This window comes from Nomascus leucogenys, chromosome 19 (genome assembly GCF_006542625.1).
Source record: "Nomascus leucogenys isolate Asia chromosome 19, Asia_NLE_v1, whole genome shotgun sequence".
NCBI lineage: Eukaryota > Metazoa > Chordata > Mammalia > Primates > Hylobatidae > Nomascus > Nomascus leucogenys.
Genome location: NC_044399.1, coordinates 60,244,936 through 60,389,114, shown reverse-complemented (window position 1 = coordinate 60,389,114; position 144,179 = coordinate 60,244,936). Strand labels below are relative to the sequence as shown.

At 46.5% G+C, this 144,179-nt stretch overlaps 1 protein-coding gene and 1 long non-coding RNA gene across 2 annotated transcripts in view; both read right to left on the bottom strand.

Moving 5' to 3' along the window:
- Positions 1 to 40,712: 40,712 nt before the first annotated feature.
- RGS9 (regulator of G protein signaling 9) lies at positions 40,713 to 130,118 on the bottom strand. The gene is made up of 19 exons (XM_030800297.1): positions 129,887 to 130,118; positions 113,856 to 113,952; positions 109,018 to 109,068; positions 107,030 to 107,136; positions 106,783 to 106,834; positions 106,458 to 106,516; positions 104,326 to 104,402; positions 99,114 to 99,195; positions 89,505 to 89,567; positions 77,874 to 77,903; positions 76,950 to 77,011; positions 74,213 to 74,326; positions 70,637 to 70,752; positions 65,843 to 65,930; positions 63,643 to 63,781; positions 59,858 to 59,943; positions 57,277 to 57,394; positions 42,959 to 43,443; positions 40,713 to 41,137 (listed from the first exon to the last, which is right to left on the bottom strand). Exons 1-19 carry the CDS (start codon positions 129,941 to 129,943, stop codon positions 41,005 to 41,007), a joined length of 2,016 nt encoding a protein of 671 aa, XP_030656157.1. The 5' UTR covers positions 129,944 to 130,118; the 3' UTR covers positions 40,713 to 41,004.
- Positions 130,119 to 142,834: 12,716 nt separating this feature from the next.
- The window catches only part of LOC115831532, a 14,034-nt gene continuing 12,689 nt past the window's right edge, over positions 142,835 to 144,179 (bottom strand). The window contains exon 5 of the long non-coding RNA XR_004027033.1: positions 142,835 to 143,269. This is a non-coding gene — a long non-coding RNA (uncharacterized LOC115831532). The remainder of the gene's footprint in view (positions 143,270 to 144,179) is intronic.

Below are 144,179 nucleotides of genomic sequence, written 5' to 3'. Positions count from 1 at the left end.
AAGATCTGTTCACTGAAAACTATAAACATCAATGAAATAAATTGAAGAAGACACAAATAAATGGAAAATATTCTGTGCCAGTGAACTGGGAGACTTAAAATTGGTAAAATGTCCATACTACCCAAAGTGATCTACAGATTCAGTGCAATCTCTATCAAAATTTTAATGATATTTTTCTCAGAAATAGAAAAAACTCCTAAATTCCATATGGAATCACAAAAGAGCTCAAGTAGCCAAAGCAATCTTGGGCAAAAAACTCCAAAACAAAACAAAATTAAAAAAAACTGGAGGCACCATACTATGTGATTTTGAAATCTACTATAAAGCTGCAGTAATCAAAACAGCATGATACTGGCATGAAAAGAGACACATAGACCAACAGAACAGAATAGAGAGCCCAGAAATAAATCCATACATATGTAGTCATTTGATTTTTGACAAAGGTGTCAAGAACACACAACAGGGAAAGGACAATGTCTTCAATAAATGTCACTGGGAAACTAGATATCTACATGCAGAAGAATAAAGTTAGACTTTTATTTCATACCCTATACAAAAATCAACCCAAGATGAATTAAAGACTTAAACAAAAGACTTGAAACTATAAAATGACTAAAAGAAAACACAAGGGAAGGGTTCATAACATGGGTCTAGGTGATGATTTTTTTGATATGACCCCAAAGCACAGGCGACAAATGCAAAAATAGACAAATGGGGTTACATCAAACTAAAAAATTTCTGCACAGCCAAGGAAACAATCAATAGAGTGAAGAGACAACCTGCAGAATGGGAGAAAATTGCAAACTATACATCTGATAAGGGGTTAATATTCAAAATATATAAGAAATGCAAACAACTCAATAACAAGAAAATAAATAACCCAACTAAAAAAAAATAGAGGACCCGAATAGATATTTATCAAAAGAAGACATCCAAATGGCCAACAGGTATTTGAAAAATGCTCAACATCACTAATAATCAGAGAAATACAATGAGATACTACCTCACATTTGTTAAAATGGCTATTATCAAAAAGACAAAAGATAACAAGTGTTGGTGAAAATGTGGAGAAAAGGGAAACAATGTAAGTTAGCTCAGTCATTATGGAAAACAGTATAGAAGTCCTGAAAGAAATTAAAAATAGAACTACTATATGATCCAGCAATCCCCCTACTGGGTATACCTACAAAGGAAATCAGATCAGTGTGTCAAAGATATGTCTGCTCTCCCATATTCACTGCAGCATTAATCACAATAGCCAAGATATGGAATCAACCTAAGTGTTCATCAGTGGAAGAATGGACAAAGAAAATGTCCATTTTCACAACGGGATACTATTCAGCCTTTAAAAAGAAGGGAATTCTGCCATTTGTAACAACATGAATGAACCTGGAGGACATTATGCTTAGTGAAATAAGTCAGGCACAGAAAGACAAATAGTGCACGATCTCACTTGTATATGGAATCTGAAAAATCAAATTTATAGAAACAAAGAAAAGAATTGTAATTTACAGGGGCTGGGGATTAAGGGGAATTTGGGAGATATTGGTCAAAGCGTACAAAATTTCAGTTGGATAGGAGAAATAATTTCAGGAGATCTATTGTATAGCATGGTGATGATAATTAATAAAAATATATTGTTAGGTTTTAGGTGTTCTCACCATAAAAAAAAATGCGTGAAGTAATATGTTAATTAACTCAATTCAGCCATTCCACAATGTATAGGTGTTTCAGAATATAATTTTGTACACCAAAAATATGTATGGTTTTATTTGTCAACTAAAAATAAATAAAATAATTTATGGCATGAATGAATAAACGAATAAAATAGGGATGAGTTCAAATACCAGCTCTACCATTTATAGAATGTAAATTACAGAAGCCACTGAAATGTTCTGGCATTCAATATTCTCCTCTCTAAAATGAAATGAACAAAATATTAGTCCATTTTGTGTGCTATAAAGGAGTACCTGAGACGAGGTAATTTATTAAAAAAAGCAGTTTATTTGGCTTGTGATTCTGATGGCTGTAAAGTTCAAAAGTGGGCATCTGCCTCTAGTGAAAGTCTCAGGCTGCTTCTACTAATGACAAAAGGCAAAAGGGAGCTGGTGTATGAACAGATCATATGGTGAGAGAGGAAGCAAGAGAGATGGGAGAGGTGCCAGCTTTTTAACAACCAGCTCTCATTGGAACTAATAGAGCAAGAACTCACTCCCCCTCCCCCAGGGAGGGCATTAATCTATGTATGAGGGATCGGCACCCATGACCCAAATACCTCCTACGCAGCCCTACCTTTAACACTGGGGATCAAATTTCAACATGAGGTTTAGAGGGGACAGACATCCAATCCATAGTACATGTGAAGCTGACACAGCTGGCTGACATGAAGCAACCATCTTGGATGGCCAGTGGCCCGCTAAGTGGTTTAGTGCAAGACATCTGTTCATAGAGTGCCCTACAATGGCTGTCCAATCAGATTCTTCACTCAAAAATGAGGCCTGCAGAGAAAGAGAGCTATTAGTGGAGTAGGAGAAACCATGGAAAGACACATGGAGAGAAGATATTATGCAGATGCTATAGAAACTCTGAGACTGGCCGGGCGTGGTGGCTCACGCCTGTAATCCCAGCACTTTGGGAGGCTGAGGCGGGCAGATCACTTGAGGTCAGGAGTTGGAGACCAGCCTGACCAACATGGTGAAACCCCATCTCTACTGAAAATACAAAAATTAGCCAGGCGTGGTGATACGCACCTGTAATCCCAGCTACTTGGGTGGCTGAGGCAGGGAGAATCGCTTGAACACAGGAGGTGGAGGTTGCAGTGAGCTGAGATCGTGCCACTGCACTCCAGCCTGGGTGACAGAGCGAGACTCCGTCTCAAAATAAAAAATAAAATAAATAAATAAAATAAAATAAAATTTAAAAAAAAGTAACTGGCCCAGGGCATGAGAGAACTTCTGGGTTTCTTGGAATGCCAGTTTCTTGATTGGGAGCTGGTCACATGAGTGTGTTCACTTTGTGAAAACTCATTAAGCTGTATCCTGGTTTTCTGTGTGCTCTTCTCTATCAAACTTCAATGGAAATATACCTTAAAAAAACACTACTGCCAGACATGATGGCTCAGGCCTATAATCCCAGCACTTTGGGAGGCCGAGGCAGGAGGATCACTTGTGCTCATGAGTTCAAAACCAGCCTGAGCAACATAGTGAGATCCTTTCCCTGCAAAAAATTAAAAAATGATCCCAGTGTGGTGGCACACACCTGTAGTCGCAACTACTCGGGAGGTTGAGGTGGGATGATTGCTTGAGCACCAGAGGTTGAGGCTGCAGTGAGCTGTGATCGCATCATTGCATTCTAGCCTGGGTGACAGAGCGAGACCATGTCTCAAAAAAAAAGAAATACTGCCTAGTTCAGAAGTAATACTAAGTAGGTCAATGTTGATGTGATTCATGTGCCTTTGTCTCTTAATAACAGTTCAATTCTTTCAAAAATGATCCTTTCATTGTTGCATCAACATAATTCATCATGGCAAATGTTTCTTTTTCACTATACAGAGAGTTGTGTCCCAGGCCGCATGCTGGCCAGCCCTTTTTATGGGCTCTTCTGTTTATCGGCAAGGCTAGCGCTGCTCAGCACCTGGGCTCTCTTGCAGTCTCTAGCCCCATCCCCAGATGCCTTGGCTAATTTTGTGTTTAGCAGAAAAAGTTCCCCAGATGGACAATAGAGTGTGCTGGAAAGGGCATAGGATTTGAATTCAGATAGACCTGGACTATTACCACATTTCTGCCACTTTGGGTAAGTTGCTTGACTTCTCTGAGCCTCAAATTTCCTATCTGTAAGATGCAAGAATGATAGCAATTACCCCATAGGGGAGTTGTGAGGAATGAATGGGATAATATGAAGTGGCCAGCCCCATGCTTGACATATTAAGCTTCCTTAGTAAATATAAGCTGGTGTTGTTGTTGTTGTTCTTGTTGTTGGAGGAGAAGGAGGAGAAAGATTTTTTTTTTAATAATTTCAACCTTTGTTTTAGATTCAGAGCATGTGCAAATTTGTTACATGGTTATATTGTGTGATGCAGAGGTTAGGGAGCATAGTCCACAATAGGTAGTTTTTCAGCTCTTTTTTCCCTCCCTCTCACCCCTGTCTAGTGGTTCCCAGTGTCTATTGTTCCTATTTTATGTCCATATGTACCCAATGCTTAACTCCCACTTACAAGTGAGAACATGTGGCATTTGGTTTTCCGTTCCTGCGTTAATTCACTTAGGATAATGGCCTCCAGCTGCATCCATGTTGCTGCAAAGGACATGATTTCATTCTTTTTTATGGCTACATATTATTCTGTGGTGCGTATGTACCACATTTTCTTTATCCAATCCACTGCTGATGGGCATCTGGGTTGATTCCATGTCTTTGCCATGATGAATAGTGCTGTGATGAACATATGAGTGTGTGTGTCTTTCTGGTAAAACGATTTATTTTCCTTTGGGTATATATCCAGTAATGGGATTGCTGAGTTGAATGGTAGTTCTGTTTTAAGTTCTCTGAGAAATCTCCAAACTGTTTTCCACAGTAGCTGAATGCATTTACATTCCCAAATGTGTGTCAGTGTTCCCTTTAAGAGAAAGATTTTAAACATAACTTTTTCCTAAGCTGTTGCTTAGGAATTAATGCATAACATACTGCTATTATTGGTCTACATATAATTTGAATTTTTGGAAACTTTAGCTGTGCTATCCACTTTGGAAGAGTATTCCACTTTACCATGTTGAGGTGGCATTGTACAGAAATTAACAGCCATATTGCTCTAGAAAAGTTAAACTTAAATTTTTTCCATTTGTACAAGGGTAACACACTGTATTAAATATGTAAAGTCTTATCTACATGAGTTTGATCACAGAAACTAATAAAGTACCCTCTAAATTTTTTGAAAAAACTTTTTTCTGACTTCAAAATTAATGTTTTATTGAAAAAAAAAACCCACAAAACACACAGGAAAGCACCAAGAAGGAAATACAAATCACTCAGTGATAACCAATGAATCATCGTTTTGTGGTATTTCCTTTTACTCTTTTCCTGTGCACAAGCAGTGGGTGTAAATCCCCATCCAAAGCTTTATGTAGGCAAGAAATAGATCTTTATTTCCTCTAGCTCAGCTTGATTTCTGTTGTGATTCTTGATCCCTGCAGGCAGGAATTCAAAATCTCCAGTTCAATCTTCCTTCTTGGAATAGGATTGGGAGAAAATGGGGGGCAAGGGGATGTGGTCCGTGGATGGATGCTAGATCCCAGGAGCAGGTCGCCTCGCCTTGCCTCCACCTCCTCCCCCTCTTCTTACTCCTCCAACTTTTCCACTGCCTACTATTTTATTTCCCTTCCCTGAGGCAAACAGCACCAAAGAGCTGAACTTTAATACAGAGGATGGGGATAGGGAGGAGGTTCCACAAAGGGTAAAAGGAAATGTGGACACAAAAATATCCCTTAATATTTAAAAAATATTGTCTACACACACACACACACACGCACGCACGCACCGGTATAACGCAGCTTTGTGGCCTAATTTTTCCACTTATCAGTGTATTGTGGACTCACCCCTCTGTGATTATAGCATTTTTATGGTCTACGCATTATGCCATTCTACAGAGGTAAGTAATTTACCTCTCTGCACCCAGTGTTGGAGAAATGGATTCTTTCCAAATCTTTATTACTGTAAATTATATTGCAATGAATATCCCCTGAACATGCCACTCTCAAGCCCTGCATTCAAAGGCAAGAGTAATTACCTCTCTAAACCTCACAGAATGGTTGAAAGGATTAAATGAGACAGTATCTGTAAAGTGCTCTGCAAATACACGCTCAACAGAGGATGATGACGGTGGTTATGTTGATGATGACAACAACAAAACTTCTCACAAATTCGTGATATAATCCTCAGGGTAAAGACCTAAACACAAAGTGGCTAGATTAAATGACAAGAACATTTTCTACAGTCTTCTGGTAAATCACTGGATTGACCCTCCATAGTGACCTGCCCAGAGCCCCTATGCCAGGACGATGCCTCCATCTCCCAGCTGCTGTGAGTGTTGATGCAAAAGGCTCCTGGCTGCTACCCGGAGAACTGCCCTTGGCCTGTTGCGGGAGCCACTGAGGCAGGAAGTGTCTGGAATGTCAGCCTACTACCCTGAGGCAGCTGCAGCTAATGGGTGACTGATACAGGGTACAAAGGCCAGAAGTGGGGACCACCTTGTGTTGCCTTTCATACTTTCATCTCCCCCTGGGATCAGGCTAAGACGAGACTTCAGCTGAGCCACATCTTCGCTTCTTCCTCTTCCCTACCCTGTTTCCATCACTTCCTTAAAGGATTTTCTTCCAAGAGCTTCCCTCCATAAATCACTTGTATGAGAATCCCCGCTTCTAGCAAATCCACTCTAAGAACGCTTCCAAGAGCAGTGTGTGAGGATGGTCAGGGAGAGGCCTTATGTGCTTTATGCAGTGTCACTCTTTAAAACTGGTGGAATGGAGTTTCGATCTCAGAAAATCCCTGTTCAAATGTTTGCATCTCCACCTCTTCCAGCAAGCCAGTGGAGTCTCAGAGGCAAAATACAGACAAGCCAGTGCTGAGGGTTGGGAGCTGTGGAGCTCTACTGCTCTTCACAAAGAGAGGTTGTGTAAGGCACCAAAACAGAACCCCTGGAGGCTAAGGGAGGCCAGGGGTAGGGTGACAAGAGGGGTGGTCAAGCTGAAAGTGAACATAAAGGTAGTTAAGGACAAAGTTCAGAATGGGGCCAAGGTGGAAAGGGAACAGTCTGTGACCTGGTTCATGTACATCCATTTTACAAGGACATTCACTGATGAGCTAGCCACCTGATGCTTATTACATTGTTGAAAAAAATAATAATAAAACACCTGGTACTGCCTTTGGGTTGATAAGCCAATATCTTTAATCTTTCTCTTTCTTTCTCTCTCTTTTTTTTTTTTCTTGATGACTGAAGTACCCTCTCTGTGCGGCCTTCTGCTCAATCCACACTGGTAATAGTGACAAGACTTTGATGTCCTCCTCCTTCAACAGAATGTTGTTTAGTTCAAAGTGAAGAACAGAGGCAATTCTTTGCTTTTAAATTATTAGCTCCCTAAGTCTTCTGTAATGATATAGTTTGACTGAAGTGTGCAGTTTATTAACTACATAAAGACGACATTATCAGAGCAGAGAAAGGCCGCTGTGAGTTTTGCCTTTCAGCCTAGCAGCAGGGGTCCCTGATACTTTGATCTCAATCAATGCTAAATGTCTTTGTGAGATAGAGAGAGCACTGAAATTATCTTTGGCATGGCGGCAGCATCAATTATTCAAGCCCCTTTCCTTATGAATTAAAGTGTTCTTCAACTTTTACCCCACTTGTGGGTTTGGATTTTTTTTTCTTTCTTTCTTTTATTGTTGTTTTTCCAGTCAGGAAAGGCACTTGGAATAAGTCTAAGAGTTCACTAATTGTACTCTGCCTGACCTTTGAAAATCCACATCCACTTCTCCTCCTCCTTCCTAATTGCTCTCTCCACCCTCAGTTCCAAGCCCTGGTCTTCTCTGAGGTGACCCGAAGAACTATTCAGAGAAAAGGGGGACATTGTTTCTACTGGGCTTCGTGCCAAAATGGTCAGCAAAGCCAATAAAGTAGCCCCTTGACAAGAAGCATCAGTTTGAAATTCAATGAAATGGAGGCATCCACGAGCCACTAGAAACCCTCCCAGCTGACCTCAGGGCTCACAGTGCCTCCCAAGGAGCAGTTTGACTATTAAATTACGCTTATGATCAAGACCCAGTTCTCCTTAATACACCCACCCTCTGGAATGGTGATCTCCAAACTACAGGCTGAGACTCATGAGGGGGTCATCAAATTAGTTCAGTAGGTCTTGTATAGCAGAAAAGGGAAGGGAAGGGAAGGAAAGGGAAGGGAAGGGAAGGAAAGGGGAGGGAGGGGAGGGAGGGGAGGGGAGGGGAGGGGAGGGAAGGGAGGGAAGGGAAGGGAAGGGAAGGGAAGGGAAGGGAAGGGAAAAGATCAGCTGCATTTGATATATTAGGATAAGCATTCTCGAAACTTTTGTTTCACATATTGAGTATGCAGCCAGGCACAGTGGCTCATGTTTATAATCCCAGCTACTCTGGAGGGGGATGGGGGAGGATTGCTTGAGGTCAGGAGTTGAGACCAGCCTGGGCAGCACAGAGAGACCTCACCTCCAAAAAGAAAAACAAACAAACAAACAAAAACAGATATGAGTACATTGGATCACCAAATATCTTCACTGCCCCTTTACCTACAAAAAGACCCTGAGATAAAGAGTTTATTTTTTAAAATTTGTGTGGGTACATAGTAGGCGTATATATTTATGGGGTACATGAGATGTTTTGATACAGGCATGCAATGTGAAATAAGCACATCATGGAGAATGGGGTATCCATCCCCTCAAGCATTTATCTGTTGAGTTACAAACAATCCAATTACATTCTTTTTTTTTTTTTTTTTTTGAGACAGAGTCTCACTCTGTAGCCCAGGTTGGAGTCCGGTGGTGCAATCTCAGCTAACTGCAACCTCCACCTCCCGGGTCCCGATTCAAGCGATTCTGCTTCCTTAGCCTCCTGAGTAGCTGGAATTACAGGTGTGCATCATCATGCCCAGCTAATTTTTGTATTTTTAGTAGAGACAGCTTTTCACCATGTTGGCCAGATGGTCTTGAACTCCTGACCTCGTGATCCGCCAGCCTCGGCCTCCCAAAGTGCTGGGATTACAGGTGTGAGCCACCATGCCCGACCTCCAATTACATTCTTTAAGTTATTTTTAAATATACGATTAAGTTATCATTGACTGTAGTCATCATATTGTTTGAGATAAAGGTTTGAGGGCAAATGGGTTATTGTGGGGGAGGTCATTCTAGAATGTACTGCGAGGGAATGGAAGAAAGGAGGCAATGAAAGAGAAAAGTCAGTGAAGCACTTGTTTATGACTGGGCTCCTGCTTTGGGACCCTGGAGCTCAATCTCATGGAGACCCTTGGAGGGACCCTGTGGACCATGCCTCAGAGCTGTCCCTACCTAAGGTGAGGAAGTGGAGCGTCAGCCATAACAGCCGTCCTCTGTTGGTTGGAGTCTCACCTGGGCATTAGTTCCTAGGATGTGCCTCATAGGGACCAAGTGTGCCCCCATGGCTAGATAATGTCCTTGAGAGGGCTGAGTCATCCATAGGAGTGCAAAGGAGCTGTCTACGGTGATCTCGGGGTAGACCCAGGGGATACAGATGGAGCACCAACAGCGTGGGCTCTGCCCTGTAAAATGTATTCCTTACCATGCACGGCAGTCAGAAAAGTTCAAATATCCATGCCCTGGCAGATAAAAGTAGGAGAGGCACCATCCACACCACTAAAATATTCTATAGCCTTCTAGGCTTTTTAACAACTCCATATTAACTCCATGTTAATACTTACTAGGTATACCTTACAAATCAATGACATTGGCACAACATACAATTCTGTAGGTCAATGAGGAGCCTAGCATGGTGTCTGGTGCTACTTCTTGTCTTTTCTTTTCTTTTTTTTAAATTGAGACAAGGTCTCACTCTGTCACCCAGGCTGGAGTGCAGTGGCAAAATCATGGCTCATGGCAGCCTCAACCTCCCAGGTTCAAGCAATTATCCTACCTCGGCCCCCATCCCCACTCTCACCCCCCAAGTAGCTGGGACTACAGGTGTGTGCCACCACACCCGGCTAATTTTTGTAATTTTTGTAGAGACGGGGTTTCACTATGTTTCCCAGGCTGGTCTCGAACTCCTGAGCTTAAGCGGTTGGCCCACCCCAGCCTCTCAAAGTGCCAGGATTATAGGCACGAGCCACCACACTGCCCTGGAGTTACATCTGAGTTGAATTTAAAGCCACGGTGTATGAGCCACAGGTGATCACTGAGGACCTATTGAATATTTAATGCTGTGCTTAGTGCTTTGGGGAATTAAGACCTTGGGGTGTTGATGATCTGATGGGAAGACAAAAAACAATGGTGCTAGGAAACCATTGTGCACGTCAATCACCAACAGGAACCAGGACTCTCCCTACAGCCTTCCTTTCACTCACTCTCACTCCTCTCACCTTGGTCACCCAAGCCCTGTGATTTCATCTCCTTCATATGTCCAGAATCAATCCCTCTTCTCTCATCCCATCCACAACAGCTTGTTGCCTGGATCATTGCAGTAGACACATAACTGGACACCTGTCCTTCCCTTAGTTACCACCTTAGGGACCTATGGCACATTTTAAAAATGTCAGTTAACTGGAGAATGAGACTTGACCTTGACTAAGTTGGCCTCCAGAGTTAGGCACAAAAGGGAAAGCCATTAGGCCAGGTAGGAGGCTGGGGAAGGAGGGAAAAGGAGTCCATAAAGGCTTCCTAGAGAAGGTAATGCTTGAAGTGAGTCTTAAAAAACTGGGTAAGACACTTAATAATGTCACACAGGGCCAGGCACAGCGGTTCACGCCTATAATCCCAGCACTTTGAGAGGCCAAGGCGGGTGGATCATCTGAGGTCAGGAGTTCAAGACCAGCCTGGTCAACATGCAAAACCCCATGTCTACTAAAAATACAAAAGTTATCCCAGTGTGGTGGCATGCACCTGTAATCCCAGCTACTTGGGAGACTGAGGCAAGATAATCACTTGAACCTGGGAGGCAGAGGTTGCAGTGAGCTGAGATCACACCACTGTACTCAAGCCTGAGTGACAGAGTGAGATTCTGTCTCAAAAAAAAAAAAAGAAAAAAAATATATATGTCAGGCAGGCAGGATGGAAGAAGAGCATGAGAAACTTCTGGAAAAAGAAAGCACCATGATGAGTTTAGGGAATGCAAGCAGCTGTGTGTCCCTTAAATAGCAGGAAAGCTGTAGGAGGGATACAGGAAGAGCAAAGCCTGGAGGGATGGGCAGGAACCCACTTGGGGACAACCTTAGATGTCATTCCAGGAAGTTTGGTCCCCATTCTGAAGTCAGTGTGGGACCACAGAAGGATCTTAAGCAGGGTGCTTGCATGCTCATGTCTGTGTTATTAAACACTCACGCTGGAGGCAGTGTGCAGAATGGGTAGCAAGGATTAGAGATAGGGAGCCCAGAGAGGAGGAGGTGGGCTCTGCCAGAGATGGCCGTGATTTAGACAAAGATCATAGCAGTGGGATGAAAGGGATGGTACTTCTTAAATTATAATACCCAGAGTGCTGGTGTATTAGTCTGTTCTCACGCTGCTGATAAAGACATACCCAAGACTGGGTAATTTATAAGAAAAAAGAGGTTTCATAAACTCACAGTTACACATGGCTGGGGGCCTCACTATCATGGCGGAAGGTGAAAGACACATCTTACATGGTGGCAGGCAAGAAAGAATGAGAGCCAAGCAAAAGGGGAAACCCCTTAAAAAACCACCAGATCTTGTGAGACTCATTCAATACCATGAGAACAGTATGGGGGAAACCACCCCCATGATTCAATTATCTCTCACCAGGTTCCTCCCATAACTTGTGGGAATTATTGGAGCTACAATTCAGGATGAGATTCGGGTGGGGACACAGCCAAACTATATCAGCTGGTATACCAGCTGGTGCTTAGAGAAAGTCCTGATTGGCCACATGATTCATGTTATCCATGGGATTAAAATAATAGGAAAATTTAAGTGGGTGAAATGAAAACTCTCATATTCTGCTGAGCATGTTCTCCTGGAAGGCAATGATCAACTGGTATTAGGGGCCTTAAGGATTTTTTTTTGCATTTGACCAAGCAATTCTACCCCTAGAAACTTTTGGTAAGAAACACCTATAAAAGAAAAAAATTTTCTCAGGAGAATTGATTCACACAAAAAAATATTAAAAATTACAAATTAAAAATTTTTAATAGTACAAAATTAGAAATATTCCAAATCTCCAACAAAATGAGATTATGCTATATCTCTACAATTGAATACCTATTATTAAAAATGGTGTGGAGATGAATATTTATTGGCATGGGAAAGTATGCATGACAACTTAAATGAAATGAAATGAATGAATTGAATAAATGAATAATGAATGAATAAATGAAAGAAATAATAAAAAGCAAGTATTAAACTGGGTGAGAGGCATACAGGAACTCTCTGTACTATCTTTCCAACTTTTCTGTAAATCTAAAACTATTCTAAAATTTAAAAGTTAATTTAATTTTTTTTTTTTGAGATGGAGTCTCGCTCTGTCACCCAGGCTGTAGTGCAGTGGCATGATCTTGGCTCACTGCAAACTTCACCTCCTGGGTTCAAGTGATTCTCATGTCTCAGCCTCCCGAGTAGTTGGGATGACAGCCACGTGCCACCACACCCGGCTAATTTTTGTATTTTTAGTAGAGATGGGGTTTCACCATGTTGGTTAGACTGGTCTCAAACTTCTGACCTCAGGTAATTTGCCTGCCTCAGCCTTCCAAAGTGCTGAGATTACAGGCATAAGTGACTGCGTACAGGCTTATTTAAATATTTTTAAGAGCAAGTATTTATAGTACTATCTCATTTTTATTTGACGCACACACCTAGAACTGTATACTTGAAGGTGATTACAGTGGTTATATCTGTGTGGTGGGATTCAAGGGTTTTATTTTTTACTTTTTACTCATCTATATTTTCTCTTTTCTACAATAAATATGTATTGCTTTTAGAATGAGAAAGTAAATTAAATTTAGCTTCAATGTTCTTTTAAGGGAAGCTTAGCAAATAAGAACAGAAGAAAGAGTTGTGCCTAATGGAAGATACAAGGTCAATGGATGGTTTATCTTTTTAGTCTTTATTCTAGTTATAAAATCATATTTCAAGTGTATAGAGAAAATATGAACATTACAAAAATGTATCAAAAAGTATAATAATCACATGTAATCTTGCTGCTCAGAAATAATCACTGGGTAGTGGACATTGGTGCTCTATTCAGAGTCCTGGATCTATTTTTCCATTTCCGGAGCTCCTCTATAGACTTCAGTGTGGTTTTGCTTCTAACCACAAGCACCTGGGATTCTGAAAGACTGCCCACAAGTTATCAGAGCTGCTTTGTGCAAATGTGCAGAGAGGTGGAAGTAACTGGGCAGATTACACTGAAAGGAGTACAAAACCCCGGCAGGTGCACCTCCCACTCCAGGGTTGTCCTGTGAGAGGAGACTGAAGCTACTCTCCATGGTACTGACATCCCACCCTTTCTTGGCTTCTCCCCTTGCCTGTCCTGCTTCCCCAATCCCTGACTAATTTTTCCAGGAACCACTTATCTAGTTAATCCCTTGCACGTGAATTTTCATCTGAGGGTCTACTTTTGGGAAACCCACCTAAGATGTTGCTGATAAAACATTAACACATTTATTTCCATTCTCTGTCCTGTACATTAAATACGTGTTTCATTCTTTTTTCTATACATTTAACACATGTACAGCTCTGACACACAGTTCTCATGGAAGATTTGGCTCTGATCTTCCCGGAGGTGGTGCTTAGAGAGAGTCATGATTGGTCACATGATTCATAGCACCCATGGAAATTGTACGATCTAAGGGAGTCACTATTCAGCTTCAATCAGGAATTGCCATATGGGAACATTATCGCCAGATCTTTCAGTTTTCAAGAGGACCTGGGAACCTGAATTTATATAAAAAATAGCTCAGTTTTAATATATCGAAAATAAATTCTTCTTATTTTCAAAACACTGAGCCAAAGAAATGTGACCATGAGCCAAATCCAAAGCATGACTGACAATTTGCAACCACAGTCCTAAAGGGGGAAAAGAATGCACGATCTTCAGACAAGCCAACAAAGTAAACTGTTTAAGAAAATATTGTGCGTGCAATAAATATGACCTGAAGAGGCCGGGCACGGTGGCTCATGCCTGTAATCCCAGCACTTTGGGAGGCCCAGGTGGGCGGATCACGAGGTCAGGAGATCGAGACCATCCTGGCTAACATGGTGAAACCCTGTCTCTACTAAAAATACAAAAAAATTAGCCTGGCGTGCGCCCGTAGTCCCAGCTACTCGGGAGGCTGAGGTAGGAGAAGGGCGTGAACCGGGGAGGTGGAGCTTGCAGTGACCTGAGATGGCGCCACTGCACTCCAGCCTGGGCAACAGAGCGACACTCCGTCTCAAATAATAATAATAATAATAATAATAATAACCTGAAGAAAATACACTAAAATGAACTTTGTGTATACTTTTATTATAATAGACTGTATTGATGTTTGTTTCTTTACATCTGGTTCCCTAAGGAGTCAGTTTCTCAAAGGAAGGGATGGTTTCTCTTACAGCTAGCATCTGATCAATGTCAGTGGCATTGATATTTGAATAAATGAATTTATGCTGTGGCTTATACATTTCCCTGCAGGTGTATATGCGCTGCGTCCTATGGTGCTAGCCTCTTCTCTGTGATAGACTGCTTCTTTGGAATCCATTATGACCTTACTTTGCTATGTTCCAGCCCTAAATCTGATGCCACCAAACACTATTGTCTTGTCCTCAACCCTCATTCTCTCACTCAAATGATTCCCCAAGTCCTATTCAATCTATGATCTACATATCTTTCAAATCTGTTTCTTTCCATCTTCATTGCCACTTTCTTGGTTCAGCCAGTGTATTTTTTACATTGCTCCTAGAGAGAGCTTCAATCATAGAAATCTTATTGTGTCTTTCCTGATTTAAAATCTTTTGGTGACTTTCCACTGTCTTACGGAATAATTCCCTATTTAGAAAGTGCTTATAACCTGGCTCACTCCTCTAGCTTTGTCCCTGGTCCCTCCATTCCTCACACTTGTTTCTGGCCATATGAATGACAACATATGACAACATCCCGAAACTATCAGAAAAGCTACAGATCAGAAGAGCTGATTGAGAACTATGTAATGTTTAATTAATATAATGGGAAAACATATAAATGCTAAATAAACTCCATTTCTTAATTCCTTTTAAACTTGGTATATGTGAGTGGAATAGAATAATAATTTTTTAAAAAGCTGCAGGCCAGACACAGTAATCCCAGCACTTTGGGAGGCTGAGGCGGGTCGATTACCTGAGGTCAGAAGTTCAGGACCAGCCTGGCCAACATGGTGAAACCCTGTCTCTACTAAAAATACAAAAATTACCTGGGCATGGTGGCAGACGCCTGCAATCCCAGCTACTCGGGAGGCTGAGGCAGGAGAATCGCTTGAACCCAGGAGGCGGAGATTACAATAAGCCAAGATTGCACCATTGCACTCCACCCTGGGCAACAAGAGAAAAACTCTGTCTTAAAGAAAAATGCTGCAAAGTTTTAGGAATCACTGAGATAGGATACAAGTGACCATTAACATGTATGAGGAAAGGAAAAATAATACTATTACTTTTATGCTCATTGTGTTAGTCCATTTTTGCACTGCTATAAAGAAATACCCAAGACTGGATAATTTCTAAACAAAGGAGGTTTAATTGACTCACAGTTCTGCATGGCTGGGAAAGCCTCAGGAAACTTTCAATCATGATGGAAGGCGAAGGGGAAGCAGGCACCTTCTTCACAAGGTGGCAGGAGAGAGAAGAGTGAGGAGCAAAGAAGAAAGAGGCTCTTATAAAACCATCAGCTCTCATAAGAACTCACTCACTATCACAAGAACAACATGGGGGAAACTGCCCCCATGATCCAATCACCTCCCACTGGGTTCCTCCCTCGACATGCGGAGACTGTGGGGATTACAGTTCGAGATGAGATTTGGGTGGGGACACAGAGCCAAACCATATCCTCACCCATGGTGGGTCAAAGAGGTATGGAGAAATGTGAAAGAAAAAGTTGTCTAAGGATAAAGCATTTTTTTCCTACCTACTACGTAAAGGTGAGTAGGGAATGTTAGAAGGAAATTTTAACTATGCCTTGGGAAAAGGAGAAGTTGAAAGTTACCAGGAGCATTACTTATGAGGTCAAATATTTAGAATCAGCCTGCACAAAGAGTGGACTAAAGGACGTATATTTGGACCTATAAGTTAGCAGTGGGGCTGAGGCATTTGCCTATGAAAACTTGTAGCATAAAGCAAAATGCAAGCTCATGCAATTCTGTATTCTACAATACAGAATGCCAGCTTGTGCTCTCTCACCACAAATGGGTCCTTAATGCTGCCAGGCAACCCTCTGCACTCACCTCACTCATTCTCACTCCCATTCTCCTCCATGACTATCTGGAATCCCCACTTTCCACACACTACCAGTAACTCCTCTTCCATGTCCCTTTGCTCTCTCTCTGAGAAATCGAAGCCACTGGAAGAGAGCTCTCCCCTGCTCCCACTGCCACATCCATCCACCTCCCTGCATCTGTGCCTCTGGACCCGGCCTGTCCTCTGATCTTCTGTGCTCCCAGCAGAAGCTCATCCCTCCCCTTGCACGTTCTCCTCATCCACTTTCACCCCGGCAGAAACATTACTCCAGCACCCCTCCCACTGCATCCTGGATCTTCATTTTCCCCCTCACTGTTGAATCTTTCTCATCAACTGTGAAGCATGCTGTTATTTCTCCCATCTTAAAATTAAAAACTCTTTGGCCCTACTCCTCATGCTAGCTACTGTCCCATTTTCATCCTCCTTTTGTAAGAAAACTTTTTGAAAGAAAGTTTTCATTCCATACTGTCTCCTATTTCTCTCTGTACTTACTCTCTTGAACCCAAAAGTCCACTGGACCACTGTCTGCCCCCACCCTACTGAAACTACTATTATAATATCAAGGCCATCAGTGCTCTCCATGTCATTAAAGCCATGGTGAATAAGCCCACACTTTATTAGACCTGTTAGCAGCATCTGACACCACTGATCACTCTCTCCTTCTTGAAACATGTTCTTCCCTTTCTCCAGGACGTGATACTTGTCTAGTTCTCTTCCTTCATCTGTTGCTACTTTGCCATACTCTTTGCTGGCTTTTCCTCATCGACATGACCTCCAGTTGTAGACCACCTCAAGACCATCCTTGGGCCTTTACTTTTTTCCATTAACACTCACTCCTTGGGTGATCTCATCTATAAGTTGGAGAAATCCCATATTCATAACTTCAGTCCCAGATAACCCTCTGAGCTCTGGACTTACATATTAACTTCCTACTTGAGTATCCAGTAAACAGCCACACTTAACCTGTCCATAAGGCAACTCTTCCCAATAACTGCTCTCCCCCAAGGCAATAAAGGCCATGTTATCTTCTCCATTTCTGTGGCCAGAGAAAATCTGGAGTCACCCTTAACCCTTCCTCTGCTCATATTCCATGTCCAAGCCATAGGAAACCCCTCAGCTTTCATGTCAAAATATAAGCAGAACCCAACTCCCTCTCACACTTCCACTGTCGCCACTGCATTCTAACACACCATCCTTTCTCGCCCTGGTATCTGAGAGCCTCTTACATGCACGGTCCTCCTGCTTCCACCCTTGCCTCCACCATCTGTCCTCAGCCCAGAGACACTGGGCACACACACGCACAGAGAGATGAGCGTGTGAAAACACAGTGAGAAAGTGGCTGTCTGCAAGCTATGGAGAGAGGCCTCAGGAGAAAGCAAACCTGCCAACACCTTGATCTCAGACTTTCAGACTCCAGAACTTTGATAAAATAAATTTCTGTGGTTTGAACCACCCAGCCTGTGGTATTTTGTCACAGCAGCCTATCAAAAGAATACGGGGATGTATTTGCTTCATACGATTGTGAAGAGTCAATGAGAATGCATGTGTAAGTGCATGTGTGCATATGTGTGTGTGTGTGTGTGTGTGTGTGTGTGTGTGTGTGTTTAGGGGTGGGTGAGAGAGAGAGAGAGAAACGTAATGCTTGGCTTACACAGTCAGCCTTTAAAACAGAACCCAGCAACTGGAAGTTAGTAGTAATAGTAAAAATTCATAAGGCATCTCCTATGGGGAAAAAAAAGCAAATAAGAAACTTACATTACAAGGCTGGGCATGGTGGCTCACACCTATAATCCCAGCACTTTGGGAGGCCAAGGCAGGCAGACTACTTGAGGTCAGGAGTTCGAGACCAGCCTGGCCAATGTGGTAAAATCTTGTCTCTACTAAAAAAAAAAAAAAAAAAAAAAAAATTGACCAGGCATGGTGGTACATGTAGTCCCAGCTACTCAGAAGGCTGAGGCAGGAGAATCGCTTGAACCCAGGAGGCAGAAGTTGCAGTGAGCCAAGATCGTGCCACTGCACTCCAGCCTTGGTGACACAGTGAGACTTCATCTCAAAAAAAAAAAAAAGAAAGAAACTTATGTTGCAGTCAAAAGATGCAGAGCTTTGAAAAGTACAAGCCATGATGTTTTTCTTCAAGAATTTGCAAAGTCTGGATGTGCTGGGTAAGCCAATGACTATGGAGGATACCAAGGATGCCGCATCCTAAGCTCAGAGTTGAGGAGGGGATGGGTCCCTGCCACAGTCGACAGGTTGGGTCCCCAGCCATGGGGGTCAGCAAAGACCGAAATCCAGCCTTTGCTCCTCTTCACAAGCTGAATGGTAGAAGAAAGGGTGCCTTTTGGAATTTGCACAAAGGGGTAGTGTGCTTGCCAAGCCATATGCCTGAAGGGCAAGGATTATCTGGAGAAGATACCTTTATTCTAATTTGCACAAAGGCATTGAAAGGACAAGCAGGGGCACAGGGAGAGGGAATAGGAAATTAAGTGACAAGGAGAGTGAGCTGACATTATCCATATAACCCTAGTAGTCTTGGGATCTAGGGACCAGCTCATAAGAAAACACAGCAAACCTGAAGTTTTCCGAAAGAGTGCAAATTGCCTATATGTCATCAACATTGTGCTTGCAGTTTGGGTGCTGGAGGAAAAAGGCTACAATTGTCTATAATAAGGAATAGTATGTGAATACAGTTGACCCTTGAACAGCACAGGGGTTAGGGGCACCAACCCCCACTCAGTCGAAAATTCACATATAACTTTTAACTCCTCCCAAAACTTAACTACCAATAGCCAACAGTGACCAGACGCCTTACCAATAACATAAACTGTCAATTGACATATAAATAGACCAGCATCTACGTCTATTTTATGAACTCATGATGTACCTTTTTCTTAATTATTTTCCATATTTCTAGGCTATGAGGTTTGCCTGTCAGTTTTTTCAAATCGTCACAAATCCCCTCTCCCTAATTTTTCAGTATATTTATTGAAAAATATCTGTGTATCAGTGGACCTACGCAGTTCAAACCTGTGTTGTTCAAAGGTCAACGGGGCTGTGAATAGCAAACAATGTTTGAGGATTGCCTGAGAGAAAGTCCGTGAACGTGCTCAGAAAAGCCAAAACCTCATTGAAATCAGGTGTTTCCCCTTCCAGCTCCCAATGCTGGCCTTCCTTGTGCCTTTCTTAAAAGACAGTGTGTCCCCTCCATATCTCACTCTTCCTTCTCGGACTGCATCCAGGACCTCACTATGACTTTTATGGGCCTTGGGCACTTATATGAATTTTTTTTTTCTTTAAGAGACGAGTTCTCACTCTGTCACCCAAGCTGGAGTGCAATGACATGATCTCAGCTCATTGCAACCCTCACCTCCTGGGGTCAGGTGTTCCTCCCACCTCAGCCTCCCAAGTACCTGGGACTACAGGTGCACTCTACCACACCCAGCTAATTTTTTATATTTTTTGTAGAGACAGGGCCTCACCATACTGCTCAGGCTGGTCTTGAACTCCTGGACTCAAGCGATCCACCTACCTCAGCTCCCAAAGTGCTAGAATTGGAGAGGTGAGTCACCATACCCGGCCCTTGATGGAAACTTTTTAATTCACAGAATTCAAAAAAATAAAAAATTATGTACATTACAACTGTGTTGGTATAAAGATGAATATAATCCAAGTTGAATTGCATTCATCTTTTTTTTCTTAAGTTTAGAAGAAAATAAAACATTTCTGTGGACCCCTAAGTGTAGCATGGGCCCTGGCCACAGTGCCTGCTGTGCTGGTGGAGCAGTTGGCTGCTGCGTCTCTTTCTTTGCTCTGATCTCTGGGAAGGAAGGAACATCCCCGTCCTAGATTCCATTGTTTTACCTTTGGTCATGATCACTTCCCCCATCTTCCTTGCTCTGCCACTTATCCTCTCCCATATTCAACCCATGAGCTTTTCATCTAAAGAGAGTATTTGATCTACCCCTTCTTTTTTTTATTGCAAACCATTAAATTGTTTTTTAGTATACTCAGAGAGTGGTGCAACCACCACCACTGTGTAATTCCAGCACATTCTCATCACCCCAAAAGGAAATCCCATCAGTAGCCACTCCTCCTTTTCCCCTCTCCCAGCCCCTGGCAACCACCCATCTAATTTCTGTCTCTACGGGTTGCCTCTTCTGGGCATTTTGTATAAATGGACTCATAATGTGTGGTCTTCTGTGTCTGGGTTATTTCACTCAGTATAGTGTTTCCAAGGTTCATCAGTGTTGGAGCATGTATTGGAGCTTCATTTCTTTTAATGGCAGAATAATATTCCATTATATGGATAGACCACATTTTGCTTATCCATTCATCTGCTGGTGGACATTTGGGTTGTTTCTGCTTTTCAGCTATTATGAATGAATCGTGCTGCTGTGAGCATGTGTGTATGTTTTTTGTAGATGTACGTTTTCAATTCTTTTGGGTGTACACCTAGGAGTGGAGTGGCTGGGTCATGTAACAACTCTAGATGGTCTACTCATTCTAAAAAGAAATTTCAGTATGCAAGAGAATAAAACCACAAAAAAATCTTCCCTTGACCCTGTTAGCATCGTCTCTCATTCTCTTCACTGCCAAATTTCTCAGGCCTATAGCATTCATTCCTTGACTCTTTTTTTCCCTTTTCTTTTCTTTTCTTTTTTTTTTGACAGGGTCTCATTCAAGTACACTGGCACAATCACATCTCAATGCAGGCTGGACCTCCCAGACACAAGTGATCCTCCTGCCTCAGCCTCCATAGTAGCTGGAGGCTATAGGCACACGCCACCACACCCAGCTTTTTGTGTGTGTGTGTGTGTGTAGAGATGAGGTTTCACCATGTTGCCCAGGTTGGTCTCAAATTCCTGGGCTCAAGTGATCTGCCAGCCTTAGCCTCCCAAAGAGTTGGGATTATAGACATGAGTCACCACTCTTGCCCATTCCTTAACTCTTGAATTTGGTTTCCAGAAGTGGCTTTTTCTCAGTCTCAGTTCCCTGGAATGCTCCACTGGAAATGACGGTGTATTCAGAAAGTACTTAGCATGTGCCAGATGCTTCCTGAAACTTCTCCATGCACTTCCACCACCAAGCCCTCCTTCGCCTTCTCTGGCCTCCCTCCCTGGCTTCCCTCCTTAAGGCCAGCTTTCCTCCAGGTTCTGTCCTAATACTTCCTCTCCCACACCCCCAACTCTGTCCCTCAATGCCTCCTCCCTTCCAGGACCCCAATATTTTCATTATGTCGAAGAGAATGATGTCACCAAAGGCTACATCTCCAGTCCTGTTTCCTCTCCCAGGTACAAGCTAGTCATTTTCAAACTCACCGTCATGAGCTTGTCTCCCCCACACTGCTTCCTCCTCCTGATTTCCTGGCCCCGTGGACTGGCAGTGCCTTCCTCTAGTGCACTGGTGATATAGTTTGGATATCTGTCCCACTGCCACCTCAGCCCAAATCTAGTGTTGAGACGTAATCCCCAATCTTGGAGGTGCGGTCTGGTGGGAGGTGTTTGGATCATGGAGGGGTGGATCCCTCATGAATGGCTTTAGCCAAACCCTTGGTGATATGTGAGCTCTTGCTCTGAGTTCATATAAGATCTGGTTAAAAGTGTGTGGCATGGCCAGATGCAGTGGCTTACACCTGTAATCCCAGCACTTTGGGAGGTGGAGGCGGGTGGACACTTTAAGTCAGGAGTTTGAGACCGGGTCAACGTGGCGAAACCCCATCTCTACTAAAAATACAAAGACTATCTGGGCATGGTGGTGGGCACCTGTAATTCCAGCTACTTGGGAGGCTGAGGCAGGAGAATCACTTGAACCCTGGAGGCGGAGGTTGCAGTGAGCCAAGATCATGCCATTACACTCCAGCCTGGGCAACAGAGCAAGACTCCATCTCAAAAAAAAAAAAAAGAAGAAAAGAAAAAAGAAAAAAAAGTGTGTGGTTTCTCTCTCTCTGTCTCTTTCTCTTTCTTGTGTGATCTCATTCTCACTATCTCGCTATGTGATGTGCCTGCTCCCCCTTTGCCTTCTGCCATGACTGGGAGCTTCCTGAGGCCTCCCCGGAAGCTAATGTTGCTATGCTTCCTGTACAGCCTACAGAACCATGAGCCAATTAAACCTCTTTTCTTATAATTTGCCCAGTCTCCAGTATTTCTTTATAGCAGTGCCAGAATACAACTAGGTTTTGCATCTCAGCCTTCATTGACTCCACCTCTCCTTCCCACCTCCACCAGGTCGCATTCCAGGTCCTGTTCATCCCTATCAGGCTGTTCTTTCCTTTTCCATCCCAGAGCCGTCAAGTCACCCTAACACAGTCTCCTTACCTCTTCAGCCCTGTGGAGATTTCAAAAACTTACAGCCGCTTTACTTCTCAGTCCATCCCACAGCTGCACCCAGATTCATTTTTTCAAAGTGCAGCTCCAATCAGCCACTGCCAGGCCCAAAAGCCTCCTGTGGCTCCCCAAGTCCTGTCAAATTAAGTCTAAACTCAGTTCAGCTCTGGAATCAACCTACTTTTACAATATTATCTCCTTCCATCCCTTCAATGAACCAACCTCCTTGTGGTTCTCACATTCGCCCCCATCCCCTCGCCACACTGTTGTTCTTGCCCTACCCTCCAACTAGATGCTTCCTGTTTCTCTCCCTGTCATTTGAGGTCCAACCCAAATTCATCTAGGGACACCCTGATTGCACCGGTGGGGTGATTCTTTCCCTCTGAAATGTCATCATCTCTAGATAATTGATCACATTCTGCTTTGCATTATTTTATTTTTTATTTTTATCTTTTTTTATTTTTTTGAGACAGAGTCTCGCTCTGTCACCCAGGCTGGAGTGCAGTAGTGCAATCTCGGCTCACTGCAACCTCCACCTCTCAGGTTTGAGTGATTCTCCTGACTCAGCCTCCCGAGTGGCTGGGACTACAGGCACATGCCACCACACCCAGCTAATTTTTGTAGTTTTAGTAGAGACAGGGTTTCACAATGTTGGCCAGGCTGGTCTCAAACCCCTGACCTCAAGTGATCCTCCCACCTTGGCCTCCCAAAGTGCTGGGATTACAGGTGTGAGCCACCACGTCCAGCCTGCTTTGTATTATTTTAGTGCATTTTCGTGCCCTGACAGCTGGGAAAGTCCTCAAGGACTGAAGCCATATGAGCCATTCACATCCTGTAGCACCACCGACGTAGTATATCCTCAATCAATGGGTATTGAATGAATGCGTAAGTTACTAACGGTGCTGAGACATGCTGAGCCAGCCCATTTATAAGCCACCCTCTTCTTAGCTCTGCTACTAAAAACACACACAGACCATCTCATCTGCACTTTTCTCTCAAGTCAAGCAGTGCATACACATCCCCTCATTACAGATCTATCTGACTGCTCTCTCTTCAGACCCAGATCTCTTGCCCTTAGGGTTTGCAGCCAACTCCCTCTGACTAGAATCTCAGTCTCGGGGCTTTGTTGACTTCTGAGGGCCTTGTTCTCTGTCTTGCTGTCCCCAGCTCTCTGCTTCTAGGACAATCCCCAGGCCGAGGAGCAAAGCCAAAGCTTGGTCCCAAGGCAGTCCCCTTAGAACCAGCTAGAGAGCAAAAGAAACTCTGCCTTCTCCCAGATCAAAGCTTTGTGCAGCAGGATCACCGGTGGCCTAATGCCATGCTACCATGGCAACATGAATTTTAAGCAGTCATCGGCAGAACCTGCCTGCTCTATTTCAACAACCCTGGAGTCAGCCTCTCGGGGGTGAGACTTCCCACAACAGGGGACAAGGGTGTGCCTGGGGCATCTGAGTCACTTTCTGGGGTCAGGCCGACCTGCCCCGGTAACTGACATCCTGAGGCCTGACTCCATAGGGGAGTGAGATGTCACACTTACGTTTCCAGGACAGAATGTGTTACTGGGGAAGACATGAGGGCACCAGCAGTCTCAAGGGCAGAATCCCAACAAGGAGGCTAAAACAGTTTCCCACTTCCGTCCCTTCCAGGAACAGGCTCTTCTATGTCTAGGGATGCAAAGAGGACTCCATAGTCTGCAATCCCAACAACTTCACAAACTTTCAGAAAGATAAATCACATATTAAAATAATACAGGGCGGGTGTGGTGGCTCATGCCTGTAATCCCAGCAATCTGGGAGGCCGAGACAGCTGGATCACTAAGGTCAGGAGTTCAAGACCAGCCTGGCCAACATGGTGAAACCCTGTCTCTACTAAAAATACAAAAAATAACCAGGTGTGGTGGCACGCACCTGTAATCCTAGGTACTCAGGAGGCTGAGGCAGGAGAATCGCTTGAACCTGGGAGGTGTAGTTTGCAGTGAGCCAAGATCGGGTCACTGCACTCCAGCCTGGGTGACAGAGTAAGACTTCATCTCAAAAAACAAATAAATAAATAGATAAATAAATAAATAAAATAATACAGGCTTGGCGCAGTGGCTCACACCTGTAATCCTAGTACTTTTGGGAGGCCAAGGCAGGCAGATCGCTTGAGCCCAGGAGTTTGAGACCAGCCTGGGCAACATGGAAATATCCTGTCTCTACCAAAAAAAAAAAATTAGCCTGGCATAGTGGTGCATGCCTATATTCTCAGCTACACTGGAGACCGAGGTGGAAGGATCACCTGAGCCCGGGAGTTTAAGTGCAGTGAACCCTGATCGCACCGCTGCACGCCAGCCTGGGCAACCAATGAGATCCTGTTTAAAAAAAAAAAAAAAAGATACAAAGTGAAATGTAACAGATTCTCTGATTTCCTGTTAAGCTTTACACTGGGACCACTGATGCTGGTGGCACAAGATACGCACCAAAAGCCCCAGTGAGGCTGAATCACCTGGCGCAGGCTAATATACACCAGAGGACAGGCAGGGAAGCTCATGCCCCGCAGTCTCTCTGGTCATCCTTATCATCTCTGTCCTCCCAGGGTTAGGAGTTTGCAGGAGGACCAGAGCCCCTAACACTCTTGGCCTCTAGAAGAACGTGGTGCTCAGCCTCACGTGATCTCACTGTTGGAGTAAATGCTAGCAACAACAATGTGAAAGTGTTCCTAACAGGGCCAGCTAGGATGTAAGGGCATGATTTTCCTCATACATGCATTATTGGTAGCAATCTAAATTAGTACAGACTTTAAAAAGGCGATTTGGTGGCCAGGCATGGTGGCTCATGCCTGTAATCCCAGCACTTTGAGAGGCCAAGGTGGGAGGATTGCTTGAGCCCAGGAGTTTGAGACCATCCTGGCCAACATAAGGAGACGCCCGTCTCTACAAACAAATATAATAAAATAAATTTTTAAAAAAGACTATTTGGCACAGAAGATTGATCTTAAAATATGCATACTCTAACCCAGCGATTCCTCTTTTTAGTTTCGTTTCTTTTCTTTCCTTTTTTCTTTTTTTTTTTTTTGAGGCAAGGTCTCACTCTGTCATTCAGGCTGGAACTGGAGCACAATGGTGCAATCAAAGCTTACTGCAGCCTCGACCTCCCAGGCTCAAGCAATCCTCCCACCTCAGCCTCCCAAGTAGCTGGGGCTATAGGCATGCATCACCACACAGCTAATTTTTGAAAATTTTTGTGTAGAGACAGGGTCCCCTATGTTGCCCAAGCTTATCTTCAACTCCTGGGCTCAAGCAATCCTCCCACTTTGGCCTCCCAACGTGCTGGGATTACAGGCATAAGCCACCATATCTGGCCTTTGGTTTCCATCCCAGGGAGATACTTATAGATGCGCACAGAGGAATGCACAAGGATGTTCATCACAACAGCATTTGTTTTGATGAAAAGTTGGAAACGATGTTCATCTGTAGGAGAATAATCAAACTATGATACAAGCCTACCTTGTGACTTCCCCAGAGCTGCTGTAACAAAGGACTGCAAACAAGGTGGCTTAAAACAACAGAAATTAATTCTCTCAAGTCCAAAGCCAAGGTTTTGGCAGGGCTGTGCTCCCTCTGAGGCTAGGGGAGGGTCCTTTGTTGCCTCTTCCAACCTCTGATGGCTCCAGGCAATCCCTGGGGTTCCACGGCTTGCAGCTGCCTCACTCCAACCTCTGCCTCCATCTTCACGTGAACTTCTTACCTCTGTGTGCCTCTGTGTGTCCTCCCGCTTCACATAAAGACTCTGGTCATTGGGCTTATGGCCCACCCTAATCCAGCATCACTAGTGTTTCAGTAAAATCACCTTTAGAAATTTTTTTGTTTTTGAGTTGGAGTCTCACTCTGTTATCCAGGCTGGAGTGTAATGGCATGATCTCTGCTCGCTGCAACCTCCACCTCCCAGATTCAAGCAATTGTCCTGCCTCAGCCTCCTGAGTAGCTGGGATTACAGCCGCACACCACCACGCCCAGCTAATTTTTGTATTTTTTAGTAGAAAGGGGGTGTCACCATGTTGGTCAGGCTGGTCTTGAACTCCTGATCTCATGATCCTCCCGCCTCGGCCTCCCAAAGTGCTGGGATTACAGGTATGAGCCACCATGCCCGGCCAAGAAATTTTTTTAAAAAGACAAAAATCCAGGCCACTGACTGCTGTGAAGTCATGGACTTTATCTGTTTTAACAAGAATGCTGGAGATTAAATGGGAGATATAAATGTGAAATAATAAAAGGGCCACTCATTCACAATATTGGCCTCCATTGATAAAGTTATATATCTGGACATTTTCTATATAATCAGGAGATTTTTAACTTAATAACTGACAACCCAACATCTTCAACACCCTAAACCCCAAACTGATGGTGGTGCTGCTTTGGGATCTGTACATAGACGAGGCCGTGGACATGAGTCGTGCCCCACAGAAGTTCCCATTGTTGAAACATATTGAGATGAAGGTAATGAGCCACACACACAAAATTCAAGAACCATGACACAGGGACAAAGGCCTACCCAGAGAACTGGCCAGAAGTCCCAAGAGTACTGTGTTACTGCAATCCTTCAAATTCCCAAGAATAGAGAGAAAAGACTGAGGTTTAGCAGAGGGAAGGACCAGGACTGGGCGCTCTACAAAGAAAGCAGAGACCTCTGCCATCTAGGTCTTTCTAATGTCTAACTAATCCCATATGCAATGGAAGCCAATGACTTGGGTCAAGTGTGTGGATGCTACTGGGGGTAAATCTTGTTGTGTTCCGTATTAGTCCGTTCTTACACTGCTATAAAGAACTACCCGAGACTGGGTAATTTATAAAAAAAAAGAGGTTTAATTGACTCACGGTTCTGCAGGCTGTACCAGGGGCCTCAGGAAACTTACAATCATGGTGGAAGGCAAAGGGGAAGCCAGCACATTTTACATGGTGGGAGCAGGAGAAAGAAAATGAAGTGGGAGGTGCTGCACACTTTTAAACAGCCAGATCTTATGATAACTCGCTCACTATCACAAGAACAGCAAGGGAAAAATCCACCACCATGATCCAATCACCTCCCATCAGGTCCCTCCCCTGACATTGGAAATTACAATCCGACATGAGATTGGGTAGGGACACAGAGCCAAGCCACATCAGTTCCTGAATAGGTGTCCAGGTTTCCCTGCTGCCTGAAATAGGCACTGCTCTTTCTTTGTCCCTGAACACTGACTCGTAGTCTTCCAAGGACTGGATCCCAGAAAATACTTTATTTCAGCTCCTTACTGAAGTAGCTGTCTCCTTCATTTGGTGCCTTCTTATTTTATATGGGATCATATTTTAACATGTTACTTTTCATTTATCAAATGTAAGTGTTCTGTGATTACTTTCTTATGTTTCTGACCTTTTCTGCTACATGTTCATCAAAGGAACGAATGCTTTCTACACACTAGCCCAATACACACACACCGAGCCACATTCTGCCGCCAGCAAGACTCTCTCAAGGCTCCTCCTTGCTTCAACACTACCTTGGAGGAAATATTCATCAAGCATTCACCAGGTCCCAGCCACTGATCTGAGCTGTTTACATAAGTTAGCTGGTGATCCTCACACCCCCACCCCCAAGGAGACTGTGTTATTCTGATCTCAAGTTTACGGATGAGAGAACAGAGGTTTGGAGAGCTTTAGTGAAATGCTTAAGGCCACTGGGCTAGGAAAGGGTAGAACCTGGATCTGACCTGAAGCAGTGTGACACCAGAGTGTGTACCCTTAGCTGTCAAGTTCTGCAGCCATTCCTAACACAGTGTATTGTAATTCTTAGTTTAAAAGTATGCTCCCCATCTAACCTATGCATTATTGAGATCAAGGCTTAATTTTATTCATGATAGCATACCAAATGCCTAGGGGCCCTCCATGAAACTTAGAGGGGTGCGTAGATTGATGGCCATGGTGTGAGGGGAAGAAAAATGTTTCCCTCTACCAACTTAGGTTCAGTGGTTGGGGCCCTGCAAATTAACTGACAAAAAAACAGGTTGGAAAAAGACAAAGTTTATTTGCATACCTAAGAGTTCCCAAAAATCTGTCTCTCTGAATAGTGAGAGGTAAGGATTTGTATATCATCTTAATGAGAAGGGGGTTTAAGACTTTCCAGGAGAGCAAATGATGGGGAGCTAATGAGAAACAAAGAAAACAAAAAAAAAAAAAAAAAAAAAAAAAAAAAAAAAAAAAAAAAAAGAACTAAGGAAAACAAGCAGAAAGCATGGAAAGTTTTGATAAGTTTTTGTTTATATAATTTCTTATCCAGGTGTGAATGGTCCATCTCCTTTCTGGCTGTAAACCTCCTGGAGAGAGTATTTATGATAGCTATATTTTCAGGAGACTTTTATTAGGTCATCAAAAAAAAAAGAAAAAAGTTTAGATAAGATATTTTGGGGTTTTTTTTCCCTGCTGTGGCTGCTGTTTGTTCAGATGTTTTTGCCTTTAGATAACCCTCATATGACATTGGTGGGTCCAAGGGGATCCTATGAGATAGATGGACAGATAGATGGGTGGATGGATGAATGGATGGATGGGTGGAGGGGTGGATGGATGGATGGATGATAAATGAATGGATGGATGGATGGATAAATGGATGGAGGATGGATGGATGGATGGATGGATGAATTGACAGGTGGATGGAATGATGAGGGTGGATGGTGTGGACACATTTGTGTGTTTAGGATGGAAATCAAAGAGGCACTTCACAGCAGGGCCAAAGCCAGAGCCAGCCTCATAAAGCATCCGTGAAGAAGTGTGAATCTCCCTGTCCCCAAGTTACAGCTTGTTGTGGTGCCTACAATTCCAAGTTTGGAGATGCATTTTCTTAAGCCAGAGGTCCCTGTTAAAATGGAGCTACAATGGAGAAGGAAATACTATAATTTGATAACTTAGAGCTGTGTGTGTATATATAAATAAAATATACATACGAATTTATATGAAATATATTCATTTAAGTATATGAAATATATGTGTATAACAATATATGACACATATGCAGGCAGCTATGTTGTTGTGGAAAAGAAAATCCTTGGTGGACACCCAGCTCTAACAATAGGACAACTGAGCTAACGTGAACTCCCTCCTATCAGAAAACATGCAATTAATACTGAATGAAGAGAACAACTACCTTGGCCCCAGGGAAGAGTGACAGGAAATGGCTTGTGGTCCAAAGGCTTGGAAAACCAGACCTAAGACCCCTCCATCAGGTGAAATTCCTGAAGGGCTGCCCAGGGCAGGAAAAGGGGACTCAAGAAAAGAGAAACTTCTCCCTAAGGTATAACAAACATGCAGTAGGAGCTGCCAAAAGAGAGAGAGCAAAGAAAATGGAGAGGAGGAGGAAGCATTATCCAGAGACAATAAATTAGAATTTTCAGAGTGGAAACAAGATATGAGTCCTCAGATTGAAGAAGCATCACCCCCAGAAGGATAAACACAAAACCTCTGTACCTAGACATGCTACAGGGAAACTGCAGAAAACTCAAGACAAAGACCAGTACTTAGAGGCAAAATAGAGAAGAAAATCTATTAAGCAACTATCAGGGAATCTGCCCCCGATAGTCACGTAGGTTCTTTTCTATTTTCCCTAAGCGTCGGCCGGGTTGAGAAATAAATGGGACAGAGTACAAAAGAGAGAAATTTTAAAACTGGGCGTCCAGGGGAGACATCACATGTCGGTAGGTTCCATGATGCCCCACAAGCCGCAAAACGAGTAAGTTTTTATTGGTGATTTTCAAAGGGGAGGGAGTGTACCAATAGGGTGTGGGTCACAGAGATCACGTGCTTCACAAGGTAATAGAATATCACAAGGCAAATGGAGGCAGGGCGAGATCAGAGGACCACAGGACCGGGGTGAAATTAAAATTGCTAATGAAGTTTTGGGCACGCATTGTCATAGGTAACATCTTATTAGGAGACAGGATTTGAGAGCAGACAACCGGTCGGACCAAAAATTTATTAGGCAGGAATTTCCTCGTCCTAATAAGCCTGGGAGTGCTATGGGAGACTGGGGCTTATTTCATCCCTACAGCTCGACCATAAAAGATGGCCGCACCCAAGGGGGCCATTTTAGAGGCCCACCCTCAGGGACGCATTCTCTTTCTCAGGGATGTTCCTTGCTGAGAAAAAGAATTCAGCGATATTTCTCCCATTTGCTTTTGAAAGAAGAGAAATATGGCTCTGTTCCACCCGGCTCACCGGTGGTCAGAGTTTAAGGTTACTTCCCTTTTTCCCTGAACATTGCTGTTATCCTGTTCTTTTTTCAAGGTGCCCAGATTTCATATTGTTCAAACACACATGCTCTACAATTTGTGCACTTAACACAATCATCACAGGTTCCTGAGGCGACATACATCCTCCTCAGCTTACGAGATGACAGGATTAAGAGATTAAAGTAAAGACAGGCATAGGAAATCACAAGGGTATTGATTGGGGAAGTGATAAGTGTCCATGAAATCTTCACAGTTTATGTTCAGAGATTACAGTAAAGACAGGCATGAGAAATTATAAAAGTACTAATTTGGGGATCTAATAAATGTCTATGAAACCTTCACAATTTATGTTCTTCTGCCATGGCTTCAGCCAGGCCCTCTGTTTGGGGTTCCTGGCTTCCCGCAACAAGCAACAATAATTGAACTTCTCATCAGCAACAAGACAGGGCAAAAGATGGTGAAATACTGTCTGAATTCCCAAGGAGAAATTACCCTCAACCTATCTTTTTCAATTCACCTAAATGATTATTTAATAGTAAATGATTAAAATAATAATAGGGTAAAATAGTGCTGAGGATAAAATAAAGACATTTTTAAAACAAAAAAATAGAGTTTTCTCTCAAGGCCATCAATGAGAGAATCACTAAAGGATGCACTTCAGTACAAAGAAAACTGGACCAGGAAAAGGAAGTGGTATCCAAAGAGGAGTGATGAGCACAAATTTGGGTAAACTTGTAGCTGACGCTAAAAAAGAATCGACTATAATACACAATAACACCCCTAATTAGTTATTTTGTTTAAAAACATAATGAAATTAATAATAATGTGGCACAAAGTTTAACAGACTTTGACCTTGAGCTAAATCCAGCCAGCAGCTTGTTTTTGTAGTCTTCTGATAAGAATGACTTTCGTTTTGTTTATTGTGTTAAGATATTCATACCATCAAATTTATCATTTTAACCATCTTTAAGTGTACAGTTCAGTGGTATTAAGTACATTGTTGTGCAACCATCACCACCATCCATTTCCAAAATTGTTTTTGTCTTCCTGAAATGAAACTGTGTGCCCATTAGACACTGATTCGCCAGTCCCACCATCCCTATCCCAGCCCCTGGCAACTACCATTCTACTTTCTGTCTCTGTGAATTTGACTACTCTAGGTAGCTCATATAAGTAGAATTGTTACCAGAAAGGGGTCCTGATCCATACCCCAAAAGAAGGTTCTTGGATCTTGAGCAAGAAAGAATTCAGGGCAAGTCCACAGAGGAAAGCGAAAGCAAGTTTATTAAGAAAGTAAAAGAGGCCGGGCATGGTGGCTCACGCTTGTAATCCCAGCACTTTGGGAGGCCGAGGCGGGTGGATCATGAGGTCAGGAGATCGAGACCATGGTGAAACCCCATCTCTACTAAAAATACAAAAAATTAGCCGGGCACGGTGGTGGGTGCCTGTAGTCCCAGCTACTCCGGAGGCTGAGGCAGGAGAATGGCGTGAACCCGGAAGGCGGAGCTTGCAGTGAGCCAAGATCGCACCACTGCCCTCCAGCCTGGGCGACAGAGCGAGACTCCGTCTCAAAAAAAAAAAAAAAAAAAAAAAAAAGAAAGTAAAAGAATAAAGAATTTCTACTCCATAGGCAGAGCAGCAGCTTGGGCTGCTGGACTAGGATACTTATAGTTATTTCTTGATTTATATGCTAAACAGGGGTTTAATTATTTATGAGTTCTCTGGGAAAGGCATGGGCAGTTCCCAGAACTGAAGGTTCCTCCCCCTTTTAGACCATATAGGGTAACTTCCTGACAATGCCATGGCATTTGTAAACTGTCATGGCACTGGTGGGAGTGTCTCTTAGCATGCTAATGCATTATAATTACCATATAATGAGCAGTGAAGGTGACCAGAGGTCACTTTCGTCACCATCTTGGTTTTGGTAGGATTTGGCGGGCTTCTTTACAGCAGGCTGTTTTATCAGCAAGGTCTTTATGACCTGTATCTTGTGCTGATCTCCTATCTCATCCTGTGACTAAGAATGCCTTCACCTCCTGGGTGCAGCCCAGTATGTCTCAGCCATATTTTACCCAGCCTCTATTCAAGATGGAGTTGCTCTAGATCGAACACCTCCAACAGAATCATACAGTATTTGTCCTTTTGTTACTGGCTTATTTCACTTAGCATAACATCTTCAAGGTTCCTCCATTCTGTGGCATGTGTCAGAATCTCCTTCCTTTTTAGGTTGAACAATATTCCGTTATATGTATAGACAACATTTTGTTTATCCATTCCTCCACTGATTTAACATTTGAATTGTTTCCAAAGTTTAGCTATTATGATTAATGCTGCTATGACCATAGGTATACAAATATCTGTTTGAGTCCCTGCTTTCAATTCTTTTGGCTATCTAACCAGAAATGGAATTACCGTATCCCATGGCAACTCTATTTTCTATTTTTAAAGGAAACACTATACTGTTTTTCATAGTGGCTACACCATTTTTCTGTTTTATTTTGTTTGGTGTTTATAACAGACATTCTAGTTGGTGTGAAGTCGTATCTCATTGTAGTTTTGATTTGCATTTCCCTAATGATTAGTGATGCTGAGCATCTTTTCATGTGCTATTAGCCATTTGTATATCTTCTTTGGAGAAATGTCTATTCAAGTCCTTTGCCCACTGCTGCTCCACCCCCTCCCTTTTTTTTTTCAGACAGAGTCCCTCTCTGTCACCCAGGCTGGAGTGCAGTGGCATGATCCTCGCTCACTGCAACCTCTGCTTCCTGGGCTTTTAGTGATCCTCCTCAGCCTCCTGAGTAGCTGGGACTACAGGTGTGCACCACCGTGCCCGGCTAATTTTTGTATTTTTGACAGAGATGGGGTTTCATCATGTTGCCCAGGCTGGTCTCAAACTCCTGAGCTCAAGTGATCCACCCATCTCGGTCTTCCAAAGTGCTGGTATTACAGGCATGAGCCACCACACCTGCTCCTTTGCCCATTTTCTTTTTCTTTTTTTTTTTTTTTTTGAGACGGAGTCTCGCTCTGTCACCCAGGCTGGAGTGCAGTAGCGCGATCTCGGCTCACTGCAAGCTCTGCCTCCCGGGTTCATGCCATTCTCCTGCCTCAGCCTCTCTGAGTAGCTGGGACTACAGGCACCCGCCACCAAGTCTGGCTAATTTTTTGTGTTTTCAGTAGAGACAGGGTTTCACCGTGGTCTCGATCTCCTGACCTCGTGATCCGCCCGCCTTGGCCTCCCAAAGTGCTGGGATTACAAGCGTGAGCCACCGCGCCCAGCCCTTTGCCCATTTTCTAATCAAGTTGTTTGTTTTTGTTGTTATTGTTGAGTTGGAGGAATTCTTTATATATTCTGGGTATTAAACCTTTATCAGGAAAGGGTGATTGATATTACATTTTTTAGTGGTTGGACGAAGGGGAAGAAGAAGAAAGAAGAAGAAGGAGGAGGAGGAGGAGGAGGAAGAGAGACCAAATGTGGCCTGCAAGGTCTAAAATATTTATTAACTGACCATTTACTGAAAAAGAAATTGTTGACATAGAAGATGAGAGGGACGGTAGATGAGAAAAGGAGAATAAAGATATTATTTTACCTTTTTTAAGCATTATAAATAATTAGGACAAAATGTAAACTTTAGGCAATTCTAAGTAATATACATATGGATGTTTATTATATAATTTATTGTATTTTCTGTATTTTCAAAATTCCAAAATTTATTTTTTTACTTTATTTTATTTTTTGAGACAGAGTCTTGCTCTGTCACCTAGGCTGGAGTGCAGTGGTGAGATTTCGGCTCACTGTAACCTCCGCTTCCCAGGTTCAAATGATTCTCCTGCCTCAGCCTCCCAAGTAGCTGGGATTACAGGCACCTACCACCATGCCCAGCTAATTTTTGTATTTTTAGTAGAGACAGGGTTTCTTCATGTTGACCAGGCTGGTCTCAAACTCCTGACCTCAGGTGATCTGTCCGCCTTGGCCTCTCAAAGTGCTGGGATTATAGGCGTAAGCCACTGAGATTGGCCAAAATTCCGAAATTTAAATATAGATTATATACATAATATATAACGTGTGTATATATAGAGAAAGAGAGAATAAATGGCATTAGGCTTAGATTGGAGTGTTTCTACCACTTGTAAGTGGGGAAATCACAGCTGCAAACTGAAGGTGGTCTCCCGCCTCCCAACACTGTAGTAAGGATTAAATGTGAGCAGGAATTCATGAGGGGCACTTTAAATGCAGGCCTGTAAGCTGTGGCTGTCTGAATCCCTGACTCCACAAGAGGGAGTCCTTCACGACAAAACAACTTGGTAGCTACCTATGGGTTAACGTGAGGGAATAAAGCATGCAAAAGTTAGAAGACGGACTATGAAAACGTTTTCTAAAGGTTCTGTAGGGAGACCTGCTGTAATGTGCCCAGGACCAGCCCAGAGTATGACCTTGGTCACATTCGTTTAGCCGCTCCGCACCCCAGCTGCCTCATCTAACACACTGTGCTCCCCTTTCCCTAAACATGATGGGTCAGGGAGACAGAAGTGCCCTTCGTAAAGCATAGAGCTTCTCACAAACATCCTGGTGATGCTTTCCACAAGCCTCTCCACCCTCCCATGGAGTAACCGCTATATTAGGGGTTGCATAGTGTTCCCCTACCAGGCACATAGCCACAGCGCTCCATGCATGTGCCACACAGACACTCCATGCCTGCGTGGACCACAGTGTGCACGGAACAGAGTGTGGCCCTGGGCGCTTGTGTGCACACGTGCACCTCTATGCACGCAGGCTCCCGCCCCTCCTTAGACATGGCTGATGCTGCTGTAACCAGAGCCATATCCCAAGCCAGCTGTCCCTAATAAATATACTCCCCCCACTCCCAGGAGTCCATGAATACTCTCATTCTGTTCTTCCCAGAAGAAAAGGAGACTGCCCCTCCCTCAGTTGCCTCTCATGGGGCCATACACAGGTCCCTCCCATCAGCTGAGTAGTTTAAAAGATTGTTTTCTGATCCCATGTATCCCCGCTACATGCCACCCCATTCTGGTCCCTCTGGGTGCCCCAGCTCAAGCCTCACCCCCTCAGCAGGGGAGCTGATAATCCCTCAGGTTGTCGTCAAAGATGAATGAGGGCCCAGGCACAGTGGCTCATGCTTGTAATCCCAGCACTTTGGGAGGCCGAGGCAGAAGGATTACTTGAGCCCAGGAGTTCAGGACCAGCCTGGGCAACACAGGGAGACCCCATCTCTACAAAAAGCGTTAAAAAATTAGCCAGGTGTGGTGGCAAGTGCCTGTAATCCCAGCTACTTGGGAGGCTGAAGTGGGAGGATCACCAGGAGTTCTAGGCTGCAGTGAACTATGATCACCATTGCACTTTAGCTTGGGTGACAGAGCAAGGCCCTGTCTCTAAAAAAGAAAAATGAGATTTCATGGGCCTCCAGTCCTAGGAGCCAGAGCTTGACAAAAATGCCCCTACAGAGTGAGATTCTTCTGGCCGCAGTCTGCAGGAGAGGGAGGGGGTTTTCTTTCTTTCCGCTGGAGATTTTCTGCAGAGGGTTCCAACCCTCACTCAAAGCCACCAGGGACAGAGCCTTGCCTCCCTCCTCCCAGCCTCCTCCTCCCTGGTCCCCATAAGCTCACAATAGCCAGGAGAGCCACACAGGGGCTCCACAGTCACCCAGGGTCGCACAGACAGACAAGATGCTTCTCTCTCATGGGTCCCCACTTTGGCCAGCTTATCCTGCTCCCCCCGCACCCCAATCTGGCTTTCCAAAAAGGAAGGCACCATTCTTCAAGCTCCTCTCCCTTCTCCGACACAGGTCTCTGAATGCTAACAAGAAACTCCCAGCCGCCTCTTTTTAGGGATCTGTGAGCCTAGGACTCCCTCTTCTGGTGAAGTGTGAGGAGGTGACGGCTGCCTAGAGGGGAGGGCTGACCTCTGAAGCTGCGCTGTGTGAGGCATGAAGTCTCCCCGGGTCCCCGGCTTCCTTCAGCCTCCCCAGCTCATGAATCATCGGCCTTCTTCTTTTCTTCCTGAGCAAATAAGCAGGAAGCAGCCCTGCCTCCTCTCAGACTCAATGACTTCACCCTGCTAGTGGGCCACACTGCTATAAAGAACTAACTGCAGCTGGGTAATTTATTTAAAAAGAGGTTTAATTGACTCCCAATTCTGCATGGCTGGAGAGGCCTCAGGAAACTTACAATCACGGCAGAAGGCAGAAGAGAAGCAAGTATCTTCTTCACAAGGCAGCAGGAAAGAGAGAGAGCCCGAGGAAATGCCGAACACTTATAAAACAATCAGACCTTGTGAGACTCACTATCGTGAGAACAGCATGGGGGAAACCGCCCCCATGAGCCAGTCACTTCCCACGAGGTCCCTCCCTCAACATGTGGGGATTACAATTCCAGATGAGATTTGGATGGGGACACAGAGCCAAACCATATCAGGCTAGAAGGCCTCAAAAATCTAGGAAACCCTCTACCTAAGTGAGAGCCAGTAGGGGGATCCCAGGAGCACCATGTTGAATGGTTTATGTGTTAGTCAACTAAGAACCTTCTTGTTCTCCCACCCCACCCCTGCTTTTCCGGGGTCCCCCCTCCCACCCCCCTGCAGACATCCCAGCCCAAGCCCAAGGAGGGAAGGAACCTTGCCTTTGAATGAAGTTCCACGTTTTGCTTATCACACTAACATTGAACTGCATACGGAACTAAACGGAGACAGTTCTTGTCACTGATCATACCTGGAGGATCTGTATTATCTAAAAGTGACCAGAAAAGTTATGGGACTTCTCAGAGTTGTCATCCAGGGTTAGGAAAAGAAATAACTTGCAGCATAGGTTTAAAGGAAGCATTGTGGGGAAAAAACAAAACTGTTTTTTTCTTGCACCATATAAGGTTCTGAGCAGCCAACACAGTTATATCCATATCGTCTCACTCTATAGGTTCCCAAGCAGCCCTGTGAAGAAGGTCAGATTGTTACTCTCAGTTCGCAGGTGAGGAAATCAAGGAGCTGTTCCAAGCTGGAAAGGGGCGGGGCAGGATTCCCACAGCCCACAGCCCTGCACTCCCACAACGGGGACTAGATCCAATACCCCTATCTTGCTCCTCAAGCAATGATAGCACCTCCACGAGGGAATCAGCTTTACTCCCAGGACCTCCCTTGGTGTTTGACACCTAGCTGATGTTCAGCCCTGAGCAAGTGAAAAGCACCCAACAGTGAAATAGAGCATAGCTACATTTTATAGGCATTTACCAAATATTGGCCAAACAGAAACTAATTGGTCACTCCTGTCTCCTCTTGCCCCACCTCTTGCATTATGTTATGTGTTATGTTTGTTATGTTATGTTATGTTATGTTATGTTATGTTATGTTATGTTAGTGTAACCCATTCCCCCCAAAACTGTGTAATAATTCCACTGTGGGAGAGACCAAGTCTCCACCAATATCCACGCTCCCCATCTTCCTTCCTCTAGCTAAACCTCTAGAAGTTTAGCTACTCACAAACTGGCCTAACTGAAGGCTACATTTCCCAGACTCCCTTGCAGCTAGCCATGGTCATGTGACCAAGGGCCAACCAATGGGATGTGAACAGAAATGACCCATGCTACTTCCTGGTTGTGAACTTAAGATGAAGCCACCTTCCCACCATTGCCTCTTTTTCAGTTATCCCCCTGGGTAAGGGCATGGGTGTAGGGGTGACGAACCAGCTTCAATCACTACCTAAAGGCAGTGGTTCTCAAGCTCACCTGGACATAGAAATCACCTGGGAAAGGCTCTAAAAAAAATCCCAGTGCCACAGCTCTGTGCGTGTGGCCTGGACAGCGGGATCTTTCAAGTTTCCCCAGTGGATTCTAATGTCCAGACAAGATGGAGGATCATCATACTTGTGACCAGTGGATGGGTGGAGCAACAAGATAAAAAAATTTATTGGTTGTTGGATTTTTTTTTTCTCTTCCCTGGCCTCCATTCACTTCCAGCCCCATGACCTGGACTGCCCTACTGCCTTTAGGCAACCCTGTGTTAAAGATAGAAACTCTGTCATGTTTGAACCCACTTCCTCCCTTCTGAGGTCTATTTATTACTGAGCTTTAGCCTGGACTTTATTTAATCCAACCAGTGGATTCTGGAGCCTTCTGTCATTGATGCTGTATCCATGTGGATCTTAGTTTCCATGTGGGCTCAGTTTCTCTTTAGGACCCTGGGAGCTTAGGAGAGGAACTCTTAAACACTGATATCCAAACCTAGGGTTGAGATTCTCCTTATTTCTTGACATTGGCTGATAGTAAACTAAGGGTGTGGATTGCTTCGCCTTTCATCTCATTTTAGATCAGCATTGCAAATAAAGGCATCAGGTTAACAGCTCACTCACTCTTCCAAGAAAGGACCAGACTCTCTCACTTACATTCTGGGAGAAAATTTTTCTTAGCCCTTCGTGAGTGACTCTTGTGAGCCCAGTGGAATAGATTCAGTAAAATCTACAATGAGCAATGGTCTTTAAGTATTGAAGCTCTGTGTTTTCCCTACAGGGATTAGCAAATCTAGGTTTCAGCCATGCACCCACCCAACATTCATTTGTAGAAGTGTGCAGAGATGAGTCAGCAACCCCAGTATTTATGGGCTAAATAAGTTGTCAGAGGTTAAAAGCAAGTCAGGGGCTCTTATCTACTAATTGAATTCTGAGGAAGTTGAGGGCTAAAGGGGAGGGATATAATGAGTGGTTTGGCAAACCACTTGATTTTTTTCTCCTGTGAGGACTTCCTATGCAACTTTTAAGAGCTGTTTTATTCACCACGTAGCCCTTAATCGCAACCCACTGTCCAATCTAATTATGATCCCAGCAGTGCCCTTTGGGGCAATACTTCAGAGCATGGGCAGAAACCAGGGACAAGTATATAGACTGTAGTCTCTAGTGCAGGGTTTCTCAACAGTGGCACCACTGATGTTTTCAACTGATAATCTTTTGTTGTGGGGGCTTCTGTGCATTGTAGGATACTTAGCAGCATCCCTGGCCTTTACCTACTAGACACCAGTAGCAACCCCCACCCACTGTCGCAGTCTTGACAACCAAAAATGTCTCCAAACACTGCCCAGTGTTCCCTGGCAGGCAACAATGACCTGGTTGAGAAACACTGTCCCAGACGAATTCCATAAGACAAGGAGTCCTACTCACAGCAACATCCCCAGCGCATGTCATAGTGTCTGGCACATAGTAGGGACTCAATAAACGCTTGTTGAGTGAGTAACTAGGAGAGGAGGTGGGAGGAGCACAGCAAAGCCCAAACCTCTAGAATTTCCCACTGGCCTAGCGCAGCAGAAGTGAAAAGGAGCGCTCAGAGCTCCTACTGCAGGGAGCATGTGGGCTGATGGCCGAGCTGCTGCAGCTCAGGATCCACCAGCATATCCACGCCAAGGTCAGGCTTCCCACAGGACCTCCCAGCCCATGACCATGCACCATGGGGCTACGAATGCAGGGCCATTCCCAGAGATGCAGGCACTCTCCAGCAATGACTTTGGTTCAAGGACACCCCAGCAGCCTGGTCAAAACTTTCTTGGACTGCACTGCCATCCAAGACTCTCCCTGCCCAGAGGTCAGACTTGCAGCACGGTCTGGACTGTCCGCCGCCCCGACCCCCCTCAACGCTCAGCTTCAACTTTCTCCAGCTCTGGCCCTTCCTTTATCTACCACAGGTGTTTTCCCCAACAAATCTCTTGTCCATCGAATCTCACCTTGGTGTCTGCTTCTTGGAGGACCTGAGGCAACATACCTGGCATTTTAGGAGTGTGCCTGCTCCCAGCCCTCTCTCCATTCCTGTGAGATGCCATGCCCTGGGGCATCCCCTGGGGAGCTCTGCTGATGAGAAAAGCATTGTGCGCAAACCAATTTAGACAAGGAGAGAGCTCTTGGAAGCGACTCAATGTCCCTTTGTCCAGAAGATTGAAGAAGACGTGAGTTTAACTCATAAATAATAGCTCATAAATTACTAACAAAACCAGACACACACTAACATTCCAAGAAACTTAAAGTTAACCTTTTATTGGTTTTAAGGCAGCAGGGAAAGTCTCCTGGTCCACATGCCTTTCTTCTGCCCAAGGGAGGGAGGGTCAGGAGGAGAAGGAGTTGGCCCCTGATAACCAGCCAGAGCATTCTTTGCCACAATCTACCCCATCTTGTCTCCCCAACCCTCAAATGTCACCCAAATGCACTTTGGTTCTCGAGCAAGTGTGTCCTGTCAGAGCATCTTCCTGGTCCCATGACATCTGTCAGAGCATCTTCCTGGTCCAGAGCCTCCAGCTCAGCCTGCCTTTTTCCTCACAGGCTCTCCCAGGGGCAGATGACCTCCTTTTCTGTGGCCCGGTCACCCGACTCTCCTGTTCCAGCGTCCTCCGAGTCCATCAAGCAGGTCCCGCTCCCCGTGGGCACATCCATTTTGATCTGGAAAAAGCTTCAGGTGCAAGAGGAAAGCCAGTAATGTAGGGGCAGGAGCAGGAGGGACTGCACCTCCCCAAAGTATCCTGACATCCTTGAAGATGAACATACTGGGTGCATTTGCCAAAGACTGTGGTGGGGGCAGGTATAGCTCAGGGGTAGAGCATTTGACTACAAAGGTTGTGTGTGCGGTGACTGGCTTGGTGGAATCTTTTTACTGGGGATTCATATTTTCATTTTGAATGAAAGATAATTCTGAAGGTGCTTTGTTTTCATTTTTGAGATGCTTGGATCTTTATGGTATTGATGGGTTCAGGAGGTCCCTGTAGGACATACCAGGACTTAGTCATCAACCCCTTTAAACTGCTTTCATGGGTGCTGGGCACTGTGGCTCATGCCTGTAATCTTAGCACTTTGAGAGGCCGAGGCAGGCGGATCGCCTGAGGTCAGGAGTTCGAGACCAGCCTGGCCACAATGGTGAAACCCCGTCTCTACTAAAAATACAAAAAAATTAGCCGGGCGTGGTGGCATGTGCCTGTGATTCCAGCTACCTGGGAGGCTGAGGCAAGAGAATTGCTGGAACCTGGGAGATGGACGCTGCAGTTAGCCGAGATTGCACCACTGCACTCCAGCTTGGGCTACAGAGCAAAACTCCATCTCAAAAAAGAAAAAAAAAACCCAAACAAACAAACAAACAAAAAACTGCCTTCTGAGGAAGTAGTGGCCCTTGAGAAGAGAGCCTCTTAAAAGTCCCAAGCCCATGTATGAGGCATAGCAGCGGCCCCATAGTTGGAATATTCCCTCTGCAGGCCCTGTTGGGAAAAATCAATAGACACACTCACACTGGATTCTGACCCCTTTCCTAAGGCAACCAGAGTCACCTGCTCCTCCCTCTCCCCCTGAGCGACACAGGCAGGAGGGATAACAACCTCTGCCAGGCTGTCCCCGGGTATCCATGGCAACCTAAGACTTCTGCATGGCGCTTTCTTCTCCAAGCCCAGACAGGGCCAAACACATGTTGATTGGTGCAGGGGTGCCCCGACTGTCTCCCCCAAAACTCAGTAAGAGTAGGAGGTGATTCTCTGTGTTGCATCGCTTGCAAGTTTTCTTTCTGCTCTGATCCAGGCAGAAAGAGCCTTAGTTCTGCACCCCCTGGGCTGTCTCAGGGCCTTAGTTCTGCACCCCCTGGGCTGTCTCAGGGAACTTGGGGTTCTCAGAGATCAGGCTTGCAGGACTACCCAAAATGAAGTTTAGAGGGGCCACCCCTCAGGCAAAGGCTAGGCACTTTCATTTTCATAGAAATGACTGCCAGAACAAGGCTCCCTGAAAGTCCCTCTAAGAGACTGTGCCAGTGGATGCAGAGGAGGGTGGGAAGGTTTCCCTAGGGTGGGGGGAAGGGAGGCAAGGGCACTTATGGTAAGGGAGGGGCTGGAGCACCCAGAAGCATGCCCAGGGCATCCCAACACCTGCAGCTCCCACTGCTGCCACCAATCTTTCCTGCTCTTTACAGATGCAATGGATTTCTTAGACTAATAATGGTCTTGGGATGGGACAAGGTGAGTGGAAGAACATATAAGAGAAAAAAAGAATTGGAAAAATGGAAAAGATTTGGAAGATGAAAAAGAAGGACACCTGTTCCTTCTCCTCCTCAGGAAGACAGCAGAGGACAAAACTGAGTTTCTGAAGATCTTCCAGTGGCCAAGGGATCTGAGTGGGCTGCCTGGGGTATCTATTCTCCCCCATCCCAGTCCCCAGCCCAAAGCATGCACATTCACATGCAGAGGCCTGCACGCCCACAGCCACCCATGCATACGGCACGTCCCCTTCGGGTTCTTACTTTGCTACTCTCTTGGATTTCAGTCGTGGCAGCTGCTGGCCCACATCCCCCAAGGGCTGCACCCTCCCGTGGGACACAGCAGGGCACTTGGGTGAGAGCCTGGCAAAGACAGGTGAGGCCAGACAGCCTCGTCTCAGAAACCTGCTGAAGGACAGAGCCATACGGGCCTTAGGAGGGGCCCTGGGCCGGCTGCGAGGCCAGGAGGTGTCGAGCGAGGCCTCGCTGCTCTCGGTGACAGAGGGCCCACGGGGGGCCATGGACCCGCTGCACTCCCCTTTCTGCTCCAAGCCCGATGAGCTCTCCAAGGCCACTCTGATGGGTGAGGGGCAGATGGTGCTGCTGGGTCGCCGGATGAAGCGGCTAGGCGAGGCGAAAGGCTTCCTGGGGGAGCGGCAGGAGGAGGAGAAGGGGCTAGAAGGAGACGGGGGCACGCAGGTCCCGGTGTACACGGTCAGATGGGGGCTGGGAGCCATGTGCTGGCCCGGCTGTAGAGAAGGAAAGGAGAGAGCTCAGTGGTGAGTTGCATGGCCCCGGCCAGCAGGGCCCCTGGGCTGTCCTCTGCTAACTTAGTCCCCTTCCAGCGACAAGAGTGCCGGCCTGATATGGCTGCCTCCTGGGGAGCTGGGAACGGTGTCCAAAGCTACCTATGACAATGGCACAGCCACACAGAGGCCTCCTGTCCAGGGACCTGCCTGTCGCCCAGCCCTGGTCACAGTCCCAGGGCTAAGCAGTGGTAACCGGGACATGAACTGACCTTCTTCCAGGCCAAGGATGCTGGAGTGTGGCCAGGCTACATTCCCAATCACCCCTCAACTGCAGTCCCCAAATAAGCAATGCGTAGTACCTGCCACAGCCCATGCCCTGCCTTCTCCATCCTTGGGCCCCAACCTCAGGTCTGGAGGCGTTTAAAACACTTTAAGTGGGTAAGTGGAGGTGACAGAAGAAGTCCCAGCTCATGCCTTCCTGACTGCTCCAGGCCTGAGGCCCCTCCTTGTGCCGAGCCCTGCCCAGTGTCCACAGTGACAATCCTTTCGGGGTGGTGTAGGCCCAGCACCTTCCCAGATCTCCCCTCAGGCAGAGCCAGGGTGGCCAGGAAGAAAGGTTGAATGTGGAACCAGGCCAGGCTGGGGAGAAGGAAACAGGAATGCAAGGTGAGGAGGTGTTCAGTGGAGAAAGGGGAAGTATCTCAACCTTCCTGGGCCACCATGGCCCCAGCCCCCAGAGCATAGGCCAGGAGGGGTAAATCTGGCATTTACAGCCCAAAGTTGCCTGAAAGCAGACAAAAGGAAATTAAAATCGGAATTTTCAGTGAGCCTGTCTGCTATCACCCCTTTTCCCGTGGCAGAACACACTGGCCCATGGGCCTGGGTTTGCTGGATTCCCTCCTAAAGGCCTGCTGTGGCCCAAGCCACATCAAAGCCTGGCATGAAGCCCGGCATGGTGGCTCACCCCTGTAACCCCAGCACTTTGGGAAGCTGAGGCGGGTGGATCACCTGAGGTCAGGAGTTCGAGACCAGCCTGGCCAACATGAAGAAACCCTGTCTCTACTAAAAATACAAAAAAAAAAAAAAAAAAATAGCTGGATGTGGTGGTGGGTGCCTGTAATCCTAACTACTCAGGAGGCTGAGGCAGGAGGATCACTTGAATCCAGGAGGCATAGGTTGCAGTGAGCCGAGATCGGGTCACTGCACTCCAGCCTGGGTGACAGAGCAAAACTCCATCTTAAAAAAAAAAAAAAAAAAGCCCGGCATGAACAAGCTGGGGATGCTCTGGTCCTAGGAGAAGGAGGTGAGGGGCTCCAGGACAGTCAGAGCAAAAATGGCCTAACACACAGCACAGCCACACAGTTGCCCTGCTCAGTGACAGCTGGCTGACCCCGGGATCTGGGCACTGCCCCAGGGCTGAAGGAGGTAGCCCTGGTCCCTGAGCAGGGGCTCCTGCAGAGGGTGGCCTGGCTTTCAGATCACCTGCATGGGCAGGTCCCAGCCTGAACAGGGAAGGGCAGGTGCACCCAAGAACAGCTCTGTGGGGGGAAGAAAGGCCAGAGGCCACCGAAGGCAGGGCCAGGAGGGCGTGGAGGGCTTGTCTCATTCCCTCCCATCAGCTCCCTGAAGTTCAAACAAGATTCTGTTCCCAAACAGCAGCTCAGAGCCCATCATTCCACCTCACTGCCCAGAATCCCACAGGGTGGCAGAGCAGAGGCCAGACCCAGGCCCAGGGCCATGGGGTTATTATAGTAATAACAATCACATTAATTCACAGTGAGAACACAGCAAATGTGAGGCCCTGGGCTGAGCACTTTACTCAATAATCATGAATTCTTGCATTTGCAATAACTATTACAATTGCAATTATTGCAACTGTAATTGCAAATCCACTATTGCGGATTATTGCATGCTCTACAGAGCCACCCAGTGAGGCAACTGTTATTATCCCCATAATAATATTATCTGTTATTATCCTCAGATGAGGACACTGAGAGAAGTCCAGCCATTCCTCCAAGGACACCCCGCTGGGAACAGTGGGCTCAGACTTTGAAACCCAACTGGCTGACTTGGAGTCGGCGCAGTCAACGCTGGTGGGATGCCTCAGTGTGGTCTACAGATCAGCCACATCAGAATCACTCAGGGTGCTTGGTACAAAGGCAGAACCTGGCCCCACCACAGCCCCACTGAAGGAGAATATCAGGGGAGTACGACCGAGGGAAAGCATTTCTAGCTGACATCTGAGATTATTCTGCCCTGTAAGCTTAAGGGAGTCTGCACTAAGCTTCTAACCCCTTCCTTTCTATAGGGAGGTGCAACTCTACTTAGGACACATTCTGCAAAGAATATACAGCAGGGAAATCTGGGCCTTGATTAGGCGCTTGGGAGATAACTGTTAGGTGGAAAAGGGTGGCTCTTAGATGTGTCAAGTATCTACTACATGCTAGGTACTTTGCTTATCTATAACCACCCCATTTTAGAGAACAGAACATTGAGGCCCACAGGGGCTCATTACCCTTTCCCAGCTCTCATGACTAGTCAGTGACTGTGGCATGTAGAATCACAGTGACTGTGGCATGTAGGATTCCGACCCCTGTCCTTGAGTGTGCACGTGAACCATAAATGTGATGGGGTAGTCACTTCCAGTCAGGCTATGTGATGAGGCATAGCTGACTTTTAAAAAGGGGGAGTGTCTGGGTGAGCTCCAGCTGGTCACAGGAGCTCTTTCCATCTGAGTCTAGAGGCCAGAGGCAGAAGGCAGAGAGATCGGAAGCTTGGCAAGGATTCAACTGGGGAGAAGGTCTCCATGGCTGGCTTTGAAGATGGAGGGGGCACATGTCAAGGAATGCAGGTGGTCCCCAGCTGCTGAGAGCAGCTCCCAGCTGATGGCCAGCAAGAAGACAGGGACCTGAGTCTTAAACGAGGAACTGAATCCTGCCAGCAACCCAAATGAGCTTGGAAGCAGATTCTTCTCAGGAGCATCCAGATGAGAACCCCGTCAGCCTGACTGACACCTTGAATGTGAGACCCTGAGCCGAGAACCCAGCTGCGCTGTCTAAGATTTGTGTCCTCCACAAAATGTATATGTTGAAGGCCTTCCCCTTGCAGGTGATGGTATTAGGAAGTGGGGTCTTTGGGAGGTGATTGGTCGTGAGGGCAGAGCCCTTGTGAAAAGGATCAGTATCCTTATGAAATAGACCCCAGGGCACTAGCTTGGCCCTTCCACCATGGGAAGACACAGCGAAAAGACTCCATCTATGAACCACAAAGTGGGACTCCACCAGACCCCGAATCTATTGGGGCCTCCATCATGGACATCCCAGCCTTCAGAACCACGGGAAGTGTTTGTTGCTGATAAGTTCCCCAGTTTATGGAATTTCCTTACAGCCCCTTGAACAAGACATCAGCCAAATGTCTCCTGGAAAACTGAGCTCATGCTTGGCTGGTGTTTTTGGTCATTGTTATGCAGCAATAGAAAACCGAAGCAGTGGCTAAATGAGAACCTGAGGCCAGGTCTGTGTGACCCAGAGGGCCTTGCTTTCCTTACTTATTCATATTGCCATCGAAAAGTACCAAAACTAGGAACTCGGCTTTGTCAAGAGAGATACAGAATTAACTTCCATTCCACTTCCTCAGAATTTGTGATAAACTTCTATCATCCCACTATACAGATAACACAAGTGAGGCTCATGGATATGATGCAACTTGACAAAAATCCTAGTTTGTGACCAGACCAGCCTCTCCATGTGCCCTCGCCCAACTCTCCTACCTCTCTCTGTCCTTCTCTGGCTCCACTCCTCCCCTAGCACCTTCTTTTTTATGGGATGAATGACAGATAGGTGAGGAAGATGGCCACTTACCTGGCCTGAGATGGTCCTTTCTTCTGGGCAAATGACCATTAGCCTTATTGGTCCTGGACAATCTTAGCAGATGTCTTTTCCACCCACTCCCACAATTCCCCACCTTGGTCCCTCCCATGGAGACCTGGGGCTCTGCTTGGAGACCCAGCCCCTCCAGCCCATGCCCCACCTACCACTGGTGTGAGGTAGCAAAGCAGTGGCATGCATGACACATGGCAAAGAAATGTGACACCACAGAGACACAGTGAAGGAGAGCTTGGCATTCTTTTGTTTCATGCTGCTGTTTTATTGCACAAGGGAACCAAGAGAAGGGAGTAAAGGAGCATGAAATGAAACAGGTACGTTAACATGAGAACACAATCACATGCATTTTAATGAATGGCAAAGCAGGTAGTGCATAGAGATGCAATTCATTTTCTGTCCTCGGAATGTGGTTGAGAATTTGAAGGAGACCTTGGGGTCACCTGAACTCCTACTTCCTGGGAGCAGGAAGGTGAGCAGAGGGCCACACTTAGGTGCAGCATGCAGTGTGCAAAGTCCCCTCTTCCAGTGCCTTCCCACTCTCCCCTTCCCCACCACCCCCAAGCAAATGTGCAAAGTTAGCCCCATGGGGAAAAGTCTGCCATGGGTGAACACATGGCATGACCCCATACTGGTCATCCCATTTGACACAGTCCAGCACAAGACCTTCTCATTTAGCAATGACCCTTACTTCAGCCATGAAACTCCAGACTACAGGACTGACCAGTCACTACACTGTTGCTCGTCAGTCCTCTCCTAGAAGCTGCAGACAGAGGATATGACATCAACTTCTCCCCCTCCTCCCTCAAATATATCCTAACGGTCCCTGGAGAGCTGGAGGACCACACTGCAAAATTCTCAAAGAACAGAGAAGACAGATGGTTTGAGATGACAATGTTTTAAATATCTCTCAGGAAATGCCTTAAATAAAGAATAATGATTTACTATATTGGACAACACCAACAGCTAGAAGAAAGCACAAGCTTACTCTAAGACTGGAGCTACTAGGTGATGATGATGATAATGGTGAATTAATGGTGATGGTGATGGTGAGGATGGCGGTGATGATGATAATAATGGTATGGTGGTGATGGTGATGATAGTAGTGGTGGTGGTGGTGGTGGTGATGATGATAGTGATGATGATGATGATGGTGATGACGGTATGATGGTGATAGTGATGGTGATGGTGATGGTGATAATGGTGATAGTAATGGTGATGAAGGTGGTGACAATGATGATGGTGGTGATGATGATGATAGCAGCTAGTGTTCATTGAGGGCTTATAATAGGCCAAGAGTGGTCTTAGGTCTTTACTCATATTTTGTCCCTGGTCCTTATATTTTTACTTAATATTCACAATGAAAGCAGTCTTTTCTCTAAAAGTCAAGTTGGAAAATGGAACTCTATAAAGGAAATCCTTGTACTTACAGAATAACTTATATCCTAGCACAAGCTACACACCCCATGGATAGAGTGGTTTGTTAAGTTGTTTACAATATAACATTAAGGAATTAAAAGGTGTCTAAGGACATGGCATAACAGAAATTTTCATAATGATTTAAATATATCATTAATATTGTCCAAATAAATATTTATTTTTTATGCTATTTGGGATTTCAATGGGCCCTGTGGGACATATAGTTTAAACGTTAGCAGGAGAAGCTGCCACCTGCTGGAACAATAGCAGCAGCCACAGATGCTCTTGCAAGCCCTCAGAACCTGCAGTCCCTTCACTACCAAACATGAGAATTTCTTGGTGGACTCCAGGGTTGGAGAGCAGAGCACTGGCATACACTGATGCTGGGGAGAGGCAGGTGTAAGGTGGAAAAGAGCTGATACTTGGAGTTGAGATCATGGTGAAGCCACACAAATGCACACAGCCTTGAGTCCCTAGGAGCTGCATAGAGCTTTCCAGGATAGATGGTCCCAGTTGGCCACTGGTCCTGATCACCAACGAACTGCCCTGCCTGTGGCCCTGCCCACCCCTCTGCTTTATCCTCTGCTGATCTCCCCAAGTCTCCACTGCCCTCATCAGGCTAGCAGTTCTTGCCAACCCTTCCCAAAACATTATGTGGCTTCCCTATAATATCACACCATTTGGTTTAATTGTCTCTCCTGTTGAACAGCAAATGCCGCAAGGGTGTCTCTCTTGCTCACTGGTGATCCCAAGCACTTAGCAGGATGCTGGGCATGTAACAGGTGCTGAATATCTCTGTTGAATGTTGAGTGGTCATAACAGATAGAGGAAAACTGGTATCAGAGCCTGACCCCTATATTCACGGAAGCTAGAACTCTGGATCCCAGCCTTGGCAGATTACAAGAAGCAAGAGAGTGAGCAAGAAAGAGAGAGTGAGAGAAGAGGGCAGAAAGAAAGGGGAAGGGAAGAGAGAGAGAGCTATTTCTGAGCATCCACCTTAAGCCAGACACTCTCTACTATCGATAACATTCTAAGAGAAATTATAACTTCAGACAGGTTGAAGGTCAAAGCCACCCAGCTAAAATATCAAAACTATGTCTGCCTAACCCCAAAGTCCACATTCCTTCCCCTACCATTCAAGCCTGGCTTCAGAAAAAAAGCCGTTCTCATACCATCTAGCTTCAAGGATTAAAATTCCTGGAACCACAAGACAGAGATGTGTTCATTTAGTGATGTTTAAGGATCAACCCTTTACAAGTGCTGTTCTGACTGGAAGCTGATAACAAGTGGGTTTCTTAAAGTTCTGCATCGAAAGTAGTCAATGACTGCTGGAAGACAACACCTCCCTCTTTCCTGTGGCCATCCCACAGCATTTCCCATTGACAAAGTTGCTGGGAATTCCAAAGTTTTCCTGAATGGCTGCTTGGCTGACCAAGGAGTATCACGGAATGTACATCTCTCTCTATGCCACCTTCGAACGTACAGAAAGTTCCATATAAGGAGAGGAGACACTTCTCCCCTCTCATAGCTTGACAACCTTCTACTCAACTGTTTGGTTCAACAGCCATCATCACTGCCTCGCAGTGATTGTCAAGCACTTGTTTGGTTCAACACTTCAGGCACTTCTCCTGCAGTCACATGGCCTTGCTTCTGTAGCCACCCTGCCCTCCTCCTGCAATGCTCTCGGCAAATGCCTCAGATATTCCCTAATCATTAAAATTGATCTTACTTTAACTTAGCCACCAGCTCAACTTCTTGATTTGGCAGGACAGGATGGGCTATGCTACAGCAACTCCAAACTCTCCGTGACTTCTTATAATAAAGGTCTGGTGTTTTGTTCACATAAAGTCCTGTGTAGGCCAGGAGGGACTCCCAGGTCCACAGCAGGCGATGAGATGGAGGTGGAGCCCCAGGCTCTGATCCACCTCAGCAAAGCCCATGTCTATTGGCCACAACTAGACATGTGGCCCCAGCTAATTGCAGGGTGGCTGGGAAGTGGAAGGGTGCCCAGGGACTATCCAGTAGGCACTGTCTCTGCTCAACACTGCTGGCCACCCACCCGTATCCCCCACCCATCTTCTCAGGGAGGCATCCTAACAGCTCTGCCACTCTGTTCTTAACTCTTCTCTCTCCTCTTACACCTTTAAAATGTGGCCTCGTCCAGGATTCCCTCTTAGCCTTCTTTTCTCTCTCCATCCACTCTCTGGCCCTCAAGTTCCATCCACTATCACATCTTCAACAGTCAATTCTGGGTCAATGAACCCATATAAAATTACTCCCCTTCCTTAATTCAGAGTTACTTGAATCTACTTTTCTTTCCTTTAGAGCACTTATTTATTATCTACTGCCTGTCCCCGCACCCCTAGCTAAAATGCAAACTCGATGAAATAAGACTTGATGATCTTACTTAGTTCTGCATCCATTATGCCTAGAACAGAAATGGATTAGAAATCTCTCTCTCCAGAAGCACATTTTCAACTTCGTGTTGGGACTTAGGAGTGGGGGAGGATCCAGGTAAAGAAGGACTTGAATGCTTGACTTCATGACACTGTAAGATTGTTGCCCAGGCTGGAGTGCAGTGGCGCGATCTCAGCTCACTGCAACTTCCGCCACCCGGGTTCAAGCGATTCTCCTGTCTCAGCCACCTGAGTAGCTGGGACTACAGGCGCCTGCCACCATGCCTGGCTAATTTTTGTATTTTTAGTAGAGACAGAGTTTCACTGTGTTAGCGAGGATGGCCTCAATCTCCTGACCTCACGACCGGCCCGCCTCGGCCTCCCAAAGTGCTGGGATTCCAGGCGTGAGCCACCGCACCCAGCCCGACACAGTAAAATTCTAAAACCAATCTGTCTCTCTGTTTGTTTGGTAGTTGTCAGGAATTTCAGAGCAAAATTTAATGCTTAAAAAAAAAATGTAACATTCAGTTTTGATAACCCAGTCATCCACGGTTCACTGTGTATAAACTTTTTAAAATTAGTTTTCAATCTACCGTTTTAGACATTCCATCATATGGTATTATAGTATTATAAGCTGCCTCAAATCCCTTCTGGAAGAAGGGGGAACCATAATTATTAACCACAGCTCTCTGCCTTCCACTTGGAAAATTCTACTCAATCTTTGAGGTCCAGTTTCCCCGATGCCTCCAGATAGGATCCATCACTTCCTCCTTGACATTCTCCTTCTGTTCTGCTTGCTCCGCTATGAGTCCTGATATCCTCTGTGTCAGTGAGTTGTACAGTGTGTCTGTCTCTTTCCTAGTCTGGAACTCCTTGAGGGGCTTTGCAGGCTCCCAGGGTCTGGTACATAAGAGCTCCATGGCCAGGCGCAGTGGCTCACACCTGTAATCCCAGCACTTTGGGAGGCCAAGGCCAGTGGATCACTTGAGGTCAGGTGTTTGAGACCAGCCTGGCCAACATGGTGAAACCCTGTCTCTACTGAAAATACAAAAATTAGCCAGGCGTGGTGGTGGGCACCTGTAATCCCAGCTACTGGGGAGGCTGAGGCAGGGGAATGGCTTGAACTTGGGAGGCTGAGGTTGTAGTGAGCCAGGATGGTGCCACTGCACTCCAGCCTGAGACTCTGTCTCAAAAAAAAAAAGAAAGAAGGAAGGAAGGGAAAAAGAAAGAAAGAAAGAAAGAGAGAAAGAGAGAGAGAAAGAAAGAAAGAAACTCTGTAAATGTTTATTACATGAATGGTGTACACATTTTCATCTGGGACTCCAAACCTCCCTGGTGCCTCCTCAACTGCTAACACAAAATCCAGTCCTCTTTCATAATCAATACCTTTCTTAACATCACCCTTATCTTAGGAGGATCAAAATCTTTGGGTCTTCTTTAATTTCTTCCCCCACATCACCCCATTTCAATCGGGTCCTATCCACCTGCCTCCAGCATCTCTCCTCTCCTTTGAGCCCACCACCACCCTCCTAATCCACACCTTCCTCTTGACGGAGACCAGAGCAACCACTTCTTAACTCGTCTTCACTCCTCAGCTCCTGATTTCCAGTGTGCTGAAGCTCTTCAAACATCCAGCATACGAACTGCAAGCCCATGCTGTGTCTAGCCCTGAGACACAAAACCCCAAAAGACACTGTCTCTCCTTTTTAAGGAGTTTTACAGCCCAGTGAGAGAAAAAGACACATAAACAATTGTTTCGATACAGTGCAGCATTCACAGACAGAGGTATGAGCAGAATGGAAGGAGAGCCAGAGAAGGGGCATCTAAATCAGCCAGGGGTGGGTAGGGAGTGGCACTTATGAGACTGCAGTAAAGAGTCCACGTTCTAGCCTTCCATGATACATCTTCAATGCAGCACCCTCCCAGCTTTGCTTCCTGGACCCTGTGCTCAGGGCCACCAAATGGTTATGCAAGCTGTGTGCTGCTCAGGGGCACCTGGCTAAAGGGCAAGGTGGGACTGAAATCCAGCCAGGTGTTATAAGGACACCTACTTGGAGGGAGCACCTTTTCCTGACCCAGTAAGCTGCCTAGAGGCCAGCAGTAGCCATGCCTGGGCTCTGCCCACACGCCCTGCAGTGCCCACTCCCCAATCTCTATCTGATGACACCCTACTCTCCTTCGAGATATACCTCAGGCATGCCTCCTCCAAAAACCTTATCATGATCCCCTGGCCAAACAATTCTCTCCCACCTCTGGGTTCCTCCAGCGTGTGGTCTCAATCAACAATCATCATCCTTGATGATTGATCATCATCCAGTCTCGACTGCATCCTGCCTCCGGCTACAGCTGTTTGCATCCATGCACCTTGTCAGCCCCTTGAGGGCAGAGACCATTTTGTTCATTTTTGTATCCACCATAGCACTCACCACAGATTCTTACACAAAAAAAGGTCTTCAAAATATATCTATGGGGCAGGTGCAGTGGTTCATGCCTATAATCCCAGCACTTTGGGAGGCTGAGGTGGGCGCATCACTTGAGCCCAGGAAATCAAGACCAGCCTGGTCAACATGGCGAAACCCCATCTGTACAAAAAATACAAAAAATTAGCCAAGCCTGGTGGTGCACAGCTGTAGTCCCAGCTACCTGGGAAGCTGAGATGAAAGAATTGCCAGAGCCTGGGAGGTCAAGGCTGCAGTGAGCCATGATTGCACCACTGCACTCCAGCCTGGGCAACAGAGCAAGACCCTGTCTCAAACAATAAATAAATAAATAAAATACATCTATGAAGCATAAATGCTGCCATTTAGCCATGAAGCCATTTATATTCCTTCCTCTAGACAGATAGTGTTGAGACGCTCATGTCCTCATTCATTTAATAAAGTTTAATAAAATGCTCATCTGCTTCGTTTATGTGCTGTGTCTCTCATTAGATTGTGAGATCCTGTGTGTCTCAACTTGAGCAGGCTTCCATCAATACACAAGGATTCCCCGTATGAGCCTGACACAGAGTACATAGTAGCCTGGGGGAGAATGAGAGATAACTGGAGCAAAAACCTGTGGTGAGTGAGACAGGGGATACCTGAGCCAAAGATGAACAAGACACAATCTGTGCCCTGTAGAAGCCACAATGCATGCGATGCCTGCACCACCACCACCCTCACCACCACACTCACCACCAACACCACTCACCACCACCCTCACCACCACCCTCACCACCACCCTCACTACCAGGCTGCTGGGTATGTCATCTCAGCTCATATGGAGTAACCAAAAGGGACAGCAAATATTCTCTGGTTTCATGCTTCTCAAATATTCCCATAAAAGTAGGCCACACAGCAGGAGAGCCCGAAAACACGTTCCCCCAGAAGTTGGAGGGAAGAGCCTGAGCCTGCCCCAGCCAAACACAAAATGCCTTTGATGTCTCAAATTGTATCTTTAAAAATTCATGTACATTGTACATTTTGCATTCTATTTCATAATATATTCACGATTATTTTAATGTGAAACTTTTAGAAATTACCTAATTTTCCTCCCATTCCAAATCTTCAAGTAAAATGGATGCCCCAGCCCAGGTTCCCAGTTGGAATTCACAAAGCCTGTTTTGAGAAGTTTAGAGCTGGTCCCGATACCTCATTTCACAAGTAAGGATGTAGAGAGGTTAAGTGACTTGTCCAAGGCTACATGACTAGTGCTAGAGCCAGGAACACGAACCAGGAGGCTTTCTCCAAATCCAGGGCTCTTTTCATTCATTCATTCATTCATTCATCCACTCATGTCATTCATGTTGGTGCAGAACCCCCTGGGTGTCAGGAATCAGGCTTCAAGTAATGAATGAGATAAATACAGTCCCTCCACTCGTGTCACCCAGTTTACAATGGTTTACATTCCTACTTGGAGTACCTTCCAGAGTGGGAAGACTCCAAGATTCTCCAGAAGAGAGATGAGCAAAGCATATCCCTCCAATGCCCTTTCAGAGTGGAAACTGGTCTGCAACCAGTGCAAATGGAAAGCTTAAGTGCCCCTCTTCTGGGCTAGAATCATTTTGCTAACATGAAACCAGTGACCACAAACTCCTTATAACAGCCTTGAAGGTCATCAACGATCTGGCCCTGCCTACTCTCTAAACTCGTCTTGCACAGTTTCCCCCTCACCCAGCAGGTTTCACTCACCTGGCCTTTGGGTTCACTCTGAGCCACTTCCCAGCTCTGAGCCTTTGCCCACACAGCCCTCTCTCCCCAGAACATTCTCCCTGCCTGGCCCACATGCTCTTATGGCCAACTCTTTCTCATTCCCTGCTTCTCTGTCACCACCTAGCAGGGACATAGTCTACACACATCCCATCTTCCCTATCCCAGTACCACATTAATTTCCTTTATAATCCTTGGGCAGGCATTTGTGTTGTTAATTACAACAACAATGGCCCTCATTCTTCACCTTTCCCTGTCTTTTGCAATGAGACTTTGAAATTTCATCCATCTTTAGCCATGAGACTTTGAAATTTCTCTCACTAAAGAGGTAGAGTCTATTTCCTTGCCCCTTGAATCTAGGCTGGCTTTATGACTTGCTTTGGCCAATAAAATAGAGTAGAAGAGACTATGTGAAGCCTTGTGTGTTTCTACTTACTTCCTTGCAATTCAGTCCGCAGCATGGGATTCTGCCTAGGCAAGATTGCTGGGAGATGAGAGGTACATGAAGCAGAGAAAACTCATCTCACTCATCTCAGCCTAGGCCACTGCGACACATGAGTGGCCTCATCCCTAGACAGATGAGTGAACCCAACCAAGATCCACAGAGCCACACAGATGACCCCACATGCATGAATAATAAACACTTGCTGTATGTTGTTCTATTTTTCTGGTTGATTGTCACACAACAATAGCTACCTGATAGCTTGTTTAATTATTTTGTCTCAGTCCTAGACTAGAAGAAGCTCCATGAGAGAGAACCACGTCTGTTTTATTCACCGACGTTTGCACATAGTAGGTGCTCAATAGATGTGCTGAATGAGTGAGTATTCCTGCTTGGTCAGGCTGGTCTCTTGCTCACCTCTGTGCTCTATCTCTGTTGCATTCTTACATAAGTGTAAGGAGTGAGCCTAAATTCGAGAATGACCTTCTAAACCCCCCAAGGTCAGTTAGAACTGTCCTCTCCCCCAGTCCTGACCACAGAGCTGACCTCGTCTACACCTACAGAAGAGGAAAGAATCAACATCTAGAAAATGTCCTAGAGAGTATCATCTCTGATCCTCACTCATCTCGATGTCTACCATCCTCTTCCCATGAATGAAGACATCAATGCCTTTGTTCTTTAGCCAAAAAGATGCTCCTCAGAGGGCCATTCGAGTCCTTCATTCCCACAAGCCACTTGTTTCCCCAGCATGGACAAGGGGATGGGGAGATGGGAAGAAGAGAGCCCATCAACCATCCAGTAATTATGACTAAGAACAAACTCAACAGGAGAAATGTTTCAGCAGGGCCTTTCCAGGCAGGCATAGCAGGGGAGTTCAGGGAAAGTACTTCCGGGCAACTAGCCCCTTGGAGGAACCTCAGACTGATTTGGAAACAATAGTCTAAATTAGAGAGATAGGATGAGGAGCTTCATAAAGCTATTTTAAACAAATCTCCCTGAAAAACACTAGGCCTTGGGGGTGGGGAGAGGCCTTCTCTTTAATGTTCCAAAGCAAAGAGTGGTACACAAAGCTCTCTGTCAGTGAGAGCTTTGTGTACCACTTTTCCCTATGGCTCTCACTGAGACAGCTTTTTCCCCCTGGCTCTCACTGAGAGAGTTCTTAGTTCCCCTAAGAACTCTCTAAGGTATAATAGGCAGCCACACAGCAATTGAGTCAGGTGATCCCCTCTCCCACCCACCACTTTTGCCCACCCTGTCCCCTGATGAGTGGGCTTGGGAGAACAAACTCTGGTTGCTGTGGTATTAGGAAGACCCCCATGAAGAAAGTTAGAGGAGTATGGGATGAACCTGATGACCTCCACAAATGGGGAATGGAACCTTCTAGACTCTGACCCTACCCTTCCTCATTTGCCTCTCCCAAGCGCATGCCCCCACCCACAGGAATCACAGATTTATTTAGGAGGCAGCTCTTTTTGGAGTTGGCTCCTCCGGTCCAGCTTGCTCATGACCTGGGTGATGTCCACGGTGTTGGCTGCTTCTCGGGCCTTGGCTTCCTCTTCCAGCTGTCTCAGGATGACAGGGCTTGGGCTGGAGCGCAGGTGACGCCGCATAAAAGGGAGGGTAGAGCTGGAAGGAAGGACGGATTGGTGGTTGGAGGAAAATGACACAGCTTGCCCAACACTGACCCTGTCACACTTGATGGGAGCTGGGGCTGGAAGGTCCAGAATCTAGATTTTGTTCCCTCGTTTTTCCAGTGAACCTCCAGTGGGGTCCAACCTTGGCTCCTTTCTCCCCACTTGGAGGATGAGACCAGAGTGAGTACCAACTGCCATCAGATTTTAGGCCAGGCACAAGGAAGACCCTTTGGTTGGCGAAGCTGCATTGAACTTCTACAATATATAGAAATCAATTTGTTATCTTAACTTCTTGTAACATCTTCATGAAAGAAGTGGATAATGAAGGCTTGGGTACTGGAGAGAGTTAGAACATTTGTTTCTTTTCTTTTCTTTTTTAGGGGGGGTTGGGGGATGGGCAGCGGGGATGGAGTCTCTCTGAATCACCGAGGCTGGAGTGCAGTGGCACGACTTCGGCTCACTGTAACCTCCATCTCCCAGGTTCAAGCCATTCTCATGCTTCAGACTCCCAAGTAGCTGGGACTACAGGCATGTACCACCACACCAGGCCAATTTTTGTATTTTTAGTAGAGGCAGGGTTTTACCACGTTGGCCAGGCTGGTCTCAAACTCCTGACCTCAACTGATCCATCTGCCTATCTCCCAAAGTGCTGGGATTACAGGCGTGAGTCACTGCGCCTGGCTGGAGCATTTATTTTCAAAAGCTATGGTTCTGGGAAGGAAGGAAAGAGCTGGACTGTCCAAGATAGCTAGGCCCCAGTGAACAGAGAAAGAGGGAAGAGGCCTGAAGAGGGCTGGTGAGCTGGTGGTACCCTGCTCATGCACAATATCTTGACACATGCCAGAACCTTCTTCAAAGCCAAACTGGATTCCTGGAACCAAACTCTCCCTGCCATGGCCTTAGGAGCCAGGACGAAGCTCTAGGTATCCAAGTGATGTAGTGGGCAGTGAGCAGTGGAGCCCACCTGCCTTTGAGGGCCCACATAAGCTTGGAGCCAAGCACTTCAGCAGCAATGAGAGACAATGACCTGCAACCTACTCCAGATTTCTGGACTACATAAGCCCCTTGATTACATAAGCCGCTTGAACTCTTGTATCTACCTTAGGGAGAAGAAGGGCTCCCCTACCAGGATGTAAAGCCTGACACTGACATTGGATCTCTCACCAGCCCTGCCAAGGGGAAGGCTTGGAGCTAAGTGTAACTTGTCATGGAAAAATTAAGTTTGAATACATTGTCTTATACCTGGGATCATGGAACAAAATTCACACCCACTGCAGTCCTGGTATGGACACAGAGCAGGCTTCACACTTTACGAATGCATCCATGTGTAATTCTCACTCACAATAGTGAGAATTCTCACGTCTGCCCCAACTTCTAAAATATCTGGAGAGAGAGGTACGAGACTCCTCTTTTTTCCCCTCATTACTTTCTGGCAGAACTACTAGAGCTATTAAAGGCATTTCTTCTAGCTTAAAGTAGAAGCTTTTAAGTCCCCAAGGACACTGAACTCCCTTCCTTACTTGGTAAACCCAGAAGAATAGCACCACAAAGACCTTCTTTCTCTCCTTTTCACAACAGGGCCATTATCCTCAAGAATGAAACCAAGTTGTTTTTTTTTTCTCCTTTGATAAAGGCTCTGGTACAGCCATCCCCCTTTTGAATTGATGGAAGATGCTGGAAAGGAGCCCAGTGTGGGCTGACCCAGCAAACAGGGGAACGGTCACTCACTTTGTGGGGGACAGGACACACGATGGCTGGTGGAAAAACCTCTGCCAAAGCCTTACAGTGTTGTTCAAGCTGCCGTTTCATTTCTATTCTGAATCTTCAATCCTTGTAGATTGAATTCCCCCAGAAAAGAGTTCAATCTGCCCCTCAGGATATTATTTCGTCCATTGTCCTAATGGCTTTATCAGATGAGATGATCCACATCTCCAATGAGAAGAGTGAGAATGAACGAGTTCATGGACTTCTAAAACATGGTCCCCGGAGGCAGCAAGAATACCTAGTCCGTTACTGTCCGTTTCCCCTTCACTGAGCGTTTTCTCTTGGGGTGCAATCTGCTATTCTCTCTAAGGTCTGAGAACAATTTAAATACAAGGATGTAGCTTAATTAATTCCCATACATCAGTTTGGAGGTAACGTGTTAGCAGTTAAAAAAAACCAAGGAGAAGCTTCCATTTGTGATAAGGGTAATTATTGGTCTGATCCTCCAAACTCTTTCAAGCCAGCATTAGGGAAACAAAACTTACCGGTGGTAATTACTAAGGAAATCTTGCTAGAGTGATTTCAGGGCATTATGAAGCAAATGAGGCACTCATTCCCTGAGCAATACTTCCCAGTCCCCAATATTTTCATCAAGAAAATATCTCCATAATAGCCATTTGGCTGAAACAGACCCTCACTTCTCTGTAAACCAAACAGCAGGCAGCCAGCAATTACAGATCATTCCACTTGCCTTTTCTTGGTGGTTTCCTGAGGTTCAATAGCTTTGGCCAGCATTTCCTTATAGATCGGAGATTTTAAATAGCGAGCATAAGAATCCTAGTGGGAACAAGAAAATGACAGTAATTATGGGAGAAAAAGCAGTCAAATCAAACCAATACCCTTGCCATTTTCAAGCCTCCCTTGGCAGTAGAATGGAAAAGTTATGAGAATTTGTCTCCTTGGGTGAAAGGTGTTCGGGGAAGTGTTGAGAGCAGTGGTTCTCAATCGTGGTCCCCTCAAGAAGCATCAATTTCACCTGGGAACTCCTCAGGCCCGCTCCAGCCCTCCTGATGAGAAACTCTGGAAGTGAGTTACCCTGAGCCTGAACAGTCTCAGGTTTTACAGCTCACAGCTTCAGATCCTATCAACACTGTCTGTGATTCAGCCTGTGTTGTAAATGTAGCCAGCTGCGTAAAAGCTGCTACAGTTAAAAGTACACTAGACCCAGAACTGCTTAATTTGTCTCACTTATTCTCATATGCTGCATGCTACGTGCCAAACAGGTGAGACAGCTGGTCATGTATGGAGACATTGCCTGTCATCATTTGTTCATATGAGGATGCCTAAACAATTAACAATTAACGACTACCTGAACAGTCTCCGGGTAATTCTGCTGCAGCTTTGAGAATTACAGTCTGTAACCCTACACACGACGATCCACCTTGGAGTGGTTCAGTGAAGCCAGCATGAGACAAGAGGACACCTGACCTCTCCTCTCCAAGACTTTCTTCCAAGGAAGATGAGCAGCCAGAAGTATGGAGCCCACTTCTAAGCCACTGACATCTCTTTCTGCCCTGTGTTTTGGGTGTAAAGGCAAGAGAAAAAACAAAAACAACCAACGCTTAGAGTCCAATTATGGGGATGTTTACTCGGACCCTGGGCAGTTTCAGAGAAGCTTCATGGATGCTTGTTACTTTTAAGCCAGCGGAAAACTCTAGTCATACCCAATATGGGACAAAGCCCACTGCAACAAACGAGGGATTGAGATATTTTAAAAATTTATTGAAATGGCACTATTCTAAAGACTAAGTGGGAGGAGTAAAAGTTATGAGAACTAGGATAGAGTCTAGGAATAGGGATCATGGAGCCACTGGGATACGCTGAGTGTATCGCCATAGGACATAGCTGTAATGGCATATGGAGAGTCCAGTGGGCATATATGCCATTCTTTTCTGAAGTTACCTATGACTGTTCCATTCTGGCTAGCAGCTGGCCTCCCTGGGCATCCCCTAAAAAGCTGTATGAAAAGAAAACTACAGTTTTGTTTGTTTGTTTGAGACGGAGTTTCACTCTTTCGCCCAGGCTGGAGTGCAGTGGCGCGATCTCAACTCACTGCAACCTCCACCTCCCGGGTTCAAGTGATTCTCCTCCTGCCTCAGCCTCCTGAGTAGCAAGATTACAGGCATCCACCACCATGCCCAGCTAATTTTTGTATTTTTAGTAGAGACGGGGTTTCACCATGTTGGCCAGGCTGGTCTCGAACTCCTGACCTCATAATCTGCCCGCCTCAGCCTTCCAAAGTACTGGGATTACAGGCATGAGCCACCGTGCCCAGCCGAAAACTACATTTTTAAGAACCAAAACGTTTTAAAATACATTAAAGAGGATTATTATTAAAGAAACCCTGCTGTGAATCTTCTAGTAACAAAAACACAGAGACAGCCCACTGATTCAAAAAACACAGAAACACCCCACTGATTCAAAAAATGATGAAAATGGCTAATCTGGCTTGGTGGCAATTCTAAATTATTACATGCTTTAAAAACAAAATAAAAATATTTTTAAATGATACAATAAAAGACTAAATAGAAGAAATATAAATCAGGAAAGCTAATCAGCATTTACCATTCACACAAACCTATATACATAACCTATATCACATAACCATATCATATTCTCTATCTCATATAACCCATATCACATACTCTATCTCATATAATCTGTATCACATAACCTGTATCATATAATCTCTCATATAACCTATATTGAATAGCCTATATCACATAGCCTATATCATATAAACCACATCATATAACCTATCTCATATAACCCACATCATGTAACCTACATCATATAATCTATATCATATAACCTATATCACATAACCTATATCAGATGGCCTATATCACATAACTGATATCACATAATCTATATCACATAACTGATATCACATAATCTATATCACATAACAAATATCACATAACCTATATCGTATAATCTATATCATATAACCCACATTACATAATCTATATCACATAACCTATATCATGTAATGTATCTCATATAACCTATATCACATAACCTATGTCAGATAGCCTATAACACATTATAATCTATAACATATAACCCACATCATATAACCTATATCATATAATCTCTCATATAGCCTATATCACATAACCTATATCAGATAGCCTATATCACATTATAACCTACATCATATAACCTACATCATGTAACCTATATCATATAATCTCATATAACCTATATCAAATAGCCTATATCACATAACCTATATCATATAACCTGTATGACATAGTCTATCTCATATAAGCTATATCACACAACCTATATCATATAATCTATCTCATTTAACCTATATCAGATGGTCTATATCACATAACCTATATCATATAAGCTATATCACATAACCAATATCCATAACCTATATCACATAATCTAGCTTATATAACCTATATCACATAACCTACATCAAATAGCCTATATCACATAACCTATATCCTATAAAGATACTTTGCCATTAAAGAAATCATTGCCATAATGAGAAGTTGAAGCACCCAAAGAAAGTCTTGTCAAGGATGGCACCAAAGAAGAATCAAACTAGACAAGTTCTTTAAGGCTAACTCTGAGCCTCCGATTCTAGTTTCTTAAGAAAATGATTTATTTTTCTCTCAGGTCCCCTTCACATATATTTTTTTTAATTCCCACCGCATTCACACTTTGTTAATAATCCAGAGGGCTATCTAAATTCTCACAGGGTCTTACTACAATCACACACACACAAATTTGTCTGTCCTAGACACTAGGCCTCTATGTGTAATATTTGCTTGGGGCTAGGGTGGTGAGAATTGCCATCACTCTGCAGCAGAAACTAAGAGCTCGGCCTTGAAACCCAGGCAGACCTGGCTATGAATCCCAGCCCCATCTCTGGTGAGACCTTGACCAAGCCACTAGATTCTGCAGCAGCAAAGCCTAACTTGTGGGTTGTCTTTGAGCATAAAGTTCTGTGTTTCGCACAGCGACTGTACCTTGTAAGCCCTCAATGAATGATGGCTGTTATCATAATGCTATCATTACTAATGCCATTACTCCTACCTGTCTACTACTGCAGAGTAGGGCCTGTAAGGATGCACACAGCTTCCACAGGAGTCCCTCTAGGCCTGTGGGTGAGGGGCTCAAGGCAAGTCCACCCCAGTGGACAGGTAGAAGAGACGATTGACAATTCTGGGTATTTTTCTCTCTCTCTCTCTTTTTTTTTTATATATATATATAGAGACAGGGTCTCACTGTGTTGCCCAGGCTTGTCTCAAACTTCTGGGCTCAAGATATCCTCCCATCTCAGCTTCCCAAACTGCTGGGATTACAGACATGAGCCCCCATGCCTAGATGCATCCCACAACCAGCAAAGCGCTAGCCACGTATCATCTCCCTTTTTCCTATATCTAAAGAATTTTCCAGGTACTTAGGGACAGAAGGCCTATCTGGACCCTGTATCCACAGCACGGACCCACCTACCTTCTTCATGAGCATGTAAATGTGGGTTTGTGCGGCGTCCAGCACGTAGCGGTGGGGGTGCTTCAGCCCCTTCACTGTGATGTCCATGGTTTTGCCATCTATGTTGATCCAGCGCCTCGCCCCCGGGGCCAGGAACAGCCTGGGGTGGGAGGGAGATGTTAGCAAAAGTAACTAAACCAAGTCGGTTCATGGAAAGCTCACAGCTGCTTGGGAGGGAAGGACTGATATGACTCAGGTTACCGAGGGTGAGGGTGGCAGTTTTTTTAGGAGACACTAAAGAGTGTGAACTTTTGAAGAGGTTGTCAAGCAATTTTTCCTCGAAGCAGGAAACATCCAGTATTGGGAATATGAATATTTTAACTTTGATGTTTCCAACCTCCAGGAGGGAGAGCAAGAAGGGGCCGGGACCCAGGTTGGATTAGGTCCTGGCCATGAGGGTGAAGAACACAGCCTCCGACTTCACGCCTTCTGCACCAGGATTCCAGGGCCAACCTGGGACCAGGCTAAGACACCTTCACACAGGTGTTCTGGGGGTCTCTGCTCCTCCTCTCCCAACCCACATGTGCTTTGTAATGAATTTCACATGCTGCGTCGAGAGGCAGCTCATGGTCCCAGAACCCAGAGGTCTGACCCCCTGGGCAGACAGGCCAAGGCTCCCAATTAGACCAAACTTGGCCACACTTCCTGAGCGTGTGGCTCTACCTGGGATGTCAGGATGCAGAGATCTCTCAGTATTTCCAATTCTGAGCTGTTGCTGAATTAGAAATACTCATGTGAATATTTTCCCACCTTTATAAGATATACATTAAAATTTTGGAATTGAAACTGAGATTCACATAACCAGGGAGCCTGGGGAAGAAAGAGACTGGTCTAATGGCAGAGGCAGCAGGCTTCCTGTAGCAGATTTTTGGAATCAGGAGTTGTGTGTGTGTCACTGCGTGTAAGGCAGTCAGGCACCCATTGTACTGCAAAGGATGTCATGGAAGCTTCCTGGACTGACAGCCCTCCCCACTGCACCCCACCTGCACCCCCATTTCTCTCAGTGCATGGATCCCCTCCCTGTGGGAGGAGCTGGGCAAATTTGCAAGAAAGTGCATGAAACTCTAAGTATAAGAAGAAGTGAGACCTCAAGCTTTTCTCTTCAATGCTGCTGGTGCTTCTCTGGAAACCGGGGTGTCGCAATCTGAGTTCATTTGCAGGAAGGACATCCAGGGTCCAGAGGCCAAGTCCTCAGAGGGAAGGGGCTGTTTGGCCTGCTGCCCGAAGTTCAGCACCATAGTCTGGTGGCTGCAAATGGCTGGTTCCCGCCCAGCGTGGTGCTTGGGCTTTGGGAAACACAGCTAAGCACGTGAGTATGAACTAAAATGCTGGGCCCTTGGTGTCCAGGATTCATGTCCACTGCAGCCAGTGCAGATGAAAGGGATGGGACCACAGCGAGACAGGAGCACCCACCAGGCCTGCAGGGGTAGGAGTGTCAGGGAGGGGGAGTGTGGCTTTCAGCAACTTTGGGGGTCTCATCACACCTTCCCCTCCCTCTCCACCTGGCCACTGAAAACAGGACTGACCCTTTTAACCTGGAACCCTTGGCTCTTGTATAATTTGGAGGAGAGACAGACCTGGAGAGGGATGGACTTATTGCTGCTCGGAACAAGTAGGGGCTAGAGCTGTGATGTCAAGAATGAGATATGCCCGCCCATGTTTGTACCCCAAGCTGCGCCCACTGTCCCAGACATGCGGGAGGAGCTCCCTTCCCCTGTGTTCCTCACATCTCTAAGGAAGCGTGAGGAATAGGTTTCCCATCTTTCTTCTTCTTCTCTCTCTCTCTCTGTCTCTCTCTCTCACACACACACACACACACACACACACACACCCCTCAGGACACCTAAGACGGCTTTAGTCAAAGACAGAGCACTCTGCACTGTAATTCGGGACAGCTTGCTTTTTTTTAACCCCTAGACTCATTCCCATAGGAACAGGTGACTCACACTGCATGTCTCACCAGGCTTTCTCCAGGAAACCCCCGAACCTCCCAAAGCAGCGGGGAAGTGTCTCTAGCATGGCAAGTACAGTGAACTGATGCTGACCAGGGCCCAGCCAGCTACCAGGCTATTGTCCTCCCGTCCTATCTCCACCTCAAGCGCAATGAGGTGGTCCTCAGAGGCCCAAGGGAAGGCTTTCCAACACCCTGGCTGATGCTCACTTGTAAATCTCCTCCGCTTTCTCCTTGACTTTGGACTGATCTCCATACTTCAGATCCTCACAGGCTTCCCAGAATCCCAGATTCTCTCCTGCATGGTGAGAAGTCCACACGGATGAGGGCCGGGCAGGAAATAAGTTGGGAGAAGAAAAGAGGAAATAAAAGAAATGAGTCAGCCAGGATGGATTCCATTTCCCAGCTCAGTGAACACCTTTCCTGCCGCAGAACAAGCCATTGCACATTGTGATGCAGACAAAAATACTCCTTGGGGAAAGGAGTCACATCTTCACTTCTAGGGCCTGGAAGAACATTGGGAACTTAGTAATTGCTCAATATGTGGTCTTAGAAATAAACTAGATTAGCACCTACTATGTTTGCAGCAATGCATTCACACTGTGGCAGCTTCCTTTCCTCCAACGATACACAGGCCGGGGTTCATGTCACCCTCCAGAGGTTGTCATACTCTTTTTTATTCTAGAATTTGGCTGTAGCAAATATTGCTTGAACGAGCTCGCACATGAATAGGCTTCTATACATGCGTTGCTACACTATGGTTTTCTTCATCAAGACCTCCTTCCTTTGCTCCTATTGAATGACTGAGTGTGAGTTCTTCCTCCTTTGTTTGGCTGTGCTTAGAGAACCCATCATTTGCAGTCCCTCACCAGGCATATTCCAGGCCAACGGTTCTTACAGAGAGGCTGTTCAAGAAGCAGTGCTGATGGACTGACCCTCAGGGAAGGTCTGGCCAGGAGCAGAACTGAACAGAGCATCACCTGAGCCACAGGGAATTGGCCCAGAAGGAAAAGCCAGGTTCCCCCAAATCCTTCATCTCCCTCCAATTCGAGGTTCTCTAACCTGCGGCGTCCAGAGGCACCATGCATATGTTCATACAGTGGTCCCAGGTGGCAATTTTTGCCTGGGAAAATAAAGACGATCACAAGAGAGAGCAAGTGTGTGTGTGTGTGTGTAAATCGTGGAGTGTGTCACAGTGTGGGGAAATGAACAACAAAATCCTCTCCTCTCCTTTCTCAGTACAGTTGACCTTGAACAATTAAGGGGTTAGGGCACAGACCCCCATGAAGTGGAAAATCCAAAAACGTAACTACAAATAGCCTACTGTTTACCAGAGGCCTTACTAATAACATAAACAGTCAATGGACACATAAGTGGATATGTATCTACATATATATTTTATGGATATACCTTTTCATAACTTTTTTCTATTTCTAGGCTATGCAGTTCATCTGCAAGTTTTTTCAGATTGTTGCAAATCCCCCCAAGTTTTTAAATATATTTACTGAAAAAAAAAATCCGCCTATAAGTGGTCTCGTGAAGTTCAAACCAGTGTTGGTAGAGGGTCAACTGTATTTTTTAAAAGCTCCTGGGTGTTTCATATTAGAAAAGGCTGCACAGTTTTAAACTAGTTAGCATTTGTCCCATAGCTCTATAGAGGTCCTTCCTTTTCAGCATGAACTTTAGGGCGTTCTTTGGACTGAGATCACAGACCAGTGATGCTCTTAACTAAAATATAACCGATCTGACAACAAGTGCCATGTAAACCATCTTGCCCATAGCAAAAGACAGTTGATTGCTTAGTAAAATTAAATAAGCAATTATTCATGATAGCCAATAAGTGGAAAGCACTCAGATGTCCATCAATAAAAGAATAGATGAACAAAATATGGTGCAGACTACAAGGGAATATCATTTGGCCTTAAAAAGGAAGGAGATTTCGGCTGGGCACGGGTGGCTCACACCTGTAATCCCAGCACTTCGGGAGGCAGAAGTGGGCTGATCATAAGGTCAGGAGTTCGAGACCAGCCTGACCAACATGGTGAAAGCCTGTCTCTACTAAAAATACAAAAATTAGCCAGGCGTGGTGGCGGGCGCCTGTAATCCCAGCTACTCAGGAGGCTGAGGCAGGAGAATTGCTTGAACCAGGGAGGTGGAGGTTGCAGTAAGCCAAGATGGCACCATTTCACTCCAGCCTGGGTGACAGAGCAAGACTCCGTCTCAAAAGAAAATGGTTAAAATGGTAAAATTTATGTTACATATGTTTTCCCACCAAAAATATTAAATGAGCACACAAAAATGTGTACACAAAAGTTCATAGCAGCATTATTCATAATAGCTAAAAAGTCAAAGCAACCCAAATGTTCATTAACTTACAAATGGATAAGCAAAATGTGGTACATACAAACAAGGAAATATTGTGGGGTCATTAAAAAGGAACCAAGCAGCCAGGTGCAGTGACTCACGGCTGTATTCCCAGCATTTTGGGAGGCCGAGGCAGGTGGATCACCTGAGGTCAGGAGTTTGAGACCAGCCTGGCCAACATGGTGAAACCCCGTCTCTACTGAAAATACAAAAATTAGCCAGGCATGGTGGCAGGCACCTGGAATCCTAGCTACTTGGGAGGCTGAGGCACGAGAATCGCTTGAACCCGGGAGGCAGAGGTTGCAGTGAGATGAGATCACGCCACTGCGCTCCAGCCTGGGTGACAGAGTGAGACTTTGTCAAAAAAAAAAAAAAAAAAAAAGGAACGGAAGCGCTGTTATATGCTGAAACACAGACAAGCCTTGAAAACATTATGCTAAGTGAAAGAAGACAAAAGGTCACATATTGTATGATTTCGTTTATGTGAAATGTCTTGAAGAGGTGAATCCGTAGGGGTAGAAAGTAGATTTGTGGTTGCCTAGGGCTGGGGTTCAGGAGAAGGAGGAATAGAAGATGATTCTAACGGGTAAAGAGTTTCTTTTTAGTGTGGCAAAAATGTTCTGGAATTAGTGATGATGGTTTCACAATTTAGTGAATACACTAAAACCCCTGAATTGTACACTTTTAAAAAGTTAATTTCATCATATGCAAATAATATTTCAATTTAAAAATCTTTTTAAAAAGTAAATGAGCAAATTGATGATTTATCTTCCCTGTTCATACCTAAAGCCTCAGGAATCTCATGAGGAGATTGCTGATAATACGGTTGAAATAATGCAGGGAAATCTTTTCGCTGGATTCTCACTAAGGAATGAGTGGACGGGGAGAAAATAAACTCAGGGTGTATGTTGTCACTTTGCCACTAGATGGCACTATAACCACTTATTCGCCAGTCCATCCATCTTTTCTGGGTTTCGTTCTAGAGTGGCAATTAGACTTGATTAGGGAGACGGATTATCAGCAATCCATATTATCATGTAATAGTCTGCATCCGGCAGTCAGCCAGGCTAAAGGCATGTCCAGTAGGATTCGTTTCTGGAGCAGTGCCACAGACAAGTGGATCTTGGGTAGTAAGCAGCCGAGTGTCAAGGCTCAGGCGTGATGCCCCCAGGGCCGGGGACTTAGCAAGGAAGTAAAAGAATCCTGTAAGGGTAAATATTTCAATGAAGGTGGTGAATGCACAGCCTGGTTCTGATCTGGCCTCGTATTTTTTGCGGATGCTTCTCCGGGAAGTGCAGTATGTTTAAAAAGCCACAGTCCTGGTGCAGTGGTTCACGCCTGTAATCCCAACACTTTGGGAGGCCGAGGGGGGTGGATCACTTGAGGTCAGGAGTTCGAGACCAGCCTGGCCAACATGGCGAAACCCTGTCTCTACTAAAAATACAAAATTAGCCAGGTGTGGTGGCACGTGCCTATAGTCCCAGCTAGTTGGGAAGCTGAGGCAGGAGAATCACTTGAACCTCGGAGGCGACAGTTGCAGTGAGCCGAGATCATGCCACTGCACTTCAGCCTGGGCAACAGAGTGAGACTCCATATCAAAAAAAAAAAAAAAGCCACAGTGCCCCTCATGAGTTGACATTCAGAGATGAGACATAAAATGTGGCCCTGCCCATTCCACTAAAATCCATATCCTCCTAAGGCCCTAAAGAAATCAGGCCAGGAGCTAAGGTGATGGCTGTCAATCACCACACATTGGAATCATCTGGGGAGTTTCCAAAACTTCAGAGATTCCAACCCCCACCAATTTAAAAGCAACTTTAGGGATGAGATCCAGGAAAACATGTTTTAAAATATCCCCAGGCAGACTGAATGTGTAGAACCACTGAGCTAGAGAAAATCAGGAAGCCAAGAGCAGTGGCTCACGCCTGTAATCCTAGCACTTTGGGAGGCTGGGAAGGGCGGATCACCTGAGGTCAGGAGTTTGAGACCAGTGTGGCCAACATGGTGAAACCCCGTCTCTACTAAAAATACAAAACAATAGCCAGTGTGGTGGCAGGCACCTGTAACCCCAGCTACTTGGGAGGCTGAGGCAGGGGAATCGCTTGAACCAGGGAGGCGGAGGTTGCAGTGAGCTGAGATCATCCCACTGCACTCCAGCCTGGGTGACACAGCAAGACTCTGTCTCAAAAAAAAAAAAAAAAGGAAAGGAAGAAAGAAAAGAAAAAGAAAAAAGAAAATCAGGCTGGGAGACAGAAAGAGAAAGAAAGGGAAAGCCTGCCTGTCTCCCTTCCCTTCCTCCAGGTTCATTATACTTAGAGGCTGGAAGGAGCCGGGGCTCCTCGGGTGACAGTGGGGGCATCCACATGGATGGAGCCCTCAGAAATGTGAGGGATCCGAATGTGGATTCTGTGAGCAGGTGCAATTTTCCCCCAGACGGTGAGGCCTCTCTGAGTCCATGGAAAGATCGAGTCTTGGGCTCAGGTCCCATTCTTAAAGCTGTGAAAGGAAGCGACTGTTTAAGGGCATAAGCAAAGCTCTGAAAACATCTGCTGAGAAATTCCCCAAACCCTAGGCTAGATATTAAAGGACTCTTTCTAAAAGTAAGTTATTTTAATTTTTTTTTTTTAAACAAAGACTCACCACTGAATTCTTTCTTGAGGAAGTACTGGAAGCTCTGTCGACCTTTGGGGTCTCGGATCAGTTCGCTGAAGTTGAAGGCCCATCGCTCCACTCGCATCTTGGTTGGGATTTCCACCCTGCAAGGATGATTTGTAAATGCACCAGACAGGTAGGGGTTGTGCCAGGTGGTGGCCTGGGTTGGGGTGAGGGCCTTTAGTCTCATGGCCCAGGGCTCAATCCAATCCTCCTCCTCCTCCCAACCCCTGCACAACATATAAGCCAAGTAATCACTTGCTAGGAAGATGCGGCCACAGACAAGTCCCCTGGGACTCACATCAAAGACATGACCATCCCAGAGGTGAGAAGGATGCTTACTGTGGGGAGCCCACACTCAGGTCCTGCTCGCTTAGCCTTAAGGACAAACGAATTCAAATGCCTCCTCCAAGGCCTGGTAACAGCCTGGAGCCCGGCTGGCAGAGGGTCAGGCTGCCACCTGGACCAGGAGAGAATTCTGGAGCAGCATTGGTGATGGGTGCTACAATCACTGCCACCTGCTGGGTGCCTATCACCCATGACAGCTGCCCCTCCACCATGGCACACCCTGGCTTCTGGTGGGAGCCGGTGGCTCCTCCTATACCTGCCTCAGGCCAGGTGCCTTGGAGTAGACCCATTTGCCATCTCTGCACTCCCTTTCAGGGCTTCCTCTAAGATGCAGGTCCCACTGCACCTCCTTGTTTGGAAAGATTTCCCTGATCCCAGGTAGGACATTCAAGCCCAGCTAGCAGAGATCTAACATTCCAGAAAATCAGAAAAAGACTCAGTTTTCTCTCCTATCCCTTATGGAATTCTCCTAAACCTAACACAGACCTTTGAAACTAGGGTTTTAAGTGCCTGACACAATTTTTCCCACTGATATAGCAGCTAGGACCAGAACCAGGCACAATTCATGCCTATAGGATCCAAGATAAAGCATGCCAAGCAGGTTTTACACTTTCCATAAGAACAAGTGTAAAAACAATAAGAAAACTGATAACATTAACAACTGCCATTCACAGTACATTGTCCTATGTGAGGTACGGTGTGTTACACACATACCATTGAATCCTTAAAAGAACACTATGAGTTGAGTATTACTATCCCATTTTATTGTCAAGAAAACCGAGGCTCAAAGAGGTTAAAGATTTGCCAAGTCTCACATAATTAGTAAGAAGCTGAGTTGTGACGACAACAGTGGTTTGCAAAGTTCCACATGCACCAGAATCACCTGGAAGACTCATTGAAACAGATTGCTGGGTCCCAACCTCAGAGTTTCTGATTCAGTAGGAGTGGGTGTGGCCCAAGAACACGCATGTCTGACAGGTTCCGTGGTGCTGCGGATGTCGCTGGTCCAGGGCCCACACTGGGAATCAATGCTCTAAACCAGCCTAAGGATCCTGGCTGCTTGTGAAAATCAGCAGAGCTTTCAAAAAACACCGCTAGGGGTGAGAGAGCAACCCAGGCCAACTAAATAAGAGGTTTGGGAGGATAAGGCCTGAACATTGATGTTTTTGTTAAGCTTCCCCAATCATTGTAACACTGTTCTAAAATCTAAACCGTTAAGAACAAGACTTCTCGCTTTCATGGGAGCTAAGCTATGAGGATGCAAAAGCTTAAGAATGACGCGATGGACTTTGGGGACTCAGGGGAGAAGGGTGAAAAGGGAGTGAGGGATAAAAGACTACAAACTGGGTTCAGTGTATACTGCTCAGGTGATAGGTGCACCAAAAAATAAATATATATATATATGTATATATATATATATATATATGGTTCAATACATATATAGGATCCACAAAAAAGAACAGGGCTTCCCACTTTAGTGGGGAGTTCCAGTTGTCACCCACCCAGTGCCTTCTGATCAATGGTTCTTACACAGAACACACCCTTTTCTTCTCACCAGCAACCTCTACCTGTCTTCAACACCGTGCTCCCCATTTTATTTAAAATTCAGCTGCCATCCATCTGTCCTCCCCAAGCCCTCCTAGGACAACCCTCTTCCTGGCCAGGTTCCCTGCCTTCTCCTCCATGGAGAGCCAGCGTCCGCACACGCTTGTCCACAGGCCGACACAGGTCTCCTCTCTCATTCAGTACCCTGGGAGGCAGACATGGGCTGCAGAGAAGCACCCCAATAGCCAGAGCCCAAACAGGATGAGGGAAGCCTCCCCAGAAGGTAGTTCTGGAGTCTTTGACTCTGCAGTTGACCTTAGTAGACAGGGGAACCCCAAATCCAGAGGAGTGGCCTCCTTAACCAGTTGGCTGCCCAGAGTGGGCCACATGGAATAGGAGCCAGTGTTGCTTGAGATGAGAATCAGGGCCCTCCCAGGCCAGGCCTGCTTACCCAGCTGGGTCAGTGTCACCTGTGTGTTTCTCATGGCCTCGACAGCGTTAACCCAAGCTGTGACCTATACCTGGCACTCCCTCCTTTCCCATCACCCCACCTCCCTCACACACTCAGGCCTGTCCCTTCTCCCCTGTCCTCCTCTCTCTCTCCCTCTAACTTGACCATTACACTCTTCTCTTCTTCCTCCCTCTGTGTGCTGGAACTCTCCTGCGTTTCTGCCTCTGCCCCCTCTTCCAAATAACGTAAGAGTGCAGGTCCAGTGAGCAATGACTCTTCAAAACAGTCAAACAGAGCCAAAGGGCAAGGGAAAGGGCAGGCTTCGGGCCCTGCCTGCCCAGAACTTAAGTTTACTCTAATTAGATATCAAACATGCAAAGCCATACATATGATTTTTTAATTTTCAAAACCCATCTGTTGTTAAACATTAAGTCACCATTTGACTCAGCAATTCCACTCCTAGATATACACCCGAGAGAAATGAAAACATGCCCACACAAAAACCTGCCCACGAATGTTCATAGCCGCATTCTTCATAATAGCTAAAAGGCAGAAACCACCCAAACGTCCATCAGCGGATGAATGGATAAACAAACTCTAGTGCATCCATACCGTGAAGATGATTCAACCATAAATGAGAATGAAGTTCTGATCCATGCTACAAGATTCATAAACCTTGAAAACATGATGCTAAGTGAAAAAAAACTCATCACAAAAGACCCCATAGCCTTTCCTAGATTTCCTAGAAGCACAACACCTAAGAGATGAAATCAATACACAGGTCAACTGACCAGCCTGTCCTCTTTTCCTGTATCGATTTAGTGACATACTTATTACTGTCTTCTTAGAAACTTGCTCGAATCGAGTAGCCCCTGGGATTGGCAAGTATCTGACAAAATCAGTTCCTCTTCTACTTGTGAAATGAAATATTGTCTGCCAGCCAGTCTCTCTGTCATTCCTCCGATTCCAGTTGTTGCCCTTGATAGGAAATGTCCAGATAGACAAATCCGTAAAGACAGAAAGTAGATTCATAGTTACCTAAGGCTGGAGGGGATCCAGGGTTTCTTTTTTGTGTAATGAACATGTTTTAAAATTGATCGTAGCTCTATGAATATAATAAAAACCATTGAACTGTATGCTTTGAATGGGTGAATTTTATGGCATGTGAATTGTAACTCAAAAACGGGTTTTTAAAAAACACCAATATATAAAATACATACAATTTTGCGTTTAAGTCCCAGAACTGGGTGTCATCGGTGATCCAGGGGTTGCTGGGGAGGCAGCCTGACATGATGGCATCATTGGATGAGAACTGCTCGCTGTATTTCACAATCCTGAAAAGCAAACAGAAAATGATTTCCTAGAAGCTCGACACCCAAGATACGACATCAATGCACAGGTCAACTGACCAGCCTGTCCTCCTTTCCTGTGTCATTTGGCGACATACTTATTACTGTTTTCCTAGAAACTTCCTCGAATCAAATAACCCTTGGGATTGGCAGGTATTTGACAAAATCAGTCCCAATTCTACTTGTGGAATGAAACATTTTCTTCCATCCAGCCCCTCTGTCATTCCTCTGTACCTGTTTCTTTTTTTTTTTTGAGACAGCCAAGCTGGAGTGCAGTGGCACAGTCTTGGCTTACTGCAGCCTCCCCCTCCCAGGCTCAAGCCATCCTCCCACCTCAGCCTCATGATGAGATGGACCACAGGCATGCACCACCACCTGGCTAATTTTTTTTTATTCTTTGTAGAGATGGAGTCTCACTATGTTGCCCAGGCTTGTCTTCAACTCCTGGACTCAAGCAATCCTCCTGCCTCAGCCTCCCAAAGTGCTGGGATTATAGGCATGAGCCACCGCTCCCGGCCTAGATTTTTATCCTTTAACAAATACTTCCCTATCTCCCCTTCCCCTTTCCCTTCCCAGTCTGTAGTAACCTCTGTTCTACTTTATATATTTTCAAATAGCCAGAAAAGAAGATATTGAATGCTCCCAACACAAACAAATGATAAATGTTTGAGATGATGGATATGCTAATTACCCTGATCCTATCACTATACATTGTATGTATTGAAACATCACTATGTACCCCCTAAACATGTACAATTATGTGTCAATTTAAAAGACTTTTCTAAAAAAGAGCTAATTCCCTTGAGTTGAGTCAGACCTTCTGAGTCAATGTATTGCCTGCTGTCTGGGTATGGAAAACCTGCTGTGCCTCCTCCCCATAGGTGGGGAATTGTGTCCACAGTGAATGTGAAATGCACCTGTCCTGAAGTCTTCCCTCAGCCATGAGATTTGGACAGAACAGGATCCATGCCTTGGAGATAAACCACTGGTACCTTAGAGACAAGCACTAGGTTTGCAATTCTATTCAGAACTCAAGCCCTCTGGCTTATTCTCTCCCAAGACTCTCTTAGTTGACAATCAGACCTTTTTTTTTCTTTTTGAGACAAAATCTTGCTCTGTCTCCCAGGCTGGAGTGCAGTGGCGCTATCTCAGCTCACTGAAGCCTCCTCCTGAGTTCAAGCAATTCTTGTGTCTCAGCCTCCCAAGTAGCTGGGACTACAGGTGCACACCACCATGCCTGGCTAATTTTTTGTATTTTTAGTAGAGACAGGGCTCCATTTTGACCAGGCTGGTCTTGAACTCCTGACCTCAGGTGATCTGCCCTGACCTCAGCCCTGAACTCCTGACCTCAGGTGATCTGCCCACCTCAGCCTCCCAAAGTGCTGGGATTACAGGCATGAGCCACCTCGACGGGCCCAGACCTTTACCAGTGGAGAAGCTGGAGGAAAAAAACAGAAACAACAACAAAAAAAAAACTGGTTCACGGGTCAAAACACTAATGATGTCAAAATTACGGTAATGAGGTCCTGAGACAAATAAAAATTGGAAAGTGGGTCTAAGAAATATCCTTGGGTCTCCTTCCATTTTCTTTCTGTTTGGTTTCATGAAACTGGGTTTATGGAACACAGAAGTAAATGGTTTTGAGTTTATCATAGAACAATGATGATGATTATAACCCAAAGTGAATGCCCCTGAGTACACAGGTGCTCTCCTCAGCTGGGATCAGGGCTCAGCAGCAGCAGAGTCACTGAAATGTGGGTGGGGTCAGGGCATATTTTCTCAGGCAGGTGGCATTTTTGCAAACTGGGGACATAGGAAGATGTAAAAAAATTTTACAAGAGCCCAACCCTTAACCATATTGAAGGAAGGCACTAAACAAAACACAGCATCTTCAGTCCCAATTAGTACCATGACTTGAGTCTTACACAGTCAGAATACATGATTAGTCACATCGTGCCTCCCAGGAATAAGCCACGTTTATTTTCACGTGTACAGGAAAATCCCAGAGTTAGCAATGCAGTCCTAAAATAAATTCTGCATTTTAAAGGAATAACTGCTTGCATGTGGGAGGCGGCGCTCAGCTCTTTCTCGTCTCCTAGATGATATCCTATGGGGGGCTGGGTCAAGGTAGCCAGAAAGTTCAATAAATCAAACATAAATGTCCAATTTATCTTAATGGGATTTTAAATCAAAGATGAACAACGGACATTTAGTAGCACGTGGAACCAGTAAACATGACTCACACACCCCTAATGAATTGGAACGGGTAACGATAGGAACCCAGGCTGTCTTGGATCCTCACAGGGTCTTCAGCCCATGGACTTCCAACTCTTTCCACCTTCCCCATCCACACATTAGTGGATTCCAAGAAACATAACAGTCTTTCCTAGAACCTCACCTACCCTTGATTTTGCCTAACCCAAGATGAGACCCGGAGGCTTATCCTGAGAGATGAATTAGGAACTAAGCCCCCAAGAGCCTGGTTTTGTCCCTCCCAGTTCTGCTGAGTCTTCGGTCTGTCAGCCCAGGACTTGTTGAGTTCGCAGAAGTTCTCCTCTTGTCTACCTGTTGCTCAGACTTTAGCAAGTTCAACAAATCAGGGACATACCCTCCCAGGGACACGGAAGACTTCACTGTGGACCTCGTCAAGGCCTGTTGGTAATACATGATCTGGAAGAGACACAGTTGTCAGAAGGCGTTCAACCACCACCCCCCTCCCAACCCTTCAGTATCACTACACACAGCCTCCAAACCCAGAAGCCATTTACCCAGAGCCGCACCCCGTTCCATGCCCAGAGCCAGCCCCCTCAGTACCAGTGGGTCAGGCCCACAGTGGACAGATGACCACAGACTTCAAATCAGTGGCCTCCTTCAGCCATTATGCATTAGTCTGGGAAAAAGCATCAGCAGAAAAAAAAAAAGTTCTAAGGAGCATTCAGCTGAGACACTGGGACAAACACTTGGCTTTTCCCTCACGTGCCTTTGGCGGACAGAAGCAGAGAGTGGTCCCCACCACAGGTGACACATCCTTAAACTTCCTGATTCTGCAGCATTGGCCAAAGCAAGTTATCCCCTCCTCAACCACCTTCCTCCACGTTCAGATAGCTAACCGCACATCCCACCTCAATGCCCCATGGTTCCCAGGACTCTGTCTTGGGCCTCAGACATGAGATTTGCCAAAATCGGCAGTTTGCCACCTTGGGTAGATTCTGGCCCTGTAATGATAGCGCAGGGGCCACGTTGGGGATATAGAGTCTCTGCAGCCTGCAGCATTGGTTCCACAGTCCTCTCTGGCCACCCCTCAGCTCTGTGCCTTCGAGGGGTTTTTCAGACCCTGAGTGTCAGCCTCAGCCCCAGCCAGAGCTTACAAAAGATGCTTCGTCACTCTGTGCTGTCCATGAATTTGGAAATAATTGTTTGGACATTGCACGTGGTTTTCATTTCATTACCAAGTGCAGAGGGTAAAACAAAGTACATATAATCTGTTAGAAGATTTAAAACCATTCTTCACTGGAAGTGTAAGACTAATTACCTCTTTTTTGACAGCAACGACTGTTTGTTTCTGTAAAACAGAGAAACAAAACCGTTAAGCAGATGTCATGAAATCATTACAGTTCGAACACCCATTTGAAAAATAAAAATCCTTCCCCATGAGAAAAATGCCCATTTTTTCTTTCTTAAAAGATAGGATTTCCCCATGTCTGCTGCCTCCACTCTATTCTATGTAATCCCTGGGGAATAAATACCAAGTAAGAGCTTTGGTAAGCGAACGAGCATAACTTACCACTGTAACTTCGCTCGCCTAAAGGCCAAGATGAATTAAGGACTAAATTTGGAATTGGTGCCGATTTAGCATAGTGCCTACAGAATGATCCGTAGAGTGAGAGATACAGATTCCTGTCTGAGATATGGATTAAGAGAAAAATGGGGAAGGCCAGGTGCGGTGGCTCAAGCCTGTAATCCCAGCACTTTGGGAGGCTGAGGAGGGAGGATTGCTTGAGCCCAGGAGTTCGAGGCTAGCCCGAGCAACATGACGAAAACCCGTCTTTACTAAAAGTACAAAAAAATTAGCCAGGCATGGTAGCGTGCACCTGTAGTCCCAGCTACTTGGGAGGCTGAGGTGAGAGGGTTGCCTGATCCCGAGAGGTTGAGACTGCAGTAAGCCATGATCATGCCACTGCATTCTAGCCTGGGTAACAGAGCAAGACCTTGTCTTAAAAAAGAAAAAAAGAGAGAGAGAGAGAGAGAGAAGAGATAGAAAAACTAGCACAGTGCTTGGCTGTTGGTTTCCTTTGTTACAGGGGAGAGCTCTGAAGCAGTGGTGAGATGCATTCCCCAAGTAGTCATAACAATTTGACCAATAATATACGTTGAAAAATAAACCAATGTTACCAAAAATAAAGCACATAATGGAAAGGCTTGAGGCGAGCATGGACTGCAAGCTGAGTCCCCAAGTTGAGCTGCCCTGTGGAATCAGGCCCCATCCCCTTGCTGAAGCTGTTGGAGCAGGGTCATACTGGGGATAAGCTTCAGGGTGTCCCCTCTCAACTTTTTGAGTTAAGGCAGAGAAAGAAAAGACAATTCCAAGAGGGGCTTCATGCTCAGGCTCTTAGAAGCTCCTGGAAACCATTCAGATCTATCTCTGGCTAAAATACATAGATCTGCAGTTGCAGTGGGCCGTGCTTCCTCTGCACTGCTTTTCTGCTCCATGTAACTCTTGGAGGCTGGGCAAGGTGGTGATCCCAGCCTCAGTTCTTCTAGGTTTGGTTGTGTCCAGGGGCTGGTTGGTACTGACTCTTATACTTCAAGAGGAGCCTCTTTTTGTTGCTGTTGTTGTTGTTGTTGTTGTTGTTGAGATGGAGTCTCTCTCTGTTGCCAGGCTGGAGTGCATGGTGCGATCTCAGCTCACTGCAACCTCCTCCTCCCGAGTTCAAGTGATTTCCCTGCCTCAGTCTCCCAAGTAGCTGGGAATACAGGCACACGACACCACGCCTAGATAATTTTTGTATTTTTAGTAGAGACGGGGTTTTACCATGTTGGCCAGGATCACTTCGATCTCTTGACCTTGCCTTGGCCTCCGAAAGTGCTGGGATTACAGGCGTGAACCACCGCACCCAGCCTCATGCGGACCCTCTTAATTCCTGCCTTGCTAATATCCGTGCTGCTTAACCCACCCAAGTCTTCACTTGGAAAAGAGTGGTTAAGTCTGAGGAAGACACTACTTCCTTTGAGGCAGTCAGCAAAATCAACACTGGCCCATGAGCCCATTGAAAAGGAGTAAAGGAGAGTCCAGTCTAGAATGTCATATACTGGTTTCTCTTTTCTAACTCAGGCTGGGTTTCATTTTGCTTCCCTGGATTGCTTTTCTATCATTGCTTTTCACAAGAAATCTTTTTCCTGCATAGGGGATTAGGAAGAGTTATTGCAGAAAGGTAAGGCTCACGTAGTTCTCTATGTTTTAGGCTTTTATACATCCTGACTTCCTCCTTCATAGCACTGATCACCATTTGAATTTTATCCTTATTTGTGTGACTCTGTTTAATGTATGAATCAACATGAAGGCACCATTAAGGGCAGGGGGCCCGGTCTATCTTCCCTAGCACAATGTCCGATGCAGAGTAGATGCTCAGCAAATATGTAATAAATGATGACTTCAGCATGCTTCGGGGCCTAGAAGAATGGGGACATTTTCTAAGCTTAAGAGCATTTTTTTTCCACTAAACAATTGAAAGCACTCCCCAAATGATCCAAATGCATTGGCAATCATACTTATTTGATCCCATTCTCCTTCAACATAAGGCACTGTTTTAGAAGATGCCTCATTTCAGGTAGAAAAGGACCCTGGGGCCAGAGGGGACTTACATTTAAATCTAATACTTTATAATTACTTCCTTCTGTTGGAGCCTTGCTGGAATGGGTTATTCAGAATAGCATCTACTGGTCTATGCCCTCTGCTCAAAGGGGGAGCTTTACATAATGCTAACTGCCTAGCGACTACTGCGAAGCAATTTACACTTCTTTGAGCCTTTACAAAGCTTAAGGTAAGGAGATTTTATTATACTAATTTTTAGCTGAGGAAACAAAGCTTCTGAGAGGTTGTGGGTAACCTTCTCAACACCTCCTGGTCAGTAATTGGATGGGCCAGGATTCAAATTCACCTGTTCCCTTTGCAAAGCTGAAGAGCAATTGTTGAGAAACACAAAATCGCTGATCCTGTTCACTTTCTCCTCCTAGCCTGCTCTCTTCCCATTCCTTCCTTGCCCTGAATCTAAGAGTGCTACAGGATGGAATGACTCTGTCCAGTCACTTAATTTAAAATGTAGACAAGGCCAGGTATGATGGCTCACGCCTGTAACCCCAGCACTTTGGGAAGCTGAGGCACGCAGATCACCTAAGGTCAGCCTGGCCAACATGGTGAGACCCCCACCTCTACTGAAAATACAAAAATTAGCCGGGCATGGTGATGCACACATGTAATCCCAGTTACTTGGCGGGGGGAGTGGGGTGGAGGCGGGACTGACCCAGGAGAATTGCTTGAACCCAGGAGGTGGTGGCTGCAGTGAGCTGAGATCACACTACTGCACTCCAGCCTGGGCGATAGAGCGAGACTCCATCTCAAAATAAATAAATAAATAAATAAATAAATAAAATATAAACCAAAAGTGAACTACAGCCCTAACACAAGACAAAATACAAGTACCAGAAACACTCTGTCCTTAACACTCATGATGGTGAAGACCAGAATCATGCTAGGCCCACACTCAGCAGCCAGTGTCATAAGCACCTCCAAGGTGTCCAGACCCCAGCATCAAGCTTTCTGCCTGTCAGCCATTGTTCTGCAGCCAGAACCTGGGGGCCCAGGGCTCTTGAGTGGACGCACACAGATGCATCCTGGCTGCCTGGTGTTCTCTGGGCTCCACAGGGAGCTGTATTTGCAGGACTTTCTGCCATGCTCATTTTCATTCCTCCTCTAGGGGGTCTCCCTTTGGCCTAATATACTTGCTTCTAGGGCCATTATCTCAGTCTTTAGGGGTTTACAATTTGTATACTCCTGTTCACTTCATTTGATTTTATTATCTCCCTAGGGCTCTGCCTCTGTGCTGTAGTTTTCTATTTTGTTTTCTGATTCCCAGGATTACCCGTTACCTTCTGGGAATGGAACTGCAGCCTGCTCTCCGTTAATAGGATTTGGTGGAAGGTGACACTTTCCTACCTTTACCTTGGATTGTCCACATGAATTTTAGTTTGTATTTCTAGCTTTAAAAATAGCTGTCCAGGTTGCGTACGTTGAAGGACAGTGGCTGCGGAATGTGTAGCTTTGGCTAGATTGCAATCATGGCAGGTCCAGAAACTGATGTCCAATTCCAGGCGTTAAAATACATTTCAACTCTTAGACGCTCACAAGTACAATGAGTTGAGTACTGGCCACATATGGAGGCATTGCTTTGATGATCTTTCACTTCAAGTCAAGATCTAAAAAAACTCCAGCTGTGAAAGCAATATAATGGATTCTAAACTGTCTGTGCCTCAGCCGTTTAGTTCTCATGCCTGGAGAAGCTCATGTCAACTTGTCATGTGATAATTCAATTTATACAATAAATTATGAACCTGGAAAAAGCAGCCGTCCATGGGATCTGCTTCCTCTAGATTAACATACAGGGATCTCTGCTCTTCTAGGAGTGTGTGCAGAGAGGGGACAGTAAGGGAAAAGAGTCCTGAACTTTTTAAAAGGTGAAGAGACAATTTGATTTGGAGAGAGTAGTGGAGAAGAGATTCAGGAAAGAGTATGGATGGTGGTACATGCCTGTGGTCCCAGCAACTACTGCAGGCTGAGGCCAGAGGATTGCTTGAGCTCAGGAGTTTGAGGTGGCAGTGAACTACGATGGCACCACTGCACTGGAGCCTGGGTGACAGAACAAGACCTTGTCTCAAAAAAGAAAGAGAGAGAGACAGAGAGAAGGAAGGAAGGAAGGAAGGAGAGGAAAGAAAGAAAGAGAGAGAGAGAAAGGAAGGAAGGAAGAAAGAAAGGAAGGGAGGGAGGGAGGGAGGGAGGAAGGAAGGAAGGAAGGAAGGAAGGAGGAAGGAAGGAAGGAGAGGAAAGAAAGAAAGAGAGAGAGAAAGGAAGGAAGGAAGGAGGGAAGGAAGGAAGAAAGAAAGAAAGAGAAAGAAAGAAAGAAAGAAAAGAAAGAGAGAGGAGGGAGGGAGGGACAGAATGAAGGAGGGAAGGAAAGAGAGGAAAAAGGAAGGAAGGAAGGGAGGAAGGAAAAAAAGAAATAGAAGCATATGGGCTTTGGGGGTTAGACAAAGGTGAAAATCCTAGTCCTACCACTTCCTGGCTATGACCTTGGACGAGTTGCTCAGCATCTCAGAGCCTCTAATTTCTCATTTGTAAAAGGAGAATAGAAAAAAAGAGGGACTAAATGAGATAATAGACATAAGGTGCCTGGCACATAGCAGAGACCCACACACAGTGCCTATTCATTAGGGCTACTACACCACCACTGAGCACGTGCGTGGCACAATTTAAGCCCTCATCATAAGATAAAATGCAGGATTCACAGGCAATATTTGGGACCCACTTACGCGAAAAAAGATATTCACTGCTTATCTGAAATTCAAACATAACTGGGAATCCTGTATTTTTATTTGCTAAGTCTTTCAAACCTACTATCAATATTATATCTTAGCCGAAGGCAATAAGAAACATTATGTTAAAGTGAAGTTGTTACAAAAAAAAAAAAGTACACACAATTCTAAGCAATTCAAAGAAAACCACCTCGTGATAAAATAAGAAATAAGGGTTTTTTTCCAGCCTGGTATTCACACACACCTTCCTTCCTTTCTCAGCTGCCGGCCCTCCTGGAGTGAAGCCACTTCTTTATGCCTCATCTCAGCGACACATTTTGCTACAGGAGGAAGACTGCCTAAGGAATCTCTGGATGCTCTGCATTCTTAGCATTCTAACAACTTCTTATTTTTCCCTTGCAGAGTTGCCCAAATAGGGACACATCTAGACTTGTCGTTTACATAGCTCTGGGCTGGCTGACTGGCGAACCCCGGATGGAGGGTGCAGACAATTGTCACAGGGCAGAAGGGGTCAGGCCACTGGCAGGAGTGCAGGGGAGAAATAAGCAAGGACCTTGGGATGGGGTAGCCAGGCAGGTATCTGCAGAGAAACTCAGGTGGGGGCTAAGCAAGCCATGGAGCCAAAGGCAAGATGGGGAGAACCGTGAGGAATCGGGCAGCACTGGCATTGAGAGCAGAGAGGGGGTCTAAAGTCAGAAACCGGGACATCCAGAAACACAAGTGGTTAAGGCAAAGCAGGCAAGAAAAGAGACGGGGCCCGGCGCAGTGGCTCACACCTGTAATCCCAGCGCCCTGGGAGGCCAAGGCAGGTGGATCGCTTGAGCCCAGGAGTTCAAGACCAGCCTGGGCAACATGGTGAAACCCCATCTCTACTAAAAATACAAAAATTAGATAGTCTTATAACCTGGTCTCAAAATGAATAAATAAAGGCCAGGCGTGGTGGCTCACGTCTGTAATCCTAGCACTTTGAGAGTCCAAGGCAGGCGGATCACTCAAGGCCAGGATTTTGAGATCAGCCTGGCCAAAAAGACACAACCTTGTCTCTACTAAAAATATAAAAATTCACTGTGCATGGTGGCACACATCTGTAATCCCAGCCACTCAGTAGGCTAAGGCATAAAAATCTTTTGAACCCAGGAGGTGGAGGTTGCAGTGGTCCGAGATTGTGCCACTGCACTCAAGCCTGGGCGACAGAGCAAGACTGTCTCAAAATAGATAGGTAGGAAGATAGATGATAGATTAGATAGATAGATAGATAGATAGATAGATAGATAGATAGATAGATTTAAAAAAAATTAAGGAGGTGCAGCTATCTAAGGAGTCTTGAATTCAAGATTGCGATCATGTGTAAATAGTAAATAGCCTTCCAGCCGGGTACGACCTCGTCAGGTAGAGGTAGAATTGCTTACAATTTACAAGGCTCAGTGCAAAATAAAAATGCAGGTTTACTGTTCAGAAAAAAGGTGTAAGGAATTCTGAGATGGTAACAGAACATTAAATCAAACAAGGGTCCTTCTGAGGGTGGGGTCTTGGGCGGCTGTACAAGCCCCCTGCCCATGAAGCCGGCCCTGGGTGCAGGATGTAGGCCTTGTGGGGTGGAGAGGGGAGCAGCGGTTGGATCAGGGAGGCACATGAGCTACAGAACCGGAAACACGTAACTGAATCCTGGCTGCGTCACCTTGGGCAAACGGCTATGTCTCTCTATTTTGTTTTCTTCACGTGAAAAAGGAAACTGACATTGTCTCTGTTAATGGATTTCAGGAAATCCAGAAAAACTTCTAAAAGCCACAATAAGGACATTAGAAAACATCGGGCAGGATGTGGAGTGGACTGTGGCGGCCATCAGCTGAGGTTCAGTTCCTGGCTTCACCGCTTCTCAGCTGTGTGTCCTTGGGGGAGCCACCCTCTCTCTCGGCCTGCTTTCTCAACTGTGAAACGGAGGTCAACGTGGCCATCTACCTCATAACGCAGAAGTGGTTCTTAGCTGAGCTGTTACAAAGGGTGGCGCACTCAGCTCCATGCCTGGCACGCAGGGAACTGTCAGCAAACATCAGCCCGTTCCCTTCCCTCAGCTAGCCATGGTCACACAGAAGCCACAAGAAGAAAGCAGTTTGTCCCCTATTGATGGGAGCATATGGTGTGGGGAGGGGGTGTTGCTCACTGAGGGCTCCAGGCTGAGCACCTCTGCAGAGCACAGTATTTTATACTGGGAGGCCATATTTCTGCCTTTTACCGAAAGATCTGTATACTCGCCAGTGTAGACTGAGGTTCTGAGCAGCTGCTTATTGGAGTAGGCAGAGAGGTTGAAATTGGCATGTAACCCCTCCTTCCACCTCCAACTGGGGGAGAAGTATGAGAAGGTGAAAAGGCAGAAGAGGAAATTGGCTAGGTACAGCACCCTACCATGGAGTCTGAGGTCTACAAGTCCCCTAAATTCTCTCTTACAGCATGACAACATTGGAATAATACCAGCTGTGTGTGGAGTGTCGCTACGTGTTGATTAGCATTCTAGACACTACACACAAGTGATCCCACTTAATCCTCTGAGGAAGGAACTAGCATGCTTCCCGTGTTAGAGACGAGGAAACTGAGACTGTGGCTCACGAAAGAGCTTGCCCAAGATCACATGGGCCGGAAGTGGCAGAGCTGGGGCTCAGGCCAATGTCGAGGGTCTCTTCAGCACCCGGCACTGCCCTCATCCCTAAATGGTGGCAGTGACCCTGCCATGAGCGGCCCCTGCCCCCATCACCTCCTGAGGTGGAGGAGTTGGGAGTTCCGTATGCCTCAAGGTATTGGAGCTAAAAGAGGACTCACTTCTAGAGTGTGATCCCGGCCCCTGGCCAGTCCCTCCCAGCTGCCATTAGCCAGTGGGAGTGGGCCACCCAGGGCCCGAGACACCTGCCAACCTAATGACTTTCCTCCTTATGGTTTACGGTTACTTGCCTCTATTTGGGGAAAACAGATACATCTTCTCAAGAATTTACTCATTCTCGAAATGCAAATCAAAACCACAATGAGAAACCATCTCACATCAGTCAGAATGGCTATTATTAAAAAGTCAAAAAATAACAGATTCTGGCAAGGAGAAAAGGGAAGCTTATATGCTGCTGGTGGGAATGAAATTAGTTCAGCCATTGTAGAAAGCAGTGTGGTGATTTCTCAAAGAACTTAAAACAGAATTACCATTGACCCAGCAATCCCATTACTAGGTATATACCCAAAGGGATATAAATCATTCTGTCATAAACACACATGCATGCCTATGTTCACTGCAGCACTATTCACAATAGCAAAGACATGGGATCAACCTAAATGCCCATCATTGGTAGACTGGATAAAGAAAATGTGGTACATATAGACCATGGAATATTACACAGCCATAAAAAATGAGATCATGTTCTTTGTAGCAACACGGATGGAGCTAGAGACCATTGTCCTAAGCAAACTAACGCAGAACAGAAAACCAAATACCACATGGTCTCACTTATAAGTGGGAGCTGAATATTGAATACATAAGGACACAAAGAAGGGAACAACAGACACCCAGGCCTACTTGAGGGTGGAGGGTGGGAGGAGGGAGAGGATGGAAAAACTACCGATGAGTACTATGCTTATTGCCTGAGTGACAAGATAATCTGTACACCAAACTCCGGTGACATGCAATTTACCTGAAATGTAACCCCCGAACCTAAAATAAAAGTTTAAAAAGAAGGATTGATGGCTGGGCACAGTGGCTCACGCCTGTAATCCCAGCACTTTGGGAGGCCAAGATGGGTGGATTACCTGAGGTCAGGAGTTCGAGACCAGCCTGGCCAACATGGAGAAACCCCATCTCTACTAAAAATATGAAAAAATTAGCTGGGCGTAGTGGAACACGCCTGTAATCGCAGCTACTCTGGAGGCTGAGGCAAGGAGTTACTTAAACCTGAAGGCGGAGGTTGCAGTGGGCTGAGATCGCGCCACTGCACTCCTGCCTGGGTGACAGAGCGGGACTCCATCTCAAAAAAAAAAAAAAAAAAAAAAAGAATAGAAAAGAAAAAAAGAATGAAGGATTGATTCCTTCTCAAAATGACCTCTCTTCAAACCAGCTCAGGCACCGTGAGTTCTCTGAAGTGAGACAAAAATCCAAAGCCTCTGCACTCCCAGGTCTTCATGGAGATGCTTCGTGCTCTTGGCAACCCTCTTCTCTCAGGGCAGATTAACCCGGGAACACAGGGGACTCGCAGACAGTGGAAAATGTTGCAGACAGATAAACCACAGCACGCTGGGGCTGGCTGAGGGGAGGGCTGGAAGGGGCTCTGCATGCATGAGAATTGCAGTTCTTTATTCTTCTTAATACTTTATTCCACAGCAGCCAGAGTGCACAGACAGGAGATAGATAGATAGCTGGGAAGAGAGAGAGAGAGAGACAGAGAAGATAACGGTAAACAACAGCAGAGACACAGCCCGTATCACACCCCACCATGGCAAAGGCACCCTCTGTTGCACACCCAGCCTGCCCACTGGGCTCTGGGCTGAGGGTGTTGCCAGCATCCACATCCACAGGAAATGGGCTCTGAAGGCCAAGGGGCACAAAGATGCCTCCTCAGTAAAGAGAGTAATTTGGTCACCCTCCTCGGAACTCACTCCCAGGATGGAGCAGCTCAGCTCCTTAGCTTCCCTCTCAAATGGATGAAGTTAAGGTCGTGCCTAACCCCCCCGCCAACACACACACACACACACACACACACACACACACACACACACAGCTAAGCAGTATCCTGGCTTGGGTCACGGATGGGTGCCCCTTGGTTCCCACCCCCCATGTCAGAATGAGTGATGTGCTTTCTTCTTCCACCCTCTTTCTCCTCCCTAGGAAAGAGGTTTCCAGAGCTGCTAGTTAGCCATAAAAAAAAAGCAAACCTTCCACCCAGGTTCAGTCTTTTACTAGAGGATTCTGTTTCCATGGCAACCAAGCCTACAAGGCCTCAGCAGTGATCTGTTCTCTGACAAGGGGAACACGGGAAAGGCTGCCCTGGAAACAGCTGAGTTAAGGCTGACTGCGCCCTGTGTGTATCAAAGGAAGGGTCTCTCCAGCTTGTGGACAAGAGACCTAATGACTCCCCCGGTGACCCTCTCCAGGGAGCAAAAGCAAACACTGTCCCAGAGCTGCCTTGCTAACATTTCTGGCTCCTTTTTCTTTCCCCTCCCACTTCCACCCTCCTCCTTCCCCTGCACACCCCTATAGGCCCCCACTCATGCCTTAAGGCTCTGCAGAGCCCTATAGATGCACCCTAGGCTAGAGATGATGACCCTTGCTACCCAAAGACAATGTTTGACAGAAAGCAATGAAACCATCTAAGATCTGTTTAAATGGATCTAGGCTGGTTCATTGGAATCAGTGGTTCTCAGCCAGAGTAATGTTGACTTCCTCCCCAGGGTACATTGGGCAATGTCTGGAGACGTTTTTGATTGTTAGGACTGGGGCTTAGGTGGGCAGGGAGAGGAATGGAGGTACTGACATCTCATGGGCAGAGCTGGGGATGCTGCTAAAGATTCTAAAATGCACAGGAAAACTTCACCAAAGAATTATCTATCTGAGCCAGGCACAGTGGCTCACACCTGTAATCTCAGTGCTTTGGGAGGCCAAGGCGGGAGGATTGCTTGAGCCCAGGAGTTCAAGACCAGCCTGGGCAACATAGAAAGACACTGTCTCTACAGATAATTTCAAAAATTGGCCAAGCATGGTGGCATGTGCCTGTGGTCCTAGCTACTTGGGTGGCTGAGGCAGGAGGATCACCTGAGCCCAAGAGGTCAAGGCTGCAGTGAGCTGTGAGCATGCCACTGCACCGCAGCCTAGGCAACAGAGTGAGACCCTGTTTCAAATAATAAATGAATTAAATAAATAAATAGGAAAAAAAAGAATTATCTGGCCCAAAATGTCCATAGGGCCATGGGCTCAACAGCTTATGAACTATATTTCTATAAATAAATAAATACTCATAGGACATTGGCTATCCATCATGAAAGATGGCCTATTTGAGGAAAGGGTATTTTTTTTAAATGAAACCTGCTTGGAGAATCTTTACAAAGATCCCACTCCACTGGGATGTGAAAGAAAGTGTTAGATTCCAGGTCCTGTCATGTGGATTAAGGTTAAATCCAAAACTGATTCAAGAGTTTTGAGGCTGGGGGTCTACAGTCTCCTCAGGATCAAGGAACTGGCTGAAACTGTGTACAGAATGTCTGTCTGTGCATCTTTGAGTGGAATGAGCTCATAACTTTCATCAGATTTTCAAGGGGGAAGTGACTCAGAAAAGTTTGAAAACCAGCCATCTAGATCCCATTAGCTCTTCCCTGCACTCTACAGCCTCTGTCTGTCTTCAATTGTAATTTCTACTCACCCAGCACCCTGCCATGGCCCCACTTCTCCCCCAACCCTGAGTCCACAGAGCCCACAGTCCTCCTCTCTTTGGCAGTCTCAAAGAGGAGATATCATTGCCCTAACAGACATGAATAGATGTGTGGACACCTTCCCAGCCCCAGAATCCGACCTAGGCCCTACCCAAACTATGCAGCAGAGACATACCTGGTTTACCTTGACTTCATTCGGATTGGTCACTCGGTCCAGGCCATAGTCCAGCACATTGTCCATTCCAGGCTAAATGGAATAAAAACAACATAAGGTCATGACAGGGAGAGTCTCCAGTTTCTGGTTAACTGTGGGTCTCGGTTAATCTGCCAATTGTGAGATCAAGCTAAGAAGAGCTTTTGGCCTAGCCCACGGGAAGCTTTGAGTGGGTGTAAACCCTCCAGGTGAGCTGTTGAGCTTCATGAGGGCTGTTCTGCCTCCCAGTATCCCCAGCACCTAACATAGTGAGATGGAAGGTCAGATGGAGAGAAGGATGGGTAGATAGGTGGGTGGGTGGATGGAAAAATGGACAGGTGGTTGGCATCCCCAGCACCATAGTGGGATGCATGGATGAGTGGATGGATGAATAGGTAAATGGGTGGTGGGTAGATGGTGGATGGGTGGGTGAGTAAATGGATGGATGGATGGATGGATGGCCAGACAGATGAATGGCATTCCCAGCACCAGAGCTGGATAGGTGGCAGGAAGGAGGGAAGGAGAGGGGGATGGGTGGATGGATGGATGAATAGGTAAATGGGTGGTAGGTGGATGGTGGGTGGGTGAATAAACGGATGGATGGATGGGTGGATGGATGGATGGATGGACAGACAGATAAATGGCATCCCCAGCACCATAGTGAGATGGATGAATGGAGGGATGGAAGGATGGAAGGATGGATGGATGAATGTATGTATGTATGTATGTATGGATGGATGGATGGATGGATGGACAAACAAATGAATGGCATCCCCAGCACCACAGTGAGATGGATGGATGGAGGGATGGAATGGTGTACGAATGGATGGAGGGAGGGAAGGAGGGATGGATGGATGAATGGGTGGTAGGTGGATGGTGAATGGATGGGTGAAGAGATGAATGGATGGATGGATGGATGGACAGATGAATGGCAAACTCAGCACCACAGTGGGATGTATAGACAGAGGGATGGATGCATGGATGAATGGGTAAATTGGTGGTAGATGGATGGTGAAAGGATGGGTGAAGAGATGGATGGATGGATGGATGGATGGATGACAAACTCAGCACCATAGTGGGATGGACAGATGGAGGGATGGATGAAGGGAGGGAGAGAGAGATGGATGGATGGATGGATGGATGGATGGATGGATGGATGGATGGACGGATGGTTGAATGAGTAGATGGATGGATGAGTGAGTGGGCATATGGATGGGTAACATTCAGGCTCCAAAAGAGTTCACTGAGACTAATACATGGGCTTCCTAACTCTCCCCACAGTGCTCCTTCCCCACACTCTGTGATTTCATCTTGGGCTTGGCGGGAAAAGAGAAGTGACAGAGCTGTGCTTTGGGAGAGTCCAGGCTTGTCAGTCACCTCTGGGTGCCACTCCTGGTTCTGCCACTTCCCAGCTGTGCAGAAGATCTTGGAAAACACTCCTTGTCTCAGCACTCGCTAACCTCTCTAAGAAAGAGAAGAAGCCTCCTACGTGGCAGGTTCTGGTGAAGATTTAACAAGATAGGATGTGAAGCTCTCCACAGAAGGTAGCTATTGCTGAGCAAGGGGTTGTATTCATTTTAAGATTACATATGTAAAAGAATGGCCCAAAACGGGGCTGTAATCTCTGTTAGTTCCCTTCGCCAGCAGGTAACCCAACTCTCCAGAAAATCTTACTTGGTCTCTCTTAACTCCCTGACTCTTTGAGGCCAATAATTTGGGTCTTTCACTTCCCTTGATGCAGGTGTGATGCCGGGCATCCACCCATTGCTCAGCACATGTGACCAACAAGGTTGGCTACACGAAGCAGAGAGTTGGGAAGCAACTGGGCTTTCTTGCCATCAAATTCAGCCTCATGCATGGGATCAGACTGAGTTCTAGCTCAGACGTAAGACTGCCAGATAAAATGTAGGAAGTCCAGTTAATTTAAGATAAATGGCAAATAATTTCTGTCCCAATATTTTGATGCTTATTATATATTTATACTAAATATACAAAATACATTTTACATGAAAATTATTTGTTGCTTATCTGAAATTCAAATTCAACCAAATTTCCTGTATTTTATTTGCTAAATCTAGCAACCTAGCTCACTGGGCTACCATGCAGGCAAATATGTGCAGACAAGACAACACAGGGAAGAGAAAGGAAAAGGCAATAGAAAGTGGGTGGGGAGGAGGACAGGGAAAGGGAACGGCCATCCCTACCCTAGTTGTTACAAGTGGATCTTGATCAGCAAATATCTATGGAGCACTTCCTATGTGCCGGACATTGTGCTGAGCCCTGGGGAGCCCATGGTGAGTGTGCCCCGAGACCACTGCTCCCCAGCAGGTATACTGAGGCACTCCCAGTCTCAAGGGGGAGGTAGCCACTCAGCAATTAATCACACAAAGGATAAATTAGAGTTGAGACAGGTGTCTTGAAGGGATAACACCATGGGATCTAACCTCACATGGCAGGGGCTCGGCAGAGTCAGTGTCTTTGCCAAAAAGGGTTCTAGGAGTTGCCCCCTGAATCTGGTATGGAGAAATTCCCCTGCATAACTGAAGGCAGACTTCCTACACACACTTTGGCACGTTCACACACTCTCACACTTACACCCACACACTCTCATACATACATATGCACACTCACACATGCTCACATACATACATTACATACATGCCCTGACACACGGGCACACTCACACACGCATGCTCACATACATGCACACACCTACGCATACTCCCACATGTACATATGCACACTCACACACACTCACATACACGCATGTCCTGACACACACACACACACACACACATTAATATGGTTTGGTTCTGTGTTCCCACCCAAATATCATCTTGAATTGTGATCTCCATAATCCCCAGGGATTGAGGGAGAGACCTGGTGGGAGGTGATTGGATTATGGGGGTGGTGTCCCCCATGTTGTTCTCATGATAGTGAGTTCTCATGAAATCTGATGGTTTTATAAGTGTCTGACAGTTCCTCTTTCACATACTCGCTCTCTCTCGCCTGCCACCATGTCAGACGTGCCTTTTCCTCTTCCACCATGATTGTAAGTTTCCTGAGACCTCCCCAGCCATGCAGAACTGTGAGTCAATTAAACCTCTTTCCTTTATAAATTGCCCAGTCTTGCGTTTTTCTTTATAACACTATGAGAATGAATACACAAAAACATGCTCACATACATGCACACACATGCATGCTCACACATAACACATTCACACACACTCACACACATGTGCATACTGACACACACCTGTTTACATGCATGCACAAACCTAGGCACACTCTCACACATACATATGCACACTCACACTCACATACATGCTCACTTACATGCACACATCTACACACACTCTCACACATACATATGCTCACACACATGCACACCTTGACACGCCAACACACTGACACACATACATGCTCACATACATGCACACATGTACACACACTTGCACACATACATTCGCACACTCTCTCACATACATGCACACCCAGACACACTGACATGCACTCACACTCACACACACACACACACACACAGCCTGTGCTCATGATGCCCTACAACCACTGTCTGGCTGCTCTTCCACAGGCGCTCACTGCCTCGGTGACTTCAGTGTGGTCATCTGCTCAAGTCTTGAATTCATTATCTAGTTCTTTCCTTCCAACGTGCCCCAGGCTCTGATATAAATTTGGTTGCCCCAGTGCTCAACAGTGCACTGCATAACTGAGATAGACTCCTCCGTGCCCTCAGCTGCCCAGACCAGACGGCCTTAGACTCTCAGACCTGCAGCCACCCACTGAGCTTCATGATTCTGCCAGACTGTCCAGTTCCAGCCCCAACCTGGCTCTCCGAGCCTTCCCTACAGAACAGCCAGGCACAGTCCTCTGGCCGCTGCTGCCTTGGCTCTTGCACCTCTGTGGGCAGCAGCCCTTAAGTCTCAGTTGTTCCCAATCAAGCTGTGGTCCTTTTCCAGTTCCCTGTCCTCAAAACTCGTGAGAGGACTGCCTTTCTGCCTCTGCTGGTTTCAGAGACTCCCAAGCTCCTTTCATTCATCCATTTCTTCATTCATCAGGTAGTGTAAAGTCTTTGATCCACTATGATCATCACCAGAGTGCTGCTGATGCAGTTTCTGGCACATAACAGGGTGTTCAGATGAAGTTAACCAGAACTGACTGTCAGCACCCAGGAAATAAGGGCAGCCGATGCATCCTGCGGTGTGCCACCTGCAGATAAGGAGGCAGCAGGCACTTTCTGCCCTGGTGCCTCATGCAGGAAGCCTTCAGAGACATGCAAGCTCCCCTCCTTCACCCTAAGGAACTGTGAACACCACGGTGTGACCCCGCCCCGCCAACAACATCCCTTGGGTGTAAGCCAAAGAGGCAATTTTCTCAATGCATCATCATTCAGGTCAGGAAAGGAGCTCCTGTACTCGTGACAACTGCTCGTGAGGATGCGACGTTCCCAAGAACCCACATACAGAGCAAGGCCAGCGTGGGAGCTGACGGACACTTCTCGGTGGTACTCCACCTTGTCCCCCTGCCCCTCCTTCTCTCAGCTTTACTCTCTTCCCAAAAATATCAGACTCTTCTGATGCATGGAACAGAAAACAAATACTAAGTAAAACACTAACTCGTTTTCTAAACAAAATAAGACAGGGGAAAGAAATAGAGATGAGGCCAGGTGTGGTGGCTCATGCCTGTAATCCCAGCACTTTGAAAGGCTGAGGCGGGCAGATCATGAGGTCAGGAGTTCGAGACCAGCCTGGCCAACACAGTGAACACCCATCTCTACTAAAGGTACAAAAAATTAGCCGGGCGAGGTGCTGCACGCCTGTAATTCCAGGTACTCAGCAGGCTGAGGCAGGAGAATCGCTGGAACCTGGGGGGTGAAGTTTGCAGTGAGCTGAGATAACGCCACTGCACTCCAGCCTGGGCGACAGGGCAAGGCTCCGTCTCAAAAAAAAAAAAAAAAAAAAAGAAAAGAAAAGAAAAAAGAAATAGAGATGAGGTGAAACAGGGAGACCATTGCAGCATTAGGAAAGTCAGCTTCTAGAGGATCTTGGCTTGAATGTCACTCTCCATGTCCTGTGTCCCGTGTTCCCTGACCCCCAACCGGACGCAGGGCCCCTGCCTCCTACCAGCTGTCATGGTATTCTGCGTGTTACTCATTCATTGGTTTAATCATTTTAGTCTTTGTCTCTCCACCAAACTGCAGGAAACTCCTTGAGGTCAGGGGCAATATCTGTCTTGGCTCATAATCCAAATATCCCCATTGCCTAGTAAGCGCCCAGCATAGAGCAGATATTCACAAAATACATGTTAATTTTTTTTTTTTTTGGACCACAGCACATGGAGCATTCCACCCACCCTGGTTTTATAATATAACATTATATGTCAGGCCGCCGCAGTGGCTCACACCTGGAATCCTAGCACTTTGGGAGGCCAAGGCAGAGTCAGGAGTTCGAGACCAGCCTGGCCAACATGGTGAAACCCCGTCTCTACTGAAAATACAAAAATTAGCCAGGTGTGGTGGCAGGCGCCTGTAATTCCAGCTACTCAGGAGGCTGATTCAGGAGAATTGCTTGAACCCAAGAGGCAGAGGTTGCAGTGAGCCAAAACCATGCCACTGCACCCCAGAGGGAGACTCTGTCTCAAAAACAAACAAAAAACAACAAACAAACAAAACACACATTATATGTCAGATCATTTTCCTAGGTCAATGAATGGCCTTTGAAAATATTATTTGAATAGCTTCACAATGTTCCATCATGTTAATATACCTCAATTTATTTTGCCATTTTCCATTGTTGGACATTTAGGCTAACCTCAACGGGAAATGGAGGGCAGACATCTCTGGCAAGTGTCTGCATACGTGGTTGAAACAAGGGTCATTTAGCTTGATATGCAGATAAGGGGTGGCTTGATTTAGCACACCCATCGCCAGGAAGCAGCCTCAGACTACATCCTTGGAAGGCAGGAAGTCACAGATGGCACAGCAAAGATGCAGGGAAGGCCTCCACATGCCTATCTAAGGGAGCGCTTTCTCCCTTTGTTCATTTACAAAACTCACTGTTGTTTGCATCGTGCTCAGATCTGTACTTGGTTCCATTTGGGTAAAAAATGGGTGAGAAACATCGTTTTCCTTCATTACAGGATGCTGAATCACAGGTGTCCTTTGGGCTCCGGGTAGGAATTCAGGTCAGAGCCCTCAACTACCACCACCCACGTGGGGTCTTGGCCTTTGCCAGTGATGATCTCCCTGACACAGCATCTATCAGGCATTTCTTCCTGCCTTTCTAAATCAATCACCCTCTCGCTGTGCCCCTTCTGCATTTAGGTCTTACCTCTGCGAGAGTGTCACTCATCTGTGCTCCAGCAATTTGGATTTTGAGCTCCTTGAGCTGAAAGAGGGACCGTGGGTGGGGCCTCCTTGCACAGAAGCAGAATATCGGGCTTTACCATCGGAAAGATGTGGCTTCCTCTCCCAGAACTGAGCAGGCTACTGAACCTCTATGAGCCTCAATTTCTCCATCTGAATAACGGGGATGGTGATATTCCCTACATCATAGCATTAGGCGTCAATGAGGTCATCTGTGCCGAGAGCTTAACACAGGTTCAGAGGAGTACTCGATGACTCTTGGCTGTTATTTCACACCCAGCACCTAACCCCTTCCCTGGGTCAAAGTCAAGGCTCAATGAAGGTTTCATGGATCAACGAACAGACAAATGAACAAGTGAATGAGTCGGTTCAGTAACAGCGGGCCACGTCTCACTCTACAACTGTTGGTTACAGTCTGACACAGAGTGGCCGCGACACTCCACAGTGCCAAGTGCTTTGTTTGCCTTGGCTGGCTTTTTTCCCATTGAACTGACAGTTTGTTTGGGTGTCCTGGAGACAGTCTGGCAGTCTGTGAGCTCCCGGGCTTCCTGAGCCTGTCAGTCAGATTGCTCAATTTCTAGACTGAGATGCTCTTCAAAAACACTACCTTCCACCCCCACAGGCCAACAAGAGATAGGGAGAATTTTAAATTGCAGAGAGTGGGGCCACTGCCCTCTCCTACCTCATCTTTGACTACTGGTCTGGTTTTCACCTAGGGAGCAGCCATGAAAGAGGTTAGATGTGGGGAGCAGTTTTATGTCCTGGAAGTTCTAGGACCACTCTGAGTCCATCAAAGCCTCATGCTGAACTTGGGTCCCCAGTGCTGTCAAAGAAGGACCAGGCATGTGTGGATCCAGGCATTTGGCTTCTTAAAGCAGCACTGACCCAGGCAACGTTCTAATGACCCAGGAGGTTACCAAAGGACTGAACTGTGCCAAGACATCACATGACATTGTCACGAGAGGCAGAAGTGCACAGGGCTAAGGGCAGGGGGGAGCTCTACAGTCAGCGGTATCTGGGTTCAGGCCCTCTGGCACTTACTAGCTGTGTAACTTTGGGCAAATTAGCAACATCCTTGAGCTTTCACTTGCTTATCATTAAAATGAGAATAATAATAAGCCCTTCCATACAGGGCTGCAAAGGTTCAATAAGAATGCAGAAGGCATCCAGGCGCGGTGGCTCATGCCTGTAATCCCAGCACTTTGGGAGGCCAAGGCAGGCGGATCACGAGGTCAGGAGTTCAAGCCTAGCCTGACCAATATGGTGAAACTCCATCTCTACTAAAAATGCCAAAATTAGCCGGGCATGGTGGTGCGTGCCTGTAATCCTAGCTACTCAAGAGGCTGAGGCAGTAGAATCGGTTGAACCTGGGAGGCAGAGGTTGCAGTGAGCCAAAATCATGCCATTGCACTCCAGCCTGGGTGACAGAGCAAGGCTCCATCTCAAAAAAAAAAAAAAAAAAAAAAAAAAAAAAGAATGCAGAAGGCTTAGCACAGTGCCCAGCACACTGGGAGTTCTCAGTTCATGTCTACTGTGATGGTGATGGTGACAGTGACCACAATGATGATGACAATAAGGGTGGTGGAGGTGGTGGAGAAAGTGGGGGAAATAGGAGAGGTGGTAGAGGTCAGGGAGATAAGGGAGGTGAGGGAGTGGGAGATGGGATGACGGTCATGGTGGCAGAGATGGGCCCGGGGGAGGTGGTGGTCGTAGAGACACATTGTCATATTTATGTGATTCTGCATCATGCTGTGAAGAGCCACTCAGCCACTAGCCTGGTGGGGGCCTGAGAGCTTACCCAGGAGAACTGAGAAGAACCCGGATGATCAGTTTTTCATTTTAATGCATAGCTAGTCTATGTCACTTTGCAAGGAATGTAGTCACATCGGCATTCCCACAGTGAGGAGTCTCTGCACATAATATAGAAGCCGTTCTTTACCTACCCTCAGGTATGGTGCCACTGGGCACCAAGGTGTCTTGCCAAATGTGGCATATCCGCCACGTCTCCTTATCCTCACCACGGAGTGCTTCTGGAACACACTCACAATGTGAGGCTCCTTCTCATACAAAGAGTTTCTACGCTACCAACCAGGAGGGGTGCTTGTCTCCAGGACCCTGTGCTCTGTCCCCCAGCCCCCAGAGACCTGCATCAGGCATCTGTAAACTGTTTTCCCTAGAGGAGAAACCCTGAAGCAAAGAAAAAATCAAACAAGCTGCTTGGGATCAACCTCAGCACCTTAACCTCAACAATGCAGCATCCAAACCCATGCCCCTACAGGGTGGAACACCTTAGGAGAATCTGTTTTTAGTATATAAAGAATACAAGCAAAACAGCCAAAATCGGATGGGCTTGAAGTTCAAAAATCCATAAACCCTGACACCAGGCCTCACTCAGCTCTCTTTCTGGTTCTGAGAATTTCTGATACCTGGCAGGCAAGGAAGCTAAAGGAAGAGGAGGAAGAACATTTCTTTCTAACTTTTCGTTTTCCAGAATCTCATTTGCATCTCCTACCTCCCATGACCCATAGGCAGCACAGGGGGCTGAGACAGGAGGAAACTGAGGCAGCAGAGTTAATCCCAGTATGTAGCAGTCAGAGCCCTCTTCTGTGTGCTGGGGAATGAGGCTACCATTTCCCAGTGATGAGCTGGGGCAAGTTACACCAGCTCTGTACAGCTTGTCTCTCTGGGCCACTGAAGTCCCAAAGCCAGAGATTCAGTGTACTCCAAGCAAAGAGAAGCTCAACACAGACGTATTCCCTCTACTTCTCACATCTCAGCTGCTGGGAACTGGATCTAGGAGAGGAAAAAGTGAGGGAGCTAGAGACACCAAGGAGAACTTTGGCCTTGCAGTTTCCATTCTCACGGGACTCTATTTTTCTGCATTGGAGCCTCCATTGGGGCCTACGTTCTAATTTTTTCTCCTTATATTCCTTTCCCAAGGTATGATATCCTAGCAAAAAAAAAAAAAAAAAAAAAGTCCCAGCCCTCATAAAAGACAAATTCGTTCAGGTCCCTCCCTACCTAACACCAACAGATGGGCCATGAGCAGACCCCATCCAGAACAGAGGCACTTGGATGCCAACCTGACACTGAGCAGCTCCTCCTGCTGATCCAATTCTCACCCCAGAGAAAGAGGAGTTGGCAACAGGCATGGAGAGCACAGGATGGAGGTGGGAGGCACAGGAAGAGACAGACGACACCAGCAGGAGGATACTCACAGGGCATCGGTGCACCAGCCAGTATGCCTTCTCCTGGCAGTCCAGGGCATATCTGTCTGCTTTGTTCCTCTCCTTTCCAGCCCTGGAAAGCCAAAAGCCACGTGTAAGGCCAGGAAGACTTTGTGTCTTTTGATTGGTGATGCCCCCCATTCCTGATGACCCAGACCCTTCTCTCAACCTGCCCAAGTAATTCGCATATACCGTAATAGTAATGAACACAGCAAGCACTGACATCACACTTAAGTATTAGCACCCTTCTAACCACTCTAACACCTATTAACTTTTTTAATCCCATTTTATCCTCCCAGTGGCCTTTTCTCACTTCAAAGTTCAGGGCACTGAAACAAAGAGGGGGTGAATGCCCCACCAGCCCACCAGGTCACACTGCCAGCAATTGGCAGAAGTGGCACTTGCACTTGGGAGTCTGGCCAGGGTCTAACTCCCCCGGGCAGCACAGTGCTGCACTGAGATCACACTGCCGCCACTAGCCCTAAATCAAACCAACTCCACCAACTTCAGCACTGGAGAGCAGCGCGCATGGGTGACCTTCCGGGTCGACATTTGACCTCCTGGCTTCTTAACTTTTCCCTGTTTGGGCAAACAACATAGTCAACATCTGGACAGGCAGGCAACCACCTGTGGGATGGTGACAAGGAAGATGCTGGCCTGGGGAGTCCTCTCTCCTCCGTGCCTGTGACTTCTACTCTGGCACTGCAAAGAGTTCATGCCACGTCGGGGCTTTTTCTGAGCACACCTTATTGCTGTAAAAGGCTATTTATGGCCCAGCGCAGTGGCTCATGCCTGTAATCACAGCACTTTGGGAGGCTGAGGCGGGCAGATCACTTGAGGTCAGGAGTTTGAGACCAGCCTGACCAACATGGTGAAACCCTGTCTCTACTAAAAATATAAAAATGTTCCGGGTATGGTGGCACACACGTGTAATCCCAGCTACTCAGGAGGCTGAGGCAGTAGAATCGTGTGAACCTGGGAGGCAGAGGCTGCAGTGAGCCGAGATCGCACCACTGCACTCCAGCCTGGGCAACAAGAGCAAAACTCTGTTTCAAAAAAAAAAAAAAAAAAAAGGCTGTTTATTTTCCTTTTTATCTCTCGGTCTCTCTCCCTTTCCCACTCTGGATGGGAGATGATGCAGGGCCTTCTTCCTCCAGCGGCAAAGTAACACTAATGATCCTGCCGTGGGCCCCCTTCTGTACCATTTCCACGGCGACCCGCGCTCACACTTGTTAATGCTTGTTTTCCCAGGCAATGTGGGATGACGCACACGCCCTCTGCGAGACAGAGTCGGCGGATTCATCTCCCCGTTAACGTACTGTGAAAAACATCATAACACTCGGGAGCCAGATGGGTGAACAGCGCCATTCCATTTGGGCGTTCCGTCAGCCTCCTCTGGAAATTAAATATAAACACTGTTTTCAAACTTCCCCCTGACAGCCTAACTGGATTTTCTACCAGGTTAACTAGCCCCTGACCTCAGGAGCATGGGCCACAACTGGACTGAGGCATTGCGGAGTTTCCACAATGCTGGAGAGCCTTGCAAATAGAATCACTCTCTGATTTACCCCACAGGTCCTTCCCAGCTTTGCTCTTCTGCTTTTCTGTGACAGATGTTATTAGAGGAGAGTCGTGATAAATGGAATGCAAGAGAGTTAGTAACCTAGGAATTACTTTCGTTTGTGATTTTTTCAGCAACAGCATTTTCTTGATTATTCATACATTCGTTCGTTCATTCATTTACTCATTGATCTTCCAGTATATTCCAAGCACTGGGAGTCTACTGGTGAACCAAACGTAGTCCCTGCCCTTGAGTAGCTTTTGAGCAAAACATCACATACACAGTCAAAGGATCAATACAGAATTGCAAGTTGCATTATTTGCCATAAGGAAACATTCAGGGTACCACCACGTAGCATCAGGGATGGTCTCTGTGGTGATTTTTAAATATGTCTACAATTCTTTGACACTCTTTCCATTGACAGATGTGGGTCTATGTCTCCTCTCCTTGAAGCCAGATGGGATTTTGTGATGGTTTCTACCAACATGGGACGTCAGGCATGGCACTGTAATTTCTGAGGCTGGGCCATAAAAGGTGGGACAGCTGTCACCCTCCTTACTGGAATATGTGGTCTCGAAGTCCCCAAACACCTGTAAGCAATCTAACAACCCTCCCTAATGCCGCCATGCTGTGAGGAAGCTCAAGCTAGACCACAAAGAGAGGCTACAAGAAGAGAGCAGGAAATGCCAGCCAGCCCGCAGATGCTCCAGGCCCCCAGCCCCAGCCATCTGACAGCAACCACTCAAGAAACTCTGAGTCAGAATTGATCAGCCAAGACCTTCCCAAATCCCTAACCTATAGAAATCAGGACACATAATAAAATAATTGTTGTTGTTCTGAGCCACTAAATTTAGGATGATCTGAATGCAGTAACAGCTCATCAGAAAAGCCTCTTTGAGGAAGTGACATTGGAAGTGAATGTTCTCCTTCATAGCTAGAGAAGATGGAGTGAGGTGATCTTATCTGTGTTTCAAACATGGGGGCAAATTGGGAGCAGAGAGGCCAGTTGGGAGGATATTGCCATGGCTCAGGTGACGGTGAGTTTGGTTCAACCAGGGTAGGGGCAGTAGAGGTACTGATATGGGTGATACTGGAGGAAGAGGTTTGGAGAGTGAGGGAAAGACATATTCGAATACGGACAAGGTAAGTTTGAGGTTTGGCAGCAACGTGAGATCTTGAGTAGGTGGCTGGGTGCTGAGTGTGGAACTTGAAAGATGGGACTCAGCATAACAAAATGACTACTTCATGGGCCAACCTACGTGGTCAACCTCGTTTTGTGCTGAGACCCTAAATCTGAAATCAGAGGCAGCCTTTAAGCCATAAAATGAGTGGGAAAAAGCCATCTCAAATGGAGCAAGCCTTTTAGGAATCGCTCATTCCAAGGCACCTGGAAGAATAAAAGAAGGGAATGTTCCAGGATCTGGGCAGCACAGAGCTTTATCCCAGCTGAGGCCAAGGCCTTGGTGTTGGACCTGCAGGGATCACTGAGAACAGCTCCAAGCTTCAAGAGCACCCAGAGCGCCCAGGAAAGCGGATGTCAGGGTTCATAGTCCTGTGGGTTGCTGGGATAGTCCTGCTCAGAGCAGACAGGAGGAGGAAGGGATGGAGGGGCTGAGGGAGAAGGGCACATCTTACCCATCTCTGTGTCCCTGGAGCCCAGCCCAGTGCTGGAACCCATCAGAAACTCAAAACTGGTGCAACAATTGAATTAAGTAATATCAGCCCAAGATCTACCATTATCTCACCAAGTGACTTCAGCTAAGTCATTTTCACCTCCCTAAGCCTCAGTCTCCCCATGTGTAGAAATGAAGGGTAACAATAATTACTACAGTATTTCCCCACACCCACATAAAGTGAGACGGTACCCAAAACCTCACCAAATGAAGCCTTCTGAACAAATGTAAGTGATTAAAGATAACCCATGTCGTTTCACCTCAAATGTGCCCAGGTGGAAACACGTTTGTGGCTAACGAGCGGTGGCGGCTCTCTCACTGATGTTCTACCTGATTCTAAACCCTAACAACATATTTTCCCCCCTGGAGGGCAATAAAGCTGTTCCGCCATAAGAATCTATTTTTCCCGGACCAGCTCTCCTGTAAACAGTGTTCATCACTACTCCAATACCTAGGCTGCTGGGTGAGAATCAGGTCTTCCCCATGCAGCCCGGCTGAGCACCAGCAAGTCTAGACCTTCCTGGATCCAGGACTGTCACAGTGAGTGAGGCTGGACCGGGGGAATCATCGGTTTTGGTAATCACTGGTGCGGGTCACCAGATGTTCCCAGCTGTCCCTCTTCTCAGGCACCTGGTAGGATTCTATGTCCCCACCCACCAACCTTTGACGTTGACCTGCTTTGCCTAGTGACTCATGAGCAGGATGACAGGGCTGCTCTGATACACACAGGAAATCCCTGTCCCTGCTAAGCAATGCACAAAGCCCAGATGGTGCTGCTGCTTCTGCATATGGGTGCTGGAGGTGGGGGAAGCATGTCAGGGCCCCAGCTGCCCCACGGTGGATGAGGAGCACCAGCAAGAAATGGACCTTGTGGTTTCCAGCCCCTGAGAGTTGGGGGCTGTTTGTTATGATAGCCTAACCTTGTCCTGACGACACCGTCTCCCTGCCACTCACTGTCCCCAATATCTGCATCCGGCTCTCGTTAAGGCAGAGCCCTGGAGGGGACTTCCAGTTCCAGTTCTGATATGGCAACAGGCAAATGCAAGTGAGCGAGGCGTGGTTCTAAGATGAGAATCTGATCACTGTGTATCCCTTCGCTGCTTAAACATGATTCTATGGCTCCCTGTGGCCCTCAGCACAAAGCCGTCTCACGATCCGCTCTGGCTAACATCTCTAGTTCACATCTTGCTAACTTCTGCCAGTTCCACACTTTGCACTCTCAGATGCAGCTGCAAGGAACTGCTTGCAGTGGGCACACTCCTGCCACCAGCCTCTGGTTCTGCCTGCTGAGAGCCCCTTCCTCTCACCACACCTCTCCTCTTCCTCCACAACTGCCATCCTTCATCTGGACCCCTCCTATGCATTCCCCAGGTTCAATGCCATTTCTACGACTCCTTCTGAAAACCCCAGCCAGGTGACCCTCATCCCACAGCAGCACCATAGCCTATTCTTTCATCTTCCTGACCTATGAGACTGTGTCTTTTTATTCCTCCTGCGCAGCCCAGTGTTAGGCACATAAATGCTCAAAAACAAGTTTATTTTAATAAAAGGAAAGAGTCCAGGCGCAGTGGTTCACGCCTGTAATCCCAGCACTTTGGGAGACTGAGGCAGGCCGATCACGAGGTCGGGAGTTCGAGACCAACCTGGCCAACATGGTGAAACCCCATCTCTACTAAAAATACAAATAATAATAATAATAATTAATTAATAAAAATTAGCCAGGCATGGTGCTGGGCGCCTGTAATCTCAGCTACTTGGGAGGCAAGGCAGGAGAATCGCTTGAACCCAGGAGGCGAAGGTTGCAGTGAGCCGAGATCACACCACTGCTTTCCAGGCTGGGCGACAGAGCAAGACTCTGTCTCAAAAAAATAAAAAATAAAAATGAAAAATAAAATAAATAAAAAGAAACAAAGAAGGAAGAGAGGGAGGAAAGACACCGAGAGGACAAGCACAGTCTCCTTTCACTCACCTGTACTGCTCTTTGGCCTGCATAATGACAAAGTCCCACTTATAGTTCATTTTTTGGTTCAAGAAATTGTAATTTTCCTAGAGAAGAAAAACAAAATGAGAACAGTAAGCCCCAAGACATATGCCCTGTGCTGCAGGGCAACAAACTGTAAGTCAACAAGGGCACAGCCCTGGCTCATGGCAACCATGGACCCAGCCCGATGGTGTCTGAGCTGGTTTTACCATGGTGTTCACTCAAGGAGCAGCTGAATTCTCAAAACACTTTCACAGGAAGCCTCACTTTTATTGGTTTTCTTTGCTTTTGTAAAAATAAATGTATCCCGGCCAGGCGTGGTGGCTCACGCCTGTAATCCCAGCACTTTGGGAGGCCAAGGCAGGCAGATCACAAGTTCAGGAGATAGAAACCATCCTGGCTAAAATGGTGAAACCCGTCTCTACTAAAAAAAATACAAAAAATTAGCCAGGCATGGTGGTGGGCGCCTGTAGTCCCAGCAACTCGGGAGGCTGAGGCAGGAGAATGGCTTGAACCCGGGAGGCGGAGCTTGCAGTGAGCCAAGATTGTGTTACTGCACTCCAGCCTGGGTGGCAGAGTGAGACTCCGTGTCAAATAAATAAATAAATAAATAAATAAATAAATGTATCCAAAATCTGATTAGGAAGAGAGCATCAGAGATTAAAAATAATTTGAAAATCAATTTTTTTTTTCTGAGACGGGATCTCACTCTGTTGCCCAGGCTGGAATGCAGTGGCACAATCATAGCTCAATGCAGCCTCAAACTCCTGGCCTCAAGCCATTCTCCTGCCTCAGTAGCTAGGACTACCTGTGCATGCCACCACACCTGGCTAATTTTTTAATCTTTTGTAGAGATAGGGTATCATTATGTTGCCAGGCTGGTCTTGAACTCCTGGCCTCGAGTGATCCTCCCATCTTGGCCTCCCAAAATGCTGGGATTATAGGCGTGAGCCACCGCACCCAACCTGGAAATTCACTATTCAACAACAGAGCATCACAAATTCACAAAATAAACCCTAAGATAAACTGGCCTTTCTGAAAACATGTTTGTAAGAATAAAAACACATGGCTCAGCATGGTGGCTCACGCCTGTAATCCCAGCACTTCGGGAGGCTGAGGTGGGTGGAACACTTTAGTCCAGGAGTTTGAGACTATCCTGGGCCCCCTCTCTCTACAAAAAATACAAAAATTAGCTGGGTATGGTGGCATGCCCCTGTAGTCCCAGCTGCTTGGGAGGCTGAGGCTTGAGCCCAGGAGACAGAAGTTCCAGTGTGCCAAGACTGCACCACTACACAACAGCCTGGGTGATGGAGCAAGATGTTGTCTCTAAATAAATAAATAAATAAATATAAAAACACAGCAAGATTTTAACCCTCTGCCCAGAAATTTTAGCCTTTTGAGGGCTAGCGTGTGTTCTTTGGGAAATTGGACTCGCCCAGCCTAAAACAAAAGTCTATACAGTCCTATTGTTTTCCCATCATAAATTGAAGTTCGGGCCAGGCACGATGGCTCACACCTGTAATCCCAGCACTTTGAGAGGCCGAGGCAGGCAGATCACTTAAGGTCAGAAGTTCGAGACTAGCCTGGCCAACATAGTGAAACCTCGTCTCTATTAAAAATACAAAAACTAGCCAGGCGTGGTGACACACACCTGTAATCCCAGCTACTCAGGAGGCTAAGGCAGGAGAATCGCTGGAACCTGGGAGGTGGAGGTTGCAGTGAGCTGAGATCGTGCCACTGTACTTCAGCCTGGGCAACAGAGCAAGACCTTGTCTCAAAAAAAAAAAAAATTCAAGTTCAAATCTGTTAACCAAGGGTTGTCCAAGAGTACATATTAATTATGTCACATTGTTGTGGGATGGCAAAAGGAAGCGAGTAGCCACCGTATGCCCAGTAGCCACTGAGGCAAGGGCTTAAATTACAGCAAGAGAAACTGAAGTTAGACATGGGAAAGAATTTACGTCAGCTAGTGCTTCTAATTAATAAATGGATGGCTAGCTGGCTGGATGGATGGATCATGAGGGCGCATATGAATGTAGTGATGTGGGAATGAGGAAAGTACAGCTCAAAACTATCTTCCACTCAATTATAATAACCTCTACTTAAAAGCACCTCCATACCTTTTCATATTCTTCCAAAATCCCTTTCTTCTTGATATTTCGCTTGGCCAGATAGATGGCTGGAAAAGAAAGCAATGACATTTTCCATCATCATCATCTTTCAAAACCCCATCTGCAGCCTCCCTAAGCCTGAGGCTGCTGTGCTCAGAGTGGGGGAAAGAACGCTCAGCACACCCAGTCCCTTGCCCCCGGGGACACGCCCAGTGCAGATGTGGACTGACAGAAAGGTCATGATGACAGCAAGACAAATGTCACCAAAATGCAGCAAGTAAATAAGCAGCATGTTAAGCACTACCAAAGACATAGTTGGGGCTGAAGTATTTACCGTAATCGGTATCTTCAGCTGGCCACTGTTGGGTGGGCCAGAAATACGGTGTCTGCAAAAGAAACGAGGGAAACCACGCTTTAAAACTGGATTGTGACTCAATGGACCCCAACCCTGTGACTAAAGAAATCGAACCACCTTAGCCCCCTCTGCCATTTCTGAAGTCCTGATCTGTGAAACTATGAACCCGACCTTTTCAAATGAGATCAACCCCATATGAACAGCCAAGGTCAAGGTCAAGACTCACCTGAAATCGGTAGAGGCTGCCGTCAGGCTTGAGAATGAGATTCTTGGGGTCTTGCAGGGGGTAAATGTAGCCATACCTGACAATAAAGTTGCCCAAGTTCTGCGCCTCTGGGAAAAGCAGTTCAGACATGGATGTTAAGAGCAGGGCTGAGACAGGAGCTCATTGCCGGCCCCCAGGGCACCCCAAACTCCAGGACAGGTGCCCCTTCCTAACAGCACTGTATCTCATGAGCAGTGAGGACACTGGTTCCTGAACTTGGCTGTGGACAAGCATCAGCTGGGTTGCACGCTAAAAGGAGGACCTCCCGGGTCTTATCCCCAGGAATGACAACTCAGTAAGTCTAGATGGGAACTAGGAAATCTGGATGTTAACAGAAACCACACGTGGTCTGCTGCAGTGGGTGATGGTTAAGGAAGGCCTAGAGAAGCCTCTATAGGCCCTTTGGGTCTGGGAAAGGTCACAGGACTGGGAAGAAAATGTCTCTGTTGGACCAACAGACACTTTGTCACTCAAAGAATGAGCAAGGAGCCTCAGGTTTATTGCCAACTTCTATCCCAAGCTCACCTGTGCCTGCATCCCAGGTCCAGACCCTTCCTCTCCTTCCCACTTCACTTTAATTCCCACCCTGCTCCGGTTTATTTGGAAGCACAGCCTTGTTTATCAATTATATCAATTAAAGGACAAACTTCCTTGGTTCTTTCTCCAAAGCATCAATGAAAGCAGATATCTTTCCATCCTCTGGAGGAGATTCCATCCCTCCATTCCTGCAGGACCCCAAGGACTCAACCCATCTCCCCATCCCATAGCTCAGCCTCCAAGGTGTGGGAAGACTTCCTCCCCAGCCCTCCCTCTACAGGTCTCGCTCCCTCCATCAAAGACCAAGTCCTAAAGTTGTATGCCTCATTGTACCAACAGCCTATTTTCTAGTGTGAAATCTACTCTCCAGTTTCTTTCTGCTCTAATCCATCTTCTAAATTGCTGCCTTTCACTCGTGTCCGTGTGAAGAGACCACCAAACAGGCTTTGTGTGAGCAACAAGGCTGTTTATTTCACCTGGGTGCAGGCGGGCTGAGTCTGAAAAGAGAGTCAGCAAGGGGAGATAGCGGTAGGGCCGTTTTATAAGATTTGGGTAGGTAAAGGAGAAAGGGGGGTTGTTCTCTGGCGGGCAGGAGTGGGGGGGGTCACAAGGTGCTCAGTGGGGGAGCTTTTTGAGCCAGGATGAGCCAGGAGAAGGAATTTCACGAGGTAATGCCACCAGTTAAGGCAAGGACTGGCCATTTTCACTTCTTTTGTGGTGGAATGTCATCAGTTAAGGCAGGAACAGGCCATTTAAATATCACTTCTTTTGTGATTCTTCAGTTCATTTCAGGCCATCTGGATGTATACGTGCAGGTCACAGGGGATATGATGGCTTAGCTTGGGCTCAGAGGCCTGACACTGCCAGGCACCCTAGCTGAAATGTGATTATCATGCACATTGCCATGCTCAAAAATGGCCTGTTGCTTCCTATTGCCTATCTCCCAGATCTTCAGGTGCTCTTCCACCCCTCTGCCACCCTCCATAGCCATCTGGAGCCATGACTCTCAATCTCCCTTGTCACTCCTCCACTTTCTGCTCATTCCATTTCTACACTCTTGCTCTTGCTAGTGTCCCCTTATAGAAAGACTCTCAGAGCTCCTCTTCACCAATTCAAAAGCATCACTTCTTTCAAGACCAGCTATACACAGCACCCGCTCCAGAACTTTCTTGACTGAGTCCTCCCCACTTATCCCTGTTATTTATGCTCTAAATATTTCGTACAAAATAACTCTTTTGTCCCCAAATTATCCTGCCTTTGCTTTTGATTCTGGTAGTTTTACACACGAAGGTCATGTCTGTCCAATTAAAATGTAAATTTCTCAGAAACACAGGCTAAGTCTCTATTTCGTTTCTCCCATGGTGCTGTACACACAGCTGTTCTGGATAACTGAGTGCCAGATGAGCCCTCACCCAGACTGGAGATCCAAAGCCGCTGGACGATCCATTGCAGAACATCACTTCCTGCAAAACAGAGATGTTTGCGGTTATTGTCATAGCTCCTGACACATCCCCACTCCTCCACGCTGTTGTCTGACTGGTCTCCTTCCTGTTCAGCTGCGATTTCATTCCTCTTCGCTCAGAACCTTTGGAAACCCCCACCTCATCATGCTCAGTCCCAGCTCTGCTGCCTGTAATTCACGGATATCCATGATCTGACTCCAGCAGATGTGCAACTTAACACCGCACGCCCACCCCCCAGCCCACACATACATACACACACACTTCATCTTTACATCTCTTGTTGTATTGATCTTTTGCCTGACAATAACTTGTACATGGACTGTTATTCACTAACTGGATAGTAAATAGGCTAAGTCTAAACACACACAAACACACACACACACACACACACACACACAAAACAGACCCGAGGCAAGCTGTTTGCAGGGCTCTGGACCAAGCTAGGACTCATGGGAGTAAAACAGAGCCAGGGATGAAAGGAGGACAGGCTGAGGGCTGGGGCCGGCTCTCCAACTCCCCAAGTTCCCAGGCAGAACTCCGAGGAGTCAGAAAATTCTAAACTTGAACTGGAACCTGGCCTTCCATGACACCATGAAGGTACTTTTGTCAGGGTAGGAGGATGGGACCTATCCTAGTTGATTTATAACTTTAGATGATGGAATGAAGCCTCCATGTGTACTCTCGCCCCAGGCCCTGCAAATCTTAGGGGATGGCTTGGGAAAAACACACAAAAAAAACATGAAAGACTGGCAGGAAAAACAACAGGAGATGCAGGCTTGGAGGCCAGGAGAGAACGTGCACCCGTGCACCTGTCCCACCCACCCACTCCCCTCAAGGATTCAGATTTATCTAAGGGTCAAGGCAAGCCAAGTTCCACCAACAAGCCCAGAGCTGCAGTATGACCCCACAGAAGCTCTGAGCCCCTTCTCTCAGCCTGGGCCCTCTCACCTCACAAGCAGAAGGTACACCTTGTAGGCACAAGGTAATAGCATCTCAGAAGATAGACAAGGTGCCCTGGAATGAAGCACCCCATCACAGATGCCATCGTGCAGACGCCAATGGTCACACTTTCCGGCAATCTTAGCCTGCTTTCCAAAGGCCAAGCTGGAAGCCTGTCTGCATGGGAACAGGCCCACATAACACACTAAAGAAGAGGGCCAGGATTGAGACTCCACTGCCTGTGTTCTTACATCTGGATTATTTCCAATGATACTTCCCTCCTCGGAGGTGGTGCAGGGACATTTCTTCTTATGACCCACATACACACTCTCTGGGCGTAATTGCCTGCCTACAACCATGGCTGGGTGTAGACAACCTGTAATTCTTCCCTTCATGCCCACACCCTAGAACACAAATGTCCAGCCATGATCTCTGTCAGTGTCCACATGCACACCTTCGTGGCTTTCCATGGTTCTCCCTCTGTTGCTCTTAGCATCATTCACTCCTGGTTGGCTGTTCAAAGGCAAAATCCTTCATCTAAACTCCTACTTAAAATCCTAGGACTGGGTGTTTAGACTTGCCACACCAAGTCTCTCTCTTTAAATGTTACACAGTGGTGCACAGGCAGAGAGACAGACCCAGGCAGACATCAGACAGATTAGCTCTCTCCACCGAGGAGCCGAGGGCTTTCTCATCCACTTGACTGCCTCCCGAAATAGATCAAATGAGATTATGGTGCCACCAGCATCTGTACCATGCGGTCTGTGCTGACAGCATGGCAGGCTGCTCAGGCTCCTGCATCAGCCACCTTTGTCCCGAGGAAGCCCTGGGACACCTGCCATCCAAGAAGTTAAATAATTTGTTTTTATCGGTGCTGATGTTGCAGGACCAGGGCTTCTCCCTGTGTTGTTTCTACAGCAGCTGGAATTCACCTGTGCAGGAGGAATGAGGAAAAACATGGCAGGATGGGCGACCTCATCCAAATCCAGGAACCAAGTGTGCCCCGTGTGCAAGGAAGGAAAGCAGCTGGTGCACACTGACAGTGGATAAGAATATGGACTCTGGGCTGGGCGTGGTGGCTCATGCCTGTAATCCCAGCACTTTGGGAGGCCGAGGCCGGTGGATCACTTGAGGTCAGGTGTTCGAGATCAGCCTGACCAACATAGTGAAACCTCATCTCTACTAAAAATACAAAAATTAGTTGGATGTGGTGGTGGGTGCCTGTAATCCTAGCTACTCCAGAGCTGAGGCATGAGAATTGCTTGAACCCAGGAGGCAGAAGCTGCAGTGAGCCAAGATAGTGCCACTGCACTCCAGCCTGAGCAACAGAGCAAGACCCTGTCTCAACAACAACAAAAAAAAGTAAAAATAAAAAAAATATATATGGACTCTGGAGTCACATTGCTGGGCTGAAATTCAAGCTCACTCATGAAATGAGCTTAAGGACATGAAGGCAAGTTGCTGAAACTCTTTGGTTTCCATAGCCCTGTGTGCAAAAAGTGGGCAGTCATATCTACCCTGAACTTTATTGTGAGTGTTAACAGACAACGCATGGGAAAGCACTAGCTACCACCACCATCCAGCACTCGCTGCATATTCGGCACCTGCACACCACTCTCTCACTTCCTTCCTGCACTCGTTCCCTTAGGGAGGGATTGCTATTCTTGCATTAAAAATGAGAAAACTGGCCAGCTGTGGAGTCTCAAGCTGGTAATCCCAGCACTTTGGAAAACCGAGGCAGGAGGATCACTTGAGCCCAGGAGGTCAAGGCTGCAGTGATTCATAATTGCATTACTACACTCTAGCCTGGGAGACAGCATGAGACCCTGTCTCAAAACAAACAAACAAAACAAAACAAATGAACAAACAAAAACAATGGAGAAAGTAAACTGAGACCAGGGCTACAGCTAGAAAAGACACCTGAAGGATTTAATCCTGCACTCTCCACACAATGACAGACAAGAAGTGACTCATGCATTCAATAAACTTTTACTAACCATCTGTTACAAACACAGCTCTGCTAACCATTGGGGTTACCCAGATGAGCAAGACAAGATACTTTCCCTTGAAGGGCCCCAGTCCAGTAGAGAATTCAGGCCAAAATTAATGACAATCAAAGTCAGGGATGCCTTCAGGAAGAATTGCCCCAGCTGCATCTGAGGTGATGGGGGACACAAAGGCACCCTGAAAAGTCTGCCCCCTGTTTCCACTCTTTGGGTGCCCAGAGCTACTCTGGTTCTTGGCCTTTCCAAAGTCTGGCTCGTCAGTGTTTCCTTTTCCTCCATGAGCTGTTCTACAGCATTTCAATTAATTCCCCTTTTGCTCCAACAAAAGAGTGGGTCTTCTGTTGCTTGCATGCAAGGAAACCTGAGTGACACATTGCTGGTGGGGGCATCGTTTCTTCTAAGCAGTCAGAAAGGGAAAGAGGAAGCTGTGAGCCAGCTTGTCTCTGCAAAGACTAGGGCACCTTGAGTGAAAAATAAATAGTCAGGTCAGGGGTGGCATAGAGAGGGAGGCCTCACGTTGAGCACAGCAGTGGCAAGGCCCCGGGCTTGGGCTATGAGAAGCTGTCTGCTTCTGCAGACAATACGCCTAAGTATGAAACATTGTCTTTACTGCAAAATCAAGATCAGAAAACAGGTAACATATTAACCAAAATGCTCTCTTAATATTGGCGTCCAGCCCCTCTTGCCAATATCCCCAAATGATGCTCTGCAGGCACCTTACCCCCCACACACAGAGAGAGGAGACAGTGGCACCACCCCCACAAGGCAGTTGAGAAGGGCCTGAAATGAATTAGAAGGTAGAAGGTGGAACAAAACAAAGGCCAATTTTTTTCTGCGAAATAGTATTTTTTTTCTGCTACTTGGTTTCATTAAAACAAAGCAAACAAAACAACAAAACAAAAAATGACAGTGAAGTTTTCTAAAATGAGCTTCTGGGAGGAATGGCTTCAAGAAATGAACTGTTGAGTCCTTTTCTCCCTCCTGACCCCTTCCTCAGAGGAAGACTTTAGTCCAGGAGTAGGCAAATGTACTCTGTAGAGTGCTAGATAGTAAATAAACATTTCAGCTTTGTGGGAGTCTTGTTCTGTCGCCCAGGCTGGAGTGCAGTGGTGCAATCTTGGCTCACTGCTACCTCCGCCTCCCAGGTTCAAGCGATTCTCATGCCTCAGCCTCCCCAGTAGCAGGGATTACAGGCATGCACCACCACGCCTGGCTAATTTTTGTATTTTTAGTAGAGACGGCGTTTCGCCATGTTGGTCAGGCTGGTCTCGAACTCCTGACCTCAGGTGATCCACCTGCCTCGGCCTCCCAAAGTGCTGGGATTATAGGTGTGAGCCACTGTGCCTGGCCACAACTGTATATTTTAACTCTGCCATTGTAGTGTAAGAGCAGCCATAAACAATACATAAATGAGTGAACAGGGATATGTTCCAATAAAACTTTATTTAGAAATAAAGTTTTGTTTTGTTTTTGAGACGAGTCTCACTCTGTCGCCCAGGCTGGAGTGCAGTGGCGCAATTTCTGCTCATTGCAAGCTCCGCCTCCCAGGTTCACGCCATTCTCCTGCCTCAGCCTCCCGAGTAGCTGGGACTACAGGCACCTGCCACTACGCCCAGCTAATTTTTTGTCTTTTAATAGAGACGAGATTTCACCATGTTAGACAGGATGGTCTCGATCTCCTGACCTCATGATCCACCCGCCTCGGCCTTACAAAGTGCTGGGATTACAGGCGTGAGGCACTGCACCTGGCCAAAAATAAAGTTTTTTACAAACACAAGAGGTGGGCCGTATTGGACCTGTGGGGTCTATTCCAGGCCAAGACTAAAGTGCAAGCTACATCACCTGTCATGGCATGAGGAACACTGGTGACCAGGACCCTCTGGTTCTGCATGCGGACCCCTGTCTCTGGGTTCTGCATGTCCTTCACGAGTGCTTCAATCTGCAAGACAGAACAGGAAAAAGCCGACTGACGAGAACAATTTTGAAAGTTGTGCAGGGCCATTTCCACTGCACTGAGAGGGACCTCAAAATGCAAAGGTGGACACAGGGGTTCCCCATCTGGTACAGGAGCCAGGTGGGCACTGAGTGACTCTAATGCAGCCAGGACTACAGTGTTCTCCACAGACACAGATCCCATCCCTGCGTGTGAAGACTCGCAGATTCATCCTGACTGGGAGATTCTGGGGTGGCTTTTAAGGAAAGACGGAGCTTAAGGAGAAAGGATTTTGCTGAACAGAAAGTGGTAGAACACCGTGGGCAAAGGCATGGAAGGATGACAGCTCCCAGGGTTGGTGGAACAGAAAACAGCAGGAGTTGCAGCTGGAAAAGCCAGTGGAGGCCAGGTCACATGGACCTCAAAGCCACCCCTGCAGTGTGGATTTTGTTCCAGTGATTGTTTCTAGAGAGCATTTTGGAAATTTGGCCCATGACAGAGAGAAGAATACTGAAGTGTGAAGAAGTTTGCAGAGGTAGAAAAAAGTGCAGTGACCTATTCAAAGCTATTGCATACAGCCCAGGTGAGAAACGACAGTGAGCTGGCACCATGGCTCACGCCTGTAATCCCAAAATCTGGGAGGCAGAGGCAGGAGGATCACTTGAGCCCAGGAGTTTCTGACCTACCTGGGCAATATAGTGAGACCCTGCCTCTACGAAAAAGTTAAAAATTATCTGGGCATGGTGGCACATGCCTGTAGTTCCCAGCTGCTTGGGAGGCTGAGGCAGGAGGATCACTTGAGCCCAGGAGTTCCAGGCTACAGTGAGCTATGATCGCACCACTGCACCCAGCCTGGGTGACAGAGCAAGACCCTGTCTCTTTTAAAACAAGAAATGACAGTGCTTCAACCCTTAACACTCCCACTCTCTGTATTCTCAGCAGAGCAGCCAGATGGGCTTTCCATTATTTTAGAATATGTCACTCTTCTGCATGGCTATTCCACTGCAAGGGCCACTTGACTCCGAGTAAATGATAAAGTTCCCCTACTGGTCTACATGTTCGGGACCTCCTTCCTCTCTGACGTCTTTCTTACTACTCCCCACCAGCTCCCTCTGACCCAGCCATATCAAGGACACTCCCAGCCAGCCTTGGGCGGGTCCCATGCTCTGGCTGTTCCCTCTACCTGGGCCAGTCTTCGCAAGAGACCAACTTGGCTCCCTCCTCACCTCCTTCCCCTTCTGACGGTCTCAGGAGGCCTGCCCTGACCATTCCTAAAGCTGCAACCCTGAACTCCACCCTTGGCACTCCTGACGCCCTGCTCCATTTCTCGAGAGCATGCATGTTCTTCAAACATACAAAATAATTGACCTAGTTAATACATTGTTGATGGTGCATCTCCCCTTGCTCCTGGAAAGTAAGCTCTTCCTGGGGGTCTTTGTCTGTTGTTGTTTGCTGCTGGATGTCAAGTGTCAGGAAGCACGCCTGGCACATAGGTAGTTACCAGTAAGCAGGTGATGTGTGAATTAATAAACAAATCAGGCAGTGGCCAGGAAGATGGTAAGGAAGCATGACTTTCAGAGCCCTAGAAGGGCAAAAATAAACTGTATTTGCAAGTGATTGAATGGTTCACTAAGGGTGACACAATAATGCCAAGGTTTATAGCTTATATGACCAGAGTTACCAGTTACCAAACTAGAAAATGCAAAAGAAGAAGCCACTTCTGGAAGCAAAGGCATCTGCCTTGGAAGGTCGACTGTAAGGGGCTGTTGAGATTCCCACAATGTCTGGGAGGTGATTGGAAATGACTGCCCCAGGTTCAGAAGAGAGAGGGTCAGAGATATGAACTAGAGCCATGAATGTCAGGGAGAGTTGAAGCTAAAGAGAATCAACAAACTATCCAAGGAAGCCTGAACTGCAGGAAGGCAGCCACAAGGACAGCCCTGACTATCTTTAGAGTTGTTTTTTTCATTTTTACTATTAAAAATTATTTCCCACTTGAAAAAATCAAATGGAAATAATATCAGCTGAAGGATTTTTTTTTTTTTTTTAAGACAGGTCTCCCTCTGTCGCCCAGGCTGGAATGCAGTGGCACAATCTTGGCTCACTGCAACCGCCACTTCCTGGGCTCAAGCAATTGTCCTGACTCAGCCTCCAGAGTGGCTGGGATTACAGACATATGGCACCACGCCAGGTCAATTTTTGTGTTTTTAGTAGAGACGGGGTTTTGCCATGTTGGCGAGGCTGGTCTCGAACTCCTGACCTCAAGTGATCCACCTGCCTCAGCCTCCCAAAGTGCTGGCATTACAGGCGTGAGCCACCACACCCGGCGTGAAGGATGTTTGACACTAGTCAACAAAGATGACTAGAGAAAACCCAGGTATTTCTCTTGTTATTCATTGTTTGCTACTGACCTTGACAAAGCTTCATGGGCAGAGGTTTCAAACTTCATGTTCCCCTAGAAAAGCCTTCACTAACAGGAAAGCTGTCTACTCCCCCTGCCCCAGATGTGCTTGCCAATGGTCAGTTGGTCATTCGACATCCAGGCACAGTCATGGTCGACTCTGGGAAACCAGAGAGAAGAAGCTGTGGTCCTTGAGCCCAAAGATCTCACTGATCAGTGCAAGGATATTCTAGGACAATGCCGAATGTGCAATTGCAAGGATGAGTCTATGGTGTCATGTGAACACAGCAATGTCTAGAGCTGGGCAGCAGGGAAGGACTCCTCCTAGGGTGATTTTTTTTTTTCTTTTTTAGACTGAGTCTCGCTCTGTTGCTTAGGCTGGAGTGCAGTGGTGTGATCTCGGCCCACTGCAATCTCCGCCTCCCGAGTTCAAGCGATTCTCTTGCCTCAGCCTCCCGAGTAGCTGGGATTACAGGCACCCGCCACCATGCCCAGCTAATTTTTGTATTTTTAGTAGGAACAGGGTTTGACCATGTTGGCCAGGCTGGTCTCAAACTCCTGACCTCAAATGATCCACCCGCTTCGGCCTCCCAAAGTGCTGGGATTACAGGCATGAGCCACTGCACCCAGCCTCCTAGGTTGAATTTTACAAAGATTAGCAAGGAGTAGGAAGCAGAAAGAGAAAAGAATCATGGGTGAGGGTGTTCCAGGTGGAAGGGCCACAGGAGCAGAAGCACAGAACCTGAACCAGCAGCGGGAAACAAAGCCCTTTCCTGCCTTCACCTGGCCCAGGGCTCTCTCATGAGATCTGGGCTGCTGCGTGCAGCTGGACATCCACGTGGATGGCTGCTCTCACACCCAGTCTGTCCACATTCCTGCCATTACCCAAAGTAAAACATCTCATCCATTCACCTGCTTCCCCTTCATTTAGCCTACCTTGCTTACACCATCATTAGTCTCCTGGAATTGAATTAAACAACATCTCCCAGCACTGTCTGGCTCATTACAATTTACAAAATCCTTTTATGATCTGAAGGTGCTTGCCTGCAGTCCAAAGAAAAAGCACTCAGTCTCCGTGGGATTTCCTTTCTCTATTAACTGTAGGATCTTGGGCAACTCACTTAACCTCTCTGAATCTCCTTTCTCTCTATAAAATGGGGACCATGATGTGGACTACTAAATAATTCTATAATCTCTTAGAATTTAATTAATTTGTGACTTTATAATCCCTTAGAATTTAATCATGTAAAATGCTCTATAAGGAGAGATGTATGTTATGTATGCATGCATGAAGATATATGCTTTATCAGGAGAGACACATGTTCATTATTATGGTTAGAATTATTAATATTAGTAGCATTCATACTAATACATTTTGAAACTTTGCATGCAGGGTTGTGTTTAGGTGCCCAGGAATAGAAACCCAGGTCAACAAACCAAATAGTATAGGTATTTATTGAGCATGTATTTAGAACCCTGCACTGCAAGGATACAAGGTAAAAGACATACACCCAGTCTTCAGAAAGTTGAGCAGACAGTTACATGAAAATAAAAAGTTAACTAATATGAAAGCTAGGAGTCTGAATGGAGAGAAAGTTCAGTTCACATCTCTGCTCCAATTTAGAAGCTAGAGGCTTTTGGTAAATTGCTAAATTTCACTAGGACTCATTTATCTGTAAAATAGAGCTTGCAATAGTATCAGGCCTGGTGCGATGGCTCATGCCTGTAATCTCAGCATTTTAAGAGGCCAAGGCGGGTGGATCACTTAAAAAATTAGCCGGGGATGGTGGCGGGCACCTACAATCCCAGCTACTCAGGAGGCTGAGGCAGGAAAATCGCTTGAACCTGGGAGGCAGAGGTTGCAATGAGCCAGGATCACGTCACTGCACTCCAGTCTGCACAACAGAGAGAGACCTTGTCTCAAAAAACAAAAACAAAAACAAAACAACAAAAAAAACACCAAAACCAATCATCATAGGGATATTGTGAAGACTAAATGAGATTAAGCAAATAAAGTATTTCATATCATTCTGTGCACAAAGTATTTATGAAATAGCAATTGCAAGTCAGACACGGTAGCTCATGCCTGTAATCCCAGCTACCCGGAAGGCTGAGGCAGGAAGATCACTTGAGCCCAGGAGTTCAAAACCAGCCTGGGCAACACAGGGAGCCCTTGTCCTCCTCCCCACCCCCCACAAAATAGCAACTTCAGACTGGCTGAGATGATCCCAAAAAGAGTGCAGAGAGGGCCAACAGAATCTCCCTAGATGGTGAGGACCAGGCTGCACTCCAAGGGAGGGGTGGTATAAGAAGGACTCAGGTTTTTTAATTCAGAAATGGAAAGAGATTGAAATTGGAACCCTGTGCACTGTTGGTAGAAATGTAAAATGGTGCAGCTGCTGTGGAAAACAGTATGGAGGTTCATCAGAAAAATTAAAAATAGAACTACCACAGCATCCAACAATACCACTTCTGGGTATGTATCCAAAAGAATTGAAATCAGGCTCTGGAAAAGATACCTGCACCCCCATGTTGACTGCAGCACTATACACGTTAGCCAAAATGTGGAAATAACCTAAGTGTCCACTGTCAGATGAACAAAGAAAATGTGTTCTATGCATACAAAAGAACATTGTTTGGTTTTTGAAAAGAAGGAAATTCTGCAATATGCAAGCAAATGGATGAACCCAGGGTTAATTATGCTAAGTGAAATAGGCCAGTCACAGAAGGACAAATACAACACGATTCCACTTACATGAAGTACCTAGAATAGACAAATTCATAGATCAAATATCAGAATTGTGGTTGCCCAGGGTTAGGGAGAAGGGAAAATGGGGAGTTGCTACTCAACAGACATAAAGAACTTTCAGTTAAATGAGATGAATACATTCTAGACATCTGCTGTACAATATTGTACCTCGTCGACAATATTGTATTGTGCACTTAAAGTTTTGAAAGGGTCGATCTCATGTTAAATGTTCTTACCGCAATAAAATAAAAATTTTTTAAAGAGAGGCCGGGCACAGTGGCTCACGCCTGTAATCCCTGCACTTTGGGAGGGTGAGGCAGACAGATCATTTGAGGGCAGGAGTTTGACACCAGCCTGGCCAACATGGTGAAACCCCATCTCTACAAAAAAATACAAAAATTAGCTGAGTGTGATGGTGCATGCCTGTAATCCCAGCTACTCAGGAGGCTGAGGCAGGAGAATCTCTTGAACCCGGGAGGCGGAGGTTGCAGTGAGCTGAGATTACGCCACCGCACTCCAGCCTGGGTAACAGAGTGAGACTCTGTCTCAAAAAAAAAAAAAAAAAAAAGTTTTTAAGAGAGAGAGAGAATGATCCAGGTGCATTCAAGGTGACGGGTCATTCAAGGGAGTCCTGAAGTGGAAAAATGCTACCTGCCACCTGTCACTCAGGCAGCCTGAAGCTGGGAAGCTCCCACCTTCCCAAGGAGCGTGGGACCATGACCTAACTTGATGCTGAGGGGTGAGATTCCTTATTTCAATCTTTGTTGCTAAACCAGCATTTGCAGGTGAACCATGATTTCGAGAAATTGGCCAAGGGCAGTTACACAGCTGAGGCCACTGTGAGCACAGAGCCAGCCAGTGTGCAGGCCCAGGCAGCTCCAGGGACTCCCAGTGCAAGACTAACTGTCAGCTTCCTCTGCACGGACACATTCTCGGCTCACAGAATTGTTTTGGAACAGAAAATACTTATTTTGGCTTGACTCAGAGCCATAGTCCTTGGCCACCTGCAGTGTCAGGACTTGGTGGCATCTGAGGTCACTGGGTCAGCTGTAGGTCCAGCAGCAATGAGGGGAGCAAAGGGACAACCCCAGGAGAGTGTTTGCAGGGCACTGGGAGATACAGCTGCTGCTCCTGGGGGTGGCCCAGGGAACTGAGGAGCCAACAGGCTGCAGAAGTGACTCCTTCTGTCACTAACTGTGACCTCAGGTCTCCATGGTACCCAAGAAGTGCCTGATTTTCTTTTTTTTGTTTGTTTTTGAGACGGAGTCTCACTCTGTAGCCCAAGCTGGAGTGTAGTGGCATGATCTTGGCTCACTGTAACCTCCACCTCCTGGGCTCAAGCGGTTCTTGTGCCTCAGCCTCCCAAGAAGCTGGGACTACAGGCGCGAACCACTACGCTAATTTTTTGTATTTTAGTAGAGACGAGGTTTCACCATGTTGTCCAGGCTGGTCTCAAACTCCTGACCTCAAGTGATCTGCCCGCCTCAGCCTCCCAAAGTGCTGGGATTACAGGCATGAGCCACCGTGCCCGGCCAAGATTTTCTTTTCTTTTTTGAGACAGTCTTGCTCTGTCACCAAGCTGGAGTGCAGTGGCGGATCTCGGCTCATTGCAACCTCTGCCTCCCGGGTTCAAGCGATTCTCCTGCCTCAGCCTCCCAAGTAGCTGGGACTATAGGCGCATGCCACCAAACCCAGCTAATTTTTGTATTTTTAGTAGAGACGGGGTTTCACCATGTTTGCCAGGATGGTCTCGATCTCTTGACCTCGTGATCCGCCCACCTCGGCCTCCCAAAGTGCTGGGATTACAGGCATGAGCCACCATGCCCGGCCAAGATTTTCTAATATGAGGGCCCAAGATTCCTTTTCCCCACATTAGCTGCCGGACGAAAGGCCGCCTTCATTCAAAATGGGTTTTATTAGATGTAAGAGCAGCATGTTATAAAAACAGGGAGCCCATATATTGGAGAAGACATATAATCCCACTTTAAAAGTTAGAAACCCGAGTTTCTCCGATAGAAAGTTGGCAGATTTGATTCCTTGTCTTTGCATTTAAAAAAAAAATCGAGTTATAAAGAGTTTGAAAATAACCTTCAGAGGAGGAATAATGAGAGTTATTTTAAAAACACAATGAGGGGAGTCAGATTTCTTTCTAGCAGGTGTGTCACCCTTCACAGAAAGAAGGGCTGGGTGGGAGGAGGGAACGTCACGTGGACCTCGGGAACATTTTGAGGGAGTTCGGCCCATTGGGATCCCGATCCTTTTTCCTCAGACCTTTCCCCATACAAATTCCTCTGAGGCGTCTCCTCAGTCTCCCCAGGAAACCACAGAACTCTAGCTCTATGGGCTGAACTGCGTCCCCCTACAAATTCGTACATTGAAGTCCTAACCCAAGTACCTCAGACTGTGACTGCTTTTGAAGATAAGGTCTTTCAAGAGGTGAAATGAGGCCAGGTGCAGTGGCTCACACCTGTAATCCTAGCAATATGGGAGGCTGAGATGCGCAGATCGCTCAAGGTCAGGAGTTCGAGACCAGCCTGGCCAACATGGCAAACCTCATCTCTATTAAAAATACAAAAAAAAAAAAAAAAAAAAAGCCAGGAGTAGTGGCAGGCTACAATCCCAGCTACTCAGGAGCTGAGGCAGGAGAATCGCTTGAACCCGGGAGGCAGAGGTTGCAGTGAGCCAATATCAAGCCACTGCATGCCAGCCTGGTCAACAGAGTGAGACTCAGTATCAAAAAAGTAAAAATGAGGCTGGTCACATTGGCTCATGCCTGTAATCCCAGCACTTTGGGAGGCAAAGGTGGGCGGATCATGAGGTCAGGAGTTCGAGACCAGCCTGGCCAATAAGATGAAACCCCATCTCTACTAAAAATACAAAAAAATTAGCCAGGCGTGGTGGCGGGCACCTGTAGTCCCAGCCATTCTAGAGGCTGAGGCAGAAGAATCGCTTGAACCCAGGAGGCGGAGGTTGTAGTGAGCTGAGATCTCACCATTGCACTCCAGCCTGGGAACAGAGTGAGACTCAGTCTCAACAAAAATAAAAAAATAAAATAAAGTTGTGAAATGAGGTCATGGAGTGGACCCTAATCCCCTATGACCAGTGTCTTTATGGGAACAGATTAGGACACAGACACAGAGGGAAGATGATGTGAGAACAGAGAGAAGACGGCTATCTGCAAGCCAAGGAGAGAAGCTTCAGGAGAAGCCAACCGTGCCACACTTTGATCTCAGACTTCCAGCCTCCAGAACTGTCAGCAAAGAAGTTTCTGTTGCTTAAGCCACTCAGTCTATGGATCTTTGTGACAACAGCCCTACAAACTCATACAGACTCTGTGTCCTATATTCAATCAGAAACATCCCTTCCCCTGCACAGAGGTGGAGAGAATCTGAACTGTTTCCCAAGTTCTCCAGGGAGTGAGATGCCCTTGCTATTCTGCTGCAAACTTCGGCAAACCTTGCACTCTCCTCCTTGTGTCCTTGGGGGCATCCTCACCCTCAAAGGCCAACACTCTCATTCCCAAACAGACTCTGCTTCCCAGCTCCTCCCAAGACAAAGCATCAGCCCCGCTTCGTTCCCAGGCAACATGTCTGTGCTGCACAACCAGGCCACCGTGGGACCCTGTCTGACCCTGTGTCAGGGAGAAGGGGGTCAGGGTGTCAGCTGCACCTTTCCTCTCTCAGATGCCAACGTGCTGAGGCATGACGGTGGGCGTGCCAGGGAACCCCGACATCACAGAGGGATCAGAAATGAGGGCTTTGATGGCTCTGACATCCCACCCACCACGCCCACGCTGCTGCTCACATTAAGGAGCTGTCACTCACTGCGGAAGATCTCTGGAGCTGGAATTTTCCTTTAAGCTAGAGAAGGCACCCGGGGGAACAATAATAATCGGTACTTTTCTATACAAAGATGGGAAGAGTGACCCAGAACCGCAGAGTTGTTTTTCTAACAGAGGAGGATGTGCTCCTGCTAATAAGCCTGGCCAGAGTCCAGCCACCCTCCCGCTGTCTCACCCGATGTCCCCCAGATGCTCACTCATGGGCACTATGCCCTAACCAGTGCTCGGTAGTCTTTCTCCAAAATCTGCTCTTCCCACCATGGTCAAAAGCCTGGGAATAGTTCCAGGTGACCCCAGCCAAGATGTGGCCAACTTTTGTTGAATCTGCTTTTGTTTCCTTTTTTTTTTTTTTTCAGGCTTGAGTGCAGTGGCATGATCATAGCTCACTGTGGCCTCAAACTCCTGGGCATAAGAGATCCTCCTGCTTTAGCGTCCCATAGCTAAGACTACAGGCATGTGCCACCCTGCCCAGCTAATTCTTTTTCTTTTTTTTGAGACAGAGTCTGGCTCTGTTGCCCAGGCTGGAGTGCAGTGGCACAATCCCGGCTCACTGCAACCTCTGCCTCCTGGGTTCAGTGATTCTCACACCTCAGCCTCCCTAGTAGCTGGGACTAGAGGTGCCTGCCAGCATGTCCAGCTCATTTGTGTGTGTGTGTGTGTGTGTGTGTATTTTTGGTAGAGACAGGGTTTCACCATGTTGCCCAGGCTAGTCTCAAACACCTGGGCTCAAGTGATGCACCCATCTTGGCCTCCCAAAGTGCTAGGATAAAGGCATGAGCCACCGCTCCTGGCCCCCAGCTAATTTTTTAATTTTCTTGTAGAGATGGGTCTTGATATGTTGTTCAGTCTGACTGCTTTTGTTTTCAACACATCTCTTATCTGCCCACCCAATCCTGCCTCCGTGGAACATCTTCTAACCCCCTCCTGGACTATCAGGTTCTGCCTTTCAGCTGGCATCTGTCTCCAGCCTCCGGGGTGCTCCTTAGCCCAGGGCTCTCAACCGTGGCCCCATTGACGCTTGGAGCTGGATCATTCTTTGGGGGTTGGTGAGGGCGGCTGTCCTGTGTGTTGTAGGATGTTTAGCAGCATTCACGTCCTCCACCCACTAGATGCCAGGAGCACCCCCAGTTATGACAACCTAAAATGTATTTAGACATTGCCAAATGTCCCCGGGGGCTCTTGTCCTGACTACACATTCAAACCACCTGGAAAACTTTTCAAAAAGAGCAATGGTTAAGCCTGGCATGATGGCAGGCACCTGTAAATGAAATTAGGAGGCCAAGGTGAGAGGATCCCTTGAGCCCAGGAGTTTGAGTCCAGCCTGGGCAATATAGTGAAACCCCATGTCTAAAAAAAGAAATTGTTTAAAAAAAAAGAAAACCAGGCCGGGCTTGGTAGTTTACACCTGCAATCCTAGCCCTTTAGGAGGCCAGGGCAGGTGGATCACCTGAGGTCAGGAGTTTGAGACCAGCCTGACCAACACGGTGAAACCCTGTCTGTACTAAAAACACAAAAATTAGCCAGGCATGGTAGCAGGTCCCAGTAATCCCAGCTACTTGGGAGGCTGAGGCAGGAGAATCACTTGAACTCGGGAGGCAGAGATTACAGTGAGCGGAGATCTCGCCACTGTACTCTAGCCTGAGCAACAGAGACAGACTCTGTCTCAAAAACAAACAAAAAAAAAAAGAAAGGAAGGAAGAAAACCAGTGGCATAAAAAGACCAATACTTAAGCCTCACTTCCAGGCCAAGTAAATCAGAAACTCAAAGTAGAGTGAGTTGATATTAATGTTTTTTAAAGTGCAGCCCAGGTTGAGAATTACTCATTCCCTCTCATCAGAATCATCTTTCTAGCATACAAACCAACTCATCTTATTCATCCCTGATTTTAAAACGTCAAACAGCTTCTCATTAAACACAGAAGTCATCAAACTCTGTAGCATGACCTAGGAAGCCCTCCAGTTCTGGGCTTTTCTTTTTGTTTGTTTGTTTTTGGTTTTTGATTATTTTTTTGAGATTGAGTCTCGCTCTGTCGCCCAGGCTGGAGTGCAGTGGCGCGATCTCGGCTCACTGCAGCCTCCGCCTCCTGGGTTCAAGCGATTCTCCTGCCTCAGCCTCCCAAGTAGCTAGGATTACAGGCGCATGCCAGCATGCCCGGCTAATTTGTGTATTTTTCGTAGAAACAAGGTTTCACCATGTTAGCCAGGCTGTTCTTGAACTCCTGACCTAGTGATCCGTCCACCTCGGCCTCCCAAAGTACTGGGATTACAGGCATGTGCCACCACACCCAGCAGATCTGGGCCTTTCTTACCTACCAGCCTTCTCCTCCATCAACGCCAAACTCACTTCCTGCACACTTGGGGCCAGCTCTCCCAACCCGCAGGCAATCTCCCAAACCACCATGCTACTTCACATGTCCATGTTTTGTGTTGCCTAAAATGTCACTCATTTCCCCAACCTCCTGGCCAAAAACTACTAACTTCTTATAAGTCGACTCCATTGCAAGCCCCCTTGTAAAATCTGTCCTGATCCCCACCTGACCTCAGGTAGAACTGACCACTCCCTACTTGGTGTTACATGTATCCTCCAACAATGTCTGCCACAGCCCATGGAACACTTCTTGTCTCCTTGTTTATACATCTGTCTTTCTCCACTAGACTCTAAGCTCCTTGATGCTCCCAGCACCTGGCACAGCATCTAGCCCATAAGTGCCCAATTATGTGTCTGTATTGAATGAAAGAACATTACAAGCAAGAGATACCAAACTCAGCCTGGATATCCTCAATATTTCTGCTTCTGCATTCCTTTCTCAGGCAAAAAGAGGTGCCAGAAGCCACACAGGAAAACAAAGCTGTCACCAGAAGGCTTCTCCAAGAAAGCCCATCCCATGGTGAATCCCAAGGGCGGTGGTGGTACTGGCTGGGATGGTGATCTGGTAATTGCAGAGGGAAATGGGCCATTCCCAGAACAAGAGTCCATGGGTGCTGGAACCACAGGAGGCCACCCACCTGTGTTCATCTGTCCACCGTGTGCCATCAGCTAATTCCCCAGCAAAGCCGTGAACAGGTGGGCCTTCTGCCTCTTTCTACCACATCTTAAACGAGCCCAGGCATCAGAGGTGGGAAGCAGCATGGCTGGTGGGCATGCCAACCCACGGCTGCATTGAGACTGAGATGGAAACATGGGTACGAGAACCTCGGGAATCGCACAAGGGCCTTTCTGACCAGCATGGCTCTCCCTGGCCCCATGACAGCTATCATTTCTTAGGAGGTTGGAGCTGCAGGGGCACAGGAGGATCCTGAGTGAACTCTCTTAGTTCAGGGAGAAGGCATCCCACCAATTCCTCGGGCTCACACCAGTGGTCCTTTTTTTTTTTTAGACAGAGTCTCTCTCTGTCACCAAGGCTAGAGTGTAGTGGCACGAACTTGTGAACTCAGTTACTGCAACCTCCACCTCCTGGGTTCAAGCAATTCTCCTGCCTCAGCCTCCCAAGTAGCTGGGATTACAGGTGCCCACCACCACGCCCCGCTAATTTTTATATTTTTAGTAGTCAGAGGGTTTTGCCATGTTGGCCAGACTGGTCTCAAACTCCTGATCTCAGATGATCCACCTACCTCAGCCTCCCAAACTGCTGGGATTACAGGCATAAGCCACTGCATCTGGCCCACCAGTGATCTTCTTAATTTGCAAATCTGCCATATCACTTGCCCATTCCAATTTCTATAGTGGCTCCGTACGAGATAAAACCAAGCCTTTCAAAGGTCTTGAAGGCCCATAGGCACCGCTACCTCCGCCTTCCTTTCCAGCTTCCCACTCCCCTTGCACTTCAAAATCCATCAATTACAGAACATGGCCCCAAACCCACTAGCTTTCCCATGCCTCTGTGCCTACACTGTTCCCTCTGCCTGAAACATCTTTCCCTTTCTACCTGGAAACCCCTATGTATCCTTCAGGTCTCAGCTCTGTGTCCCTAGGCATATTGAGCCAGGCTTTCCCACAGCCTCCACACTCTGCCCTACGTCATGAGAAAGCTCATGGCATTGCATCACAACTTGTGACAGACAGCGACCACTCCTGTACTTCTTCTTGGTTTCACCACCTAGTGCTGCGTGACTGGCAAGCCACTTAGCCTCTCTGAGCCTCAGGTTTCTTCTCTGTAAAATGGTGACCATAACTTCCAGCTTATGAAATAGATGAGATAATGCACCTAACACCCCCACCCCGAACCCATCACGGACACAGCATACTTCATCACATGCACAGAATGAGTGGTGAGTGACAGTTGCACCCAGGTCCACATTTTTTGTTCCAGGCCCTTCTCCAGAAAGCTGGACATTGAATGCAGCTTGTTCTTCATTAAGGATCGCCTGGCACGGGCTCTTGAGACTTGTTCTGCAGAACTTTATTCTGTCCCCTGCTCCAAGGAGCTCTGTGACATGACCAATACATACCCAGATATACAGGATACATAGACAGGGCCCTCGCCAGCACAAGGTCTAGGGAAAGAGCAATGCTGGAGGTGCAGCTGGGTCTGTAGGGCACAGAGAAGGGAGCTGTCCTGCCCAGGGGCATTAGGAGAACCAGCCTTCACAGCCAAGGGGTGACTGAGCTGGGCATGGGAAGAGAAGTGGAGCTTGGCAAGCGAGAGGGGGAGAAAGGACTTTCCCAGTAGATGGACCCTGAGGCATGAAAGGGCACCGGGTTCCTAAAAAGGAAGGAAGTGTTTGAGGCAGGAGCCCAGGGGTGCCTGTGGCTGCTTCGTTGTTTCCCAGAGGGCAGGTGTGGAAGGCAGACAGGAGGCAAAGCCAGGAAGATGGTGGGAGCGGAATCCTGGGTAGCCGGGCCGCTCAGGGGAAGGTTGGACCTTATCCTGGGAATGTGGGAAGCCAGTGGAGGGTTTCAGGTCAAGGAGGTCACCATCGATTTGGGGGAAAAAAACAGTGTGTATAGGAAAGATGTCATGGAGGAGGGGAGATTGGGGTGGAAGAGGGGGAGCTGGGATGCAGGAGGGGGAGGTTAGGGTAGAGGAGAGGTAAGTTAGGATGGAGGAGGAGAAGGCTGGGGAGGAGGAGGATGATGGGGTAGAGGAAGGGGAAGACAGAGTGGAGGAAGAGGAGCTGGGGTGGAGGAGGGAAAGGTGGGGTGGAGGGGGGAGAGCTGGGTTGGAGGAGGGAGAGCTGGAATGGAAGAGGGAGAGGTTAGGGTGGAGGAGGGGAGCTGGAATGGAGGAGGGAGAGGTTAGGGTGGAGGAAGGGAGACTAGGGTGGAGGAGGGAGAGTTTGGGTGGAATAGGGGAGGCTAGGGTAGAGGAGGGGATGCTGGGGTGGAAGAGGGGAGGCCAGGGTGGAGGAGGGGATGCTGGGGTGGAGGAGGGGATGCTAGAGTGGAGGAGGGGATGCTGGGGTGGAGGAGGGGATGCTGGGGTGGAGGAGTGGATGCTGGGGTGGAGGAGGGGATGCTGGGGTGGAGGAGGGGATGCTGGGGTGGAGGAGGGAATGCTGGGGTGAAGGAGGGGGAGTTTGGGTGGAGGAGGGGAGGCTAGGGTGTAGGAGGCAATGCTGCGGTGAAGGAGGGGTGGCTGGGGAGGAGGAGGGAAGCCTGGAGTGGAGGAGAGAAACTAGAGACCAAGACACTAGTCAGAAGACCAAGGTAAAGAGAGGAGAATCTACCAGAGAAGAGTCATGAAGGAAAAAAATGCCAGAGATTCAATAAACAAACTGAATATCTCTTGACAATTACCCTCTGAGCCTCCAAGCCAGAGCTGTCCTGCCTGGGAGGAGGCAGTCCTAGGATAAATCTGGAAGATGATGTGTGGCTTTGAGATAGCCGACTTAGGCAGTTTCTTCTGCTTTTAGTAACTGGTATCTGCAGTACAGGCTTTCAGGGTTCTTTCTGAGCGAGACAACATTCAGCCTGTCTGCTTTATGGATGATGCCCACACCTCTGCTACCCGGAAGATAAGCATGAGCATCTTGAAACAGGTGGACCAAATGTGACCAACTGTCTCGGGGTCCCCAGGACTGTCCAGGTTTTAGCATTGAAAGTTCTGGGCAAATCAGGACAGTGGTCACTGACTATACCAATTTGCTGAGCTCCAGGGGCTCAGGGAGAGCCCAGCTTGTCACAAAACATTCAACTAATTCTACTCAACAAGATAAGCCTAAGAAGATGGACACTACGTTGTGAAAAGTGGCCACGGGTGGGAGGAAGGACAAAGATGTGACCCGGGACCTAATCCTCTGTAGATCTCATCTGACAGTGATTATACCAGAAGCTCAGAACGAAATGAACCACTTTGTCCCCAAACACATCACCCCACAGGTGCATTCCACCTCCCACATGTCCATCCTGTGTGCACACCCTGTGCCCGGTCACTTCGTCTGGGAAAGCATTCACAAGGGAAGCGAAAAGGTTGGGACTTCTGCCGCCAGCGCAGACAGCAGGAGATGCACAGATAGATACACTCAAATGAGGGCTCGCAGGGCATTGAAATGGGGTGGCCCTTTATCCTACAAATCACCCCGTTTTCATGGTCTATGTGTACACACACACACACACACACACACACTTTAAAATAGTGCAGTTTGGGATCAGAAAAAAAAGGTAAAAATGGCAATATCACATCTGGTCGTCTTACAACAATATCAGCAGGCTGTCTCAAATCTGCCACAGCCTGAACTGAACCTGCCTCTCCCGAGTAACAGGTTGTTTTCACCTCCCGCAGACCGTCAGCGCTGGCTTCGGATTCTCCACTACAGGCAGGGCACACGAAAACCTAATTATTACAGTCATCAATATCGACACACACAGCAAAGAAGTCACTTAATAAAATCGAGCAGCACAAATCTACCCAAAGGGGTGCCCTCCACTCCTGCCCCTCTTGTCCTCGGACGCTTCGCAGATGCGGTTCCCCGCCCGCCTCCCAGGGTCCAGGTGAGGGGCCAGGGTTACCTTTTGGAGAAATGCCATCCTCGGCCTGTACTGCTGGCCTTGGTGTCGGATTGTCATCCTGGCCCCTGGATGGACTCACAGCCAGAGCACCAGTGGGAGACAAGAGGAGAAGCCCTCCAAGTTCGAAAGGCAGCCTGGCTCGCCCCAGCCCTGGGCGTCGACGGGGAGGCGGCTGGGCGGGGAGGGCGCGGGCCGGGCCCCCCTGACTCTCACTAGGCGCCGCTGACTTGGAAAGCAGCTGGAATCCGCGCCAGCCAATCCGCGAGCGGCGCCGCGGGCTCATTAGCATGCGCTGCGCGGGCGCCCACCTGCCGCCAGGGGGCGCTGTCCGGCCCTCGCCGGGACCCCGCGGAGCAGCGGGTGAGACCCGCAGGGCAAGGGCCCCGGGAGGAGGAGAAGGAGGAGGACCTGGCGGGAGGAGGAGGAGGATCTGGCGGGAGGAGGATCTGGCGGGAGGAGGACCTGGCGAGAGGAGGAGGAGGGCCTGGCGGGAGGAGGAGGAGGACCTGTCGAGAGGAGCGAGCCTTTTAACTTGGGGCGGAGTTATGCACCGAAGTGACACAAAGAGCCTTCACTAATACAGCGCGGTGGAAAATACGGACTTTCCCATCCTAGCTCTGCCACTAACCAGCCGGCAGCCTTGGGCAAGTTCCTTACAATCTCTAAGAATCAATGTCCTTCACTCAAAAGTAAAAGTTGGAAAATGGGATCATAATATCAACCAGAAAAGGTTGCTATACCATTTTAATGAGGAGATGTGTAACACAGTGCTTGGCCCTCAATAAATGCTTAGAAAAAAAAATTAGAGGTGGCGATTTACTGACCCAATAGCAGAGGAATTGCTAAGATGTGGATTTAAAAAGAGAGAGCAAAGAAGTGAAGAAGGAAGAGGGGAAGGTTGTAGTCCTCACCGGGCTAGCTGTCTGGACCAAGCGAATTATATTTTACTTCTCTGGTTCTTAGTGTTTTGGTTAGTTGGTTAGTTGGTTGGTTGGTTGGTTGGTTTGGGTTTGTTGTTGTTGTTTAACTTTTTTTTTGAGACAGAGTCTTGCTCTGTCACCCAGGCTGGAGTGCAGTGGCATGATCATGGCTCATTGCAGCTACAACCTCCCAGGCTCAAACAATCCTCCCACCTCAGCCTCCCCAGTAGCTGGGGCTACAGGCACGTGCCACCACTAATTTTTACAAAAATTGTTTGTGGAGACAGAGTTTCACAAACTCCTGGGCTCAATCGATCTGCCCACCTCGGCCTCCCAAAGTGCTGGGATTACAGGAGTGAGCCACTGCAGCTGGCTGGTTTGCTTGTTTTAATAGACTTTATTTTTTAGAGCAGTTTTAGGTTCACAGCACAACTGAGTGAAAGTTATAGGGACACGTCATATGTCCCCTCTCCCCACACATGCACGGCCTCCCCCATGATCAACATCCTCCACTGGAGTGGCCCATCTGTTACAATTGATGGACCTACCTTGACAGCTCATTATGTTAGTGTTTTCGTCTTGAGAAAAATGCAAGGATGAAGCCTCTAAGTTATTATCAAGAGCTTTTCTCCTTTGTCATATAAAGCACTTTCTCTTAAACACGGTTATTGAGTGTAGCAGGTAAAATGTTTAAGTTGGAAGAAAACAAGAAGGCATTTACCTTAGGAAGGCACAGTCAACCAATGTCCCTTTAAAGCAGTGGTTCTTGGCCGGGTGCGATGGCTCACGCCTATAATTCCAGTACTTTGGGAGGCCCAAGTGGGTGAATCACTTGAGATCAGGAGTTCAAGACCAGCCTGGCCAATATGGCAAAACCCTATCTCTATTAAAAATACAGAAATCAATCAGCATGGTGGTGCAACCTGTAATCCCAGCTACTCAGGAGGCTGAGGCAGGAGAATCACTTGAACCCAGAGGCTGCAGTGAGCCAAGACTGAGCCACTGCACTCCAGCCTGGGTGACAGAGTGAGACTCTATCTCAAAAAAAAAAAAAAAAAAAAAAAGAAGCAGTGGTTCTTATCCATTCTCATGGGTGATATTTACCTGTAAGAATCTGATGAAAGCTACAGACACTCAGGAACACACACACATGCACATGCACACAACACTGACTGAAGTTTGCAAACAATTTCAAGAGGTTCATGCCTGGGCCCCTCTTGTGCCTTTTCAGGAATCCCTGATTCAGAGCCTCCAATTTAGAGGACCCTGGACCCTGCAGAGATCCATCCATGCGGAAGATCAGAGATCCTGCCAAGCAAATTGAACCACTGAGCATACTGAGAAGTATGCTCTTGGTGTGAGCTGAGATCCAAAGAAAATGCTAGAATAACTTGATTTTTCTCTCATGAAGCATCTTTTGATCCTGGTGTGAGTTTAAATCCAAAGAAAATGCTGGAATATCTTGATTTTTTTCTCATGAAGCATCTTTTGAGCCTAGTGTTATACAGAGCACATGCTGGGATCTGACCAAGAAGATGAGCTGTGAAGTTCCTTCCAGCTTCAACATCCCTTATCTCTAGAAACCCTAAGCATCGAGAAGATAAGCAGCCTTCCTAAAATGAAGGATGAGAAAAATTATTCAGGAGCAAAGAGAGGCAAAAATAAAAGGCACTTTGCTCATTAACAGGATAGGAGAGGCCTCAGTGCCTGCCACTCTCCTCCTCACCCCTTCTATCAGGCCCTGCTCTCCAAACAACTATGTTTTGTAGGACCCACCTTTGCTCACTGGACCAGAGATACTGGGCATGGGACGCAGAGGCCAGTTCCCCACATGATAGGACCGTGATGTGGATCTGAAAAATGGAGAGGAGCTTGATAGATTATTACTTTCACAAATGTCAACTTGAGTCAGATAAAGTCAGGGCCACAGGAAGCTGAGACCAAATGCAAGCTGAAGTTATGAGAAAGGAAATATGAAAGGTGAGCAGAGGAAGCCGATCAGAAAAGGGAGGCAAACAGGCTGGGTGCAGAGGCTCACGCCTGTAATCCCAGCACTTTGGGGGGCCGAAGTGGGCGGATCACCTAAGGTCAGGAGTTCGAGACCAGCATGGTCAACATGGCAAAACCCCATCTCTACTAAAAATACAAAAAAATTATCCGGGCATGGTGGCCCATGCCAGTAATCCCAGCTACTCGAGAGGCCGAGGGAGGAGAATCGCTTGAACCTGGGAGGCGGAGGTTGCAGTGAGCTGAGATTTGCACTCCAGCCTGGGCAACAGAGACAGACTCTGTCTCAAAAAATATACATATAAAAGAAAAGAAAAATAAGGGAAGCAACAAGCTGAACAGAGAGCAGTGGAGGGGCCATGACACAGACAAGCCCCTCATACTAAGTTGCGTCAGTGCCTTTCCAAGGGCAAGATATCTGAGTCTTTGTTTCTTGCAACTGAAAGATCCCGTCGTGTAATATGGTATTCAAAGTTTCATGCCAGTGTCCTAGGGAAAAAAATTGATTTAATTCATCGATTTATTTAATCAACAAGCATATTGTTTGCCAGCCATTGTGCTAGAGTCTGGAATTCAAAGCAGAATATGACTCAGTCCTTTCTATGCGAATAAGACCAGAAAAATACAAATATAAAAAAGAAAAAAAAGAATATGACCCAGTTTGTGTCTCAAGGAGCTCAGAGTTTAAAGTGGGAAAAGAATATTTAGACAAAAATGTTATAAAATAAAATCTACGTGTGATGAAGATGTAGTCAATGCAATACAGGATTTTGTAGAAAGGCACCTCATCCATCCTGAATGGAAGAGAAGATCAGGAAGGCTTCCTGGAAGAGGAGTCTTAAAAGAAGATAGGAAGTTAACCAGGTGTAGGGGCAAACTAAATTTCCTCACAGAGAACAGCACAAGAAAAGGTGCAGAGGCAAGGATTAGCATGATTTGAGGGTGGTGACTAGGAGTTTGTTGGACACAAGGTCAAGAAGTTTAGAGGGGTCGGGCATGGTGACTCATGCTTGTAATCCCAGCACTTTGGGAGGCCGAGGCGGGAGAATCATCTGAGGTCAGGAATTCGAGACCAGCCTGGCCAACATGGTGAAACCCTTGTCTCTACCAAAAATACAAAAATTAGCCGGATGTGGTGGCAGGCACCTGTAATCCCAGCTATTTGGGAGGTTGAATGAGGCAGGAGAATCACTTGAACCCAGGAGGCCAAGGTAAGCCGAGATCACACCACTGCACTCCAGCCTGGGCGGCAGAGCGAGAATCTATCTCAAAAAAAAAGAAAAGAAAAGAAATTTGGAGGGTTTGGGTCAGGGATTAAATGGAAAGGGACATAAAAAATGTTTTCTATCTTGATGGGAGTGCTGGCTAAACAGGGAAATAAGTTTGCCAAAACTCATCCAACTATTCTTAAAATTAGAGCGTGTAATTGTATGTAAACTGTACCTCGAATATAAACTTTACCTCAGTTAAAAGGTTGACCCTGTCATCTCAATGCTTTGGGAGGTTGAGTCGGGTGGGTCACTTGAGGCCAGGAGTTTGAGACCAAACCTGGATAACATAGTCAGACCCTGTCTCTACAAAAAGTTTTAAAAATTAGCCAGGCATGGTGGTGCGTACCTGTAGTCCCAGCTACTGGAGAGGCTGAGGCAGGAGGATCACTTGAGCTCAGGATGACTATTGTACTCCAGCCTGGGTGACAGAGTGAGCCCCTGTCTCCAAAAAAAAAAACTGAGGCCAGGCACAGTGGCTGACGCCTGTTATATTACCAGCACTTTGGGAGGCTGAGGCAGGTGGATCACTTGAGATCAGGAGTTCAAGACCAGCCTGGTCAACATGGTAAAACCCCATCTCTACTAAAAATATAAAAACTAGCTGGGCACGATGGCAGGTGCCTATAATCCCAGCTACCTAGGAGGCTGAGGCAGGAGAATCACTTGAACCCAGGAGGCAGAGGTTGCAGTCAGCCGAAATCGTGCCACCACACTCCAGCCTGGGTGACAGAGTGAGACTCTGTCTCAAAAAAAAAAAGACCAGAAAAAGCAAATATTACCTTGCAATAAACCAGTACTAAAATTAAATCCTCCTGTGACTCTGACTGTGTCAGTAAATGGACATTCCATTATCATCAACATCATCATCAGTTTTGCGACCAGTGTCCTCTGCATCATTATCAGCAAAAGAGTGTGATTCGGATCCTAAGCAGAGTCATGCTGCCCTGGGTATTGTACGATGTGATCTACATAGTCCTGGGCCTTGTTCCCTGTAGGCTATAACCTCATCCCGGTACAATCATGTGTTCATCCAGACAGCACACGCAAGCAGCAGTGCCCGTTAAAATCCAGGTCTAAGATCATCTCAGTAAAATGTCACAACACCCCTAGTCAACCCAACAATTTAGTTCAGTCCAAGCGCTGCACTAAAGCTTAAAAGGACATGTTCCCTGCCTTTATGCCCCTCTGAAAGTCTGGAAAAAGAGACAGAAACTTAAACAGTTCATTTCAACATGATGGATGTTTCAGACTGCTGCCAGGCCAAGACTTCCATGAAGGGACTTCTTAGAAGTGGGGCACGGTTAAAGGAGACACTAAGGGATGTTAAAGATCCCGGGTAATAGAATAGCAACCATGGGAAGCTATTATCCATTATCTAGGCATTTAAGGATGGAGAGCCAGAGCCCTGCTGGCGGCGGGGGGCGGTGCGGGGGGGGGGGGGTTTGTGTGGCTGTCAACTTGGAGGGAGAAAGCCTGAGGGAATACATACCCTGGCTCTCTTTCCTCCTGCCCTCCATCTCCTGTTTCCTCCCGGTGTTCAGTCTTGACCCAAATCCAGAGGGCAATGGGTCTGCAGTCTTTTAGAGTTAGCCTCCTGGAGCACAGAAGTCAGGCAGAGAAGGGCAAAAATTCTGGGGGCTGGAAGGGACACAGGGGAAGCACAGTGTGAAGAGGCAGCATATGGGCTAAATGTCTATGGTAGTGTGCACACCCAGATCTTGGTCTCAGAGTTCATCCACTGTCCCCAAGCACTTTGGACAACTCAAGTACAGCACCTCCCACACCTGCACAAAGAGACATCTCCCTGACCTGGACAGAAATGGTGTCGGGTTCATCTGACTCCCAGAGTCACTGCCCATCCTTTACCCTTGCTTACATTTCATCTAATTGTCTTGTTTGAAATTATTATTAAGTGTATATTATATTTGCAATTCTAAAAAAATCATACAGAGAGAAAAACCTACAGATGCATGAATGTTTCTTCTTAGGTCCTTTTAGGCAATACAGCATGAAGACATACACTGGTGGGAAACCAAAGGGCCTTATTTTCCACACTGAGCACATCAAGGCAGCTGGGCAGAGTCTCTCTCTATGCACCTCATGGGTCAGCTCAAGTTCAACAATAAAGGGAAGTGATGGTTGGACACACCCACCTTTATCTCTGCACTTTCACATTCTCCACAAAGAAGCTACGTTGGACCTCCGGAAGCTGGCCACACCTGGTGGCCCTCGGTGTTCGATCAGGGAAAGAAGGAGAAAAAAAAGAGTTGGTACTTCCTAGAATGCCTCCTGCCTCTTCCTCATCTAGGAGTTTTTCAGAAACTATTTCGACCTAGTGGGGACCACCAGCTACCACCACAAACCACAGTCCTATAATAGAAAACTGGTTCCTCTCATTTTTTTTAATCCTAAATTAAATTCACTTGATGCATCCAGAAAAGATATTTTTCACATGCATTGCTCAAGATGAACATAGGAAAAAAGAACAAATCACACCTTTCTCTGTTCCCCACCCCTCCCAATTCCGTAGGGTACAATTCCATCTAAGGAATTGATGATTCCTAAGGCAGAAAAAGGAAGCAGTAATTCAGAAAGTAAATCTTAGGCACAAGTCTGTCCATAGAACTCATCTGTCTGCCACATGGGAGCCAGTCCAGGGCTAGGGAGATAGGGAGTCTGCAATCCCCAGGGATCAAGTTATTTTTTTTTAAGAAAATTGTTCATATTCATGTGGTTCTGTCTATTCCCCTTTTATTTATCATCTAGGATTTATCACCTTTTCACTAGTTGTTCCAACTTCTTTCTCAGCTCTGTGCTTGAGGCTATTCCGTTTCTTCAAGAAGCCTTTATTGAGCACCATTTCTGGGGTGGGAACTGTGTTAAGCACCCAGAGTGCAAAGGTGAATAAGACACAGTCCCACCTTCAGGGTATTCCCCGTAGGAAAGAAAAATATAAAATAAATGTCTAGGATAATGCAGTAGATGATATTGCAACATGTGAAAAGTAAAAAGAAAAGGAATGAAAGGAAAGGTAGTAATAAAGCACGCTAGACATAGGAAATATTGATCAGAGTCACAGAGGTAGGAGCTGATCATGGTAGGACATAACAAGCACTGTTATACCTGCTTCATTCATTTAATCTTGTACCCCTGTGAGGCAGGGGACTGTTAATGTGCCCATTCAACAAATGAGTATACTGAGAGTCAGAGAAGCTGAATAACAAGCTGACATTCATGCATCTGTTAAGCAGCACAGCCAGGACTGGGGGGCCTTCAGCCTGGCTCCTGACTTCATGTCTTAAGCTGCCTTGCCATGCTGGGATATTCTCATTGGCCAGGCCTGGGTCATGGGCCCGCTCCAGAAGTGGATTGAGGGCTAGCAGGTTTCCCATGGAAAAATCCTACTGTTAAAATCATTAAAAGAAAAACTGAATGTTGAGCGAACAAAAACAATAGTTGTCCATTGCAGAATCACTTCAAAAATACAGCTTTTCCTTTCTCTTGCATTATTTGCTTGAGATAAATTTTCACAGATGGGATCCCATGAGTCACAGTGGCTTCTGATATAAAATGCCAAGTAGTTTTTCAACAGGATGCATATATTTACAATCTGTCTGCTCAGAATGAACTAATTTCACCACACCCTTATTTGTGTTGGATGCTATATGTTTTGTAAACCTAGACAATTCTAATTTTAGTATATTCTGCAGTTATTTATATTTGCATCGTTTTCCCTATCCCTTTTTAGAGTGGAAAATACAAATAAGAAAGTATATATAAGTTGGTTAGCATGAACCTTCGAATCAACAGATGGGCCAGCTGGAGCCCTGGGAGCAAGTGGAAGAACAGGTGTGTCTCTCCTGCTCGCAGCCTTAGGGACCAGAGGGCAGGGTCTGTGCTGAGAGACGAGGCCAGCTCAGCCAGTCCCAGCCTGGGGTTCAAACTCAAAAGGAACTTCAAATGTCAAACCTTTTGGGGTTATTATTATTATTACTAGTCATTTCAGCTGTGTTGTTGCATGAATGTTAGACTTCATCTAAATTTCAAAAATGCATGTGCGCATACACTACTGGAAAAAAGCTAGAGAAACTTGTTGAGTTTGGGGGTGTCCTACTGTGTTCCTGTGTCTTCATTTTGTTAAATCGTGATGAAAGCAATTTCCGAGGCTCTGCTGGTGGTACTGCCAGGTGCGCACGAGTGTGAAGGGGTAAGATAAGGAATCGCGAAGACACAAGCCGATGCTCCTCCCCCTCCTCGCTGGGAGCTCACTTTTCTTCGCGCCAGAGACCACAGGCTCCGCCGCTCGAGGCCCAGACCATAGAGATGCGGAAACCTCCGGATTCCTAGAGAGGAAATGCGGGCTCACGGAGTCGGCTTCCGCCGGCTGCCCACTTTCGGCTTTGTTCAGACAGCGTGAGTGCACTGAATTTGCGGGCTTTTTTCTGCTGAAGGGTTTCTCGCATCCTCTTAGGTCCCTACTCTGGGCTCACGGGAGGCCTTGCCGTGTGGACGCGAACCCCTAATGCCGACTCTGGAGCCGCGGGCGGGGCCTCCTCCACGGAACTCGCGCGCCCCGGGATTGGGGACCGGGGTGGAAGGCTTTTCGGAGGGGCCCCCTTGAAGCCCATAGCGCCGGGATCCCTTTCCCCTAAGTGCTACCTCGAGATCGGCCCCTCGAATACCTAAGCTCTAGACTTTCTTTTTTATAACCCCTACAGGCTCGAAAACAATAATGGTGACACTGCAACTTAAAAGTATTTAATATAGGCCGGGCGCACTGGCTCACGCCTGTAATCCCAGCACTCTGGGAAGCCAAGTTGGGAGGATAGCTGGAGCTCAGGAGTTAGAGACCAGCCTGGGCAACATAGCGAGACCCCGTCTCTACTAAAAAAAAAATACAAAAATTAGCCGGGCGTGGTGGTGTGCGCCTGTGGTCCCAGCTGCTCAGGAGGCTGAGGTGGGAGGATCGCTTGAGCCTGGGAGGTCGAGGCTGCAGTGAGCCGTGGTGGCATCCCTGCGCTCCAGCCTGGGCGACAGGGCGAGTTTAGGGCCCATTGTTCCCGTATGTAGGAGAACGACTGACTTATCAATTTTAAAAACAGTCAAGTAACTAAAACAAACAAACAAACAAAAATGCACTTTAGTATTGTGACCAGATAATGGGGAAGAAGATTAGTTCAAAAGATGAGGAACTATGAGCCTGGAAGAGTAGAGTACAAGAACTATGCAGACGGCTGGTGGGCGCAGTGGCTCACGTCTGTAATCCCAGCGCTTTGGGAGGTCGAGGTGGGCGGATCACAAGGTCAGGAGTTCGAGACCAGCCTGGCTAACATAGTGAAACCCTGTCTCTACTAAAAATACAAAAATTAGCCAGGTGTGGTGTCATGCGCCTGTAGTCCCAGCTACTAGGGAGGCTGAGGCAGGAGAATCACTTGAACCCGGGAGGCGGAGGTTGCAGTGAGCCGAGATTGTGCCACTGCACTCCAGCCTGGGTGACAGAGTGAGACTCTGTCTCAAAAAAAAATAAAATAACTATGCAGACCGTGCCACTTGGAAGGAGGATTGGAGGTACAGGGGTAGAAAGGGTCCTAACGTCCTCCCTATGGGAGAGGAAGGTGAAGACAAAATCAAGATCTCTTTACCAAAGGCTGTGCATGATGGTGCACGCCTGTAGTCCCAACTACTCAGGAGGCTGAGGTAGGAGGATGGCTTGAGCCTGGGAGGCGGAGGTTGCAGTGAGCTGAGATCGTGCCGCTGCACTCCAGCCTGGGCAACAGAATGAGGCCCTGTCTCAGAAAAAAAAAAAAAAAAAAATCTTACCAAAGAGAAATGGGACTCATCATTGTAGACTACTAGTTTGAGAATACTGGCCTGGATTCTCTACCAGGGCAGCCACTTACCACCACAGGTGTTAGTTGCTCAATAATTTTGAGATGTTATTTTACTGTTCATGATGTATGCTGGAGGAAGGCCAAGGCCGGGTTTTGTTCATTTCCCTTTCCAGGTGTTATATGGCTTGTGGCAGTTCACTGATTATGAATCATTTTCTTGAACATTTATAAAACGGAAACTATCCATAAAACGGAAACTATTCATGTGTGAAACTGATATACCTTCTCTGACACTTGTATGAGATTGTGTTGGGAAATATTCCTTATAAAGAAGCATTTACAATGTTGTGTTCCTGAGGAGAAAATAAGAAAGAAAGAAAGAGAGAGAGAGGAAGAAGGAAGGAAGGAAGGAGAGAGGAAGAAGGAAGGAAGGAAGGAGAGAGAGAGGAAGAAGGAAGGAAGGAGAGAGAAAATAAAAAGGAAGGAAGGAAGGAGAGAGAAAAGAAAAGGAAGGAAGGAGAGAGAAAAAAGAAAAGGAAGGAAGGAAAGAAAGAAGAAAAGGAAAGAAAGAGAAAGAAGGTGGGGAGGGAGAGAGGGAGGGATCTGCCTGTCTGTTAACACAGTTAGTAGAATATTAAATCGTTCAGAGAAGGCCTGCAGTAATGAACTTGCTTAACTTTGTTTAGTCTGGTGTTTCTCCAGCATTTTAACCACAGAAACTTTAAAGTAACACTCTATTAATATCCCTCCCATGTGGTTTTTCCCAGAACACATTTTGCAAAATGCTGACATAAAGCATTCACTTAGGCACAGGACTGCTCAGAAGGCACTCTCAGCTCTCCAAAGGCATTTCAGATCTACTTTTTTGAAATCATCTGACTGGATTTCGGTAAGGATAGTTTCTGTTTTATGAACGTTCAAGAAAATGATTCCTAATTAGTGAAGTGCCACAAGCCATATAACACCTGGAAAAGGAGATGAACAAAACCTGGCCTTGGCCTTCCTCCTGCATACATCATGAACAGTAAATAGCATCTCAATACTATTGAGCAAACATTATCAATATACAGTTATTTACAAAACAGTGAAAATAATTATTTGGAAAAAATGTGAATTGTGTCGAGGAAATTCTAAAATTCAGCAGATTCAGGGATTCTTAAGTTCCGCCTCCCAGGTTCATGCCATTCTCCTGCCTCAGCCTCCCAAGTAGCTGGGACTACAGGCGCCCGCCACCACGCCTGGCTAATTTTTTGTATTTTTAGTAGAGATGGAGTTTCACCAGGTTAGCCAGGATGGTCTCGATATCCTGACCTCGTGATCCGCCCGCCTCTGCCTCCCAGAGTGCTGGGATTACAGGCATAAGCCACCACGCCCAGCCATGATCAACATTGTCTAACTGTATAAATAGAATGTAACTAAAAACCATTTAAATGTGTTGTATATTTGCATTGATGTTCATTGCAACCTTGCTCTGACATTATAGAATAAAATTTAGAACATGTGTTTTGAGCATCATTCAACATAGCTTAGTTACTGAAACTATCTTGTTTGGCACAAACCTTCTTCAAGTAGAGCTACAAATTTTCTTACTAGTATATTACTAAACTGTTGGTGTTTCAAACAAGACCTGACTGGGGATGACTGGGTAACAACGCCTTGGACTGTCTTCTTCCAGTGTCCTGTCCTTCCCTCTGTAGGGCCAAAAAGCTGGTTCCATTAGTTCACACAGAGGTAAGCAGGATCCAGGAGACACATGCTAACCAAACTAAAAGAAGTTGATGTATAAACCTGGAGTGTGAGTTAATTTCTAGTGAAGAATATAATTGTCAGTCAGACTGGATCATTGTATTCGCCAACAGTGTGTTTCTTTCCTGTAGGAAGATCTACCTGGGAGACTAGATTCTTATATTGTATTGAAACATATAGTGAGCTTGGAATCAGAACAAGGAGATGGTCAGGAGTTCAAGACTAGCCTGGCCAACATGGTGAAACCCTGTTTCTACTAAAAATACAAAAATTAGCTGGGCATGGTGGCATGTACCTGTAATCCCAGCTACTCAGGAGGCTGAGGTAAGAGAATTGTTTGAATCCTGGAGGCGGAGGTTGCAGTTAGCCGAGATCACACCACTGCACTCCAGCCTGGGCGATAGAGTGAGACTCTGTCTCTAAACAAACAAACAAACAAAAATAAAGTGTCCTGAAATTGTGCTGCCTTTTACTCCTAAATAGCAAAAACCATACATTTTGCTTAGAGTGGCCTTCATCTCACCGACCACCTGACTCTGCTTCACATTTGACTATCAGTATTTAAAGTGTTAACATCCTTCCCTTTTTTCAGGCCTTAGACTAACCCCTGTTACCACCACCCTTATTATTGGACCTCAGGCTTATTGAATTGGGTTAGTCATAATTCTTAGTCCCTGGTACAAAAACATCTTTGTTCCATGCATGGCCCTTTCTATTTATTTTATTCTATTTAGATTTATTTAATAGTATTAGGAATATTTCATGAACCAACATGACCAATAACTTACAGTTACAACATGCTCCTCTCTGACCAATCCTCCTGCTTCCCCATCTATAGGGGTGACCACTATGATAAACTTTGTAAAGTTTATGCTCTTGCCTTTGGAGTTTTTATTTTATCACAGCCATTTATATTTACACAATACATTGGTTGGTTTTACTTTTTTAAAACTTTATCAAAAGGGTGTCTTACTTATTTTGTCTTCTGGACTAGCTTTTTTTACTCAACATTATGCAGCTAATATTAATGTATGTAGTAGTGTTTAGCTCTAGCTCATTCATTTTCACTGCTTGTGTGTCATGCTGATTTACCCCTCATCCTTTCTCAGTTTTACATTAGTTTAGTTCCAGACCCTTTCCTCATCCAATAAAGAAGAAAATTTTCTTAGGCAGTTTTGTGCTCATTTTCATTCTTTATTTATCTATCATTTATCAAGTGAACCACAGTGGGTAAAAGGTTAACAAAACCCTTTCCACTACTCAACAAGAATGTGACCTTCAGCTAACTCTCGTGTTAGTTATTGCTGAGTAACAAATTTCTGCAAAACTTAGTGGCTTAACACAACAAGCATTTATTATCTCACAGTTTCTATGGGTCAGGAACTTGGCAGCATCTTAGCTAGGTAGTGCTGGCTCGGTTTCTCTCATGAGATTGTAGTGAAGATGTCGGTCAGGGCTATATTCATCTGAAGGCTTGGGTGGAGTTGGAGGATCTGCTTCCATGATGGTGCCCTCACGTGGCTGTTGGCAGGAGGCTTCAGTTGCTCATCACGTGGGCCTCTCCATAGGATTGCTTGAGTGTCCTCACAACATGGCAGCTGACTTCCACTGGAATAAGTGATTCAAAAGAGTAAGATGGAAACCGTAATATCCTTTATGGCCTAACCTCAGAAGTTACACACCATTATTTCCCCAATAACCTAGCGATTACGTAAGTTGACCCTACTCAATGTGAGAAGGCATGAAAACAGGTGCAGGGATGATTGGGAGCCATCTTGGAAGCTGGCTACCAAAACTCTCTTGCTGTTCCCTCGGCAACCTATTAAGGTAGTATGTCAATTTGTTGTTGGGCATACTACCTAAGAGAAAAGTGACCCCTGACTGGTCAACTGCATCTGGCTGGGAGACCTATAGCCTCTAACAGGAAGCCACAGCGTTGGGCTTTCCTGATAATGGCAACTCATAACTACAGGGACCCTGAAAGAAATGCCCAGGTAGTGGTTATAAGAAATATTGGCTCCTGTGAGGAATGAGGCTTTTAAGCCAGGCTGATTTCCACAGCCACCTGATGTGTATCTCATAGCTGAGCAGTCACCTGGAGAGAAGATAGCTATAGGGACCACTGCAAGGACCCCTAGAAAAGGAATGCCCCAGTCTGTCTTGCTGGGCATCTGTGTTTCCTGTCTTAGCAGATGAGTGACAAGAGTTGCTTATGGAGGTCTTGTGAACCTAAATACTTAGATGAGTCCCCTGAGAAAACCCCCTGGTGGGTGATAGAATTGAATTTCGTGCTAACTCATGAATGACAAAGAAGAGTAAGATATAACCACTATGGAAAACAGTGTGGAGATTCCTTAAAGAACTAAAAGTAGATCTTCCATTTGATCCAGCAGTCACACTCCTGGGTATCTACCCAGAGGAAAAGAAGTCGTTATGCAAAAAAGACACTTGCACACACATGTTTATAGCAGCACAATTCACAATTGCAAAAATATGCAACCAGCCCACATGCCCATCA

Excerpts from the sequence above, each read along its gene's own strand:
- RGS9 (XM_030800297.1), bottom strand. The coding sequence starts at position 129,943 with ATGACAATCCGACACCAAGGCCAGCAGTACAGGCCGAGGATGGCATTT. Across the intron at positions 113,953-129,886 it reads GGATGGCATTTCTCCAAAAG|ATTGAAGCACTCGTGAAGGA; the intron begins GTAACCCTGGCC and ends TCTGTCTTGCAG. Across the intron at positions 89,568-99,113 it reads GGCTGGTGCACCGATGCCCT|CCTGGAATGGACAATGTGCT; the intron begins GTGAGTATCCTC and ends TATTCCATTTAG.